At 38.7% G+C, this 123,230-nt stretch overlaps 1 protein-coding gene across 2 annotated transcripts; it reads right to left on the reverse strand.

Annotated features, from left to right (window-relative positions):
• Positions 1-47,489: 47,489 nt before the first annotated feature.
• On the reverse strand, positions 47,490-112,513 carry galnt14 (UDP-N-acetyl-alpha-D-galactosamine:polypeptide N-acetylgalactosaminyltransferase 14 (GalNAc-T14)). Of its 2 annotated transcripts, XR_007967958.1 has the most exons (16): positions 112,135-112,513; positions 97,251-97,420; positions 83,057-83,155; positions 69,254-69,321; positions 68,964-69,029; positions 63,603-63,724; positions 62,859-62,946; positions 62,490-62,574; positions 59,011-59,114; positions 57,772-57,898; positions 54,530-54,622; positions 54,341-54,424; positions 52,454-52,598; positions 50,706-50,825; positions 49,642-50,008; positions 47,490-47,704 (listed from the first exon to the last, which is right to left on the reverse strand). XR_007967958.1 is itself a non-coding variant. In XM_052096295.1 (15 exons), exons 1-15 carry the CDS (start codon positions 112,267-112,269, stop codon positions 49,850-49,852), a joined length of 1,665 nt encoding a protein of 554 aa, XP_051952255.1. In that variant the 5' UTR covers positions 112,270-112,513; the 3' UTR covers positions 47,716-49,849. The 2 variants fall into 2 exon arrangements, 1 of the variants encoding a protein (XP_051952255.1); XM_052096295.1 differs by lacking the exon at positions 47,490-47,704 and having other exon boundaries at positions 47,716-50,008.
• Positions 112,514-123,230: the final 10,717 nt, after the last annotated feature.

Raw genomic sequence — 123,230 nt, forward strand, 5'->3', positions numbered from 1 at the left:
ACAAAAATAAAGAATTGCAAAATATAAATAAAATATAGCAAAAACCAAGATGTAATTAATTGCAAAAATCAATGACTGTTGTAAAATAATCTAAAGATCTTTTATCCTTTTTTATCTCTGCAACAGATTTTTAGGCAGCAATGATTTTGCCACACATCTTTTCTTTGCAATGCCTACTAATTATTTTGCAATGCTCCTTTTAATCTGCATTTCCATCACGTGTGAGCTCGTGATACCGCTTTTGCCTTTGGCGCTTCACTTTTCTCTGCGTTTCACTTTATGGCACTGTTTTGACGTGGGGTGGAGTCAGGGGATTGGGGCGTGTACAACGGACTCAGTGATGCCTCTCTGGAAGTTACATCATTAGCTTGAGACACGGATCAAACATCATGGCTGAGCACAGGCATGCAGGTGGATCTCAGGTATATAAAGTTGATTGTTTCCTTTTATTTAATTAGCATTAAATGTGTTTTAACAGCGTTTGCTTCAGATAAAGAAGTTAGAGATCAGTTAAAGCGGTGGATTTATTAGCCATACTCGCTAACATAGCCAGCATCTGCAGTTTTTTCTCTCTCAGTTGATTGGACTATTGATTGATTCTTATGATTATTTTATAGATTATAATTGTCTATACCATAGTATGTTGTCTTCTAAAAAAATGTAAACTCCATATTTAGATGTAACATTATCACTGTTAAAGGAGACAATAAATAGATTAAAAATAAAAAGTTAAACGATCGTAACAAACGTGCATGTGTTCTGTCTTTAAAAATAAAGTTTTGAAATATTAAATGTTCACATCCCCATATTCTTAACCCTGCGTTATACAGCTATGTGGCATGGGGGGCGTGGTCGTGTGTCAGTCTGCGGGAGAGAGAGAGCGGTAAGGCTTGTCACCTGGTTTGTAATTATCTCTAACACCTGTGTCTTGTAGTGATATGGAGAAAGACATTTAAAGGGACGCCAAGTGTCGAGAGGGAGAGAGAGAGTGGATCCAGAAAGCTCCACAGACTGAGTGTGATATTGTTTTGTTTATGTTTACATTTCTACGGCGGTGACCATTGTATGTTCGTGAAAGAAATTAAAGTGCTGATTTCAAACCTGCTTCGCTGTCTTCTGACTCCTCCATTGCTCAACGAACCTGTTCACAAGCTACTTAAGTTCTTACAATGCTCACTGTAAATGTACGTGTAACTAGGTCATCTCATGTAATGATTTGCCATGTCACATTTAGCAGAGAGAATATCCAGATGTCGTGACAAATCTTATTAGTGTTCTGACTCAAAGCTTCGGTCATATTCAGGCAGCTCAGGTTCAGCAGCAGCAACAACAACGGCTTTCTCCTGCTGTTTCTCTGCCTCGAGTATACTCAGCAGGATATAACCAGGTTATCAGCACCTACTCCTAAGAATCAATCTGTTAAATTTGTTTTGCTTTTGCACAATTAACATTATAAGTGATGTTCTTTTATTGTTTGTAGATCGTTTCATGGGATGCTTATTTGTTACGATCGTTTAACTTTTTATTTGTAATCTATTTATTGTCTCCTTTAACAGTGATAATGTTACATCTAAATATGGAGTTTACATTTTTTTAGAAGACAACATACTATGGTATAGACAATTATAATCTATAAAGTAAACATAAGAATCAATCAATAGTCCAATCAACTGAGAGAGAAAAAACTGCAGATGCTGGCTATGTTAGCGAGTATGGCTAATAAATCCACCGCTTTAACTGATCTCTAACTTCTTTATCTGAAGCAAACGCTGTTAAAACACATTTAATGCTAATTAAATAAAAGGAAACAATCATTTTTTTTTTTTTTTTATTGAACACCAAGAACAGAACAAAAAACAGAATGTACATCTACAATGGCATTGGTAAGTACAGGTAAATGAGTATTAAGCAAGGCACATATCAGTTAAAATAAAATAAATTAAATGTATAAAATAAAAAACACAAATACAGAGGGGGTCTCTTTATTCCTCTTTTAAGAGCTCAAGGTCTCTTATTATTCCAGCCAATTTCTGGGCCTTTTTACTTTACATACATTCCAACGCTGGAAAGAAATTACAAATCAATTATCTTTTAAATACAGAAAAATAAGGGTTCGTCTTCATACATTTGGACTTATGAATGAAAAATGTGCCCAGTATCAACATTACATTAATAAGAAATTCATTTCTTTTCTCGTCCAACAGCATTCCAAACATAACATGTTTCCTAGCAAAAGTGGGCAGTGAGTGAATCTTAGATTCCAACCAATAAGACATATTTTCCCAAAAAGTATTTGAAGAAAAACGAGAAAAAAAAGATGATCAGAACGTCTCTGTCAATTTGACAAATAGTACAGGCATTTTCTTCAAAATTAAACCGTTGTCTTAAAAATTCACTTGACGGGTATACCCCATTGAATATTTTAAAATGAGTTTCCTTAAACAATCAACTTTATATACCTGAGATCCACCTGCATGCCTGTGCTCAGCCATGATGTTTGATCCGTGTCTCAAGCTAATGACGTAACTTCCAGAGAGGCATCACTGAGCCCGTTGTACAAGCCCCAATCCCCTGACTCCACCCCCACGTCAAAACAGTGCCATAAAGTGAAATGCAGAGAAAAGTGAAGCGCAAAGGCAAAACGGTATCATTAGTAGGCATTGCAAAGAAAAAGATGTGTGGCAAAATCATTGCTGCCTAAAAATCTGTTGCAGAGATAAAAAAGGATAAAAGATCTTTAGATTATTTTACAACAGTCATTGATTTTTGCAATTAATTACATCTTGGTTTTTGCTATATTTTATTTATATTTTGCAATTCTTTATTTTTGTTTGCAAAACTTTCTTTTTTTCTCTCGATACTTTATTTTACGTTTGTGATACTTAATTTTTGTTTTAATTTTTTTTTTTTTGTTTGCTCAATACTTTTTTTGTTTTGCAAAACTTTATTTTATTTTGCAATACTTTATATTTTTGCAAATATATGTGGCATGGAATTGATTCTATAGATGGGCACATCAGTGTTAGAAGGGAAGCACATGAAGTGATGCACCCATCATGCTTAGTGCCCACTGTACAAGATTCTGGAGGCAGTGTTATGATCTGGGTTTGGTTCAATTGGTCAGTTTTTGGCTCAGCAATGTTATGCAGCAATAAAATTATGTCAGCTGACTACCTGAATGTACTGAATGACCAGGTTATCTCATCAATGTATCTGTCTTTCCTGATGGCACAGGCATATTCCAAGCCGACAATGACAAGATTCATCAGGCTCAAATTGTATAAGAGTGGTTCAGGAAGCATGAGGAATTATTTTCACACATGAATTGGCCACCACAGAGTCCTGACCTTAACCCCATTGAAAGTCTGTGGGATGTGCTGGAGAACACTTTATGGAGTGGTTCACCTCACCTATCATAAATGCAAGATCTCGGCCAAAGATGAATGCAACTCTGGATGGAAAGAAATGTTGTAATGTTGCATAAGGTTGTCGAGGCAGTTGTCATAGGTGAAGCGAATAGCGCTGATCATCTCGGTCAGCAGTGGTGTGTACCTATCAATAGTGGTCTGAGGAGGGACAAACCACAAACCAGTGCCTAATGCACGAGGGCAACAAATGCTATCCCATCTGGTATGAACTGACTGAAGGTCTACTGTGGCACAAGTCACTGAAAATTATAATGATTGTTATGGGAGGAATGTGTCATAACACAGTGCATCTCACCCTGCTGCATATGGGGCTACGTAGCCGCAGACCGGTCAGAGTGCCCATGATGACTCCCTGTCCACCATCGAATGCACCTACAATGGGTACGTGAGCACTGGACCTTGGAGCAGAGGAAGAAGGTCGCCTTGGTCCGATGAGTCCAGTGTTCTTTTACATCACATGAATGGCCATCTACGTGTGTGACAGTTACCTGCTGAAATGATGGCACAAGGATGCACTGTGGGAAGACGGCAAGCTGGTGGAGGTAGAGTGATTTGTTCAGGAATGGTTTGAGGAACATAATGAAGAGTTCAAGGTGTTGCCCTGGCCTCGAAATTCCCCAGATCTCAATCCGATTGAGCATCTGTTAGATGTGCTGGACCAACATGTCCGATCCACGGTGGCTCCACCTCACAACTTACAGGACTTGATGGATCTGCTGCTAATGTCTTGGTGCCAGATACCAAAGGACCCCTTCAGGAGTCTTGTAGAATCCATGCGGAGGACCAACAGCATATTAGACAGGTGATAATATTGTTTTGGCTCATCAGTGTATATCCTTTTCACTACCAGCCTGTTACAGTACACAAGATAATAAGATTTAAAATTTTTAGCACTATATTTAAAGCTGAAGTGTGTAATTTTCTTGGTTTTAAAATACTTTATACTATCACAGTTTAATATGCATAAGACATGTGTAGGTCGATTTCCCAGGAAAGTGTGTACTCTGTGGCAATTTCAAAACATTGCTTTGCTTGTTTGAGAATCCCAACCAGCCCAACATAGATACAGTGTCTAAACCAATGACATGAGTTTGAGGTGAGACTATCTTTTTGTGGTGTTTCATGAAACCTGTTTGAAAAAGATCATTATGTTCAACACTTTAACCTTATTAGGGTTTTTAAAAAAGAAAACCTAAACAATTACCAAAATTATTACATGTAACACCTCTTACAGCTCTCAAGCTACATCCACCAACTTGGCACAAACCTTCAGACTGTTCTGACTTGGTGTTCGATGACCTTTCGAATGGTCCTACGGTTTTCCTGGAGCGGGAGTTCAAAATTCCCCCAAATCCTTGGGGACAGAAATTGCATACCTCAATGTTCATTTAACAGGCACATGCATTGTATCAAAACTATACAATAATAACATCCATATACTTAGGTAGTCATTTTCTAAAGTTTTCCCATTAGAATCCTTTTATCATTTTTAATGCAGCTGTGGTGTGGGGACGTGGTCATGTGTCGGTCTGTGGGAGAGAGCGGTAAGGCTTGTCACCTGGTTCATAGTTAACCCTAACACCTGTCTCTTGTTATAGTGATGCGGAAGGAGACATAAAAGGCACACAGGGAGAGAGAGAGACAGACAGACCTACAAGCCGATAGTGCTTCCCTTTGTTATCCCTTATTTTTTATTCCGACGGTGACTGTTGATTTGTGTTTGTGTGTTGGCGAAATTAAAGAACGACCGTGAACCTGCTTCGCTGTCTCCTGACTCCTCCATTGCCCCGAATGAAGAGCTTTTTACAGCAGCCATAATCTTTACAGAGTAGGAAGCTGTTGAAATGCAAACCACCTATCTTGGTTGAAATCACAAAAGGTATTTAAATTAATTTTGAGGGAACAATTAAAGTAGACAGTCTCTCAAAGTGGCAGAGAGAGGTGGTTACCTGGGGAGTGCAAAGCTCCATCTGTCTTATCATATTTAAGAACTAAATCTCTGGGGCATCTCACAGAGATTTGATTTATAATGTGTCATATATCCTGACAAGTTCACCAGGCATAGCGTGTGTGTGTGTGTGTGTGTGTGTGTGTGTGTGTGTGTGTGTGTGTTTTCAGAGGTGTTCTATCACGTTGGTGGAGCCCAAGAGGCAGAGATGGTGTATAGGCTGACTGGATACCTGTGCCAATTTACTCCTGCATTATCTAGGCTGATCTATATTGTGTATCTCAAAAAATAGAGGCTACTAAGGCATTAAAAGTGTAATATAAGAATCAGTCATCCTGCATTTATCCCTCTATGTGATTATGGTAACACACCTCATGTCCTAAATGGAGCATGATCCATAAATGCTCAACATTACATGATACAGTAATTGTATTTTAAAGTGCCAACCGAATGTCGATAGGAAGAGATCTCCTCTTTAGCTGAGGTGTGGGCTGCAATTCATACTGAGCATTTAACAGTTTGAGTGGCTCAACGAGGATCCAATTATACACACATATTAACGTAAACAGCAAAGTGTTTAATAGCATAAATGCCAAGGTGTATTTTTTCAATCTTGTTAAACTTATGTCTGATTTATTCAGGCATTGGATTTTTTTGCTGCTCATTGTTTAGCCAAAATGCAATGAGATTATATGGAGAGCATATGGACAATTTTACTTAAAGGGATAGTTCACCCAAAAATGAAAATTCTCATTATTTATTCACCCTCATGCCATCCCAGATCTGCATGACTTTGTCTTTCTTTTTCTTTTGAACTCACAAACGGGGATTTTTAGAAAAATATCTCAGCTCTGTAGATCCATACAATGAAAACAGATAATGGCTAGAACAGTGAAGGTCCAAAAAGCATATAGAGACAACATAAAAGTAATGACTGCAGCTGTTAAATACATCTTCAGAAGCAAAATGATGGGTGTGAGTGAGAAAGAGATCAATGCTAACTTCCTTTTTTACCATAAATCTCCACTTTCACTTTCTTCTTTTGTTTTTAGACATTCAAATTCTTTCTGCATACTGCCACCAACTGGGCCGGGAGGAGAATTTACAGTAAAAAAGGACTTACATATTTATCTTTTTCACCCACACCATCATATTGCTTCAGAAGATATGGATTAAGTCAATGGAGTCAAATGGATTACTTTTATGCTGCTGTTATGTGCTTTCTGAACCTCCAAAATTAAATTGTGATGACCTACAGAGCTGAGATATTCTTTTAAAAATATTTGTGTTCAGCAGAAGAAAGTCTGGGATTGCATGAGTTGTCTCATATGTGTCTACTGTAGAGTTGCATCGGAGATCTCAATGTCACAATCTGTGCTCAAATTTGCCAAGATACCAAAGTCTGGCTCTAGGGTTGCCAATTTAAAATAAGGGAAAATTGGAGGGGGGAGGGGGGGGGTCTTATTGAATGATCTTAATGAACATTTATATAGTAAATATATAGTAAAAACTCCAGTTTTTCCACCATTTGCGGACTTTTCAGACGGCCCCTTACCACACCCTCCACAATATTAGCACATTTTAGCACAGTGTGTGGAATTTTCAGACGATCCCTTACTCATCATTGGCACATTTTCCAACTTATATAAATGTTAAATTGCCGACCTGGAATGATTTCAACGTGACGCCATCTGACCAGTTTAAATACAGGACAAATCGTGTCCCATATTGAATCAATATGGGACGCATAATTTGATCTTTAAATACGGGATGATCCCGTATTTTACAGGATGGGTGGCAACCCTCTCTGGCACTAAAACACAGATTTTATAAACTCAGTTTGAGATTATGAGTGTGTTTCTTGAATCTTCTGAACTTTTAGCAATTTGGACTTTCAGAAAGTCAAGTCTTGCTAATAAATGAACACTCTCACTAGTTTTAAAATTTGATTACAAAAACAAATCCTAAAAAATACACTAGTAAGTGTATTTTCATTATTGTGCAGTACAAGAGATTTATGTAATTTTTTTTTTTTTGAGTATTCCCACCACAGCTTCATATTCACCATATCCCAAATAATTTATTGGTTTTAATATAATTGCATTGTGGAAATGATGGTGATGATGGAAATTACATTTTTATGTTTTTTAAATAAAATATTTATTTAATGCCTCTGTTGGCATTACCTCACATTTCCTGCATGAGCACCACCACGTCTCCCATTCTCTCCGTCATCCAGATTATTTTGTTTGTTACACTGCTGCAGCCTCCTCCATCTGCCGAGTTCCTGGTCAGTGTACTCCGGTTCAAACCAATAGGGCTGGGCTAAAAAACTCAATCTCCTTTTGTCTTAAATCGAAATCCTCCTTACAAAAATGCATCGCTTCGCTTCAGAAGGCCTTTATTAACCCCCTGGTCCCATATGGATTACTTTTATGATGGATGGATGCGCTGTTTTGGGCTTAAGTTACCATTCACTCCCATTATAAAGCTTGGAAGAGCCAGGATATGTTTTTAATATAACTCTGATTGTGTTTGGCTTAAAGAAGAAAGTCATATACACATAGGATGGCTTGAGGGTGAGTAAATTATGGGATAATGCTTGGGGTCATTGTCCATTTGGAAGACCCATTATCGACTGAGCTTTAATTTCATGGCTGATGTCTTGAGATGTTGCTTCAATAAATCCACATAATTTTCCATCCTCATGATTTAATCTATTTAGTGCACCAGTCCCTCCTGTAGCAAAGCACCCCCACAACATGATGCTGCCACCCACATGTTTCACGGTTGGGATGGTGTTCTTTGCCTTGCCACACCCTTTTCCTCCAAACAAAACAGTGATCATTATGGCCAGAAATATCCATTTTAGTTTCATCAGACAAGAGGAAATTTCTCCAAAAAGTAAGATCTTTGTCCCCATGTGCTTGCAAACTGTAGTCTGGCTTTTTATGGCTGTTTTGGAGCAGTGGCTCCTTCTTTGCGAGTAGCCTTTCAGGTTATGTTGATTTATGGCTCGTTTTACTGTGAATTTAGATACTTGCCGACCTGTTTCTTCCAGCATCTTCACAAGGTCCTTTGCTGTTCTGGGATTGATTTGCACTTTCGCACCAAACTACGTTCATATCTAGGAGACCGAATGCATCTCCTTCCTGAGCGGTATGATGGCTGCATGGTCCCATGGTGTTTATAATTGCGTACTATTGTTTGTACATTTGATCCTGGTACCTTCAGGCATTTGGAAATTGCTCCGAAGGATGAAGCAGACTTGTGAAGGTCCACAATTTTTGTTTCTGAGGTCTTAGCTGATTTCTTTAGATTTTCCCATGATGTCAAGCAATGAGGCACCGAGCTTGAAGGTAGGCCTTAAAATACATCCACAGGTACACTTCTAATTGACTACAATTAGCCTATCAGAAGCTATAATTGCCTAAATGCTTGACATCATTTTCTGGAATTTTCCAAGCTGCTTAAAGGCACAGTTAACTTAGTGATTGTAAACTCCACTGGAATTGTGATATAGTCAATTAAAAGTGAAACAATCTGTATGTAAACAATTGTTGGAAAAATTACTCATGTCATGCACAAAGTGGATGTCTTAAATGATTGCTAATATGAAATCTGTGGAGTGGTTAAAAAAATCAGTTTTAAGTGCATGTAAACTTCTGACTTCAAATATATGTATCCTAAATACACACAATTAAAAAATATTTCCACACTTTTGCATAACTTGGCTAAATGACATCTTGAGTGGAAATGACACCAATAAAAATATTCTACTCACATGTGATATTTATCTTGATTTTTATATCTTGACACCAGCAAATACACTAACCTTAAAAAAAAAAAAAAGAAAACTTTATATGTAATAAATTGTATATTTAAAATGAATTTTCATAGTTTAATATTGAATGTCTCTGTTGGGACAAGGATGAACAAGTAAAATCTATACATAAAAAGCAAAATACCAAAAATAAACGAAGGCCTCGTAAAATTAGTCTGTTAGTTTTAATTAATAATTAATAACTTTAATAATTAATAACTCATATGACATGAAATGGCCTGATGTTTAAGAAACACCCATGAATGCAAACAAATTCTTCCAAGAATTATTAGAGCTCTTCTATCCACATTAATGCTATGGCTCCATCATCCCATTGTACATTAACAGTTGTCTAAATTACTGAATGTCTATTTTTTTTAATTCCAAAGGAATTGTAGGAAAAACTGTTTATATTTTGAAAAATAACTGACATCGTTTCCTGAGCAACCAATGAGCAATAAATTTGTCATCTGGGAAAATAGTGTTACTGTCAGTTTCTGCATCAAACTTTATATCACACATTATACACTTTGAAAAGTGTGGAAAAACTGATAAAATAAGATAAAAAGGTGTGATATGCATGCATACAATATATGTGTGTGCATTTGGGTGGGAGTGATGAGGAAGAAAAGGAAGACGGAGTGAAATGTGAAAATCACCAAGTCTAAATCACTAATAGTGAGGAAAGCTAATGGACTGATGGACTTAACTGCAGGTGGGTCAGAACTTCAGGCAGATTAGTAGGTCAATCAAAGGGCACTGCCATCCACTGTACAGAAGGATTAAACCACACTGTAAATGTGTGGCCTGTATCAAATATTACTGCCCTGTTCTATTAGCTGAACAGTATTATGCCCATTGAGGCAATTCAGCATTCCCATAATGTCCAGAATCACATCTTGCAGCTTGTACAGTCTGTGCCTGTAATTTTTATTTTTATATTCAGATATCAAATATTTGATTTAATTATGCTCCATCACCTTTTATGCCACATTGTTCTCTTAATGTTTTTCTTGGGTTGATGAGATTTCAGTTTTATACTAGGTTGCCTTTTTCATTTCTATCTTTTAGTGCAATTTTATTCTGCCAACACAGCCTAATAACTTCAGAAATGTCAGATTCTGGGTTGAGTGTTTCTGTAGAAAGCATTACTTTAAATTCAAATCTTATAAATGGAAATGAGGAGGTGGTTCATTTTGAAATGCATTTCAATAGTAAAGCTTTAACACTTACGCTTACCCTTCATGGCCATTTAAAGAGTGAAGTGTTTGGTCATTTGTTACTAATGTCTGCAATAGCACTGCTTTCAAGAACAGTGAAATGAATGGAATGAAGGATGCTGTAATGACACATACATTTGTCAAACACAGAACTAGACATGGTTGCCGTGAAAAGATAGTTCACCTAAAATTAAAATGCTGTAGTCTTTTTCTCACCCTCATTAAACATTCATCAAAAAGTTCCAAATCTGAATGACTTTCTTTCTTTTGTGGAATACAAAAGGGCAAAATTCTAGTCTTAGTCACCATTCATTTTCATTGGATCTTTTTCTCCCTTTACAATAAGAGTGTATGGTGACTGAGGCTGTCATTTTCAGCCTTACAATTCCTTTTATGATCCATGGAAAAAAAGATATTCAGCTTTTAAACATGAGATAGTAATGATGGCAGAATTTTCATTTTTGGATGAACATTCCTGTAATTAAAAGATCAACAGTAATACAACCAAACTCACTGAGTAATGCACACATAGTTTTTGCATAAATATTTTACCTCTTAATATCAACATATCTGTTTTATGAATATTAAAGTAATGGCACATTCTGTAACATCATGCAAATGAGCCTCTGTTTGAGAGAAATCAAGGAGTTTTCTCTGTAAAGAGATTGAGGGTGACATGCTGCGAATCAGGCACTCATGCGGTGCGATTCAGGCCTTCAGACACACACTGGCATTCTTCCACAGACGAATGTCTGGGCTGTGTCAGGGCAGTGTCATTGCTTTGACCGGACTTGGAATTTGGTGCTGAAGCCACGATGCTTTTTGGGATGTAGAAGGTGATGATCAAAATGATCAGAGGGCCACTAGAAATTAATCTTAAAGGAATATACAAGTTCAATACAAGTTAAGCTCAATTGACAGAATTTGAGGCATGATGTTGATTACCACAAAAAAATTATATTTCAACTTGTCCTTCCTTTTCTTTAAAAAAATAACATTAAAATTAAAATCTGAGTTAAAGTGAGGCACTTACAATGGACGTGAATGGGCCAATCCATAAATGTTAAAATTCTCACTGTTTAAAAAGTATAGCCACAAAACATAAATACTTGAAGAACACAATTTTAGTGTAATAAAATCACTTACTAATACTTGCCAGTCTCTGCTCCCTCAATTCCATCTCACTCTCCTGAATACTAATTACGTACACCTGATCACCATCAAACCATCATCTAGAACACTACAAAGTCTCACCACAATCTCGCACTCTTTGTCTAGTCTTGTTTGGACCTCATCTAGCATTCTTAGCACTTCCTAGAGTATTCGTCTCATGATTGATTAGATGGATGTCTCATACCTCAGTTACTTCCAGGGGTGTAAAGTAACGAATTACAAATACTCACGAATAATCCCTGTACGTCCAAAGCGAGAGCTGTGTCCGGGTCCTCGGCACGAAGTCGAGTTCATTCCATGTGGGGGTTGGTCTCCGCCAAGGCTGTGCTTTGTCACCAATCCTGTTTGTGATATTCATAGACAGGATATCGAGGCGTAGTCGGGGTGGGGAAGGTGTGCGGTTCGGTGGGCTGGGGATCTCATCGCTGCTTTTTGCAGATGATGTTGTCTTCATGTCATCATCGGTCCGTGACCTTCAGCACTCACTGGATCGCTTGGCAGTCGAGTGTGAAGCAGCTGGGATGAGGATTAGCACCTCTAAATCTGAGGCCATGGTTCTCAGCAGGAAACTGATGGAGTGCGTACTCCAGGTAGGGATGAGGTTTTGCCCCAAGTGAAGGAGTTCAAGTACCTCGGGGTCTTGTTCACGAGTGAGGGGACAATGGAGCGGGAGGTTGGCCGGAGAATCGGGGCAGCAGGGGCAGTATTGCACTCGCTCTATCGCACCGTTGTCACGAAAAGAGAGCTGAGCCGAAAGGCAAAGCTCTCGATCTACCGGTCAATTTTTGCTCCTACCCTCACCTATGGTCATGAAGGTTGGGTCATGACCAAAAGAACTAGGTCGCGAGTACAAGCGGCCGAAATGGGCTTCCTCAGAAGGGTGGCGGGCTTCTCCCTTAGAGATAGGGTGAGGAGCTCAGTCATCGGTGAGGAGCTCGGAGTAGAGCCGCTGCTCCTTTGCGTTGAAAGGAGTCAGTTGAGGTGGTTTGGGCATCTGGTAAGGATGCCCCTGGCCAGCCTCCCTAGGGAGGTGTTTCAGGCACGTCCAGCTGGGAGGAGGCCTCGGGAAGACCCAGGACTAGGTGGAGAGATTACATCTCCACACTGGCCTGGGAACGCCTCGGGGTCCCCCAGTCAGAGTTGGTTAATGTGGCTCGGGATAGGGAAGTTTGGGGCCCCCTGCTGGAGCAGCTGCCCCCGCGACCCGACTTCGGATAAGCGGTTGAAGATGGATGGATGGATGGATGGATGGTAGTTTAAACATTTTATCTACTTTTACTTGTGTACATTTTAAGTGCTGTAACTGTACTTTTACTGTGTTATATTCCCACCATCTGTGTTCGCTACTTCCCTGTCCTGATTTTATTTTTATCTATCAACATGATTAGTTAGGGATTGTCTCATGACTCCCATTAAATCACAAACTGCAGATCTGGTGCCAAATCTAGAGAATGCATAAAACATAGTTTACAGCTGAACATAACCGGTCGCACCTGAAAGGGATTTTCGCAGTGAAAAAATCCAATTGCATGATCGTGTCATGTGAGTTTATCTTGCTCAAGCCAGATATCAGCATTAATCCTGCCTCTAATTTGAAGAAACATATCGAGGTAAATTTAATATTTCTGTTTACTAGATTCTTTGTGTCTATAACGTAGCCGGTAATTTAACTATCTATCACTGAAATTATTAGGTTGATGTGAGAGATTAATGTTATCAATAGGGCTGGGCAATGAAAGGATCTAGATGTTTATCGGAAAAAAGAGAGATGTCCTCGATCAAACTTTTGAGTAATTTGTTATATTTAGCCTATCACGATAGCAAGAGCACCACTGGTTGATTTATTTATATTCATTAAAAAATCGTATTTCTTGCCGTCTGTAGCTGCGTGCTGTTTGATTGACAGGTGGCTAATGTTTGAGCGCTAATGCGGTTACGTGCCTAAATGGTCAAATACACTTTATAATTCTGCCAATGCCCGTCTTGGTGGGGATTTAATGTAAACGCAGTCATTTATGTCTAAAGTGAACATAAATAAAGGTACAAAGCATATTTGCATTAAAATGTCAAACTTGAAGTGCACATGTAACTGAATCGAGCACTGTCTAGAAGGCTGTCATATAAAGGCTATTAATCAAACAACAATAACAAGGAAACAAGAAAACCACACACTACATTTGGCTGAATAACTTTAGAAGTATTAATGTAATAGAATAAACAGACATTTTTAATAATAATATTTTTGAAAAATATTGTTAGTTTTTTAATAATTTAATTACCAGGAAATTAGAGATGATAAAGTAATTTATAATTATGCTTAGCCTTTATAAAGATCAACATTTGTAGAGCAATACTTCAGGCATTCCACCAGTCACAAACCAGAAAATTGTGCATCGTGCATTTGAATGAGAACACAACTCTTGCTGAGCTTAAAAGAAACAAGAACTAAAATGTTGAACATTGTATCTCAAAAGGAGGACAATGTGGCCCCCCATGTGCTACTTAAAGAAATAATTTGCACAAAAATGAAAATTCTCTTATCATTTACTCACCCTTATGCCATCCCAGATGGCTTTCTTCAGAAGAACACACTGAGTGGCTCAGTGGTTGAGGCTCAGGGTTACTGACCACAAGGTCAGGGGTTCAAGCCCCAGCACCACCAAGATGCCACTGTTGGGCCCTTGAGCAAGGCCCTTAACTCCAGGTTGCTCTGGGGGGATTGTCCCTGTAATGGATAAAAGTGTCTGCCAAATGAATAAATGTAAATGTCTTCAGAAAAGTTTTGATGGCATTTTCTTTTCATCTTACCTCTGTTTAATGCAGGGGTCTGGAACCTTTTTTCACATAGGAGCCAATTTTTTTATTTTTGGTTGATGAATTTTTTCAAAAGAGCCATACCACAAACAAACCATTTACTATTTTCAAAACCAAAATTTTTCAATAAATACAGCCGAGTATCTCCAGCCGAGACAGATTATGAAGTTGGAAACAGAGAACTGTTGGCCATCAAGCTGCCGCTCGAGGAGTGGCGCCACTGGCTGGAAGGCGCTTGCCACCCATTCTGATCTTTGCAACCTTGAATATCTAAAATCCACAAAAAACCTCAATCCACGACAAGCAAGATGGGCATTATTCTTCACACATTTCCATTTCACGGTCACCTATCACCTAAAAATTACTCAAATAATACACGAGTTTTAACAGAAGAATTAATTTGTATTTTTATAAAATGATAAGCTTCACATTTCTGTCTTTAAACCCTCCAAAAATTGGCCCATACACTTCCATTGTTAGTTCCTCACTGTAACCATTTTTATTTAATTATTAATTTGTTTTTAAAGAAAAGAAAGTATGAGTCTAAATATTTTTTGTGGTAATCAACATTATGCAACAAATGCTGTGAATTGAGTTTAACTTGTATTCAACACGGAATATTATTTCAAAAATGTAAAACACTGTATAATTGATCTTTGAGTGTACAGAAGTTAACCAGGGCTCAAGGCAAAAATGCTGTGTATTTCATAATAAACTATTTGGCCTATCTATGGGTTAATATGGGTTTAGTGCCTCTGCAGACACTATAGTGACCAGAAAAATCTACACATTGAAATGCTAAAATGCCCCTTGCATGCTAATTTATTACATATTTTGGCGACTTTGATCATGCTTTCAGCTACATTACCAATAAGATGGTAGTATTTTCAGCTCCATTTAACACATTTACTTTGAGTGTGTGTTGTTGAATATGCAGCAAATATGTGTTTAGCTGATGTTTTTTCATGAAACTCAAATCAGCTCTGAAAACAGTGAATATGAAGAAAACAAATTAAACCGTTCGGGCAGCTATTTTCTATGGATATATATGAAATAAAAATACAGCTCCTATTTACTTGAATAGGGAAAGACTGAAATCTCAAAAATGGTCTGTCAAGAATACGATCAAATAACATATTTCAAATCAGCAATTATGCTTGTTTAGCTCAGATCATACTTAAAAACTTGCTATGATTTAAGCTGGTCCACATTGTAAATTAAACAGTTTTAAGAACTAATTTGTGCCTGTATCAGTGCAAATTTTTTATAGCATTTCACATTTATTGAATTTCTTTTCATTGTGTGTTTTTGCTGTACTGTGTGTGATTTTTAATGTTCAGTGAAATGTAGCAACATGGAGTCCACACCAAATTTCCCCTTAGGGACAATAAAATATAATTTGGTACAGCAAATGTGCCTGCACAATCTCAATTTCACTGGCGGGTGATGTCTGTATCTAAAAGGTGATTGGCTCTTTTACGTGTAAAATAGTACTTTCTTTTCTACACCCTCCATACTGGTTGTTCCAATTTCTCTCATTCATTTTAAAGGGATAGTTCACCCAAAAATGAAAATTCTCTCATTTACTCACCCTCATGCCATCCCAGACGGGTAGGATTTTCTTTCATCTGTAGAACACAAACAATGAGTTCTAGAAGAATATTTTAGCTTTGTATGTCCTTTCAATGCAAGTGAATGGTGACCTGACCTTTCAAGCTCCAAAAATCACAAAGGCAGCATAAAAGTAATCCAGTGGTTTAATATACATCTGAAGCAATGCAATCACTTTGGGTGAGAAACTGATCAATGGGCATTTTCCAAACGGCATTTTTGTGCCCTTGAAGGGCACTTCGGGAAGGGGACGCCATTCAAAGGGTTGACTAAACTAAAGTAAGAAAGTAAATTTTTTCACAAAGGGCCCTTTTACAAGACTTTTAGTGAAGGGTATATTCAAAATGTAGTGCAATGCTCTCGTCAGAGTACCCACATCAAGAGCTTTGTCCTCTGGATTGAATAGGGAATAGGAATAATTTTCAATTGGAATTCGCCCAATATTTCAATCCTTTTTTTTTTTTTTAACTATAACTATCCAATTTCACTTTCCGATTTCAGATTGCCTTTGTGTGATTTTTGGACCTTCATATTTCTGGCCATCATTCAATTGTATCATATGGACCTGCAGAGCTGAGATATTCTTCTTAAAATATTAAAGAAAGCCATACACTTTTGGGTATGAGCGTGAGTAAATGATAAAATAATTTACATTCTTGGGTGAACTATTCCTTAAATACAAGTGGTCCGTTGCGGGCTAAACAGTGTCTGACTGTATATCTTTCTCTCTTTTTTCCCCTAGATGATTTAATATTGAAAGCAGGAATGTGTTGCCTGCAGTAACTGGTTTTTACCATGATAGGCTTGCAAATTTTAATTTAGTGCTAGTATAAAATGTAATATACACAGGTCTTAATATCTCAGTTTGACACTTTAAATCGATGCAAATCCAATATATTGTAGCTTACTTTAAAGGTTTCTCTGAGTGGGCTATGTGCCAGATTGTCAGAGAGGAAGAGAGTGGCAGGAAAAGTAAGAGATAATGGTTTAGAATTCATGCATAGATTTATCTATTACAGATGAAGAATGTTTATTGCTATGAAGAGATCCATTGTGAGCTCAGGAGAATGCCTGAGTTTGAGATTATTTAATAATGGAAGTATAATAAGGCAATAAAAGCCAATAATTTGGCTTGTATTAGAAGTATAATGAACATACAGGTCCAAAAAGCAGAAATCCATTTGCCAGCTTTCCATCTGAATCTTGCACCATTCCCAAATCACATTATAAAGTCATATAAAGTGAATGGCTTCATGCCAATGTATTAAAGCACCGTCAAAATGTTAAAATAGATGCAATGCACCAGGCTCACACAATAATGTTTCTGCTGCAGTCAGCAGCTAAGATTCTCAGTGGATCAATGAAGCTCTATTGACACCACATCTTTTTCATGTCATGACTTATGGCAGCATGAATAATTAAACTGATCAATCTAAGCTAGGCAAGAGCTATTATTCCTATTGACTCCGAGATTTATTTATGGGATTGCTGAGATTCTGAATAGATGGTGAGGCTTCATCTCTTTTATAAGGAATTTGGATAAGGTGCAGGATATTTGAGACATGCATTTATCATAAGTGAATTGGAAATTGGAATTTACCAATCTATTATCTTGTTTATAGATCTATTCCCTTGCCACAGTCACCTTTGGCTTGCTCACTAGGGGCTTAAAAGATATTCTGTAAAGCTTCTTTGAAATAATGTGTATAGTGAAAAGCGCTATAGAAAAGTTATTTAAGAAAGCAGTCTGGGTTATTTAACATAATCACCTACTCTTCATATTAGTTCTTATAAGATCAACAATAAAACTTAAGAATGTTGGTTTATTTAATTGCAGCTAATTAAGATTACTTTATATGGGTCATTGTGCCAAATCTATCTCGCATGACCTCACAGTGACTCTGTTATCTGACGCCGGCAACCTTGGTTATTATGGGCTGGCCAGACTGCTGCAGGTCTGCTCAGCTTGATTTCACAACTAAAGAGTAGAAAATCAATGAGCACCAAGATTATCTGTGTGGGTCAGCAAGACAAGCATGAGACTGTGTAGTTTATAGATCTCATTCATCTTGTGCATTATGTCTCTATCTGTCTCTCACACACAATGACACATCAGTTCAAGCACAAACATGTTTTTGTGGGCAGTCATCCACAGTTTAGTTTAATCTAATTCAGTTCATCACATATAGGTGGATGTGTTATGTGATTTTAATATGTGATATTTTATGCAATTTTATGCTCAAGAATACAATACTCCAAAATAAAACCAGATGGAATGCATTGGAATTGTAATACCTAGAGGTGGACTACTTTGTCTTTAAATAATGCAAATTTTTCAATTCACTCACAAAAAGTACCAATAAGTGCATTGTACTACCATGCCCCCATAAAAGCTGCCATAAAAATGCAGAGCGTGACTCTTCTCTGCAAGCCGGCTTCTATTCTCCATGTTTGCACACACTGGCCCAGGATCAAAGCAGGGAAGGTTCGGCTGAGTTAGATGCGTCGCTGGACCTGCTGCTCGTACCCTCGGCACGAGTTCGATGTGTTGCCAATGTGGACATCATGTGTTGCGGTCGGCGGGCAAGAGGCCAGGCCACTTTCCCATCTCACCTGCAGCGAGCCTGGGAAGACAGCCTGCCGAAGAAGCAGCCACCCCATGCACCTCGGACCCAGGAGGGGAGCTTGTCCGGCCGTCAGACCTCGCTCATGCCTGGGCCATTCCATGGACACTCCCCCGTCCTTCACTGTGCCCCGTTTCACCGCAAGGATTTGTTTTGGACACCATCCCCCCTGGACATTATTTGCGTCCTCTCCGAGGCTTGATGCCACACTCAATGTGTCGGTCTCTTGCACACCCCACCACACATCGTATAAAGTACCAATACTACCAAATACCATTACTATACCACAGTATTTTTGTAAAGGCATCAGCAAGTTGAACATATTAATGAGTTCAGGACACTCCTATTATTGCATTTACATTTAAAATATCAGAAGTGTGTAGCATAGTGGTTGAAAGATCTTGGCTGGCCACTGACATGTTCTAGGTTTACTAATCACCATTGTGCCCTTGAGCAAAACACTAAACCTAATATCACTCCAGTGGGACTGTCCTTGTAGTAAGTGTGCCGTTTGCCACTTTGGATTAACATATGTCATAGAAATGACAAATTAGTAATGAGTAAAATTTAGTTTATTTATGTGGAGGGGCACCTTGATTTTACCCTACGGCTTTTAATGGCTGAAGGACATACGTTTGGGCTGTGCAGACAGAGGATGTGGTGTCTTTAAAGTGCACAACCACTGTTAAAGTTACACATGACATTTTTGACTCCAGCTAATTAAAAATCCCATTTCACCCTCAATAACACTTTATTGTTTGGTTGAGTGACTTCCCCCTCCCCTGCGCACACTGACTTTGTGTCAGAGCACATGTTGTACTGTATCAGGAGAGGTGAAAACTGGCCAGACAGAGGAGCCTGTAAAGTTAACACAGCAGAATTGCACAAAATACAGTTGTGTTCCCACTAACTGCCACTGCCACTCATTACAACAGCTGAAATTTCATTAGCAATGCCACACACTCAAGCATGCCACTTTTCCTACACTTTCATGTTGAAGTAAATTTTTTGTTGGAGCCATGTAATGGATTATTGTAGTGGATTATATAGTTAATGTAGTTGGTTTTTCTTTTTCAGAACTGGTTCCATTAAAAAAAAACAGTTTGATGTAAAGGGGAAACCCATCTATTGCAACGTATGTATATACACAGTGCAAGCAGCTTTCCTGCCTTTAGCAGATTTCTCATATTAAATGGCTTTCTGGTGTATTTGTAAATGAGCTTTAATAATTTAATTAATTATTCCATCCCCTGCGTAACGTCATTAACGACAGCGCTATGTTGTTGAATTAACGTGTTTCAAAAAATGGATGTGTGACATATTTACTACAGTGTTGGGAAACAGTCATGACTTGTTAATTTCTCCAACAGTGCATCATACTATAGTGGTTAAGCATTGAGTTACATTGTTGTAAGGGAACTGCACTCCTGGAAGTTATACATTCTGTCATGTTCAACTTAAAATTAACCAAGACCTTACTGTGTTGTGTTTTATAATGTTGTACTTAATGCGAAACAAAGCGATGTACAGTTTTTACTGGCTTAGTTCATTACAGCTAATGTGATCCCACCCACCAGCAGAGCGCGCCATTCATACGTTACATTTTCCTCAAAAGAAGGAAAATAACATTTTCCTCAAAAGAAGTGCGGAACTCCGATGAACGTTTGTATTTTGAAGAGAGACTTGATCCAGCCGAGGATACAATTTCGGACGAGTAAGTCAATTAGTTTTCATTAGCTGACATGCTATTTTATATAAACGTACATATTTTACTAGTGGGACTGTTTACAGACTTGCCATCCTGGATCGAGTATTGACATTTGAAATATGTCCTAATAAGCAAGTTTTAGTTACATTTTAAATGCTGTTTTTGCTAAAGCAGGTATTTAAATTGTATGCTGTATGATATAAATATGATATGTAATATGGTATAAAAATAATATGAATGTTTAGAATATATGTTATCTAGTATTTATGCTGCCTCATTATCATCAACAACATCATTATCATCAACAACATCATTATCATCAACAAAGCTTGTGCTTGCAAATATGGGTTCAGGTGTTAATGAGTAAAATGCACTTTAAATATGCCCATATTAGAAAATCAGCATCTTATAATGATTTCTAAAGGATCATGTGACACTGAAGACTTCAGTAATGAAAGAAAATTCAGCTTTGATCACAAATTGCATATTACAATATATTCAAATAGAAAACTTTTCATTTGTAAAATAGTTCAAAACTGTATTTTGGATTAAATAAATGCAGTCTTGGTGAGCAGAAGAGACTTCTTTTAATGGTAGTGTAGGTCTAAAATTATGTAAAGTCTTTATTTAAAGAAAATGTACAGTCAGATTACTTCTTTTAACTTAAAACTTGATTTTGAACATTAAGTCTCCTCACATTCAATCTCTTTCTGTCACATTCCTCATTGATAGGCCCAGGAGAGGGTCTTTGTCTTCAATATTCATGTTCATTCATGCCTCCTCGCATATAACATTTCAACACTAAAATTGTCTTACAAACATTAAATTAGTATATTGTTTTGTATGAATGAGTGATCAGGATGGTTTTCACATCATTTTGTAGCAAAAATTCTAAGCTACAAGATCCAGTTCTCAAAAGTCTTGTGGACAAATGTTTAGTATGTGTTATATGGCCTTATTTCAATGAAAATTTTTGTTGTTTCAAAAACTACGCATAAATGTTATTTTCTCAAAAATACAAACCTGTACATACATGTTGCTCACATATTATTGTAGCCCAGTTTGTGCTGAATACAGTATTATCAGACTTTAGCCATTAATGTGTTTTTAAGCAACTGAAAAAACCACAAATGTCAAGGAATATCAAAACTTCTCCAGGGCCCAAAACACCCTCAGACCCCAGAGGGTTAAATGCATTCCATTCCCCGATATTCGGAAATTACGCATAAGGAAACAAAACTTCAATGCTCCCGTTAGCTTAGCAGGGGTTTTACTCTCATTAGAGATGTCTCCTAGCAAGCCAACTGATAAACAATGCTGCAGCACTAGCATTTGTGGTTCAGGTTTACGATTATCAAAAGTTTTATACACCTGTTTCTGCAGGCATTTGTTAGACAAACTAACTCATTTATCGATATTAATTAATAAAGTGACTTTTTATCACTTACTTTGTATAGTGAGTGTTGATATGTTTGTGTGACATCATGTATATATCTGCATCTCTGGGAAATTGGAGAATTTCTGCACGAGCCTACAAGTTGTAATTCCATTGCACTTTTCCCAGTAAAACGTTGTAAAAATCTGACATTCCGAGTTGAATGGAATGCAGCACTGCTTTTCAAAACTTGATCTGACACTGAATACTCAAGCAGCCTAATTTACACTTAGAAAACTCCTGATGTTGCTGTAACAATGCAAAAATCACTTACCAATTTACTTGCGAACTCAGGTCGCCAGGTTCGTAGCACAGCACGCTACACTACCGCTCCCCCAAAACACACACACACACACACACACACACACACACACACACACACACACACACACACACACACACACACACACACACACACACACACACACACACACACACACACACACACACACACACACACACACACTCTTGCTTTAATTATATTTAATTATTTTTATTGCTTGGATGCATTATTTTTGAATGACTCTAATAGCTTGAAGAGTGAAGACAAATGGAGTCATATTAGTCTAATAGAATTAGTCATAGTATCTGAATCAGTTTCCCCAGACCCTTCTCATCTCCTTGCTCAAACTGTGTAGTCTACTTCCTAAATTGTTAGAGCATATTGCAAATGTTTTTTGTTCTTAGCTATGCAGAAGGTTGTGTGAAGTTCATCTGATTAATTCTGTTGGTGAACTCTGCAGGAAACTTCAAAGGCTTTTTATGGACACCTCTACATACAGCAATCTACATACTCATTAAGACCTAATTCTGCTGTATCGCACAGCAGGCAAAGACTATCACTAGAGACAGCTGGCTCCACATTTAATGAGATCTTCTGAATCTTTGACAGACAGGTTAAAAAAAAATCAAATTTTGTTAAGGTCATTTTAGGGATTTTAGGGTGAAAAATCACAACTCAAACACAACCTAAAAATAAATTTTCGTTTGACGAAGTATTTTATAAAAAATATGAAAATGATAGCACATGAATTATATCAGTTCATATAAACTTTGGCAAATTAATTTGATTAATTTGTTAATAAATGAATTTAACTAATTAAAACACCTTGTACAATATCTGACAGACAGACAGAGTTAAACAACTCCTTATTAGCAGAAAATTAAACAACATCCATCCTCTGAAACACTGTGCCATTCTTCTGTCCAGCAGACATAATGCATGATTTGAGTAGCTATTGGACAGACAGCATCTACTCCCAATACAGTGCAGTCATCACAACAGTCTGTTGTTATCTCTACAAAACAAAATCCAACCTGCTGTTAGATCACTTCACAACCTAGCAGTTGCTTTTAAGAACAATAATAATATTGCAACCAGGCATCCTGCCAGCATCAGATTCCCCTGGTTGGATATTGTAGAAGCCATGCATTGCATTATTTCATTTCAGCTAAAAGGACATTCTTTCCCAAGATTATTATTAGATTAATTTTTTACATCCTGGAAGCCATTAATCTTTTCAAGCTGTGACCGCAGACCATGCAGAATGCATTTTCTTCCCCACTGTTGTATATTTAATTAAATTAATGGGAAAATCTCAGTGGTCCCCCAGTGCAACAGCATAACCATGTCTGAAATTGGCAACGAGTCATTGTCTTTAATATTAGAAATGGGGTGAGCCAACACAAAGCAATGCATGATAGTGATTTTTTAGAAAAAGCAAGTGGTTCTGGTGAGTCTAATAATCAGACAGATTAAAGGTTCTGCACATAATGTCTCTGAGGCATAACGTTTGTGAGACTAGAAGAATAATTTAAGCACTAATCTAAAAAAATGTCTGTATATTTTTATAGCTCTCAGTGTGCCAGCTGGATGTCATTTTAGTCCATCCCTCGATTTTCACACATAGAAAACAAGAAAAATGATCCTAGCCTCAAATACAAATATCACTGGAGGAAACAATTTGTATTTTTTGTTGTGGTTTTCTTCTAGCCATCAAAATGTGGGACGCAAAATGTTAAGCTCATCGACTCTGCTTTGACTCTGCTTTATGTGGTAACATGTATGTTATCATAGAATAGCATAATGCATAATGCTCATAGACATTTTATGGGCGGTACACTGGTGAGGAGACAAGAGGGCATACTTTTTGTGTTTCAGAGTGCAGAATAAACTGCTTTTGTGAGGAAACTGTTTATCACTTAATGAATTGACTGCCTTTCTGATAATCTTAAAAGTTTTTTACACATAACAATCCTTTTTGAGTGAACTATGTGTATAGATTACAATGATAAAATTGCTGTTATATAAATGAAGTCAATTTTGTGACAGGTAGTTGTCAATATAATGGCCTTCCCAGTCATTTCCATCCACAAATGATAACTTACTGTTGTAACATGCTAGTTGACTGTTACACTCTCGCCTATGTTAAAAACACAGAGGTTGTTATCTCACTATCTACCTTATTTTTCAGCAAAACTAGGGCGGCACCATTATCAACCTTAAATGTGGACCACCTCTGGTATAAGCCACTTCCAGCTATTTTAGCTATACAAAAATACTACATTTTGCTGCTTTATATTACAGGCTGGCAATAAATGTTGACATATTATTATCATTAATTAAAATTGTCATAAACTGATTGGTTTTGGTTTTGGCGCATATAGTTTTACCGTTTATTTAATTTTGTCATTTTTTAATCACACACTGTTGCACTGGCAGAATGAATGAACTCAGGTGCTGACACGGACAGTCCTGGGCAACGTCTTGACATGCCTCTACAAAGTTTACACAACCAGAAGAGAGAAGAAAGATGCCAGAAAAATGCTGCTTCAACATTCTTTGCACCAAAACGGCATCTTGTTTCATCTTGGCAAAATAATAAACGCATTTTACGCTCCGTTCTTGTCAGGATAGAAGAACGAGGATAGAAGATCTCTGGCTAAATTCAGTCTTTTTCTACTACTTACCGAAATTCCAAACACTGCCCCCAGTGGTCGAAGCTGTTTTTTAAATTTGTTTTTAATGTTAAGCACATGTTGGTCTCGCATAAGCAATTGCCACTTCAACTGGCCAAGAACCGCCCATTTAAATAGGAAAAGCCATCTAACTGACACGTTAAGCAACCAATCACAGTTAGTTTTGTCATTACTTGGTGTTTAATGGCGGGGTTCTCGGAGATGTATCATTCCATAAGAAAAGGCAGACATGGGGAAAAACTACTTATATAATGGTGCGCGAGTCTTTGTGAGCGATTGTACAGAAAAGACAAGGGAGAATAGCACAGAATGGGTAGAGTATCTAAGTACAGCACAAGAAACCTCACTATAGTTATGTCTGTGAAATTCTCTAAGTAAACAAAGTAGAAAATGCAGCTCTGCTCGTGGATATCAACTTTACTTTCTGCTACATGCCTCAAGGGAAACTCAAAAACATTTTAAGTCACTAACCTGCAAATTTGTGCAAATTCTGTGATTATTGCGTCCTCAAAAGCGATCATTCCATCGACGCGTAACCTTGTGAACCCAACTCGGCTTCCAGATTGACTGATTTTGCGCAGAGTTGATCGAGAAAGCATTTTCCAGTTTTGTGTGCATCAGACGGTTGGAGAACATACTGTGGGTGGTCTGTGGGCGTGCCATTTGAGGCTGAGATTAGGCATTATGTGAGATTCAGTTATGGGGTGAAATGGCCACAGAGGGGTACCAAAAGAGAGTTGTACAGCAAGTTGTTTTTAGGAATGCAAATTTTATCAACTCAAACCCCACAACCAAACCCAAACCCAAACGCCAACCCTAAACCTAACCATCAGTAGAGTAAAACTGTATTATACTGTAAGAGGGAAACTAGATCTTCCGAATCACATACACATCACTGATTACACTGCTAATCAGTTGTGGCGCAGGACATTTTAGAACTGATTTAAAAATGGTGACTTATGAGTTATGTGGTTGTCAGTTACTCAGTAGAATGTGGCTGATGTCAGGGTACTGGAACATTTGGTAAGAACATGCCGACTTCTAGTGTGATAATGTTTTTCTGAAGGCGAAATAGTTTTGAATGTTTAGGCTAGCTTTTTCCTAGTACTGGGCCAGGCTGTCAGGTTAGATATGTTAGTGGTTCAAAAAGAGTGTATTCATTGTGTACTACGGATGTGTCATAACAACGTAAAGCATTTCAGCCCCTTTGTCCAGGAAGTCAAGAGCGATGTCCACTCAAATTTTCTCTCACTTCACCTTTCCACCACTCTCCTTGTCCTCACCCTTGATCTGAAGCCAGCAGCACAGTTTGAAGCAGACAGAATGTGTGTTCTGACACTTCCAGAATGATCTCTTGCAGCCCTAAGCCGTGTAGTAAAAGTCACTGTCAAGACCAACACCCATCAAACAGTGCCCAGGGCCTGCGCTTCAAATCCACTCTGTCCAATTTAAGGTGCATTGTTTTTGAATATTTCCACAGTTATGGGAGAACTCAGGTTGACGTGTCATCATGGTGTGAATTCATGGTGTTCCATTGACCCTCACAAAGTTCCAGTGTTTAGATTGTGGCAAAAACTAGACAACCTTATTAACTTGTTTAGACAATATGGTATACATATAATATTGTACTGCATACCTCAGCCACATATTATTCTGGGCAGTTGTTAGAGCAATGCAAGGTGGTTGTTATGACTTTTCTTCTGGCCCAAATCAAAAGTCCACCTCTCAATTTATTACAATATTCTGGCCTATAGCTATGATTGGGTCCCTTCTTCAATGCAAGACTGTTTCTAAGATTTTGTCCACAAAGTCTAATCTGTTAGAAAAGTAATAGCACACTTCTCAACAAGTCAGAAACTGGCATTCATGTCCCAAACTGTGTGGGGGAAACTATGTGCCAAAGAAAATAAATCCCTAACCCTAAGTATGTGCAATAGTAATAGTTATATTTGCCTTGGCAGGTGCCACTGAAAAGAAATGAACATTTGACATGTAACATGTCTTTAAACATTCAGTATGAGCTGTTGTTGTTTAGCAAACATCTTAAGGTTATCCCTGCAACAGACTTTAAAGGGATAGTACACCAAAAAAATTTAATTATCTAATTATTTACTCACCCTCATGCCAACCTAGATGTGTATGTATTTCACTCTTTGGCTGAACAGAAATATTTTTTCAGGTCTGTAGATCCTTACAATGCATGTGAATGGGTACCAAAGTTTTTACGCTCCAAAAATCATGTAATGGCAGCATAAAAGCAATCCATAAGACTCCAGTGGTTAAATCTATATCTTCAGAAGCATTATGATAAGTGTGGCTGAGAAACAGATCAATATAAGTACTTTTCTCTCCTCCCTGCTCAGTAGGTGGCGATATGCATGAAGAATGTAAATTGCCAAAAACAAAATAAGAAAGTGAAAATGAAAATGGACATTGATAGTTGATTCATCATTCACTTGCATTGTGAGGACCTACAGAGCTGAAATATTCTTCTAAAAACTTTTGTTTGTGTTCAGCTGAAAAAAGTCATAATATCCCTTTAAAATGAGCTTCTATTATGCAGACTTTAAATCTTTAAGCATCTCCCCTGATATTTTGTGACCTGAATTACTGAGACTGTGCTCACCTGTGATCTTTTAATAGCTCACGATTAAAGTAATGCATAAAAGAATGTAAGATGCACAGTCACAAGGAGTCCTACCACAAAAAGATCTGTGAACTATTCACGGCAAAGAGCACCTCATCTCATGTCATTCCCATGGGTTTGTTGGGAAGTCTCAAGATACCCCAAGCTGTGCATGTGGAAAGCGCATACTATCAGATCAGTAGTCGAAAGGATGTGTTTCTTCACTCCATCCAGTCTGAAACTAGGACACATGGCTTTCAGTGCACGAACATTGGCTCCACTACAGTGTTGCATGTAGGACTGTCTCTAGGGTCTTATATGTCATGATCTGATATCATCTCGGTGCACTTTGCTGTTTATGATCTGACAGTCTTCTGGTTTGATCTGCTAGACTGCGGTTTTGGTCTTGTTCTCGTTGCTCTTTTTATAATAAATATTTATACAGCACAAATCTGGATGCAAACACACATACATAGACAAGATATTTAACATAGTCTCATGATAACTTTTTATAATTTATACAAGATGGTGAAATCTCAAGATATCATACAACTTAGTTCATACAAAAAGTTTTGACTTTTAGAAAATCATCAGAATGCACATTCAAAACCTGATGTTTCTCTTTCTCCCATGGTACACAACAGTGATTTTCCTATTAAAATCATTGTTATGTTTGGAGGTTGGGTAGACTTTATAAGGATTGCGTTAGTATTTAAACTTAGAAAAAATCGAAATAACATTGTTTGTTGGTTTTGAACGAGGCAACTCCATTCGATGTCTTACGAATTTGACATCTTGCACTATTGTTTTGACTTGTCATGAGATATTCATAGCACACAATGCATCCATCCATTGTACTTATCATATAAGAGGGTTTTTTAATGTCACTTATGAGAAAATATAAGTAATGGGAATAAAACCAATGACTTTTGCATTGTTATTGCCATTCTCTATCAGTCAAGCTAGAGGAATATAAAACAACTTCTTAAGTTAAACATTGTAAAAGGTTGTTCATCATGTACAATGTACCTGCAATGCATCTCTATAAGCTGAAACACAACAGCCTAAGGACTGGATTAGCAAAATAATTCTCTGAAAGTTCTGAGTTGACATAAAGGCAGCATAAATGTAATCCATGCGACTTGAGTGGTTTAATTTGTTTAAGGACGGAATTCTAGCTCTGTTTCTCACCTAAATGGATCATATCTCTGCAGAAGACATGGTTTATAACACTTGATTTGTATGGTGTGTTGGACCCATTGACTTACAATGTATGGACAATAACAGCAAATATATTCTTCCAAAAACCTTTGTGTTCAGCAGAAAAAAGAAAGTCATATGAGTATGAGACTGCATGAGGGTGAGTATATGATGAAATAATTATAATTTTTGGGAGAACTTTTATTTTTAAAAGCCAATCATTGTGATAATTGGAAATAAAATTCAAATGTGAACTATAAAGAGGATTTATTTGTTTACTGTATGACCTCTACAAATATCTACATTGAGATTGTTATCTGTACTTAAAAAAATGGCTAATTTAGGCTTCTTCACAAAAATGCAGTTTAAAGGGGCAGCAGGATACATTCATAAGCAATGGTGTTAAAAATATTAAACAACAAATTTAGTTTCTCACCTTTAGTATATGAATACATATGAGAAAAGTTGAAAATAGATTTTTAACATTACTGTTTTCCCATTTGCCTTTCTTTTCTGGATTTTCTTACAAATGAAAATAACAAATCCGGTAATAGGAGAAAGATTAGTGACAACCACATACTCAAATTTATTCTACACACAAAGTCTGTAGTTTTTCAGCCCTGACTGGTTCTTAGCATCAATTGAACATAACAAGGGAACTGCAGGTTACTTGAGGACTTTGCTATTTTAGAATTTTTAAATGTCGTTCAGTATTCTAAATTGTTCCACCATTTTTTCTTTCTATCTCAAGAAACTGCAACAACGTAGAGCATAGTGAATTGTTTACAGCTCACCAACATGTAGCTTAGATGTCTGAAAAATCTTTTTAGGAGAGTAAACATCTGTATTTTTTCTTCGAGCCAATTATATTTCAATGACTCACAGTTAGTTTATCTGTTGCTTTATTTTTCATGCATTTCCTTGATAAAAATAAAAAAATAATCTCCTGTCTACATGTGTCTGTGTGATAAAGTGAGTTCCCCTCTGTTTTGCACATTTTGGAAGGCTACGTGAATAATCGCTGCTTGTATGCAACAGGGTTTTAATTAAAAACAACCTCACTCTACAGCCAGTGGAGCTGTTGTTTTTGTGATTGAGAGCTGCAACTACAACTTGTTTTTGCTTGCCGAGGATTAGTGTATTAAAAGGAGCCACAACATGTTCATATGAACCATAGTTGTTCCATGAGAGAAAGATATCAAGTGATAGTAAGGTCTTAGTGCTAGTTCTACTGCCATGAAACAGACATGCCAACCACAGACAGTGCAACGGTTTATTTTGGCATTATAAAGGGGAAAAACGGAATTGCCATAATTGTTAATGTACATTCAAGCTTAATTTGATGGATATGGTTGTATTTTTTCACTCTCTCCGTCAACCTGCTTGACTATTGTTTGGGGTGTACAACCACAGACTATATAGGATGAGACAGGTCACTCAAACAGATATGAATGGGAGAAATCGCAATGCTAAATATGGTAATTGTATGAATGGAAGTCCCACCATACAGTTAAGAGCCAATCATCTTTTTGATAGAGACATTTTGCGTGCCAGTTAACTCGAGAATATGCATGCACATTAGCTTGACCAGCCTGAATTTTTTTCGACGTGATTTTAGCTAAAAATATTTAGGAAAAAGTGCACAATTTATGTTCTAGGTTTGTCAGATTTTATTTCTGATTTGAAATATGCTATTAGATAACAATCTTAACCATCTTGAACAGTTTTGGAGATTTCAGTCTTTCGCAATTAAAGTAGATAAAAGCTGTTCTTTTATGACTAGAAAGTTGCTGTGCAAAGGCATTATGAGTATGGCTGCTGTACATGACTTCAAAGGGACTTTGGTATAACCCATTAATGGGCTAATTGATGTGTGTTGGCCTAATTAGTGAAGAGATTTGTTTCAGTTTACTGAGAAGCTTTTAGAAGCCCTCAGTTAGTGGCTTTTCATAGAAGTGCATGGCTAGGAGAACTGTTTGAGTAAAGTCTTGTAAGACTTAGTGTGATGAGAGTGGTTTGAATCAAAAAAAAAAAAAAAAAAGGATTCTTAAATTGTATTGGGTTTGGATGACTTTTTATTCAAGAGGGAGAATGATTCTTTCTTCTTTTTGGATTTGTTTACATTTGAGAATCCAGTGGACCAGAGCTTGATGGTGTGCAATGTGTAGCGAAGATGCCAGGGCAGTGGTGTTAAGATCCATGTGCAGTTTAATTAGACAAATAAATAGTAAAAACAATATTACAAAACAAAAAGCGAAAACAAGTGACAAGGGATCGGTACACAGTTAGGCAGTCCAGAAATGCAAACAAGGTAAGTCCGATAGGCAGAGGGCAATTAACAGGCGATAAATCCAAACATACACAGGCAAGCTGGGGAATACGGAGAACAGGCAGGAGTCAGACACAGGGTAATCAATGATATTAATAATGTTCAGAATTGTAGACCAGGCAAACAAGACTTCGCATTGAATGCGTGGAAACTAGGAACTTAAATAGACAGGGTTAATGTGGAAAGGTAATCAGTCTGACAGAAAGGTTTATGGGAGATGTAGTTCGTGAAATGTTAATACTCAGGTGACGGCGAACTCTGACGGCGGGTGTAACACAATGGCACATGAGTATTGCAATCATCTAATGCCATGCCAACACCATGTGATACCATCACTGAACCCTGTTCCCACTACAATAATTTTGTTTAGATGTCTTGTGTGCATAATCTGATTGTAAAATCTGAAAGTTGTAGGTATGTATTGATGTACACAGTGTGAGAAACAGCAGTGAACTGCAAAGCTCCAAATAGTCAGTCAGAATCTATATAATGCAATGGGACAGCATTTGATGTGATGAACATGACAGATTGAGGTAAATGATAGTCAGGCTTTAATGTCAGGCTGACAATGGTTAAGGAGACTATATTTATTCACTCATTGTGTCTCTACCCATTGTGTTCCGTGATAGGTAACAAATGTGATAACTGTAACATTGCTTAGTTTAATTTAAATCCAATGTGATATTCAGCATTATTGAAGAAGAGGAAGACTTTCCTGCATTTTATGATACTTACAGTTTTAATCACTTATACAATACAAAGATTTTTAATGGTGTAATTTAATTAGTACAAATTGCAATTGAAAAAATGGACATGACTAACTGTTGTTCAGTTCAATTTAGTTCAGTTAATAAATGACAAGACAATTTCTATTTTAAAAGTGCTTTTAAATTTTTTACCAAAAATGGTACAGATATTGGGTGATTTTTAATTTCAATTCTATTAGTTTAATTTCAATTCACCTTAATTGACATGATCTAACTAAATGTCCTAATAAAAATGTCCTAACAATACCTTTGTATTGAAGTGTCAAAAAGGGCTCCATTGTGAGTCACGTGATGCCATGCAAAGATCGGACGTGTGAACGGCAAGCTCTGCACACTTTGCTAGTTTAAATACTTTTTATGACATAAACCGGAGACATTCTATACACTCTGTTCCATAACTGTTCTAGGAGGACAATATGTCAAAGAATTCAAAATCTTTGGGCTCTGGAGACACTAAAAGACACTTATGTGCTCAAGCTGATGCCCCTGAGCAGACCGCAAGCCTGGGAGTCAACTTAGTCAGGGTGGTGCGGGAAATGCGGCAAGAGATGCTGACTTTGAGGATCTTGCTGTGATACATCGATCGATCACTGCCATGGAGGCGAAGTTCACTGATGTGGTTACAAGAGGGATGTCAAGAAATAGATCAATTACCTGGAGTTATCAGAGTGAGAATTATCTGCTATATAATCTGCTATATATCTTCATTTGTAATGGTAAATGTCCCAGATTACATTTCAGTAAGTTGCATAGGCCAATTAACAAAGGTGGGCAAGGCCTACCCAAGATTTTGTTTTATTATTATGCATTTGATCCCAGACATTTGGCACACTGGTCCCTTCCACCTGAGATACCTCCCTTGTTTTGTATTGAACAGGCAGTTCTTGCCCCTATTTCACAATTGCAAACCTTTTCTATCAAACTAACCGGAGAAGTTAAGTTACACCCCATTATCTCGCATTTGCACTTGGTATGGACAAAAGTGTCCATAGTGTCTAATTCGGACATTTATTTAAATATTGCCTCGAGCATATGGCTGAACCCAAAACTTTTTATTAAAAAGTCAAAGGTTTCTGCTGGACAGAGTGGATTACCTATATGAGAGTGGAGTGTTGAGATCTTTTGAAAATATGGTTCAACATTTTGGGATTCCCAGGCCTCAAACCGGGTGGTGGAGGAGGAATCTCAGTTGCCTCTGCATCTGAGACGTCAATCCATGCATCTTATCACATGGCTTGCTGAGCACATTACCACAGATACATAATGCATGTGGAGGCTTCACGCTATTCTCAGCAGCATCCACGCACAACTCACCACGTGCCCCACCGAGAGCAAGAACAAATTTATAGCGACTATGAGGAGGTTACCCCATGTGACTCTACCCTGCCTAGCAATCGGTCCAATTTGGTTGCTTAGGAGACCTGGCTGGAGTCAAATCCAAGCCCTGGATTCGAATTCATGACTCCAGGTGTGGTAGTCAGCATCATTACTTGCTGAGCTACCCAGGCCCCCCTCATTTGACCTCATTGATTATTTCACACACATGCTCTGTTCCAAAACCTAGTGAGCTGTCTGAAGAGGCAACATCATGGGTGCACTCTCAACACAAGGCTGTTTTTACTTGATTGAAGACAACTTTGTTTCCTTTACAGAGCTAACGGTTAGTGTAGGTGTTGATAGTGTTTAAATATCTAACCATATGCATTAACATTTGCTTTTGATGAAAGGTTGAATCATGGATTTACCCTGCTCACCTCATAACTTTATTGGCTGTTGTAAGCAGAACCAATCAGGACTCGACAATTTATTCCAACTGACCTCATTTACCAACTTCCTATACCACCAGCTGGAATTTTTGGATACTTAAAAAGACCCTTTTTTGATCAGCCACAAATCGACTGCATTTTATTCTTTGTATTTTGTGTTCCACAGGGAGGCCTCTATTGAGTGAGCAAATGTATTATGTGTTGGTGTGTGATAAATTACCTTATATAATGCAATTATGAAATTGTTTATTTGTTTGACTCTGCTCCTAAGCAGTTATATATTGGCCCTGCATGAAAAACTGCATTAGTTGGAGGGACCCAGAAGGCATCAAAGCACAATCAACTCATTTAGTGCCTCTCTGCTTGCTTTGTAATTACTAAACCACAGCAGCCAAATGGAGATCGATGGCTGACCGAGAGGCAGAGCGATGAAAACCAGGCGAGAGAGAGAAAAGGCTTATGCTCAGCTGCACATCTGAAATACCATGTCTGCGTGATAAAATGTCACAACACTCTATGTCTGCCACAAAACAAGATTACCTGATGTCAAAAGCGCCAGATACATATACAACAAGCCATGCACGGAAAAGCTTTGAGCATGGAGGATTCACCACGGCTCAGGCATCAAGTCAAATTTGTTGGTGAGTGCTAAAAGGGACTCTCCTACGTGGAGGAAAATGGAGAGAGAGAGAGATAGAGAGACTTGACTTTTAAATCCTCTTTTATTTACAATAAAACCACAAAAGATCATATAAATATTACATTACCAAAAAATAAAAACACACCACAATACAAAAAAAATAAATAAAAATAGACTGAAATAATATGTAATATAACACTATTTCACAAACACATCTCAAAACCTCCCTCTTCAATGGGTTGGCATAACACACCTTCTGTACCCCACAAGAAGAAAAAAAAAGATCTGTATTATTTGTTAACTCATAGTAAGTATACTCCACAGTCAGTTGACTTTTACAAGCCCTTTTAACATATGTACTGGATCTACCCCTCCACTAAGAAGAATCTTGTTTTTTCTTGTCAAACATTTACATTTATGCATTTGGCAGACGCTTTTATCCAAAGCGACTTACAGTGCAATTATTACAGGGACAATCCCCCCCGGAACAACCTGGAGTTAAGTGCCTTGCTCAAGGGCATAATGGTGGTGGCCATGGGGTTTGAACCACCGACCGTCTGATTAACAGCCCTGTGCATTAGCCACTACCACTCCAGATTGCCATTTTAGCCTTACCAAATATCAAATTCAGTAAGACTGTTTTCTGCTTATTTGATGCACTATATTTTGGTCCAAAAATAAAAAGAAACTATTTGAAAACAAAAAACGTAGTTTGTAGCTAAATTATTTTAACAAAACAAAAAGATCTTTTAACCGTGACCAACCAACAAAAATATGAAACACTGTATCTGAAACCCCACAAAAAGGACATTCTTCCCCTTGTAAAGGATCTAGATGTGCCTTGTGTCTGTTTGTAGCTATTATCCAGTGTACAATCCGCCATTGAAGATCTCCTGTCCTTTTTTCAATTGGCTTCTTATACAAGGACATCCAACTACCTTTTGGAGAAGACCCTGGCTCAATTAATCTTGTCTCAGGAAGTTCCTTTAGTGCTCTTAGATTTAAAAATTTCACACAGGCACAGTATAGAGCTTTCTTTGAAATAGTCTTGAAAAAGCCAAATTCAGGTGTTTTAAAAGAGAGCAACCTCCCTTCAGTCTCCTGCCAATCTCCAACATCCACAGCCACACTGATCCTGGGGAACACTATTTCAGCTGTCTCAGCTTGCAAAGGTAAAACAGGAAAGGTCTCTTTGATTTCATCTAGTAATTTCTGAAGTGTTTGAACGGAGCGAATATCAGTTCTTGCAGCCAGCTGTTCTGCAGTGATCCACTGTTCATTTATTCTGAGATGGTGAATCTTGTGAAGTCCTGCTCTCACCAGGCATGCACGAACACTCTGTGATTTCAGCAACGCACTAGACAGACAAGGTTTGAAAATTAAAGGTTCTTCGAAAATCCAAGCAGTAGATGTATCAGACTGTTCCCTCTCCACAGCAAAGATCTGCCATGCTTGAAATACTGAGGCATAAAAAGAAGGGAGTCCACCAAGGTCCATCTCTTTCAAGCTCATTAAAAAAAAAATATGTCTATCCAGATTCAAACGTCCCACTCTGTTCAATAGGGCACAAGCCACTACCATCCAGTTCTGTGGTCGATCGTAGAGTAATTTTTGACCAGTCTGCAGTCTAAAAGCAGCCAATCTTGACCTAATATCTATAAGTCCTTGACCCCCTTCATAGATCCGTAGATACAGTATTGACTCTCTTAGCCAATGTTGTCCAGACCAGAACAAATTTACAAGCAGTCTTTGGATACTTCCAAAAATATCTTCTGGTGGATTCAACACAGTTAACTTGTGCTATAAAGTAGAGGCTACTAGATTGTTTATAACCAATACTCTTCCCCTATAGGACAGTAGAGGCAGCAACCATTCCCATTTAGACAACCTGGCACATACTTTATCCTTTAAACCCTCCCAATTTTTGCCCAAATATATTCCTAAAAATTTAAAACCAGACTTTTCCCACTTGACATTTCCTGGAATGGTTGGTAAAACCATTGTTGTTTTATCATTACACCACAACACTTCAGTTTTACCCCAATTGAGTTTTGCAGAAGATGCTCTCTCATATAACTGAAGACTATATTCAATTGCTTCAATATCTTTTTGATTATTAACTACCACAGTGATGTCATCTGCATACACAGTCAATTTCACTGAATGATGAGAGATATCACCAACACATAAACCAGACAAGTTTTTTCTTAATAAGCACATTAATGGTTCCACAGTTAAAGCATACAGTTGACCCGACAGTGGACACCTTTGCCTAATACCCCTCTGTACTCTTATTGGCTGACTTAAGCCTCTACCTATTTTTACCATACAAGAAGCATTTGTATACAATCATTTAATCCAAGAAATAAAAACATCTCCTAACCCAAAAGCATTCAGTGTTTTAAAAATAAAACCATGATCCACTCTATCAAAGGCCTTCTCGTGGTCTAAGGCTAAAAGGTCCACATTTAGATCATTTAGCTTGGAATAATCCAACATATCTCTTATCAGAAAAATATTATCAAAGATCGTTCTTACAGGGATACAATAAGACTGATCTTCATATATGATAACAGACAAAACAGGTTTCAGCCAACTTTTTAAACAAAGAATTTCTATCTACTCCTCTATTCAGAGCATAGATATTTATAAATACAAAAGTTTGATTATTCATTTCAGCTTTTCATAATCATAAGACGACCTTTTTCTAATTCCATTCTAGATCAAATGTTTACATTAATTTGGTTTGAAATAAAATAGCTACCCCTGCACTTAAAACACAACCACCCTTCCACCACAACCCCACTCTGATTAATTTTTTATATTGCTATGAGTCTCTTGCAGAAACACTACATGACTGTCTTTAAGCTTAAGATACTCCATCAATAAACCTCGTTTTCCCGCATCCGTCATCCCATTACCGTTTAAAGACCCTACTCTTAAAAACTGCATCTCAGGATAGAGGGAAAGGAGAAAGGAAAACAAAAAACAAAACAAGCAAACAAATAGACACATAAACCTAGAATCCACACCCATGTGCATCTATTTTTTTAATTTTGAAATCACATCAAAGCTAACAGTCTTTTGAGCAATCAATACCGACTTTACAAATTTGTTAGCATCAAGAAAGTAATTAAGAACATCAGCCTTTTTCCCTTTGGTTTGATCCAAAAACTCATTTATTTCTTCAACAGGATAAACATCTTCCATAGATTGACTGCAATCATATTCAGAAAAATCTGAACAGTTGTCACAATCTTCCATCGGTTCTCCAACACTTTCTTCTTTCTCAAACAATAACTCAGACTGCAAACCACTGACATTAACTAACTCACCATTTGTACCATCTTCATTCTCAGTAACAGAAGCAGCTTTGTCCTGCACAGTTAGGCCTATTTCAGATTCACCATCTCACTTAGAAAGATTAATTGCACTCACCTCTAATTTTGAACTCTCATCAGAAACAATCTGCTCAACTGGTGTAACAACATGAGAGGTCTCAGCTGGGAGAGAAATGTCACTTTTTGTTGATCCTTCTCTCATCACTTCATCTTGAACTTCCCGTTGAAACTTTAGCTTTTGGGGGTGGAGACATTGATTCTGTAACTGCAGATCTCTTTACAGTTTCAGAATGTTCCCTAATGTCACTTTGATCTGAGTTCTCCTCATTGATGCCATTATTCTCTGCGTTTGCGCCTTCCGTCTGTTTTTTGTGCGGCCAGAAAAAAATGTTATGGCCTAAATCTCCTCACTCAAAACAACGCATGCTATCTGTAGTTGCAAATATCATGTTCGAGCTGTCTCCATGTTGAATCCGAAAAGAAACTTCCAAAAATTTTGAGGGCACATTTAAAAACATAAACACTTGTCTTCGAAAAGACAACACATGTTTCAATGCAGCGTTTTTGCAGCCAAGTGGAACTACTTTAATGCTACTGGCAAAGTTCTTTCACTCTTTCATCATTAGTGATAAAGGGAGGCACATTTGCTATCATCACTCTAGAAGCAGGTGCACGCAAAGGCGTTACTGATACAAAAGTGTCTAATATTACTTGCCCATTCTCAACAAGAGTGTTCACTAGTTTTTATTCTTTCTTTTATTCTTTTATTCTTTTCACAGGTCGGGCAACCAGCTGGACCTCATTTTTACACGTAACTGTACCATCTCTAATATTCTTGTTACACCTTTACATGTCTCTGATCACTACTTTGTTCAATTCAACATGATTCTCCCATCCATTGTAAAACCGACCCCACCTTTGGTTTCCTTTTGCCGTAACCTCCGTTCCCTCTCACCCTCTCGCCTTTCCACTGATGTCTCTGCCTCTCTTCCCACAATAAATGTATTCTCCATGCTTGATGTAAACACTGCCACAGACACACTTAGCTCTACTTTAACAACCTGTCTAGACAACATCTGTCCTCTCTCCTCTAGACCAGCACGGACTACACCACCCAGCCCCTGGCTGTCTGACGTCCTTCGTGAACACCGGACTGATCTCAGGGCAGCTGAGAGGAGATGGCGGAAATCTAAAGATCCAGCTGATCTAGGTAAATATCAGCTTCTGCTTGCAACTTTTTCAAATAACGTTAAAACTGCAAAAACTTCATATTACCAGACCAAGATCAACAGCACCACAGATACTCGTAGCTTGTTTAGAACATTTAACACACTTCTCTGCCCTCCCCCTCCACCACCTGACACATCACTGACAACAGATATATTCGCCACATTTTTTACTGATAAGGTTACAGCCATCAGCAATACATTCACAGCGCCACACCCTGTCAAACACCTGGCTCCTGTATGCAACGCTTCTTTCCCTATGTTCTCTCCTTTAACTAACACTGAGGTCTCTAAACTCCTCCTCTCCAACCACCCCACAAGCTGTCCCTTGACCCCATTCCATCACACCTTCTCCAGGCCATCTCTCCGTCCATCCTACCGGCACTTACACACATAATTAACACATCCCTTCTTGCAGGCACTTTTCCCACTACATTTAAGCAGGCTCGAGTAACCCCACTGCTGAAAAAACCTGCACTTAACCCCACACAGATAGAATACTACAGACCAGTCTCTCTCATCCCATTCATGGCAAAAACACTTGAAAGGGCAGTTTTCAATCAGATCTCCGCCTGTCTCTTACAGAACAAGCTGCTGGATGACAATCAGTCAGGCTTCAAAAGTGGACACTCCACTGAGACTGCCCTGCTGTCTGTCATCGAGTCGCTGAGACAGGCGAAAGCTGAATCCAGATCATCCGTTCTGATTCTGCTGGACCTTTCTGCTGCCTTTGACACAGTCAACCATCAGATCCTACTCTCCACCCTCTCTAAACTGGGTATCACTGGAACTGTGCTTGACTGGTTCAACTCTTATCTCTCAGATAGGTCCTTTGAGGTAGCATGGAGAGGGGAAGTATCCAAGCCACACCAGTTACTTACTGGGGTACCTCAGGGATCAGTGCTTGGGCCACTTCTCTTCTCCATATACACAACATCACTGGGACCCATCATTCAGTCACATGGTTTCTCTTACCACTGCTGCGCTGATGACATGCAACTCTACTTGTCTTTCCAGCTCAACGACACCACAGTGACCGCTCGAATCGCTGCCTGTCTGGCAGACATCTCAGCCTGGATGAAGGAACACCACCTTCAACTCAACCCTGCCAAGACTGAACTCCTTGTCTTTCCAGCCAACCCGGCTGTTGAACACAACATCACGTGCAGCTGGGTTCAACTACAGTTTCGCCTTCCAAAACAGTCAGAAATCTAGGGGTAACCATTGATGATGAGCTAAATTTCACAGACCACATTTCAAAAACTGCAAGATCATGTAGATTTACACTCTGCAATATCAGGAAGATAAGACCCTTCCTCTCTGTACATGCCACACAACTGCTCGTTCAGTCCCTTGTCATAATTAGACTGGACTACTGTAACGCTCTCATTGCAGGCCTTCCTGCATGTGCTATTAGACCCCTGCAAATGATCCAGAATGCAGCAGCATGTCTGGTCTTTAATGAACCTAAGAGAGCACATGTTACTCCACTCTTTGTCTCTCTCCACTGGCTGCCGGTTCATGCACGTATTAAATTCAAGGCTCTGATGCTGGCATACAAAACAGTCACTGGGTCTGCTCCAGCATACCTAAAAACATTTATGCAGAGCTACGTTCCCACCAGAAGCCTGCGGTCGGCTAAGGAACGTCGCCTTGTCGTACCAAAACAAAGAGGCACCAAAACACTTTCCCAGACTTTCAGTTTCATCATACCACGGTGGTGGAATGACCTTCCCAACTCAATCCGGGAAGCTAACTCACTCTCTATCTTCAAAAAACAGCTAAAAACACATCTTTTCCAAAAGCACTTAACTGGTCACTAAAAAAAAAACAAACAAAAAAAAAAAAAAAAATTATTTACATTTCTTGTTGCACTTAAATCTGTTTTGTATACTATTCTGATGATAGTGAAACTTTGTAATATGGCACTTTTTGTACCACTGTCTCCCTAAGATGATTCGCTGATGTTCTTCCTCTTTTGTAAGTCGCTTTGGATAAAAGCGTCTGCCAAATGAATAAATGTAAATGGAAATGTAAATGCAGAAAACAGCTTTATTCATTCTAGAGGCCGACACGATTTTTTCATAACCTACAATGTCCCCCATGGCCAAGAGAACATCCTCAACAGTAAATTCCTGATTGGAAAAACACTTACATCCATTTTTGATAGAGAAACCTGATGTGCCCTCACCTGAGGGACAGCCATGGCTTCTCCCCCTCCAAAAAATGCTTTGTAACGTTCAGAATCAGTAACTGAAAATAGTCAAACAAAAAAATAATCGACACATACAAAAAATTTGAAAATAGAAGAGAAAAAATCTAGTGTACACCAAACGCTCTCACAGCCACTCTTCACTCGCTCGCCACTCACGCGCATGCGCTCAGAGAGAGAGAGAGAGAGAGCGAGAGAGAGAGATAATGCTAGGGTGAATCAAGTATTCATTTTTTTATTATAGAGTTTGGTGTGCACAGTTAACAAAGAATGTACCCAAAACCCTCTTAAGGTTGAGAGTCTGGTATCACCCTTAAGGGAGTTATTTTGCTATAATGACCATATGACTGTGTAGAGCGGAGGAGGGCGGCACCGGCTGGAAAGACGCACGGCCAGTCCCCAATCAGCCTGATGGGGCACGCAAGGGATAAAGGCAGCCGGAGAAGACAGTTCGAGAGAGAGAGAACTACAGGCAGCTGCCCTGTGTGTGGTTATGTTTGTGTGTTTTTGGTTAAGTTAATCATGCAAATTTTATTTATATTGTCAAGCCGGTTTTCGCCTCCTCCTTTCCCTTTAACTGGGTTACACTGGTGCTGAAAGGAAATGAGGTTACTGGGACAGGAAGGTTCAGGTCTCAGGTGAGCTTTTTAATCACAAACTTATGGGTAACACGGTCACAACTGGCACAGTAACTTCAGATTCACAAATTCTTTAGCGTCACAGTCTCCTTGTCACAGTCTCTTAATCATCACCAAATCTTTATCACAACTCTTTAGCATCACGAACGCAGCAGCTTCACAGTGAGACTCTCGTGCCAGACTCTCTCTCTGTTCTGGCGGTGGTGTGGCTGTTTATATGCCGCACTCCCCAAGCTCACTGGAATTAGAGACATGTGTTAGGCATAATTTAGCTCATGTTTAAGTGCCCTTATCGCTTTCTCTCTCTCCAGACGGGCGCTCAACCACACCCCCGCTGCCGCAGACTGTAGTACACTTGACATTGTCATCAGGGTGTGAATTACACATTGTCTTGTAGGAAACGTAGGTTTCCCAGTTGAACGGTCTGTTAAACCGTGTTGCTGTGGAATGATGCGGCTGACCAATCAGAATCAAGTATTTCAGAGAGCTGTGTAATTTTCAATAGTCAGCTTTAAAAATAATGGCCAGTGCAAATCAATGCAGATGCACCTTTATATTCTCATTTTAAAATGTAGGGCTAGATTCGACACAGCTGGACTCGCAATATAATATCCAATTTGTCATAACATGAAACCAAACTGGTGATGCTGTCTTTTTGCACACAATGAGCAGACGGCACCATTATAACAAGACTGCCAGATGTTACAGAGAGGTTAAAGAAGATAATGGTCTGCCACTCCAGAGCAACGGACAGTTCGGTGTAAAATCAGTGAGTGGAAAATGTACACTTCATGCTGTACACAAGTGGAATGATCAGCAGGAATTTATACTCCTTCGTCTGAGTATTTCTTGGCAGAATCTTACGTTTTCTTGCAGCTGTAATTTCCTTGACCTTTGTCTCTGGCAGTGCAATTCCATCATCCTCCCTCCTATATTTGTGAGAAATATCAGCAGGGTTATACAATTGACAATGGATATAACAAGCACTGTCAAAGTCCTAGACATGAACTCAGCAATAACAGAGAAAATCGATTATGGCCCCACTGTTCCTGATCTTTTAAATTATGTGGACTGATGTGAGATGTGGGTGCTGGCAGTGCAAAATGGAGAAAACGTGATAGTACCGTGGACCTTCCATCATTGACCTCTTGAGCTGCCAGCATTGCACAGGCAGTGGGGATACACTACACAAACCCAATAGAAAAGCTTTTCTGTCCACCCCCTCAAGTGCACGGAGCCCTGCATTGACAGTGCTGGCAGGGAAGGCTTCATAATATAAACTTTTCACTGGCTTAAATGAGGAACTGTATGATCCTGCTGGAAGTTCTGTTAGAGAAAAGATAATCAGAGTGTTTATCAGGGTATTTAATAGGTAGAATTTGAACTCACAGCACATACTACAAGTTAGGCTGAAAATGAAATCACCCCAAAACTATGCTATTAAATGCACATATACATAGCGAGAACTTCTTAAAATGAAATAATTATTTTAAAAATGTGGATTTATTTAATGGGGCACATTTAGAATGATTTTACAAATAGCTAACAACTGCTTAAGTGGGGTTTAAAATGGAAATGTGGCCAGAGGCTGTGAAGTGTTTAAGTGCTCTTTTGCTGGATATGTTTTCACCGACATACTGACAGAGGATTTAGAGCATTTAGACTGTAGGGGTCTTGGCCCTAATAAATTCCATTTATTAGTTATTGAGCTAACGTTTCTCCTCACACCTGCAAAAGGATCATCCCAGAGTTTACTTGCTTAAAATACAGATGACTTTGGTAAAGGTAAATGTTTTTCCCTTTTATCAGTGCTGAACTATGAGGCCCAGAAAATGGCTTCTGTATAACATTCATCATTTAAATGTGTTTGATTTGATTCGGAATGGAAATTCTGTGAACCAACCGTGTGACCTCTTAATGTAATTTTCCCGAATGTGTCAGTGGTTTTGCATGCTGGAATTGGGATGTAATGGGGGAGGTGTGTAGGGTAAAATTGTCCAACCATTCACAGAGCTGAACACATGACATTCATGACAAGTTTTATAGTGCCATTTTGAGTTTCAACCAACTTCAAGTCAAATCTAGAATCACAGTGGAGGTCAGCATAACATTTTTATGTTGATCCAGGAACAAAACCTGTAGAATCATTGTATTTTGTAGCTTCTAATATTAGTCAAAACCTTATAAAGTCAAAACCACTAACTAAAATGTCTTGCATGTTTGATGTGCCCCTGCTCAGCAACATTGGACAATTTGCCGCAAGCTTGCTGTAAGACTCATTTGCATGTGAAAATAATCAGTGGTGAATCTGGAGTAAGTTTGCTGCAAATCTGACATGAAATCTTGATTTTCACAAGTATAATTCTACCATTGTAAAAATGTACATTTTCTTTGAGGTTTTCTTTTCCTCTTGATTTACCTTGCTCTTTCATTCTGGGTTTACCATGTTTCATGTTCTGTTATGCTTTGTGTATAGTGGAATGTGAAGCACTCGGCATGTTGTGTAAGATTTATTTATTTACTGGCTGTGCTAACCCACAGTGGCAGCTTGCTAGTATCCCCTGACAGTCATTCTCAGATCTGGATAATGATGACCACACACACACACACACACACACACACACACGCACGCACGCACGCACGCACACACACACACACGTCTAGGGACAGGAAAATCTATCTGAGAGATAGAGCAATGAAACATGAAGACAAAAGCCTGTCTGTCAGTTCCTGCAGACTTGCAAAAGGAATGAAACACCTGCTGCTATTCAGTGCTGCTAAACTACATTTCATTTTCATGTAATGTCAAGGCAGAAGTAATTGTTGCCCTCTGAGACACAAAACTGGTTAATATGTTTCTATATCTGGATTTCAGCTCTTTGCTTCAATACAGTGGATGTTAATCCACCTTGGGTAAAAGATGCTCAAAGTCTATACAGGGGCTGCTCTCTCTTTTCAGCATCAGAGAAGGACTGAATTTGTCTTTATCAGGATAATGCAGGGCTGCGGTTTCCAGCCCTCTGGTGATGGAGTGTTTCCTCTTTCATGAACAAATTTTGAATTATTTAAGGTTAACATTCTGTACATGTGCCTTTATTGTTTTTGTGCCCTTTTGTTTGGAATGTGAGTAATGCATGTCATGATTTACAAACTGAAATATGAAAAATGCAACATGAATGTCACATGCCATTGCTGCAAGATTGCAGTACATTTTAGGACTGGGAATCTATTCCAAAAAGAATCGACTCTCAAAGGGAATTGAGAATCAACTCTAAATCTGGAGTCAATTCCAATTGGAGAAACCGGTTGATATTTTCAGACTGTGTTTATTTCCTCGACACCTGAACTACTACAAATTTTAGAAGCCTAACAGCACTAATACAATTTACAAAAGGATTATTTAATGACTGCATCTTAACGATAATCAGCCTAAGTCATTTGTAGTCCGCCAGCATCTGTAAATCCACTCCGCTTGTTCACCTGTATGAAGCAATCAATCACACAAGCCCCTCAACACATCTGCTTTCAAACCTGTATAGTCTGCTGTTGTTTTACTTTGGATTTGTGACAATAAAAACTTCCCTGATGTTTCAAAACAAATCTGCAACCAGGAGATGGCAGAGTTAGCTTCACAGTTCACATCAATAAATCGGTATGTTAAAGTTTAAATTATCAATGTGCAGCACTTATAAAAGCGAGAATATAGGGCTTCTCTATTCGTTCTCGACACTTTTACAATATTTTAAAACCTTTTGCATATATTTATTGTTTAATTAGCCTACATTTCACACAATTTTACATAAAAATTATTTTAAAAGTAAAAATAATAATTAATGATTCAAACAGAAATTTTAAATACACTAACTCATGCTTACTTCCACATTACACTTCAGGGCATTTACACGTGATGCAATCACATGAATTCATACAAACAAAATCGTACAAAATCATTCAAAATAGCCAAATCGTAAAATATGTACGAATTTTAAAGACTATTTGCAGACGTTCTTCGAAATACAGGTGCACATACTCAAACTTACCTAAAGTGTATCTCATAGGATTGAAACATTGCGCTTTGGCATGTGCATATAAGCCCTGATTTAATTTTAGAAGGGACCTATTAATAGTAAATGTCATTCATGCTATTATAAATAGTGCAAAGAACACTGAGCTGCTTACTACTACATTTAACCTTTAACTTTACCTCCCATTTCTTTTTTCAGAATCAAAACTTTGTCGAAAAATTTATTCTGGAATTTCTGGAATCGAACAGCACAATCTGGCATCAGATAATGTTAATAAGTATAAGGTCATATACACACCGTAAACTGTCTTTTTATCAGGGAAAGTTCATAAACTGTTTACCAATCTGTTTGCTTTTTTACATGATGGTTACACCACATCAATGGTGCAGCCAAGGTGTGGCTGGGTGGGCATGTGCCCACCCAAATTAGACCCAGGCCCACCCAGAGTATTAGAGATTGTTCTTTGACTTCAAATATATATTTATAAAATAGTTTAAAAACTGCATACATTCTGATTTCTAAAAGGGTGAAAGGCCTATTTGAATGTGCTGCTTCTTTTTTGATACATTTTTTTTGGATAAAACAAAATTGTCTTAAAACTTGGTCCATCCATTTTTATTGAGGCCCAGCTTAAATAAATTTCCTGGCTATACACTTGAACCCATGAAAGTTTTTAAATCAATATGTTTGTAGAAAATGCTATAAATGTATATAATGGACACAAATAGATGCAAAGATTACATCTCTACAAACTGGACAAGTGACAATGACCCTGATTTTGCTGAAAACGTTGTTCTGTTGGTGCATTCATTGTGTGCACGACTATTTACGAATTTTATATGAATGTTATAAAAAACTATTTTTAATAGTTTGTTGTACATTTAAACACTCAGTGTTGCTAAATCAATTTGAAGGTAAAATAAATGGATCTCTGTGGCATGATTATTTAAATAATGTAGAGGTGCCTTCACTTATTTTGTGTCATATCCCTTTGCATCAACCAAAACTTAAATTCTTTGTAACTACCTATTCCCTAAAAATAGCATCCCTTGCACTGTATTGACTAGTGCAGCTCTCCTACACATATCCTTAGGTAACAGAGACAACTCTTTAGTTGCTCTCACCACTCATTGCGATCTTCCCTCATGATGACTCATTCTTATTGTAATGAAACAGGCATGTAGAGAGGGTGAGACTCACACAGGCTATTCAGAGTGCAAACTTTAAGAAACACTGAACCATGTCAGGAATCATATATCGACTTAAAAGATTTATTCTTTAAATTGGTTGCAAAACAACTCCACTTGATCAATGGAGTTAAACAAAAACCTACAACTCAGTTCAACTCAATGCAGTATCAGGAGAGTCCATGTAAGAAAATACCAGAGTCTAATTGGATGTAATTACTGGGATCGAGAAGCCAGACTACAGCCAGTGATGGGGGGGAGCTGTACCACGTTTGGAGCTCAGCATTCTCACAGCTACCGCAGCGTTCAGCCTTCTAATGAGAAGAGGAGGACCGACTGAGGAAGTGGTAATTGGATCCTCCCCTGTCCTGTCGCCTGGGCATGTGTGGTGATGTGGCTGGGCTTTATTTAGATCCTCTAGGCAAACAGTCTCAGTTCTCTACCTTGCCAGGAGTGACCGCAGAACTGGTGAGAACAAACCACTCTCTCCCTTTTTGAGCTAATTTCCCTGGCAGAACAGAGGTTTTGCTCTCTGCAACTGCACACAGCAGCTATGCCATAAACATTATATTATGGAATAATGAGGCTGTGCTCCTGACAAGCTAATTAAAGCAGGCTGCCTGTGTAATCTGTTTGGGATCTATTTTTGATTATCATGCAACCAACCAATTTAAATACTCTTGAATCATTATTTTCTTCTACAACCATGAGATGAGAGTCAGAGGACCAAGGATAAACAAGAAGCAGGCCATTAAGGAAAAATAGGGCATTTATTGAATTTATAATGTGCAAGCAGATGTGTCACACAAGTGCATTTGTATTGGGGCAAATTCAAGCTACAAATAAATAAAGATTGTGCGTAGTTCTCCAGTACGAGTGTGTATCTCTCTCTGTGTGTGTGTTTGTGTGTCCCGCATGATTGTGTGGGTCCAGCTGCCAAACTCTGTTCTGGAGAGCATTGGTGTGATTGACACTCAGGGGATCCTTGGTAGAGAGACAGAGGAGAGAATCAGCAGAGGTTACAGCCTGCCAAAGCACATATATACAGGGAGACTGCTTAAGTTATACTGGATAGAAATAATTAAAATGCTGTCTTATCAGACAGTATTTGAAGGCATCATGGCAAATATGAATTTAATGTTTGCATAACATACTATCTATTGAGATTCCTCCATCTGGTTGATTATTGAAAGCAGTGTAGATACTTTCCTGTTTTAAAAATCCTTAATGTTGTATTTGCAATTCAGCGGTTGATCATGATAAAATTGGCATCTAACATAGTGGTAGGAAGAAATCAGTTTATTTATAAATGAAAAAAAAAAAAAAAAAATTGCATTGCTATCTGGGTTTCCATTAATGTATTTTTGTGTGAATTTTGGAATATCTCAAAAATGCTGGATGGAAACTCTAATATGCAAATAAAATCTCAAATGTGCATAAACTTACACATTTGCTTAAGGTGTATATATTTTTTTTATTCAAGACATGCACTTAAACTAAAATGGAAACACATTTACCGATTTATTATCCGCATCAAAATAGTCATGAGAGTGAATTCAAATGTTCAAATGTTGCTCTGGTCATTCTGAATTTCCAGAGCCAAAGCTTGTCATCAAAATGATGGCTTAAATTACCTCCAAGAACTGCCTGACACACTTTTGTTCCCAGACAACTTTATTTTGTTCTAATTTCCCCAGAAGTGACAATTTTGTTCTCTTGAACACACTACTTAATAAAATACATGAAAAGTGCTGCAGAGAACATCTTGTTTGCATTTTAGCACCAGCACTTAATGTTACATCATCTGAATGGTCTGGTAATCATTGGTTAATGTTTCGAAAGGTCAAAGTTGAAATTGTTTGAACTTTGAGCGGTGTGCTAAAAATGCTTGAGGGAAGCATAATGTACTGCCGTATTCACCGTAACTTCCTCATAACAGTCATGTATGTTTTTACAATTGTGTGTCTACATTGCCAACTGACAGTGACAGATAGGAACATAAAAGTAACTTTTAGGGATGTCATAAAATATTGTTATATCGATTATTGATCAGCACATTATTTGATCGATACATTTTTATATTAACATCAGCAAACATTTCAATTTGAAGCCTAATTGTGTGCTTTCAATTCACTGTCAGTTGAATTCCTAATAGCTTTGGGAGACCACAAGAGGGCGACATAACATTTACTGAAGCCGGTCTTGGCATGACTAAGGCACAAATATCACACACACATTACGAGCTGATGGCAATCCAAAGTTAGGAAAGTTTTGGTACTTCAAGAATTTATGAATTAATGATGTTGATGAGTTTGCAGGTTTGTGTATGAAACTGGTGTAACTGTGCAAACTGAACGATTAGAAATGGCGCTAAATATATGTAGCACTGAATAGGTCTTTCATTCAAGCTGTCAAACCACAACACAACATAACTGAAAATGCATTATGTAGTCTCTATGAAAGATACTTATACATAATATATCATCCAGTAATAACTAAAGTAAATGATCTATGTCCTTTAATAATGATTTGGGTCAAATTAACTATTTTGAGCGTTGAGCTCCGTGGCACTGTAAAAATTTGTTAACAGCCTCCAGAGACCGTAAGCCTGCAGTGTATGTGTAGGTACCTTTTATAAAAGAAATTCGAATTTTAGAACGTACCATGTCTTCTGGCAGTCGTGTCCAGTGTGCAACCCACTTTAATTAACCCTGATTAATATCTTTGAGATACAAAGACTATTGTGCAACGTGCAGCCCTATTTATATCTAAAAAAATATCCACTATATATGTTGATAATCATCTGGAAAATCTTCTGATTATCTATATGTGAGACGCATTCAAATCCAAGCCTATTAAATTGTATTAGAAGTAACACATTAATGTTACTATATCAGTGGTAATAAGTCCCATTCATATACCTGGGGTGTGCTGAAGAGACAAAGGGAGTGGATAAAGCAGGACAGCAGGACACAGATGTAGCCCCTCCTGGAGGTACACACTGAGCTCTTTCTCTCTCTCTCTCTCTCTCTCTCTCTCTCTCTCTGTCTGTCTGTCACTCTCTGCTTCTCTATCTATCTATGACATCAACTAGGCTTTGACAGGTGAAGAGAGGCCAGGAAGGAAGGATCATGAGAAAGGCATCTCCCATCTCTGAGTATGGGCTGACAGTTCACATGGGCTGATCACAAGCATTTTACTGCTCTCAATGCCATCCAGAGCCATCTCACTGTCCACGCAGAAACGAGACGCCAGGTGCTCCAGGTGAGTGCCAGATTTCTGCCAACGCTGTGGACAGCAGTAAAGAAAACAAAATGTGATGCATATAATGTACTGTACAGTATAAATCCACACTTCACACGTAGAAAATCTGCACCAGTATTTATGTTTTGTTCAAGTTAACATGCACTTGACAAGGGGTGAGGTTTCTTAATTGGTTTATTGTTAATAACTTATTTTATGCTTTTATTTAATTAAATCATTGATTTATCCAAAACCCTAAGAAGCCGGAAGAAGGATGCCAAATTTACTGTCACTCCCTCAGCAGATGCATTTGAAACCACATCATAGCAGGGGCTTTTTTAATTAAATTAATTCCAAGGTAAAATAACACAAATAATAATGTAATAAATGTACAAAAGAATTAATAAATATAAAATATGAAATGTTTGCTAGATAGCTGCTAAACAACATAGACAACAATCAACACAATCGTACTACACAATCGCACGAGCCCAAATAGATCCACTTCTGTACACATCCAGAAGTGGATGTTTTCTGATGTCCCTGCTACAGTATACTGCATGGTCCTGACACTTTCATGACAACGTGACATGGGAAAACGCTGACATCGCCCTGAGAGTAAAGCCTCTCCAGAGGTGCTGTCTAACGCTGGGACTGATACTCATAGAACTGATGTCAGTGGGTTCCTCCGGGAGCTTTCTAAGTGCAGGCTGATTTATGGTCTGTCATGGATGTCTGGTACCTGCTTGCCGTCGCTGATGTTGCAGGGTACGAGCAGGATCTGAGAGGCAGGGAAAGTGGTGGAGACGGACAGACAGAGTTGCTGCTGGCGGATTTGCTGTCCGTGGGTGTAGATCCACTCCTGCATGTAAAAGAACACAAACTCACTGCTTGAAATGTGTTTGTAGTCAGGGCTTTTTCTGATGTTGAACCAGCATATAATGCAATGACAATTATAGCAATTTCCTTTCTAGAAAATCACACAAATTTCAATAGATTTCATGTCTTTGCTGTAAATACTGAGAATCTTCCAGGACTAAATAGGTGGGTTTCAAATATTAAGTGTAAACATCTCACTGACTTGACTTCTAAAGATTATTAATGAAGCTTCTATTTTAATTATTTTCTATGTTAAGACATTGTATTAATACATTATAAATAAATGTAATAGAGAGGGGTTGGTGACACAAAAGTCCACACAAAATGCCTTTCGCAAACCAATATACTTCATTAATGTGACATACTGTATTTCTAAAGTGGGATGTAATAATTTAGGATAGATCTTTTTGAATTTATCTGGCATTAAATTGGACTGATTTTGTTTTAACATAACAGGTGGTTGGAGGGAAGGGGGACGAAAAATATGAGGGCTTGGTGACGTCAGCACCAAAGTTGTCAAAGATGTTTCAAAGGTGGTGCTAGTTATTATATTTTGATGAAAAATTACAAGGACAATGTTTTTGGAATAACATGCACTGATGGATTGTCCATAGTGAGACCAGACACGTGTTTTAAAGTAAACACGGTTAATTTTCATTGCATGTTGACTTAAATTACTCATTTAACAAATTGAGTGGCTCTAAAAAGGACACATTTAACACAATTTGAGGTGGGTAACTACACTATTAGGTAATAAATAAACTTGCATGTGTTTGTGAATTTCTAAATGGCATTTGCTGCACTAATAAAGGGACACGTCTATTCTCTACAAAAATGCCATGGGTTTAACTTCACAATTCATCTTTAATAGTTTTGCATTTGTAAAGTTGTCACATTAATTTAAAGATGTATGTTCTAATCTATCAGCTCCACTTGAATGGTAAACAAGACAAAATGTTTTTGGAGAAAATACCATCAACACTTTTTGCTTTACTTTTGAGAGTGTGGTCATTTGCAGTTCAGAGGCATGTAGAAAGAGAATGACACAGTTGAGGGCAGTTGAGAAAATGTGTTTTTGTGAGCTGTGCTGATGAACCGCTTCCCATCTGGAGAGTCTTGCAGATGCTTAACAAGGTCACACACAGCAGGGAAATATACTCTTGTGGTGTTATGAACACACTTAAAAGCTGTGAAGTCACTTTTGTATCTAAATTAATTGTGTATCATCTCTTGGCTTTGGAATTAAAGTGTAAATATTTGGAAAAGTTTACACATGTCTAACATGTATTAGAGTCAAAATGTGACCAGCTTAACTCTGTTAGATATCATTGATTCCTTATGTGAGAGTAGAAATACATGCTACCTTTGCTCCTCTTTTAGTCTTGACCAAACTATTCAGTAGAATATTTGAACACAATGCTTAAAAGCAGATATGCTTGAGGTGAAACTATTGTGCGAATGCCAACATAAATAATTTAAGGATAACAATATAAGAAACACAGAGCTAATTATCCAGCAATGGCAGTACCACTGTTGATTTGTACTGAACAATAATGCTAATTTAATATTTCAAGCATGGTTTATTCCTTATATTATCGCAGAGACTTGTACCTGGTTGGCTACTGGTGCGTCTTTGGTGCCGATGCAGGGTGCGAGTGTGAGCACTGGGAGATCCTGCCCCTCAAATATACGAGACTCTAGACAGTTCTGTCTCTGTCGGACAACGCCAGACTTGGCATCTGAATCATCAGGGACTCTGGATACAGGGAAATAAACTGATAAATGGAGACTTTAGCTTACGTCTCTTGATTCTCAAATGTTTTTCCTTAGAAAAATATCCTAGCAGTTTCACATGCATGTTTAATGCAGCTTTATTAGCTTGTTCAGTCAATTGGCTGCAGGCCAGAGATCTCAAAATGGGAACAGAATCTCCAAAAGAGAGTGTCTTTTAGGTTAGGTTAGGGGCTCCCTATAACTTTGCTGGCCATTTGGACCACATCATTCACCGTTAGTCCCTGCTGGAACCACAACCGCAGGAACCACATCGTCTGGTTTTTAAGAGCATGTTTCCCCATTGACTTGTTTCCCCCCTCTCACACAATTAAAATCACAGCTCATGTACGAGCACCAGAGCGGCCAAGTGACAGCAATGGTCTCGAGCACTGACTCACTGTGAGGTTGGAAACAAACTTAACTCACACATCCTTGTTGGACACATGGCAAGAGACAACAATGAGGAATCTTATTTGACAGCCTGAGTAAGCTAATAAACAAATGGGAACTCTTGATTTTGCTGTCTTGTGTCATGGTTATTTAAACAATATTGATTATAGCAACATGTAAAAAAACATATAGGGAATCAATTTGAAATACATAAATCAATACTCTATATCAATCTGGAATTATACAATTTTTAAGAATTTAATTGTGCTAATCGGCACTCTTTAGAGTCTGTTATAAAATTCCATAATTTATATATAGTTATTTATTTAATACATTTGTTGCCTAATTTGATTGCCCAGGCCACCCTCACATTGCTGTAGCCTACCATTACAGTGCACATTGTGATATGAGCGTTATAAGGACGTCATGTTTCTGTAGCTGCAGATCAAGTCACATGACAACTGGTGCCAAGATCACACATGCCTCTGGAGGAGTCAGGAGACCCTATGCTAGCTTAGCACCGCAGCAGAGATTAATGGGAATGCTAATTGATAGCTCTTTCCAGGCATTTTAGAGCTCCTTGATATACACTTGCACAAAAAACTTGATCTACTGTACGCATACAGAAAACAGATAGCCCTACCCCACTCTCATGCCACTGGTTGAGCCAATGTTGCTATTTTGGGCTGGTCAAGATGTTCAAACATACAGAGCATGTTTTGATAGCAATGCAGAACCAAAGGCTTTACACTTTGAGGAAATTAAGCTACAAATGGCTTTTTTGTAGTCTCTGCATTTAGTCACTAAGTGAAAGTATTTTACCATACTGTATACTTTCAAACGTTAGCTTAAAAAAAAAAAGTTTGTTTAAATGATGATTGACTATTTGAAAAATTCTTTATTCATATTTAGCCTGCAAAATTTCACTACTGAGTGAAATGAAATAGAACCAATGATGCAGTAACGGCCATTTATTATACATAACTAGACCAGGATTCAGGTGACGATAGATGTAACACATGTAAGTAATAGAGGAGAAAACTCATTCACTCAAAAGAGCATGAAGAACACACATACACAATGTAGAAGCATAACGATATGGAGCATTCTCTACAGTGTCCACAGTACAAAGACAGCAGTGTTCACAAACAAATTATGCCATAGCGGGAGGAAAATCTTTTTTCCTTGAGAACGATGGGACCAGACAGCCAACAGCTCAGATTACAACAAAAACATTTAAACACAGAGGAGCCACTGACTGCCATGCTATATAATAACACAGCCATTTACAATCATCAATCACTATGCATATACCACACTCACTCCACAACTCACTTGAGCTCTGGATAGACGTTGTCCAGATACCATTTGAAGGATTTGCACTTGAGACTCTTGCGGAGCTCCTGCCTTCCATGAATACTGATAAGAGTGGAAGAGAATGAGTGGAATAAGAGAGGAATCTTCTCCCTAATGCCCCACATTACAGATATACACACAGACACAAACTTGCTATCAGTCACTCACTCTCCATAAGATTTCCCCCTCGCGGCTGGTCGAGATGAGTAGTAGAACAGTTTGAATTCATCCATCCAAACTTCGGCTGTCCTTCTGGTGTTCCTGAAACAAAGTGCAGTGAAAATTAACACTGATGTGTGCTTCCCTCAAAGATAAGCACAACAATCTCTGTCATGGGGTCAACGAGATCATTAGGAGGGAAGACCTGCTAAATTATCAATAAAGCTAAACTTCTAAAAATATTACTTTTACAGGCAGGGATTGAACAGACAGGCAACTGTAACGAGATCTAGTTTTGTTTCCATTTTCGGGAAGAAAATTATCTTCTTAACAAGCCACACAGTTTGAGGTATCATTCATTTCCACAGCAAAAATGGTGGTTTAGAACAAACCAAACAACACTAATAACATTTATTTTGCTTTGTGCATGAGTTTTACATGTTATCTAGGGAACAATCTAAGATGTAATAAAAACTGTCAACAAAGGTTTGCACATATCTATCTTTGCCGACAGAACACTGCTTTAAAAAGTATCTAGTAAAGCCAGCACTAATGCCTTCAGCAATTATTCATTAGCATCTCTGAACTATATGAGGAAACAGATTTTGTTGACTGAGCACACTGCATAGTAATTCATTTACAGAAATATTGTTGTGCTATGCTCTTAATATTTCATAAGGTTTCATGCTGAGGTTTTTCCCCAGAGGCAAAACGTGATAAAAGCAAACAAATTCTACCCAGCAGATTTTCTTCCAAGCAGAAGTCAAGTATTATCTCAATCTATGACAAAATATTCAGCAAATAAGACCGGAAAACATTCAGCAGAGTTAAAAATTAAAAGATTAGCATATTCAAATTTACAGGTTAACAATCCCCAAGGACAAAACAAGGTCTTCTGATGTTGTTAAAGGGCGTTACATCCCTTATTAGCAGGAATATTTTATTAAAAACGTTTTAACATCAGATTGGAAAGTTGGATATGAATGAATATTGTAAATACATGTATGCACTAGGGTTGCAGCAGTATACCGGTTTCACGGTACACCACGGTTTGAAAATTGACAGTTATCATACCATGTACATTTGCTTGAAAAAAATGCAACCGGATGGAGAATCTCATATGCGCATGCGCATCTCCATTATTCCTTGTCTGCCTGTCAGACTCATCAACTTGCGACACACGCACGCACGCGCGCCCGCAGCGGAGAAAATGTCTGAGAGAAGCAAGGCGAGGGGGTCTGACATGAATGTCTGTGTGAGTTAAAGCAGTGTTTCTCAACTGGTCTATTTGGACTGGGTCGCAGACAGCAGGGAAAGAGCAATGCCATGGTTCTCCCATTGAAGATATCTTGGCGGCCACTAATGTATAGACTATTTAGGACTGCCGACGTAGATTTAATGATAATCTCACAAACAGCTAAAGTAGACATGGGCAACATACGGCCCGTGGGCTGGATCAGGTCCTCCACATGATTTAATGTGGCCCGCGGCTCATTTATCGTAAAAGCGTTTTTATTTTTCATTGGATATTTCAGTTAACTTGCATTGGGACCTAACGCATCTCCACAAGCGTTTAACTTGCTCAGGGTTGCCAGATAAGAGACAAAAGTCCACCAGTTTGAGATTTATACTTGCGGAAATTGGAAATATTCCACCTAATGTAATACTTATTTTGAGCAATCTGGCAACCATGCACGTCTCGCTTTCTCATTTGAACAAACTTAGCAATCTGTAGTGCAATATTCTGCTCAAGGAAAAGTGTTAATGTATATGGCTACTCTGTGTCCATTCTTGAGGCTGCTTGTGATGTTTGGTGCTACTAATTTTGCAGGTAAACCTTCTCAGAGATTAAATTAAAAAAAAAGTAGATCTCGGCATCATTGACACACATAGGGGTAATCATTGACATGCGAGCAAAAGCAAGTCAGAGACGAATATGTAAATGTATTTTTTATTTGTCCCCTCGCACCTGTATGTTAATCTAACTCTTGCAGTAATCGTTTATCATATTCATGCAGTTGTGTGCTGAAAGTCAATCCATTGAGGTGACCCACATCATGACTCTTTTAGCATGTAAATGGGTAAAGTAGAGATGGCAAAATACATTTATAATCTCCGCCTTTATTCAGTTTTTAATGCCTGATAGAAAAGTATCTATCTTTATATAGCAATATAATACTTCAGGCAATTGCAGAATAGTCTCACTAGTCACAGATACGCTTCAGAAAATTGAGTACAAAACTATTTCTGGGCTTAAAAGATACAAAAACCAAATCAATGCAGAACATTGTATCTCAAAAGTAATACAATGTGGCCCCCCATGCACTACTTACAGCCCGATGTGACCCCTTTACCAAAATAGTTAAAAATATTAATAATTACACACATCACCTTAACAAATTTGTTTCAGTATTTTACATGAGTAAAAGAAACTGCTATATTTTGACAAAATGTTATAGTTTCATATGAAATAATCTAAAGGTAGAATCTATTAGACCTCATTTTATATCAACAGTGGCAGTTTTAGTTAAAGTTTCAAGATGTGTTTGTTTCAGCTAGAATTTATTTTTCATAAATACATTAATTTATTATTATTATTTAAGACTAGCACACTGACCTAACCATGGTAATGAGGAGCCTTTCCTTCTGTGTAATATGTGTATAAATATGTAATATTAGGTAACAAACGAGATAATAATGGGCTCATATAAGTAAATATGCTCTTCAATTTTTAAAAGGGGAGAGAAAACTTCCAGTAGATTTTGTTGTTGACATCATCAACAAAAATAATGTCACATGATGCATGTTTTTGTACTGGAAAACCATGAACAAAACAATGCAACATAAAAGGAAATGCAACCCAGGATACATTAAATACATGTTATGTTTAATCTATTATATTTTTTATCATGTTTATAATTCTGAATATTATAATTCTGTTAGCTTTCTTATTTTTTCTATTTATTTATTTTCAAAAGGGAGAATTCTTTTACACATATGTACCAAGAGTGGATGCCGCAACATTCTTAAAAGTGTAACACATACTTCAATAAAATAAATGGTTTCAAGTTTCAATTATAATAAAGTGTTTGCTCAAAAATAAATAAAATAACCCTTCTGTTTTCTCTAATAATAGTAATTGTGTAATACCGTATACTGTGATACCGTGAAACTATTTTCTGAGATGGTTATCATACCGTGAAAATCTCATACCGTTGCAACCCTAAGTTTGCACTGCTTGAGGTTCTTACTTTATGTAGGTGTTGGCATTACCCTCTGGGAAGATGTAAGGATGTTTCTTGCGGAAGACGTGGCCGACCCTGCTACAGGGAATTATTTCCAGACTTCCTTCACACATCCATACTCTGAAAGAGATTTCTGCAAGCATATCAGCATACACACACACACACAACAATCATAGTCTGTTAAATAAATGGTGCATTCACATTGTGTTGGAATAAAATTTTCTGACTTCGAAAATCATTGAAAATCATTCAAAACTTCGTCAAACTTGAAAGCTCAGACTTTACCATCATGACATGGAAAAATAATCAAAATGAACTGTACTCAAATGTTAAGGGTAGTTTACACGTATATCGCTTTGAAAGTGCCAATTTTTTATAGCCAGTGTTACCTCGTGTACTTTCTTTCAACATTTTGTTAGAACATAAAGAGGCGCATTAATGTAGTGATTAAATATTTGCCATATTCATTCCCATAGAAATTCCCATTTCTGAATCCAAGGATGCGAACGGCTCAGTGTAAAATATCTGGATTGAGATCTTGTTATTACAGTAATTCCAACATGACATGAATACAGCATAAAAAAATGTAATGCATTAGTGACTATACATTGATAGACTACTCTGTTGGTATATTGTAGGAATGTATCAAATATACTAACAAAGTGTATTTCATAATTACTCCACTAGCTGAATGAATATGGCTATTGTGACATGCAGTGAAAAATAACTTGCCAGCGTGTGTGATTTACAGTATAGCACGCCTCCAGGATACAGCCCCACTCTCTCAGCAAATATTAGATCACACAGGTGAAATCTCCTGTCTAAATATGCCACTGCTCAATGCTCATTTGCAATTATGAACACAGCAGCCTACTGATCTGAATAAACTAGCTCCCTAAAAGCTCAAGTCTAATACTGTATGCACACTTTATAATGGTTAACTTTTCAACCCAGCACAGAGAGAACCATTCAATCAGTGCTTAGCTCTAGAGCCAGCGAAAAAGAAAATAAATGAAAAATAAACTAATAATAATAAATACTTAGCGGTCAAATTAAAGCACACTGTTTGGAAGAAATAGATTTCAGAGATCAAACAAAGCTATTTTTAAGTTCAAATGTCATTGTGTGCATTCCTCTCTGCAACGAACGTCCCCAGGTTCACTCTGTCAGTCCTCGATTGGTGAGGAAAGTGATTGAGGATTGTATGCCTTCAGACAGGTGCTCTCATGCATAGTAATCACTCACCAAAGTTCTCCCCTCCCCAGATGTCCATGGCTGTGTCATATTTTCCCAAGTGATTGAACCACGATCTGTCAATCACAAAAAGTCCTCCTGCAATGATGGGCGTTCTAGGAGGAAAAAAGGAGAGAAACATTACGTTACTCTCAACTCTTCAATTCAGGTGTCTGTATAAAAACATGCTGTCACTCAAGACTGATGTATGAAAACATTTCTATGGAAGTGTGTGTGCTGGGTTCAGAGTCTTGAAACATTAGATAGAGGATGAAAGGTCACTTAAATAGACAGAGAGGTGAACCCACTTTTGCGTGCATTATTTCAGTGCAAACACTTTGTCTTATTCACTAAACACCCACAATTCTATTTAACATGGCACAATTAGGGATGAAATGCCACTCAAGTAACTGTTATTGTCATTTAAACACAAATATGTTTTTTTATGTACACTGACTGAGCATTTTTTACAAACACCTGTACACCTACTTATTCATGCAATTATCAAATCAGCCAATCGTGGGGCAGCAGTGCATAGAATCATGCAGATATGGGTCAGGAGCCTCTGTTAATGTTCACATCAATCATCAGAATGGTGAAAAATTTTTATCAACATGATTTCGACCATGATTGTTGGGGCCACAACAGTCTCTAATGTTTCCTCAGAATGGTGCCAAAAACATCCTGTGAGCATCAGTTCTGCAGATGGAAACACCTTGTTGATGAGAGAATGACCAGACTGGTTTGAGCCGACAGAAAGGCTAAGGTAACTCAGATAACCACTCTGTACAATTTTAGCAAGCAGAATAGCATCTCAGAATTCACAACACGTCAAACCTTGTGGCGGATGGGCTACAACAGCAGAAGATGACGTCTGGAACTGTATTAGTACCATAGTGTTCCTAATAGGTGTGAGTGTAAATTAAGGTCATTATAGATGGCACTTTTTATTCACAAACCTCAGAGCAATTTACCTGGCACAATTAATATTGTGCTATCATCATCTGTGGAAAGCAAGTGGTAAATGGAATTTAATTTAATAGAGATGCTTGAATACACCTTGACATTGAGCATGGCAGCAGTAACATGGGTGTCTGGATCGCAGTGGGGGAGTGATGCAGTACAGTATGCCAGAGTATGCCAGATCGAGGTTGTCAACTGCATCATCCACAACCTAGAACCTGGAACCGATCACCATGGTCAGTATTTGTGTCATGCAAATTGCGTTCAGCACAAATTTGTGGCATCTACTCTGTCCCCCACCACCCCCAACAGATGGTGAATTTACTGGTTTATGGAAAAAGTGTAGCTCTGTTCTTATTATCCCCGATGAAACTCAGCTTTCCCTTCAAAAACAATGTAAAACAAAAACAAAGAAAAGTGGAAAAATCTGTCAATTAATTTAAATATGATGATGAAAGGTGGCAAATTAATTTTAAATGGTTGTTTTATATGCATATACATAAAATACACCTGTTATTGCTTGGCTTAAAGGTACTAGGGCAAATACGAGTGTCGCTTGACCATAAAAATGCTAGAGTGATGTACAGTACAGCTGTTAAGGTGTTCTGGGTTTTGTGGACTTCCCCTAGTACTTACTTTATGATATTCAAATTATGATTTGATAATTTACAGTATGTGCACAACACAAATGGTGTAGGACATTACATGCTAAAGTAACTTACTTAGGGGTTGAAGTTTTGACAAACATACAAACAATAATAATAGTGAAGTACAGCTTGGCAAGCACCAATAATAATAAGCTACCTTTAGTGTTGCTCATAGAAGCAAAATTATTTTCAGGAACTATAAAACTACTTTTATCAACTGCACAGCCCTGCTGTGTTTGTAATCACTTACTGTACATATGAAACTCTTCCCAAAATATAAAGCAAGAAAACAAACACCATGTCACAATAATTCCAATTAACATTTAAATATTACTTTACATACTTCATCAGCAAACTCTTGCAAGCCATTGAAACAACTGGCTGTCAGTCAGAGGTCATGGATCTGTTGTCCCTCTCACATTTGATCCTGACATACACACCACTACTTACAATATGTGCCCACATACACACACACACACACACACACACACACAGCTATCACTGGCTCAGTTATCACTGATCTATCCTGCATCTGTTGGCAGTGGGGCTGCCAGAGCCCCAGACCTCTGCAGTGCTGCACCAGTGCACAGATGGGATTTGGGCCTCTCACAGCCTGACTGCCTGCTTATCTGAGCTATTAACAGCCTTCATTACAACAGCTTCTGAGAGTGTTAGGAACAGTGTGAATTGCAACATAACAAGAGGATAGAAAGGGACAATGGTGTAGGAGGAGAAATGGCCAGGAATTGATGTTGCTTTGTTTAATCAAAGATGCCTAAGGATATCACAACACTTTTTTTCTAACTGTAAATATTTTAATTAATAATATAATTCAAAGTTTAATGATCAACCTGGTCATCAGATTTCTCAGTGGAGACCAATGCTTTAATGATTCCCCTTGTATAACTTGCTGCCACCACAATGCTAGGGTGTTGTGGGTATTTGCAAAGGTATTCTTTAGGTTTCCTTTTAATACTTGGGCTTAGGGGTTGTTCAAATGAGCTACAGTAATAGTCATGCTTGCCAAACAAATTATGTCATATTATAGATAAGTAGTTAAATGCAGAGCTATCAGAATTCCATAAACACTGCATAAATACTGGTGTGAAGGGCAGAACATTTGTAACGTGTCCGTCTGGAGTCATGACATTGATGCAAAAGCCACAGTGCCAGAGCTCTTCTATGTTTTTGTTTGCAAGTGCTTTTCATGGTGAGTTCAAAGTGGCGTACGATGCTGGCATTGCCGCTTTGACGCAAATCATGAACGCAGCTTCACGACTGCTATAACAAAGCAGATAGCCACAGTCTACTGGCACATAAATACTGTGGAGGATGAAAGTTGAAGGGATTTACTGCCCATTGCAATAAATATGCAATCTATGTGGAGAATTATAATTTAAATTATTCAAACTCCCACTTAGATTTTGGGAAAAGATTGTTACTTGAACTGGTGATATTTTAGTGCATTGTCTTTAAATTGTGGAAGGCTTTGCTTGGAAAATGTTAATAAAGCATTATATTGCTACATATTGTTTTTCCTAAGATTGAAATAAATGATTTTTTACAAGAAAATAAGTATATATATTGTCAAATTTCAGCACTTTTAAATCTGTGATTAATATCGATTACTAAATTTTTTTCTTTTGATTAATCGTAAAAAAATTAACTAGTTAAATGCAATTTAAAGTTGACTATAAACTCTATTCTCAACACTCTTTCGTAATTGATTTAGTCTTACAACAGAATAATTAAAATCAAGTTTCTAAATTCTGTATATTTTTAAACATAGTGCTCCAATTTCATGGGATGCTGAACCATGTCTCTCTTTCTCCTCTGAGCAAAGTGGTTTCTTTAAAAGCCCCTCTGCTTCTTTTCACCTACTTAATGGGCGCTGTAGGGTCAGCTCTCCTGGCTTGCTTTTCAGCTGATAGTTGCTCCCATTTAAAATGTAGACTCCAGTCGAAGCCTGTAGCAGAGATGAAGAGGGAGACAGGAGAGAGAGACAGAACAAGAGATCAATGAAATTCTTTATGCAATAAAAGTTTTATAACTTTATTTTTTGAGAAGTCATAATTATATGTCACAGCGGTGATGATAATTAAAGTGTACTGCCGATGATAGGCCGGGGCTTTTATCACACCTAATTGTTAGATTTGTTTCTGTGTGACACTGCTGATTGGAGATTGTGACCGATGCCCCTTGATGGTAGTGGTTGGACAGCTAATGGAGGACTATAATTGCAGCTTTTACCTCCTCGCAAGTCTGAGGAAGCTGCAACATAGGCAAACGTGTCCATATTAATGATGTCAATCACAGGGCTGGCGACACAGGTTGGGTCCTAAAAAATGAAAATATTACAAAATCAGACAAATAAACATGAGAGGTTTGTGGATAATGTGAATGGCTCGACTGTTCAGCTTAATTTTACAAAAAAGGAGGAAAATCAGTGAGCAATGAGTGTTAAGTGTGGGTGAAATGTACACATCCACCCACACCCACAAAAGTTTTTCTATTCACTATCCCTATCCATAAACTGCACTGAATTTCTTTTTAAGCATTTTTAGGTTTTCATTCAGACATTTAGTATTTTCACTAAACTGTTTTCCTCATGGGGAACATTGGTTTTACCTCACAATGGAGGGAACTTTCAATTGACTTCTATTCTTATACTAAGCTAATGATATTTTATGTAGACAACACACTCTCATCACACATCATCACAATGGACACTCTGACCTAATTGGTTAATCCTTTCATGCCTCACAATACCACCCTGCTGAAATAAATTAACACAATAGTGCTGACAGATCTCAAATATTTTCAAACTATGTGCTGAAGTTGCTTGTGGAATACTATTTGCATTTTTTATTTTTTTTTAGTGCTGGGTAAAAAATGGTGGAATCTTGGCACTGAGATAATATTTACATTTAAAATACAGGTTAAGAGGAGACAATCCCTCACAAGACTAAGGACACATTGAACATGAAACCAAACCTCTTTCACCCTCTGCAGCAATGGAGGCAGCCAGTCTTTGTTTACTTCACAGTGACTGTCCAAAAAAGTCAGGATCCCAGCTCCAGCAGCATCCGCCCCTCGAACTCTGGACCGGATCAGTCCTGAAACATACAGAGACACCATCAATCAAAGCTGCAGATATCCCAACACATTACATCTGTTAAAAAGCCTGCTAAATTGACAAATACTCTCATCACAACAATCTCATTCACAGTGAAAGATATAAGATGAGCCATTGAAATCATTTTAGGTAAAGAGACAATTAAGGCCTTATGTTTATTATTGAATCTGAGCAAGAAACTTTTCCATGAAGGCAAGGCAGTATTAATCAGTAAAACTTGACTGAGGACCCATAATAATTGTAAATGTACAAAACTCATGCAAAGTTTCCCACTGCATGACAACTTCAGCCATGGGTAAGCACAACCCTTACACTTACAGAGTCATCGAGAGCAGACTTTTTCTGTGTTTGTTTTTGTATTTCATATTTGGCTTATGTGGCCCCTCTGTGTATGTGCTGGGCAGATGGAGAGAGAGAGAGAGAGAGAGAGAGAGAGAGAGAGAGAGAGAGAGAGAGAGAGAGAGAGAGAAAAAAGAGAGACTAGGGGAAGGAGAAAGAGAAAATGGCAGAGATTACATTCACATACAGCTATTAAAGTTAACATAGCTGAACTGTACACCCTGTTTGTAGCTATGGGTTGACAAAGGGGTTTAAATGCCTTAAACCTCTTAACAATTTTCTCTTGTACAGAGTTGGCTGCACTGTGGTTTTATCATGATTCATTGATTTATTTAATCAATGCTGTCTAAGCGACAGTGTAATGGACCCTCGGAGCAATGGAATACACAGGAAGGAGGCAGTGAGTAGATGATCACTACTAGTAGGGCTGGGAATTGAAACAGACCTCCTGATTTGATATTACAACGATATTTCCTAGCCGATTCAAAACGTATTGCAATATTGCAATTCTATAAGTATTGAGATTTGATGTTTTGATATAAAAGTGTAAAGGGATCAATGGAAAGGAGGAGGCAAGAACCGGCTTGACGATATAAATAATATTTTAATAATAAACTGAAGCACACAAACATAAACACACACATGACGGACATGTCCGTAAACTATCCCTCTCTCCCGCTCGATCCTCTGCAGTCGACCTTTATCCCTCTCGGAGGCTTAATTAGCCTAATACGGGACCGGGCATGTAGGATCACGACCTGGCCCCGCCCTCCGCCCTGCCACAAAAATTTTCATGAAAAGATTAAAAAAAAGAATTTCTCTGAAAGAAATGTCTATTGAAGAACAGTTGTGTCTGGAATGATAATTGTTTTTACTCTGTAATATATAATTTGCAGGTAAAACGTAGGGATGTGTAAAACAAATTTTATACTACCAATGGACCAGTCATTACATTGTCTGAGCTAAATGACTAGTTGTGGGGCTTTTCCACTGCATGGACAACTTGGCTCAACTCGCTTTTTTGGAGTTTTCCACTGTGGATAGTACCTGGTACCTATCACCTCGGTCGAGGTTCCAAGTGAGCCAAGCCAATACTAAATGTGACGTCAAAATCCTGCAGAGCACTGATTGGTCAGGGAGAATCGTCACTACCAGCATCACTGGATTTCCGACACATGACATCAACATGCTAGTTTTAAAGTTAGCAACAGCGATAACAGTATCATTTGTTCACGCAACTTTCGAATTGTGAAAAAAGAAATGGCTGTGCGCAAAACCACGCCGTGGTCAATAAACGAGGTGCAGACGGTCCACTCGTTAGCGATGAGCGAGGCGATAAAGTCTCTCAGGAAGTGTCTCAGCTGTTGGCCACACATGGCTACCACTGGACCTACAAACAGTGTAGGGAAAAGTAAAAAATAAATAAACTTAAAAGTGACTACAGGACTATCAAGGAAAAGTGGAAGTATTTCGACCAGATGGACACTATCTAAACCGGCGAGCAATGGGAGGGAGAATGCCCTGGACTGGCGTTGATCCACGATGGAAGATGGTATGTTTTGTTATGTTAACTCTATACTCTGCTTGAAAGCTTCACTTTATTTAGTTGACCAGCTACTGGAAGCTTGCTTCTAAAACAAGCAGGCCAATATAACTTTTACACTTGTGTAAAATCACCATGCAACAACTGCTTTATGCAGCATAATGAGCTAGTAGCTAACAGCTAGCAGTTATGTTATTGTTTTGGTCAGTTTGTGTCACGTTTAAGATGATGTCACGGCTGTAGAGGTGGCGTAACTATGACGAATCAGCCTATAATCCCACCCACGTTGAGGTGGTACTAAACTGAAATGGACTTGCAAGCTCAGAAAGTGAGTACAGTTGAGGCGAGTCAAACTGCAACGTGCAGTGGAAAAGTGCCATTAGAGCCCATGGAACCCATGTGTAAGGCTGCATAATGTCCATTTTTATTCAACAAATAGACTAAATATATACAATATATAATTTTAATTTATCAAACTAATTTTGTTACTTTAGAATATAAAATATAACTTATATTACCATAGGCTAATACTATTATCACAATGATAATTTTACAACATACATTTCTGGAGCTGAATTATGACACATGACAATTCACCTATAGTCCCAATTTCGTAGCATGTTATTTGACATGCGCAGTCGACAGAGGCGGGTAAATGTGCGAAATTGAACATGATTACCCTGGCTGTTAGATTCTAAATATTGCGGGAGCGTGAAATAGTTCACAGCATCCAACAGTTTGATAAGCCTTTTTATAGCTAAACTATTTATTAAAGCAGTGTCAGACAGAATCTGCAGAGTGACTCCTGACAAATACTCTCCACAACACCTCTCAAATTAACTTTCGGATTAAGCATAATAACAGGAACATTGATCATAGCAGAGGATTTTGATGTCCGCCAGTGAACAAATGGCGCTTTGTTTGCTGTAGCAGAGAGAGAGATGTAGCATTAAAGGACTAAACGTAAAGAATTAATGAGACAAAATGTCTGTTACGTTCCGTTCTGTGTTTAACTGTGTTAATATGTACTGTCTCTCATTCTTACTGTAAGCTCACTCTCACTACCTAGGATATAATCATTGTATATACCCCCAATCAATCATCATTTTCTTCTCTGACATCATCACTCTCCTTGCCTAACCAGATGGATGTGCACTGTATAAGACCGCAGCCATCTGGGAGAGAGGGGTGATGACTTCCGCTACAAACTTCTGCATTCGTTTGCTGTTTTGGATAATACCACTTGTAACGTCATTTAGATGGAAAGGAGCAGGTGAGAACCGGCTTGATAATATAAATAATAATTTAATTGTTAAACTGAAACAAAAGACAAAACACACACATGACGGACATGTCCGTAAACTATCTCTCTCTCGTCGCACCACCGTCTGCCATCGGCCTTTATCCCACTCGGAGGCTTAATTAGCCTGATAAGGGACCGGGTGTGTATAATCACAACCCGGCCCCGCCCTCCGCCCTGCCACACCGCTCTTGTATTTTTGTTTTATTAACTGTTGGTATTTTGGTAAATGTTGTCAATCTGTCTGGGCTAACTGTGTGTCATTCCTGTTTACATGCTTCATATACTCTGGTTATTAATTTACCAGGTTCACTTCTGTTCCAAGACCGGGGAGGAGTGGACAGGTAAGCATGTCAATTGACATACATTTTACAACACGTAGAAATCTGTGATGTTTAGAAATAAAAGGTTAGGAGTGTGCGCTACACACTGTGTGTTTAAATAAAGTGAAGTTTAGTCAGGGCGTCACTGACAATTAAGACTTTTTATTTTAATTCTCTTTGTTTTTGACCTTCATCGCCTCTAGCTCCAACTGTCGCATCTTCACCTGTTACTGTGGAACTCTGCCCAAATATAGCTTCCTATATTTAATCTATGAATCACTGAAGCATTAATATATATATATATATATATATATATATATATATATATATATATATATATATATATATATATTGTGATTTGTAATAGCATAATTTTTTCCCCAGCCCTAATTACTAATAAGAACTTTGCAAAGTCTTTTTTATACTTCAGATTGAATGTTACATTATATCAACATTAGTGGTACTTTTGCAAATATCACTATTGCAATTGCTGAAACCTAGGGTGAGGGATCTAATCAAATCCCAAAGCCTAAGTATTACTATATTTTCTGGAGTATATCTCTTTTGTTTTGTCCTTAAGTGAAAGGTCCTGTTATTTATAGTCCAAAGCGACTTAAAAAGCGGCATAATGTTACTGATATCGGGCGGTATAACACACAGCACACCCAAACACATATGCTTACGCAAAAAGATGAAAACCTCAGTCATCGATGGCAGTAGTGTTTAAAGTAGCCTTCAGAGGATTTTGCATATACAAAGTGTTTTATGCAACCAGTTAAAATTTAATTTCATTAATTTTTTGACTTGGGCCAGTAAGTAACCACCTAGCAAACATTGTAGCAACACCCTACCCTGGTGCCATGTTTTGCAGGGGGACTTACATTTCCTTGAGAGCAAATAAAATATAGTTATTAAAATACAAATCCATTTTGGCCCAATGATATTAAAGCATAGTGCTAATAAACTAAATGAGAAACTTACAAAATTGGACATGCAAATATATGTCAAGATTGACCTGTTAAATTAGCCAAAAAAAAGGTAACCATCCATAAAGATGACTAACCTTTCAACAGCCATAATTTTGTTAAACTGTACTAATGGGATTTCATTAAACAATAAGCAGGCATTTTAACCAAAGCATCTGAAAAGGCTCGAATAGCCATTCTGCACAACGGCCAACATAAAATCTGCCACAGGCTGAAGAGCAATTGCAAAATCAATATTTGCTGTATTTCATCTGTTTAAGACCAATGTATTCTGTTAGAAGCACACAGAATTTTTTTTCTTACAAATGGATTTCTAAAATGTTGTTTGATTTTTTTTATCAAGTGTCTGTGCAAGCTGTTTGCAAACTAATCATGTTCCTTCACCCTCTAGATTCCACAAGTTCATCTGTATGGAAAGATATGGATGGCAGTACAAGTGCATAGTGGGGAACAACTCTGCTGAGTTTTCTACCTGTGGAACTGGTACATAACAAAGTGTGAAACACTGACTAGAGCTTCAGTCAGTGTGCAGTAATCATCTTCACAGTCTGTTGTTATCCTTTCAGTAATGCACCACCTGCTGTTAAAACACTCACCAGCACACCAGCGAAAAGCAAACAGCTGCTTTTAGAATCTTTGTGTTATTACAAAGGCGTGTTGCCAGCCCAGTATGAAATATTAAATTCACTGGGAGAAATAAAAAAAGACAGATGTCATCGCTGGCCTACCTTCTCTACGATTATTGCGAAGACACTTTACTTTGGGCAACTTGGTGAGAAGAAGGCAGTCATTTGCTGGAAGAAAAAAATAATTTATTTGTTTAAACTGTAACTTACAATATTTATCAAATATACATTATTACTGTAACTAAATAGTGCAGTCATCATTCAAATATCAATATGTGTTTTACAGATACAGAAAGCAATGTGTCCTCTCTTTAACTCACTCTTTTGATTGCTCTGTTTCACCCACTTTAATTAAACTCGAATATACTCAAATACACAGTGCTTTTACTCACGATCTTCGCTGAAGTCGTCCACCAGAATGATCTCATGAATCAGATGAACAGGGGTCCGATTCAACACACTGAACAGAAACAGAATTAAAATGGTTTAAATTGCTGTGAACTTAATGGCAGCATGTACGTTAAATGCTATAATGTTTTTTTTTATATATATGTTGTCTGTTAGGGTTGTTGAAGCTAATATTTCTTGTCATGCTTGTATGAATCGAACATTACTTGTGTGTTTACCGATCGCGATGAATCTATGTTGGCAGGGGAAGTTACCGTGACATGTTTACTAATATATATGACTTCTTGTAACTGTTATAGTGCATATTTAAGCATATTATTTTCATGTTTAATAAAGGATTTTATACCCATCATTATTGAATCCTTGTTTTATGTTTTGTATTTATAGTGTTATGTGAATTTCATAGACATACTATGTAATTAGTAGAATTAAGGTTCACTTGCATTATCAATTGAGGCTGTACAATATAATATAAAAAATAATAAAAGTCTTCCATTGAACTCGTATCAGACATATCACAAGTTTAACTTCTTAAATTGATATTTAATATACATTAATAGTAGATAAAACACTTGAAAAATCATATAAAAACTTTCTGGTAGAGATTGAGGTGACTGAGTTCTCTGTTCCACGTCTGTCACTCACTCGATGTTGTTTCGATTGAAGTGACACTAGGGGCTTCTTTCGGGAGCCATGGTTACCTCTGTGTAACAAAGTCTTTAGTTCGGGCAATGGAGGAGTAAGGAGACAACGAAGCAAGTTCAAGGTCAGTTCTTTATTCTTGATTTCTATTCCTCTGCTATGAAATAAATAAATACCAACACAACAAAGATTAGCACACTCTGGCTGCCGTGCTCTTGGGTCTCTCCCCTCTGATGCTGTGGCGTGGCTCTTAAGTCTCCCTCCGCCATCACTATAATGAGAGACAGGTGTTAAAGATCATTGTGAACCAGGTGACGAGCCTTACCACTCTCTCTATATGCTGCATCGGAGAGCACTGCGCCGTATGACATTTAGGACTCAACTGAGCTGCCAACTTCGGGTACACTTGCCCAGTCTGAGACCGACACACAGATGTCTGGCCATCGTGAGCGTTGGGCTGGACCGGAACTTCCTGCCCCCCCTCAGTCTAGACGATTGGTTCCTCGGGTCAGGGTGCTCACAGCCGCTCACTGGCTGATTCTAGCTCACTCTCGAGAGTTACTGTGTGCCCATAGGGACCAGGTGCTAAAGCACCTCAGCCGTTTAGGGCTTCGGGTCAACCGGGAAAAGAGCAAGCTCTCCCCGGTTCAGAGCATCTCTTTTCTCGGCATGGAGTTAGACTCAGTCTCAATAACAGCACGCCTAACAAACGAGTGCACGCAGTCGGTGCTGAACTGCCTAATTTCGCTCAGACAAGGCACAGCGGATCTACTGTGACAGTTCCAGAGGCTCCTGGAACATATGGCATCCTCAGCAGTGGATGCACCGCTCGGGTTGACGCAAATGACACGGCTTCAGACCTTCTTTCTCAGGGACAAGGCACCCTCTGACATCCACGCCCTGACCTCTGGAACCTCCATGTCTGGCTTCTGGACAGGATGCGGAAGATCTAAGTGGCCTACCAATAGCTGACATAGCCACAATCAACCAAGCCAGAGGTCCCTCTACCAGGCAGCTTTACGCCCTGAAATGGCATCTGTTCACAAACTTGTGTTCTTCCCAATCTGAAGACCCACAGAGGTGTGCAGTCGGGTCAGTGTTCTCATTTCTGCAGGAGAGGCTGGAGGGGCAGCTGTCCCCCTCCACCTTGAAGGTGTATGTAGCTGCTATTATGGCCCACCGCAACACTGTGTACGGTAAGTCCCTAGGAAAGCACGACTTGATTATCAGGTTTCTAAGAGGTACCTGGAGGTTGAATCCTCCCACGCCATGCCTGTTCCCCTCATGGGATCTCTCCGTGGTCCTCACGGGCCTTCAGAGAGCCCCCTTTGAGCCGCTAGAGTCAGTCGAGCTAAGTGCCCTCTCCCAGAAGACGGCCATCCTGATTGCTCTCACTTCCATCAAGAGGGTTGGAGACCTGCAAGCGTTCTCTGTCAGCAACACTTGCCTGGAGTTCGGTCCAGCAGATGCTCATGTCTTCTTAATACCTCGAACGGGCTATGTGCCCAAGGTTCCTATGACCCCCTTCAGGGACCAGGTAGTGAACATGCAAGTGCTGCCCAGGGAGGAGAAAGACCCAGCCTTATCGTTGCTGTGTCCGGTACGTGCTTTGCGTACCTATTTGAACCGCATACAGAGCTTTAGACTCTCTTTGTTAGCTTTGCCGTACAGTGGAAAAGGAACGCTGTTTTGCCCACTGGGTCGGTGACACCAATGCATTGGCCTATCATACCCAGGCCATGCCCACCCTCTTGTGGCTTAGAGCACACTCTACAAGGAGTGTGGCATACTCGTGGGCATTGGCCAACGGCACCTCCCAAGCAGACACCTGTAGAGTGGCGGGCTGGGCAACACCCAATACATTAGCGAGATTTTATAATCTCCGGGTTGAGTCGGTCTCGTCCCATGTTTTGTTAGGTCCAAGCACGTAGAACTCGGTAATACGGTACAGCCGACCGGGTGTTACCGCTTGCACATAGCACCTTTTCCCTCCACTGAAGCGAACACGTATGCTCTTACTCCCAGATGAGCCCTCAAACTCATGCTCAATGTATGTTATTCCTCCTAGCTCTCTGGCTTGTGAAATTAGTGGAGGAATTCCCGACCAGACCCACTACGGTTACTAATTACTCTGTACTGGAATTGGTGCTTCATAGGTGCTGGTTATCACATTAACCCCCTGTGATGTATTTTCCGTGATACGGTCCCCTTGTCAGGTGGACCCGCGTCTCTCTTGGGCAGTCCCTGGTGTCCCCGGTCGGCGTAATTGTAGAGCTCCTCCCTCATTAGGCAGGACCTACCACCACGCCACTTCCATGTGTGGCTTGTAAGCCATGTGACGTATTTGCCACATGTTTGACCTCACCAGCCTGGGCAGATCATGGTCTCCGTGGGGTCTTTTCCCCCTGAAAGAATATGATTGGAAAAGAATGCCTTTCCCAATGCGTAGTATAGCATAAACTGCCCCAGCCACATCTAACGCTCTATGAGAGAGAACAAAAGGCTGCGGCTGGTGCAGCCTGCTACCATGCTTGTCATGTCATTTGTTCCCCCCCTCAGGGATGCCGGGAAGGTTACATGCAGTCTGATACACCTGCTCCTTTGGCTCGCAACAGCTTGCTTTGCACCTGCATCAGCAGTTCATGTAACACAGTTCAGTGTTGTGGTGTTATTGAATGGGAAACCTAGTGTCACTTCAATCGACACAACGTCGAGGGGGAAAAGGGGAATGTCTAGGTTACTATTATAATCCCCGTTCCCTGATGGAGGGAACGAGATGTTGTGTCCCCCTTGTCACGACACTGTACCAAACCGCTGTAACGGCTGAACCTTATTCTCAAAACCTAACTAACAGATGCATGATTCCCACCTTTTATACCCGTATGTCCAGGGGAGGGACATGCAAATCCTGTTCGCCAATTTCTCATTGGCCTTTTCTCAAAATAATAGGTAACCGTGGCTCCAGAAAGAAGCCCCTAGTGACAGAACGTCTCGTTCCCTCCATCAGGGAATGGGGGTTACAATAGTAACCTAGACATTCTCTATTTAAAAAAATACTTTGAGTGTAGTGTCAGAAGTGCTTTAAGTGTAAAATATATTAAACCAAAATATGTAAATAGGAGTGATTTTATCTTCATTAAAGCAAATAATACTTCAGTTTTAAGTGATTCATTATATAACATAATATCAACATGAAAATGGCATGTTATAACAACAGCTCTGAATATCTCCCAGTCATGATCATACACAGTTGATGTCCAGGTGGCTCAAATCATGAGATTAATCTGCCAGAATAGCAGTGCCACAACATGACTGATGTAAAGTGTTCTTCTGCAAATTTCTTCCAATTTTCCATTTTAACCAGAGATGTTGCAAGAGAGCATGAAGTTACGTAGTGCAGCTTTAAGTAAATCCTTCATTTTAAATAAAAAATGTCCTTTTTGTATACTAAGAAATTCAGTACACACAAGACCCACCGAATTTATCATCCTAAAAGTTCTGAAATCAAATACAAGTACAGATCAGTTTAATTTCATAACATACCCCCATAACTTATCCAGCTTTACAGGTCATTATTCATATCCAGTCCAACATCTCATCTCACAATATCCATTTCTTGGGAGAAAGTCTTATTAGCTACCAAAATTGAATTGTTAATATTTGATTTGGTGGAATATCTTCAGGCTGATTAAATAATATAATGCAAGAGACTGGAAAACATCACAGCAAAAAACTGCAGTTGTTCTGGACCAATTTTAACTTTTATTTATCAAAAAAATACAAATAGGTAAGCAGGCATGTGGAGGAGACAGTGGGGTCAAAGAGATGTGTACATGCAGTAGAGATGTGTACATGCAGTAGGGATGCTGCAGTGTAACAGACCTCCTCTAAACCAGTTTTCTTTGTCCTCACACTATTTTGCTTGCACTCATGCTCACAGGTATGTTTCCACATGTCTGAATCAGTGAGACACATTCATCACAACTCTCCCTGTTCTCTGTACTATACATGCACACAGATACAGACATACATGGAAAGACACGCAGACATTGTACACGCACAACTCAAATCCAACTTGCATCTCTACAGAGCTGTCGGTAAGTATCTGACAACCAGCCTTTTTCCTCTCACGAACACAGATTTTAAACAATCAAGTGGCATATTCTTTGTGCAGTTATTTGATTGTATTGAAGTCTTCAAATGTAATGCTGTCACTTTTATCTTTGTACACCTACTAAAAAAACAAATTAAAAAATCAAAGCACTTTTAACATAAATTTCTGCTGCTGTTTCCTGTTGCTGCTTTACTGACTATGGGGGTGACTGTCCTTCTATTGATTGTAAGCTTTGAAGGAGGATAGTGCATTGGCTTTGAAGCCTATCCTAATGCTAAAATATTTTGAGACACCTGGATGGGTCAGTTTGGCTCTAAATTAGTGTTGTCTGTCACAATACAAAAATGTCAGTAGTTGATAACCAATACTGATAAAAAAAACCTATACTAATTTATTTACACAGCAAAAACTAATATGGGTATGCTACTGAACACTTATTTATGTAAAAAGTTAAATATTACTATAAAAATTAGAAAATTAATTTTGGAGAAGGCTAGAGTACATAATTTATGTAAATATTGCTTCAAGCTTTTCCTCAAGAAACAGTCAGTAATGAAGAACAAAGGAATATATTAAGAGTGTTTCTCTTGTCAATATTGTTATTTAATTTAATATTAAAGACATAATAGACAGCAATAGCATGGCTTTACACTGAAAGGGCATTAGCACATATCTGTTATTTTTACACAACAAATTTCTTTTTATTTGTCCAGACTTTTTACCTTCACTTAAGAAAAGGAGACTGTGTTCACATTAATACCTCGCCAATAACAGGAATTTGACCAAGAAGTATATTTGACGATTCATGCACACAGCCATATTATGAAGCATGAGCGCTCTCCACAAAGCATACATATACAATGCGAACGTTCAAAGTCAGAATTATCATACATACTTGGTACTACTGACACTTTATAAAGACTGGTATTATTACTTTTTTAATATATAAATGTTGCCATCCACCATCTTTCTATAGGAGATTCTATGTATATTTGAGTAGTTTCAAGCAGAATATTTTAGAAATTATTGAAAATATGGGGAAAAAAATAGTAAAACTGTAATATTTGGGACATTTTCCCAAGCAACCAATAGAGGTCACTAGGATGTTTAAGACTTTTTGTTTGAAGTATGTTTTTTGTTTTGCCACTGTTCTCTGTATTCCCTTTGATAAATTCCAGCTGTGTCTTGTTACCCTTGTTAGTTCTTGTGTGTGTATATATAGCCCTTATGTTTTGCCTCTCTTTTGTCTTGCATTATTTTATGTCTTTGTAGTTTGGTGAGTTCTTAGTTTTTGTTTGCTTAGCTTAGCTTAGCTCTCGATTCGTTTGACCATTATGGCATTTTATTATCATTTACTAAATAAACAAACTGCATTTGGGATCTAAACACCAATGCCAGACCCTCATATTTACAGAATGCAAGACCCATAATTAATCCAGCAGTAGAGCTTATAAATCTTCGCCAGGGGAAACGTACAGATGAGGTTTTTGTGGAGTACTTCTGCGCCTTGTCCTGCAAGGTAGATTTTAGTGATGTGGCACTTAAGGACTTTTTCATGCGGGAGTAAATGAGCCTGTGTACTCCATGCTGCCCTGTGGTGGAGTTTCTTGGACTATGGCACAACACGTCGACTACACCCTGTTGCTCAGTGGTTTGTCATATACTGAAAGAGTGGAGGATAAGGATGTCATCCCTCCCTCTGTGTCCCCTATCATGGCTGTCACAGTCAATGAGCCAGCGCCCACACCTGCCACGGTCAACAAGCCAGCGCCTGAAGCCTCGTCTGTCCCAGAGCCAGCGCCTGAAGCCTCGTCTGTCCCAGAGCCAGGGCCTGAAGCCTCGTCCGTCCCAGAGCCAGCACCTGAGGCCTCGTCCGTCCCAGAGCCAGCGCCTGAGGTCTCGTCCGTCCCAGAGCCAGCGCCTGAGGCCTCGTCCGTCCCAGAGCCAGCGCCTGAGGCCTCGTCTGTCCCAGAGCCAGCGCCTGAGGCCTCGTCCGTCCCAGAGCCAGAGCCAGCGCCTGAGGCCTCGTCCGTCCCAGAGCCAGCGCCTGAGGCCTCGTCCCTCCCAGAGCCAGAGCCAGCACCTGAGGCCTCGTCCCTCCCAGAGCCAGAGCCAGCACCTGAGGCCTCGTCCCTCCCAGAGCCAGAGCCAGCGCCTGAGGCCTCGTCCCTCCCAGAGCCAGAGCCAGCGCCTGAGGCCTCGTCCCTCCCAGAGCCAGAGCCAGCGCCTGAGGCCTCGTCCCTCCCAGAGCCAGAGCCAGCGCCTGAGGCCTCGTCCCTCCCAGAGCCAGAGCCAGCGCCTGAGGCCTCGTCCCTCCCAGAGCCAGAGCAGCGCCTAAGGCCTCGTCCCTCCCAGAGCCAGAGCCAGCGCCTGAGGCCTCGTCCCTCCCAGAGCAAGCGCCTGAGACCTCGTCCCTCCCAGAGCCAGCGCTTGAAGCCTCATACCTCCCAGAGCCAGCATCCATGGCCATGGAGGCTATTCCCACAGCAGTGCTCCTGGCTGTACGGAAGTGGAGAAGGGCTCCTGCTCCCCAGTTGCTGCCAACACTCACAGCCACGGAGGCCATTCCCCTGTAACTGCCTTGCTCTGACCTCTGAGCCCTATGATACCCCAGATGCCATAACATCTAAGACCTTGACTCTTGTAGCTCCATCTCCTGCAGCTCCGCCCCTGGAGCCTCTGCCTCCTGCAGCTTCTCTTCTGGGCCTCCTGTGGCTTTGTCTCCTGTGGCTCCGCCCACTGGGACACCATTCCTTGAGACTCCTTCAGCTCCACCCCACTTCAACTGCTGCTCCTTAGATGGGGGGAGGGGGTCCTCTGTAATATTTGGGACATTTTCCCTAGCGGCCACAAGAGGTCACTAGGAGGTTTAAGAGTTTTAGTTTCAAGTTTGGTTTTTGTTGTTCCTCTGTTCTCTGTGTTCCCTTTGATTAATTCCAGCTGTCTTGTTTCTACCCTTGTTAGATAGAGTATGCGTTTGCCTTAAGTTTTCCCTGTCATTTGTCTTGCATTATTTGATGCCTTTGTAGTTTGGTGAGTTCTTGCTTAGTTTTATTTGCTTTGCTCAGCTCTCATTTCTTTTGGTGGCTTTTGATTTTCATGTAGTTAATAAACGTGCTACATTTTGGTTCTACATTCCTACTTGACAGATCCTCATCATTAGAGCCAGGTGCACACTACAAAGTTTCTGAAGTGACGATTTTGATCCTATGTGTACAGAAAGCAGGAGTTAATCCCGCAATTGCGATGGTTACCACTTATAAATCATCGCAATGCTGCATGCAGTGTCTTGCACCTGTAAACAAGAAACATGAATGCCAGTTTAACATATTTTTTGTTAGCTGTTTTTGAACAAAGAGATTATTCAACAAACACATTTTGTTCATGAGTGCCTAAGCGGCTGCTGTAAAACAATGTGCATGCTTTCTCTGGACTGTTATGTATAGGATACTGTGAGACAGCAGGGCTGAAAAGAGTAGTGCAGAGAGACCGACTTAAATATATGAATTAACAGACTTTTTACTCTGAATTACTCTGCGTAATTTACACCAGGAGAAGGCAGACACATCTCACACACACTATTAATCACGTCATTAACAACTAGTTGTTCGGTTCCGTACACACTGTGAAATGTATGCAATTTTTTTTTTTGGGGGGGTTAATTTGGCCGTAGAATGCAGTTGTCACTCCCATAAATTATGTGTATGGAACAGGATTAAATGCTAAAAGGTCAACTGAAAACTGTATTTAGCTGCAGTGTGTACATGGCCATAGTAACACTTGGATACAATCTTGAAGAGCATGTTTAAACCGAGTCTTAATTCCAAAATGAGCATACATAACATCATCAAGGACACCTACATTTACTCTGAGGTAAATTAAGGCAAGTAAATTAACATTAATATGACCTGCATCAATACATAAAGTAATTTCAGGCATAAACCGAAAATAAAGAGTTAACAACACCATAGCGAGTGTGCTGTAGATGGGTTATATGCAGTTCTGTTCACTTACACCTTATCAGGTGTGCTATTAAATTACACTTTACTCTTTTCAGGTGACTGTGAGAATTTTTTTCCTCCATTCTGATTTACAGTCTCTACTGTTTCAACCACTTTACGGTGTAATATAACAATTTCTTTAAAAAAAAATCATATAAAATGCTTCACTCTTCATTCCAAGTTTATGAGAATATTTTGCCAAAAAATGCGCTGTTCATGGCAATCTCAAATTCATTCCTATCGAAAGTTTTGCAAAGCATGTCAGAGCAAGCGATGCTAACCAAGGGGGGCTGATCTAATCGAAAGTTCATCTGTGTTCTATTTGGAAAAAACACACTGAGTACTGAGTAACTGGGACTGAACATTTCTATGATAGTCATCTTAAAAGAGCCTACGGTTTATCTTGCAGTGTATGTCACCCATTACATTCATACAAGAATGTTAAAAGTTTGTTTAGAGCCATTCTAGCAAATCACATCATGCCCCATGTCATCCATTTCCTGAACTGCACTTGTTTGAGTCCTCAGTGGAAATTGCTCATCTTTAGGCAAGAGGAAATATAGTTTTTGTCCTGTGCACGTCACCAAGGTCTGTTCTGACAATACTTGAGGGGCGAAGAAAAAACAAACAGCCTCTCTGCATACTTCGTTTCTCATCTCTCTCTCTCTCACACTCTGTTCAACCTGATAAGTAGCCAAAAGGAGAGTCTGAGGGAATGTATTTAGGGTTCTAGAAAGTTCTCTTCCACCTCTTAGGGCTCCTCTGTAGTAATAACCTGTCAGCAGCAACACCCATCAAAAAGTGCCCAGAGCCTACACTTCAACCTCACTCTGTGTAAATGTTTAGTTTATGAGAGTGATTATGTGAATGGATGTGTGTGTGTGTGAAAGAGAGAGAGAGAGAGAGAGAGAGAGAGAGAGAGAGAAAGCGAAAGAGATACCATACATAGAGAAAAGGTCATAGAAAAGATAAGCTTTTAAACAGCTTTGGCATCAAGGTGTCTGAGCAAATGTAGTCACTCTGTATTATAATCAACAGGATAGTTTGATATTATTAGATATTGTTAAATGGCTGGTTACATTAACAAATGTTATGGGTTAAAGCAGGGGTGAAATAATTTGTGCTCTGTATGCGAGCTGCTGTGACTAATGTATGATGAGAGTAGTTTAGATTCCACACACTTGAGGGCACAACACCTCACACCACATCCCTTTACTGCAGCTTGAAGAACCAAACAGCAACTGGATTGTTATCGCTCCAAAAAACTGTTTTGAGTGAATGTCACAAAAGCTGTAACATTTGGTAGTGGAAGAGAGGAGATGCAGGAGTATAGTCTTTAAACCCTTTAATTACATAATCTGGAGTAGAACATACACTGGAGTGGAAGAGACAAAAGGCTCAACAATAGTAATCGATGGTGTGGAACAAACACTATATTTCAAACATTACATTTCAAGCACTGACAAATAATGAACAAAACTAGAGGGATAATATACACAGGGAAACAGATGAGGGAATGGCAAACAGGTGGGAATAACGATGAAGTGATTAGGGCAGTGGATTCTGGGAAACGTAGACTCAAAAAAGAGTCCTTGAACATGATGGAGACAAACTTTGACATTACTACCCCCCCCCTCCCTATAAAAGGTGACTGCTGGAATTTATCAGGCCTAGGGGGGTGGTCCCAGGGCAGGGACTTTGTCTGGAGGTGGCTACAGGGCAGGGACTGAGAGCTGTGGAAGGCTCGGGGCTGAGAGCCATGGCCGAGGGCTCTGGCAGAGACCGGGGAACGACCTCCGTGGTCGCGAGCACAGGCAGAGACCGGTGATCGACCTCCGTGGTCGCGAGCACCGGCAGAGACCGGGGAGAATGTTTCCTCTTTTTTTCTCTTAATCCTTCGGCCAGCAGGGTGTGTGGTTAAGGGTATGGTCGAGGCTACAAGCACTGGCTCGCTGACCGTGGCAGGCATGGGCACTGTCTCGCCGACCGTGGTAGGCATGGGCACTGGCTCGCCGACCGTGGCAGGCATGGGCACTGGCTTGCCGACCGTGGCAGGCATGGGCACTGGCTTGCCGACCGTGGCAGGCATGGGCACTGGCTCGCCGACCGTGGTCACTACTGTTGGCTGCGGCAGGAAATCGACCACTGGAAACAGGAGGGGATGAGCCCTTCCCCCCCAAAAAATATTGTTTAGGGGAGTTGAATGGAGTGGAGTTTCCTTGGAGACAGTGGGTAAGGAAGGAGTCGTGGAAGCTGGGTTCCTGCCAAAACCCTCAAGGTGAGGAGAGAAAACTGGGAGATGAGTTACTTTGAAGAAGGGGGGGTAGAGAGGGTAAATGGAGGATCAGAGTGGCAATGATATAATCCAATAGGGAAAGGTTCCCTGCCTCCAGAAGAGCTGTGGATCTGTGAAAATTGAAACCCATACTGTAGATTGACTTGAGGTATGAATCTGATGTGTCGGTTGTAACAGCGAGTTGGTCGAATTTTGTGGAATATTCCAGGAGTGGAAGATCCTGCCTGAAAAGCACCTTGAATAATCTTGTTGGATCCATGCTCATGTGGGTATGGCTGAATGGACAGGGAGGATAAGAGAGATCGCTGGGGTAGAGGAATATCTTTGGAAGAGCAGAGAAGCGTAACCATATTCCTTGTGAGAGTCAGTCCTTCTTGTTTGGTGTCCAAGGAGTGGAAGAGGAAGAGAGGAGATGCAGGAGTAGAATCTTTAAATCCTTTAATTACATAAATTGGAGTGGAACAGATGCTGGAGTGGAACATACAAAAGGCTAAACAATAGTAATCGATGGAGTGGAACAAATGCTGGAACAAATGCTGGAACAAATGCTGGAACAAATGCTGGAACAAATGCTGGAACAAATGCTGGAACAAATGCTGGAACAAATGCTGGAACAAATGCTGGAACAAATGCTGGAACAAATGCTAAATCTAAACTTAGCACAAAGCAAAACTTCAAACATTACACTTCAAGGACTGACAAATAATGAACAAAACTAGAGGGTATATATACACAGCGAAACAGATGAGGTAATGGCATACAGGTGGGGAGAACATGAAGTGATTAAGGCAGTGGATTCTGGGAAACGTAGTGCAGGAGAAAACTTCAAAATAAGAGTATTTGGACATGGTGGAGACAAACTGTGACAAAAGCATGCGTGGGTCACATTTTACCACAAAATAAGAAAATAAATTGACATTATTTTCCTGTCAAACTCATTAGATTATAATTAATGTAATACAGCTATTTTTTATTTACCATGATCACTACCATGAAAAAGTAATTAACATAAAATATCAGTCATATAATCTTTTTTCTTCCATTGCAAGGGAATTGGGGAGGTGGTCAAAAATCCTATATATATATATATATATATATATATATATATATATATATATATATATATATATATATATAAAACCACTTCCTCGTGCAAGTTTACATCTAGTACAGCAGGTGAAAATTTACCAATAGAAATTAATGGTGCTGTAAGTGATTTTAACTATTCTGGAATTTCCACATGATGAGCCATTGGATTAGCCATGCCCCCTCTTTCCAAAACCCTGCACTCCAAGGATACCAAAATAGTTTTATTGATTAAAAATCACTTACAGCAACTTTAAGATCTAAAGACAATTATAAATGTAAACATAATAACATTACAAATTATAATAATAATTTATATATAAATAAACCATTACCACTAGAAAGTTCAACACAACCCACATAATATATTCTTTCATAAAATGACTACAACAGTTTGCTTACTTCACTTAGTCTGTGCTTAAACAAATACAAATCACCATATTTCCTATTAGGTGTAAGCCTAATAAGTTCCCTTGTGTTCCCCAATAAATGCTGCCTAATAATTTCGAATGTGGGTTTGTATTGTGTTGCAGTTAATGCTGCCTAAAGAAAATTAAATAGAACCGAATAAAATTTTTAAGGTGAATGTGATTTTGTTTTTATTTTACCATTGTATCGCTTTTATCTTTGTTTCTTAAGTGGCGCTTTCCCTTAGCAAATTGTTAGGTTGTTTAATGGGGCCTATGCATCCATAACTTCAGTTTAAATCCATGCCCTGCAAATAAAAATTTTTTTTTATGGAGTGGATGAATACAAGTAGATGTCACAAAGCAATGTGTTTTAAATAACTCTTGAATTATACGATTTTCATAACGACCAATGTTTCGTCACTCATTATTTTCACCTTAATGACATTTCATTATAATGTATTTCCCAACAGGCTGTACTTCCTTAATAATTACATTTGTAATATATGTGCTGTTATGTCTGAGTCTAGAGAGTAGGTTATAACTGGAAAATGTTTCATGTAATTCAGAGAACATTTCGGCAGTGAAAAATGGACACAGCCCACCTCTTTAATCTGTAATGCTTTTAAAATTTACATATTTTGATTAGTATCTAATAAAGTAACTATAAATACTATGATCATTGAGCTTAGTTGAAATTACAAGAATGTCTAAATTGGCTATAAATATATACTTAATTTTTACAAAGCAAAATATAACTTATTCATGTTTTGATATTATGAAGATATAAACCTTGTTTCCCCCTCATGCATTGCAGAGAAAATAAGATTAATAAGATTATGTTTACCAGTGTTTAATAAAGATTAATCAAATTAGTACAACTTTTTATAATTTAATAAAATATCATTTTTACAAACAACATAACACTCTGCTTTCTGCCCTTTTGGAAGGTAAATGGTATCAATAATGAAGGTGGAACTTCTATAAATTCACAAAGCTTTACTGCAATGAAATGGCTACTCAAAAATCACTTATGATTACAACAAAGATTGGGAGTTGATTTTAAAATGAAGGTGGCAAAGAAGAATTCAAACCAATAAGGTAAAAGGACACAAAAGTGACTTTAGATGGGCTAAGCGGTATGCATTTTCTTTGTTACATAAAAGCAAAATGTAAAAAAAAAAAATTCTATAATGGCAATGTAAGGGAATGGAACAGATGGATTTAGGTCTAAGCCTTACCTTCTTACTGTGCGCAGTAGGCTGGATCGTGCCTCATTGTGGAGCGTGATCACTATGGTGGTGGGTGGCAGGTTGGGGTCATAGTGCAATGTTGTACACCTGGGAGAGACAGGAGGGAGTGAAAATAATGAGACTCTGTGGAACTAATTAAGCATCAAGTTAAACAGCTGGGGAAAAAATTACTTTGTTGAATGTGCACATACTTAATAATCAAACTTTAAAGAGGTCAAAACAGTTGTTAAGCATATGGCAGACAACAGCAACTGTTAAAATGTCGGAGTCAAGTGACGCCATGCGAGGAGCGGATGTGTGAACAGTGAGCTCTGCGAATTTTGCTAGTTTAATTACTACTATTTGTCAAATAATTAAAAATCCTCAGGCTCTGGAGATATTACATGCTCAAGCTGATTCCCCTCAGCGGCAGGCCGAAAGCCCCAGACTCAATTCGGATGGTGAACTGAAATAAATCCGACATGAATTGATGAATGTGTCGGCAATGCTGACAAAGGTCATTGGAGACTTGGAGGATCTTGCTGTAATCACTTCCATGGAGATGAAATTCTCTGAGATCGTTAAAATATTGTCGGACGTTGAGAAACTGATTGATTATCTGGAGCTATCGGAGAGGGTATTAACTGCTAATCCGCTAGTGACCAAGGGAGATTTGGAACGCGTCTGGGAAAATTGGAGGATTTGGAGAATTGTAATCGATGAAACAATGTCAGAATTTTGGGAATTCCTGAGCATGAGGATATGGTAAAATTCCTAGACGGGCTCTTCCCGAACCTGCTCAACATAACAGCAAGCTCACAGATCCCGGCTTGGAGATCAATGGAGGAAGACAGGCCCTGATCAATTCTGGCCAAATTTCTGAGATCATCCAATAAAGATCTTGTGTTATGCAAGGCAAAGAGTAAAGGAAAGCTTTCTTGGAAGAACCACAGAATTTTCTTGCTCCCAGACTTTTTGCAAATTTGACAAGAGAGAAACGTGAATGATTCAAGGAATGCAAGAAACTCTTACATCAAAGGAAGGTCGCTTTGGCTCTGATGTTTCCGGACAAACTGAGGATACTAAGGATAGGTGTAGAGAATTTGCATGCCTGTAGCAAGCATTTTCCTTCATAAAATTATTGGACAGAGTAAGCCATTTGGTGATTTTCATGTTGCCGCCTAGTGGACATGACTCACTTAAAATACACTTGACTGTCCAAGGAAACTGAGTGCTTTTTCGTTTCACTTTGTGCAAGTTCTGCCTAGCAGACAGCTTGTGGATGAATCTGCTTGTTTTGGGTGCTTATACCTTGTGTTGGCTGAGTTGGTTTTGTGCAATATTTCTAGCAGGACATAGGAGTGAGTTTGACTGCCCAAAGAACTGAACAACCTGTTTTTTTTGTTTTGTTTTGTTTTTTTTGTGCTTTTTCCACTAGAGGCTGGAGCTTGTTTTGTGGAGGAACACACCTTCGAGACAGTTGAGTTGATAAATCTACATGCTATTTTGTGTGTTTATTCTGCTTATGGGGTGGAGTTTGTTTTGTAGATTATATTCTGTTGTGTAATTCTGTTTTACATATTTTTGTATAGAAACACCGGACTTGAGCAATCCGACGGCAAAGTTTTCATGGGGGCTCTCGTAGGCATACATGGACTGTTTGAGTTTAAAGGGATAGACGCCGGTTGGCACTGTTGTGCGCAGGGTTAATGCGCATGCTTTTCTTTTTTTTTGTTCTGGGGAAGTTCAGGGGTTGATTGTTGCACCAAATGTGGAATGTGGTCTTTATAATTTTATTTTTGAAACACAATCTATTTTTTCTAATCATTATTTTTCAAAATGTCAAACGTTAATATGAGTGGATTGTCTCTCACCATGCGGAATGTGAATGGGTTGGGGCAAACCATACAAAGAAGTATGGTTATTCCTTTTCTTAGATGTAAGAAATATGATATAGTGTTCTCCAAGAAATGCATCTTTCCCAGCAGGAAGCTGAAAAATTTGGGAAGATATGGGGTAGACATGTTTTCTTTAGTGCTGGCTCAAGTAAGAGCAGGGGAGTCATTACACTGATAAGTAAACATCTACAATTCAAAAGTGTCAAACAGATTAAAAATACATTAGGAAGAGTCATTATTGTTTTAGTAGAAATTCAGGGGCAAATGTTGATTTTGGCTAATATTTACGCAGCTAATGCTGATGATATAGGCTTTTTTTATAGATCTTGAAGGGATGTTGCAAGCCGCTGCTGCTCTCATGAAATAATACTGGGAGGAGACTTTAATTTATTGATGGACTCAGTCCTTGATCATAGTGAAGAAAATGTGCAAGCCCCCAAGGGCTTGCAAGGGCCCCAACATGATGCTTCACAGGATGTGTAAAAATCTTGGTCTTAGAATCAGAATCAGAATCAGAAACAGCTTTATTGCCAAGTATGTTTTTTACGCATACAAGGAATTTGTTGTGGTGTTGTAGGTGCGTTCACACAGTCTCTAAATATATGAACAAGAATAAAAATATAAGCAATATAAATATAAATATGTCCACGCAGTATCAATTAAAAGTAAGTATAAAATAAAAAGAGCAGAGTAGTGCAGTGAAATGTAGAGCCAGAGGTGGAGTGTGAAGAGTGTCAGGGTGGGTACCGGGCATTGTTGATAAGGCAAGTGGCGGATGGGAAGAAACTGTTCTTGTGGCGTGAGGTTTTTGTCCTGATGGACCTCAGCCTTCTGCCAGAGAGGAGGGATTCAAAGAGATTGTGGCCAGGGTGGGAGAGATCAGCCACAATCTTTCCAGCATGCTTCAGGGTCCTGGAGTCGTACAGGTCCTGGAGTGGCGGCAGATTGCAGCCAATCACCTTCTCTGCAGACCAGATGACACGCTGCAGTCTGCCCTTGTCCTTGGCAGTAGTAGCAGTGTACCAGATAGTGATGGAGGAAGTGAGGATGGACTCGATGATGGCTGTGTAGAAGTGCACCATCATTGACTTTGGCAGGTTGAATTTCTTCAGCTGCCGCAGGAAGTACATCCTCTGTTGTGCTTTCTTGATGAGGGCGCTGATGTTCAGCTCCCACTTGAGGTCCTGGGAGATGACAGTTCCCAGGAAGCGGAAAGACTCCACAGTGTCAATTGGCTGTGGGGATCGAACCAGCGACCTTCTGATTAACAGTTATGTGCTTTAACCACTACGCCACCACCACTCACCTATATGAGAGTGGAGTGTTGAGATCTTTTGAAAATTTGGTTCAAATTTGGCGGTCATAAATTTGGGGGATAAACACATAAAAAATTGGGTTCTGACCAGCATTATAGTTGGCAGGCTAATTATTTTATGGGGATGGAAGTCGGATTGGGAGCCCTAATTTCCGGATTTTCACTCTACAAAGGTGGCAGATCCACGCGTCATTCAAATAGTGCTCCTCAGCAGCACACAGGAGACACTACTTGCCACTGATTACAATACAGGGGATGTGAGAGGAATGACACGATACTCTAATGAGCATAAATACATATAAAAAAAAATGTCAGTACTTTCAGTACTGAATGGATTATAAGTATATTTACAATCAAAATTTGTCTCCCTTCGCCTGCCATCTTGGATTTATTTTTCACCAAGCTCATCACGGTGCATTCTGGGATTGCCCGAGAAAGGTCATATTTGGTGATCCCTTAGAATTTGGAGGTGGTATTATTAAGATAACTACCTTTTGGAACAGCCTTTTGCATTGGGGAGTATGCTTACAATGTCTCCGGAGGCAGCTCACTGGGTTTTGAAACAGACTCTGTCTACACAGCCAATTGTCTGGAAAGCCTGCTATTGAAATCCTGAAAAAGTGAAAAGTGACTGAAATTGACTGTTTACTGGATTAGTAGAGTGTAATTTAAGCCTCTTCCGTATTTTTTCACTCTAATGAGATAATTAAAATATTGGGTCAAACTGTGAAATAATGTGATAGAGATTTCACAATTCATTAAAAAAGCCATAGCCCTTTTAAATGGTTTAATCAGCACACCAACTAAGCGTTGGTGTGCCGTTGGTGGAACAAATAAAATTTTGAAGTCTGGTGACAATAATTTTGGGGCTTTAATAAGAAAAATTAAAATTTCTCTTTTGAAAGAAGTGCAGTACATACATCCTGTTTTTACGTAATTTTAATTAATTAATACAGTATGATCTGTATTCACAGCTTTTTATTCTGTTTGAAGCCTCTACTGCAGGCAGCCTAGGAGCTGGTTTCATCGCTCAATGCAGCTATAGCCCAAGGTCTTTTGAGATAGGGGATGCTTTAAACAGTGAACGCAGAACATCATTAGAGTTTCTGTCAGAAAACAACATCTGGGAGATGGGAAGCATATTGCTGTGTACTTGATATTTCACCAAATTAATGGCTGTATGCCTGAAAAATTGGGAAGTGATAATTTGGCGTTTCTCATTATGATAAATCTGACCGCATTTTCTCATTTAAAGAAATTCTGTTTTCAGATCTCTGCTCATGAGAATACTTGCTGTATAAAATCACAGCATATGGCAACTCTAACGGAAACACAGCATATGAAAAACAAGGAAAGTCAATTAAAGTTAATTAAATAAGCTGCTCTAGTGAGTAATTGCATGCTTTGCATATTTTTGGTTATTCTTATTATATACAGAACAATGATATAATCTGATCATACAAATATGTATTCATGCCTCAGATGGTCTGCAGAGATGTGTATGTTCTTCAGGTACTCTTTTTGTTATACACACAATAGAATGTTTAAAACTGCTCTAGGGAACAGAGGGACATTGCTTTAACCAAACTTGGCAAGACTGAAAGCACATGAGGAAGCATAGTGAGAATAAAACATGGTTTTAACAATATCCTAAGACCTCCAGAAAGAAGCAAGTCTCCATGAACATTTATGAAAAATAAAAACAGTGGAGAGCTGTAGCTTTAAAAAAAATACAATCTTACTGTTGAGCATGTGCGCCGCAAGGCCACATCTCCAACGGAATCCATCACATTTGATCATAATGATGAAATCTAACATTATTTTTTTGACACAATTCATAGTGCAGCTTTCAAAAGGAATAAACATATATTAAAGTCAATGTATGTAAAGATGTCATAAACTGATATAGAGAGAGTGCAAGAACAGGAGGAGTAATCCTGCAGATCAATGAAGCAGCAGATGAATCTTGAAATATCCTGGTTATTCCAGTTGATAATCAGAGTGAGAGCATCTGTTTTAAAATAGCCTGTTCTTGATTTGGAATGCTGTTGGTGCAAGCACACTGTCATTTGAATCTAATGGGCTATTGTCAATAATCTGAGAAACTTAATCTCAGGCTTGTATGTACAGTATACAAGCCCATCCAGTACGTGGAGAGGAGTGTACTGAATACAGAGAAACAAGAGTACTTAATTAGGGGGGCACAATGTCACTGCACTCTTACAATTTAGAGACAAACTTTTTTTAAAGACTGATATCATAGGAAATCCGCCATGGGCGTTCCAAAAAAACAAACAAAAAAAATGATTTAAAGACTCCAGAAACTATAATGTTAAAATCTCCAAAGAAGCATATCCACTTCAAGTACTGTATATAGCAGGCATGTGCCGTGGGCTTTGAGACTGGGCAAGCATCAATGATTTTCAATACACATTATTAAACAGTGTGCCAAAAACACGTTATATGGGTGTAATGTCATGGAAATTTTATTTATGTAAATTGTTACCTTAGAACCCACCAGTCACTGGAAACAATGGTGAACATTATGACCAAATTTTTTAAATTCAGGACAGTAATATTGCTAATTTCACACAAAATAAAGATTGCCATATATTGAGCTGAACATGTTTATGTCCATTAAATCATACAATGAACTATAGTGCCAGAATAGGTTGTTATGACATACAACACAAATAAAAATAAAAGATTGCCAGTTACTAATTTCAACATCATAGGCCTCACACATCACTCATCCCACAGTTCAGAACCACTGGAATGGACAGCAGCAATTAACTCATTTGACCACCAAAGACAACAATCTTAACTTGAATGCACAAGGCATATGTTACGTAAAGACATCAGTCTATATTCCTTAATATACATTTATTTTATTTTAAACAGACTCTGCGCTCTAATGTTAGAACTATAAAACAGACACAAGAAGGACATGATTGCCAGATCAATACTTCATAGCCTCAGACTAACCAGAAACAATGACCTAATATCTATGATCTAGTATCAATAACACAGATTTTTAATAAATACATTAACTTCCCTTTAACTGAACACAAAAATTAATCTCTCTTTGCTAATTAACATCTCCATCACTTTGTTGTAAAAGTCGCCTGCTTGTTGAAGTTTCCATAGACGGGCACTTATCTATGTTCCCAGGGTCATATGTTCCCAGGATCCTAAGTTCCCAAGGTCCTATGTTCTCAGGGTCCAATGTTCGCAGGGTCCTAAGTTCCCCAGTTCAATATCCTGTTAACATACATTAACCCTCCTATTGTTTTTGGGTCAAATTTGACCCGTTTCAAGTTATAATATTTCATAAATATAATTAAAAAAACAATATTATATATATAATATTATATATAAGCTATATAAACACAACAAAACCAATGGTTATCATTTTATTTGATTCTGAAGGTCTCTTAAAAAGAAATGTTGCATCTGTGGTGTTCTGGGTCAAATCTGACCTGGCAGAAAATATTAAAGAGTCTAGGTGGTTCAGTGAAATAAATTTTATCCAAACTTGACTCAAACTCTTGTTTGGGCCAGTAAGTCTTCTTAGTGGCTCCTTACTGGCCACTCAGTCTTGGTTCTCAGATTCCTCAGGACTGCGCCTCCCTGGCAAATTCCCCTGAGAAAGGACCTTCTTTCCCAGGGACGGGGCACCCTCTGGCATCCGCGCCCAGACCTCTAGAACCTCCACGTCTGGCCCCTGTATGGGACGCAGAAGATCTGAGTGACCTACCACCTGTGGTCGTAGACACGATCAACCAAGCCAGAGTTCCCTCCTACCAGGCAGCTTTACGCCCTAAAGTGCCGCTTGTTTGCAAATTGGTGTTCTTCCCAGTCTGAAGACCCACAGAGATGCGCAGTTCGGTCAGTGCTTTCATTTCTGCAAGAGCAGTTGGAGGGGAGGCTGTATCCCTCCACCTTGAAGGTGTATGTAGCCGCTATCGCGGCCCACCGCGACGCAGTGGACGGAAAGTCCTTCGGTAAGCACGACTTGATTATCAGGTTCCTTAGAGGCGCCCGGAGGCTGAATCCTCCCCGGCCAAGCCTGTTCCCCTCCTAGGATATCTCAGTGGTCCACTCGAGCCGATTGACTCAGTTGAGCTCAAGGCCCTCTCCTTGAAGACAGCCCTCCTGATAGAACGAGCTTCCATCAAGAGTGTTGAGGACCTGCAATCATTCTCTGTCAGCGACACTTGCCTGGAATTCGGTAAGGAATTCCTAAGACCGCTAACGGGCTATGTACCCAAGGTTCCTACAACCCCCTTCAGGGACCAGGTCGTGAACCTACAATCGCTGCCCCGGGAGGAGGCAGACCCAGCCTTTTCGTTGCGGGTTCAAGCACACTCGATGGGAAGTGTGGCATCCTCGTGGGCACTGGCCAACGGCACCTCACGAGTGACATCTGCAGAGCAGTGGGCTGGGCAACACCCAATACCTAGCTTTCGCTTCTTGGACGTTCTTTCTGCCTAGCCTTCTGGCCTACGAATTCAGTGGAGGAATTTGCGGGCAGACCCACTACGAGCCTCAAGTGCTCTATACTGGGGTAGGGCTCCACAGGCCTAATTCCCTCTTCAGGCAATTCCCTGTGATGTATTTTCTGCAGTACGGTCCCTTTGTCTGCGACCCGCATCTCCCTTGGGCAGTCCCTCTGCCCCCGGGTGCTGTGTTTGTAGAGCTCCTCCCTCACCAGGTAGGACTAACCACCAAGCCTCTTCCACGTGTGGATTGACAACCCATGTGACATATTGGCCACATGTTAACTCCCCCCAGTCTGGGCAGGATGTGGTCTCCGCAGGGTCTTTTCCCCCGAAAGAATAGGAACAGAAAAGATCGCCTGCCCCGACGCATTTCATAGCGTTTGTGCTCTATGACTAGAAACATAGAGAGAGAAAAGTCTGTGGCTGGCCGGCTTGCTCCCCTGATAGTAATGTCGCCTGTTCCCCCCTTAGGGGTGCTGGGAACCTAAGGTCTGTATATGACACCTTTTTCTAGGGTATTGGGGAGGGTTACATGCGGCCAGTACAGCTGCCTCTAGCACGCAGTAGCTTGCTTGCACCTGTGTCAGCAGATCACGTAACACGGTCTAGTGCATGGCGTTTTTAAATGGGACCCCTTGTGTCACTACATTCGACACAATGTCATGGTTACCTGATGGAGGGAACGGGACGTTGTGTCCCCCTTGGCACGACACTAAACCTACCACTGTAAACGGCCGAACCTTACTCTCGGCTCCTCAATGAAAAACCTGAGTGAAAGAAGCACGTCCGCTTCCCCTTATACCCGTATGTCCGTGGGCGGAACATGCAAATTCTGTCTGCATACATCTTTTGCATTTGCAGGTCAATTTTGACTTGGTGGAATTTAAGCTTATACTGTAAATCATTCATAATCCAGTGGTTTTCATCTAAAATTATATTGTAAGTCATTAAGCACTTAACTTTTCATAATAAGTTAAAATGAGCCACCGCGTTATGCAGAACGGACCACAAAATGGTGGCGCGATACTACCCCACTCAACTTTTTGGCCAGTTGCTATTTAAAATCCCGGGCCGAATTCTCTTTCCAGTCCAGCCCTGTGCATGAGTATGCTGCAAACTGTTTCGGCATCAGATGGCTGCAGAGTGAAATGTGAACAATTTCTTTTTTCAAGCCCTGTTTAGGCTAATGTGTGCATGAAACAAATCTTGCCACACCCCTTTAGACAGTAGTACTTTTGATTTAGTTTATTTGTTGTGTTTGTTACATCTGTTTTGTACAAGAATTTGTGTGTGTCTGTGTGTGACTGTATGTGTGTTTGTAAACAAGATGCAGGCCAAGTGAGAGACAAAAAAGTGTGTGAAAGAGTATGGGTAAGATAAGTTTGTAAGAAGAAATCTAATTCATCGATGTACAAATAAATCTACATAATATCACATGTAAAGCCACAATTGATGCCCAGGTCAAAATTGACCCACAAACGCAAAAGGAGGGGTAATACTTAAAAATAAACAGCAACTCTTTCCTAATGTTGCTATTTTTTAGAAGGTTATGCAGAGTAGCAGGTTCTACACACAATCAAGAATAGCACAAAGTTTGAGAGGCCTTCCCACATTTTACTCATAGCATTAGTTCTTCTAGTGCTGAATAAAGTCACAGAATTTTGTCATATTAGTGCAAAGAGCTTGTTCTAATCTCAAAAGCTCAAAGAAACTTTGATACCTTGTGATATGTCTTCTTTAAATATAGCTACATTTTGGTTACTAACTGAAATACTATGGATTATAATCTAACAATTTTAAATTTAAATCCTGAAAAAAAAAATTTTGGTTTCTGGAAGAATATGCTAAATGAAAGGTAGAGAGTAGACTGTAAAATATAGGTGGTGTTTACAGAACCTTTCAGTGTAACTCATAATTTAAATCATTTGGACTACAGACTGTTTTAGTAATCCTAGCAAAAAACTGACTATATTTTCCAAGGCCATTTTCCACCCCCAGTGTTTCATCAGTGTGACTTGGAAGCCTCTTTTTGAATTGGATAAATGGCAGCTTTAATGAACAACATTTGCAAAGCTCCTGGTGCCTAAGCTTATCAGTTATTAGCCCTTGAGGGATGGAAGTCCATCTGAATTGAGGCTCATTCTAATTTCCTGTGTGGGTGGCTCTTCTCTGGAGCAAAATGGGGTTCAGGCACCAGGCTAAGTGAAAGGGCCAAGTCTTGTCATAGTTTAATTTAGCATTTGATTGAATGTTCTGCCAGTTCAACCTAAGAATTTTTGTAAGCATTTGTTGTATTCCCCACATTTGAATGAACTAAGTGAGTAAACTGAGAGAAAATGTTCCAGTGTGGATACATGACCCATGTTAGCTAGCTTTAGTACTCAAATCTGTTCATACAGCATGAATTAATGAAAAAACCCGATACAGCAGAAGCTTGTGAAAAGAGAACATATAAATCCTGCAAGGTTATGTTTATTGACTAAATATACCGGTAGTCAATTGGCATAATACCAACATTCACAACTAGCCTCTATATTGAAGTCCAAAGTCACAATCGAGCACTTGCTACAGCTGGAACAGTGGAGTCATCCTTCGTTTGTTCAATTTCAGTTTAAGTTAATTAAGAGGTAAAGCTGGCACTTGCATTGCATCTCCCAGGAAATTTCAATATTGTGTTACTGGTCAACAACAGCATGAACAATGAGTGTGGTGTTCCTATTGTAATTACAAAGGCATTTGAGTCATGTTCAAGGAAGAAAAATACAAGGGATAAAGAGAAAATAGGGAGACAGAGAGTATAACATTAGAGCACTGGGTCTGCAATAATGAGCCGCCTCCTAACCTTATATTGGAGATTTTTTCTACTGCCTCCCAGCCCATGCATGAATTATTTTATAGGGAATAATACTGAATCACTACAGAGGCCCCCCCCACTGCTCACTGCATGATTACTCATAAACTTGGCATACTGTATACCAAACTATTTCTGGAGACTGCGCAGTGCAGAGATACCAATGGTTAAGTCTTATTTGACATGGCACATTAATTAATAATTTTCCCTGTTGACAAAAGAGTCCAAGACAATTCTCACAAACTTTTCTTTTTAACCACAATTAGGTTACTTGAGCTCTTTGTTACTGTCAAAAGTGTGATCTATAATAAAAGTAGTCTACTTATAGGTAAATATTAATAAGATTTTTTCTTACTATAAAAACCAGAATGAGTGGTACTTACCTGAAAAAAGCTGACAGTAATTTATTATTATATAAAAATATATATAGCCTTGGAAAAGGCTGATGTCCAAACATTTACTCTAAATGTAGCAGACACTTGAAAAACCTGAAGAGCATTTATTTATCAATCTGTCATGGGAACTGAAACCATGACCTTCACGTTGCTAGCACCATGTATTAACAGTTGAGCTACAGAAACAAAATCATCATATTCAAATAATTCCATAATAGTTGAATTTTTTATATTTTTTACTTATTTATTTTTATGGTTTATTTCTGTACCTAAACCATGTTGTTTTTAATCATTGTCTAAGGCCCATGAGTGCCATGATCAAAGTTCCTGTTTGTTCAGGGAATGCAAATGAAAGTTTCTTCAGTTGTGTACACTGTGCAAGAGCAGCAATAAACACTGGTGTCTCAGGACCAACATAATTCTTTTTCAAAACACAAACAAAATAATCCAGAAATAGCAATGAAATCAATGTGACACTCTGATTCTCACCTTCAAAACTGAAATGCACTAATGAGTGATCTTTTAGTGAGTGAACTCCCACAGTGCTGCAGAGGGTGGAAATGTACTGTGGCCAGGAGCAGTCTGATCTCATGAGCTATGAATACCATGAGGTCATGTATAGCCACCAAAAGCTGCCAAATATCACAAGACAGCTGTCTCATAAAAAAGCTCATATACGATTACCTTATTTGCAGTTGAAAATATGTTACAAATAACAATTAAACTAATCATGTCTCCTGTAATTCAGAAAAACTATATAATTTTGGAATATATATATATATATACTGTATATATGTCTATATTTAAGCAATATCACACAAGCAAGAGTGCAATATGGCCCTACATCAACACTGCTGTGATTCAGCCGCAGGCACGAGGCCGCAGTCCGAGTGCTGTAGGTAATCACAGAAGTGCTGATTTAGGGCCATATGGCATGACTGCGAGTGTGATATTGCTTATATACAAGAGCTCAATGAACAAGTACATAAAAAAAATTGGAAAAATTGAGTATGGTCACAAAAAATGCATTTGTGTATGGAACTACTTTCTTACGTGACAGATCAGAATCTGCCGTTGCTGGTTCAAACCAAATGATCCATCCAAGACTCTGGAAAAACATCACTTCAGAACTACTAGTGTCACAGCTTGGGCTGTTTCTAACATGTTATTGGAGAAACAAGGATATGTGTGTGTGTGTGTGTGTGTGTGTGTGTGTGTGTGTGTGTGTGTGTGTGTGTGCGTGTTTTTGTGATTTACGAGGACAATTTTGTAAGTTACAAATTAGTAATTACAAGGGTATTATGCTATAAATGTGATTTATGAGGACATTTCTAGTGTCCCCATAATTCAAATCGCTTAAAAATCATACTAAACAATGTTTTATTGAAAATGTAAAAATGCAGAAGGTTTTCTGTGAGGGTTAGGTTTAGGAGTTGTGTTAGGTTTAGAGGATATAATCTATAGTTTGTACAGTATAAAAGTCATTATGTCTATGGAAAGTCCTCATAATGATAGGTAGACCAACATGTGTGTGTGTGTGTGTGTGTGTGTGTGTGTGTGTGTGTGTGTGTGTGTGTGTGTGTGTGTGTGTGTGTGAGAGAGAGAGAGAGAGAGAGAGAGAGAGAGAGAGAGAGAGAGAGAGGTGGAGCATGTGCAATCACCTGTTGATGAAGCTTTAGTCTGTTTGTCAGCTTTCTGAAGATAATGTCATTTTGGTGAAATGAATCCTATTTTCTCAGGGGAAAAATAGCCATCCAAACAGGTGTATTCCTCTCTATTTCATGGTAGCCGATGCACAAGATTCTTTCACTATAGAAACTGCAACATCCTCCACCATTTTGAACAGTACGTCCTACTCCAATGTGGAAACTCTGGTAAGAGGTAAGCACCTTGAGTTTGTGTAATTAATCAATCTGTTGTGTCTCTCAGCTGTGATGAGCCTAAATGCTGAAGTGGTTAGTTGAAAGCCATTTTAAGCTATTTCCTAGCTTTAGTAATGTAGTAGTAATACGAGTGATCCCGGAGTGCTGTTGAATATCAACACTGAGTGATGCTGACTCACTTCACGTCACCAACTGGCTCATATTACACACAAAAGTGGTCTTTTGCCTCAACCTGCTGGCTAAAATATGTAATGTCACAAAATTAAATATAAAGAGACAGATGGCTCTTAACACATCTGCACTACTCTTACACTTTAGTTTAGAACCACACAAACAAAAGCGGAGTGATACACACACTGAAGCGTCCGAGTGCTGATGGTGTGATCAGTACTCATAGAACGTCTCTCGTCCAATCAGATTCAATGACCAGAATTATACAGTACTGTGCAAAAGTTTTAGGCACTTATAATTAACATTTGTCTTAAGATGGTTATTTATATTTTCAGCTTTAGTGTGTCAATAGGAAAAAAAATATATTAGACTCCAAAACATTACTTTTGCAAATACAAAAGATAAGAATAGAAGAACAGGGCAATCTGCAAGAGATGGCACTGCCCCCGCAGAATCCCCCACTGAACACCAAGTCATTCTGGGATTCCATGAAGAGACAAAAGCAATTGAGACTAAATAGATAGAAGAACGGTAGTGAATTATCCAAGAAGTATTGCATATGCCTGTGTGGGAGAGTAAAATGTGGAGGCAAAGATGCACTACAATAAAACATAGTAATTGTTTTTGTCTAATCACTGAATTAGAACCAATGGGTGATGGTACAGCAGTGCAATTCCAAAACAGTTTCATAATTTTACCAAATGAACATGGTGCTTAAATTATTACAATAAATATGGGTATAAAAAAAAAAAAACATGGGTCCCTATATTTTTTGTCAGCCTATTATCTAAATTATTTACATTAAGAACCCCCTAGGATTTGACATATTATAATTTTTCCAATAAATATAATCTATTTCACAAGTTTACTTGAACAATTCTATTGTTTTTGCATTACAAAAATAATTTTTAAATGTAATATGTTTCTTACAAAAAAAAAAAAGATTTCACTGGCATATCTATCACAATTTCACAAACCCCTGCAGTTCCATCATGAACTCCTAGGTGTTTATGAACTCCTAGTTGAGGAACCCTGATCCGATATATCTCAACCTTACAGAATCTCAGATAACAGTAGGCTTTGAACCACTTATATCAAAGGAGCTCATAAAACGTAATCCTTACTCTTTTTATCTCAGTATGCTCACCTTGAATCTTACTGTAGATCACACACACACACAGGGCTTACCTGTAATGTCGTGTGTCTCTAAGTGCTCTGTTGCTGGGTATCCTCTCACTCTCTCTTTGATTGAAGGCATAAAGGCTGTAGGGGTCTTGGCCTGGCCTCCATTTGTGAGCATTGAGGTAGCTTTTCTCTTCAAATTCCTCCAGCAGGTCATCCCACTCGGCTTCTGAGATCTAGAACATATTAGAAACACAGCAGTCTAAGATCTCAGATTTGTTTGTAATATTTAACCTATCCATTAACATGGTCTGGAGGCCAAAGAGCCAACAGGTACCCTAATTTTCATATGAGCACTTTAGAAATGAGACCCAGTACAATAAGCCTAGCATCATTGGGATTCAAACCTACAATCTCTGCAATGATAATGCTTTTTAAAACAAATTATTTGTTGGGAGCATGTTCATTAGGTGAAGGACTGCATTAACAGAAATGGAAGCGCGGCGTAGTTCTAGCGGGAAGACCAGCAGGTGTACATCATCACATCATTAGCTGGGTAATTCCTAGCTAATCGCACGTAAGCCATTGCTTTATAAGTCCGCTCACAATCTATCACACTGCTGATTCGGTGTGTTAACACTGCATCTTCCACCACCCAACCACCACCAGTTGAGCCCTGTCCCGCATGGGGGTAGGCTCCTCGCCCCTGCCTCCTATCTCCGGCAGGACATGACGGTTCCAGGTAAACTCCCTCAGACTGCCAGACGGGGCCTACGCCAAAGAGAGAGACATTACTTCCTGTTTTACATCTACCAAATAAATGGCATCTCAAACTTCACTCAAGCCTGCGTATCTTCCCGATATAACTATTAACCTTTTCATGAGTAGGGTCTAAATTCCTCTGAAGTGCCCCCTGGATTGAGTTATTTTTGCACATTACAATGTACAGCCGGTAGAGGGCGGCAGAGTGTAGACAAGTATTTATAATTTTTTTTATAAAAATGTTTGATTTCTTGTCATTAAAAAAAAATACTGTATATAATATTGTAAACATGTGAACATTTTCGTATTTATAGCTGTAAAAAAAACAAATTAACAAATAATATCAGCAGTCCGGTTTGCCTATGCACTTTGACATCTCAGACATTGAGTGTGTGTGTGTGTTGTCACAAATACTGAGGGTTGAAAACAGTACATCTCAGAACCCCTAAGGCCATATCAATCATAATTTAATAAACCTACACATTTTTCACCGACAGCAGCTTGAAAGTTTCCATGTTTTTCCACTTATTACTTTCTTGCTCTTTTTTGCTGATGTTAGACCATTAAGGGGGCTGGAGGCTGTTGGTTATGGTTGGGGCTGGTGATTACCCATGCCAGCAGGTTGCTAGTTTCTCCCCAGACGCCTGTATGAATGCTGACTGATGATGATGCCCTCTTCTCCCATACATTTCCCAATGCAGGTATGGCCCTCCATGGAAATAACTGCAACTAGCTATCAGATTTGTGCAGAGAATCTGCTTAAAACAATAGAGAGGTTTGTTTAATTGAAAACCAAGCAATACATCAATAACCTATGCTCATTGGAGTTGCAGTTTCAGAGCTAGTGCTAATAAAGTGGAATATGGACTTCGGATGTATGAAGAATAATATGATGACCTGTTTTTTTAAAGGAGTGCATGTTCCTATAATTAGAAGTAACCTATAATTTTGAAAAAGTATAATTTGGACTGAAAAAGGATAACAAGGACCAGCGTTGTCCTTCTCAACACAAAATTTCCCAAAATACATCAAGGATGCACATCAAGACATTTTCTAATAAAACAACAACACTAATATTGAGCAATACAATTTTAATTTCAGGGCACCGTAAGCATGCTAATCTAAGAATTCACCAGTGAGCTCACACACTCTTGCACAGTATTGCGTGTGTGGTCGGGATGTCATGGCCCGCTGCTTTACAAAAGCCACAACCGCATTGTTACAGCCAGTAATGGAGGTGGGTAATTGCACATGTCTGATTCTTTAGACTGCTTAGCATGATAATGGCTGGGCTTTCAATTCAGCTTGCCAATGCATATTTATGTAAAAGGTATCTGTCTGATACCTTTTAAAGTCAGGCTGATATTGGAAGCATATTATCACAATATGATTAAAATATGCATAAAGGCCTAATGTAACCCTGTGTTTTTAAAAAGCATACTTCACTACCAAATAGTATGCCAAAAGCATTGTCAGTTGAGTTGTATGTCTTAATACTTATTCTTAAAACAATAGGTAAGAAATACCGGATAAACTACTGCATCCAACGAGAAGTGAGCATCCACTGGACACTGTTCTATCCCATTTCACTTAAAAAAAAAACAAAAACAAAAACAAAAAAACATCTGCTACTTTTTTAAGACTAGATTTCACATAGGTTGAAATTATTGGTAAAGCTACATTGATTTTCCTTTACTAACTGCAATTAAACTAAAGTTTTTATGTTGATGGAAACTTTTTACAATGTATAATCCCACAGGAGTTGAGAAGACATCATATTCACAGTGGCAGAATCGCTAGTCGGGTGACTTTTTTTAAACTAAAGTGCTATATTTACCAAGAAAGTTGTTTCTTGTGGTTAGCCTATTTGTTTAACAAAACCGGAATAAATAATTTTCATGGTTACGACGTGGTTACGACGTCATATATTTCAAATGCAGTAAATCTATGAAATTATGCAAATTTGGACATAGCATGTTCGCACAATTGACAACATTTGTGGCATAATGTTGATTACCATAAAAATGTATTTAGACTTGTCCCTCCTTTCTAAAAAATATACACTTTTATATACACACAGAGTACATTTCATGGGGGGAACAGGGGGAATGAAGAGTTTCTCTTACGACTCAGTCCACTTGACATTGTGTTTATTAATGCATATGGGGAGTGCCTTCATACACGACCTATTTGAAACCTCTCAACAAAAACGGCAATGTCCTAATATTGGCTATGGTGTTTGAGCCCCACATGTTTTGCCGCGAAACTGACCACTATAAAAACAGGTGCACAGACACCATTTCCTCAGAACTACTTCCTTCAAGACAGCGATCATCTCTTGTCTCGAAGCCCTCTACCCTTCGGCATCGATACACACGAGTCAGCGGACGGAATCTTCACTGCAGCGAGAAAACTCTCCGCTCCCCTGCAGTGCTCCGCCGAACGCCTCGCCACTTGACGCTACGCTGGTGAATGGACCTCAGCATCCTGATTCTCCGCAGTGCATCGGCAGGTGTAGAGTATCCTTTTAAAAAGCAATTGTATTTGTGTGACATAAATATAAATTATATAAATATATATGAAATTACATGTATTTATGTATATAATATCTAAAAGAGTCACTTAAGTGTTCTCGTCTTTTTCAAGATGACATTCCGTAAGTGTTCCTTGTGCCATCAGACAAGCATTAGAGCTGCGTTTTTCTGTCTGGGCTGTACCCACGCAGAGTCAGCTCTTATAGAGAAAGACTTTCCTCACTGTGAAGACATGAGTCTCAAGTCTTACTTGAGACATGAGTCTCAAGTAATTTCACTCACAAATTGCCCTCGTTCTGAGGGATGATTCAGCCTCTCACGCCCTCCCACCCGCCTCTTCTGTGATACCCGAGGGTTCACACGAGGAGGCACGGCGGGGCCACGAGGTATGAATTTGATGGTGGATTTCGTCCTGGCACATGCCCCACGAGCCCCTCAATCTCCACGAAGAGCATGTTTCCCAGTACGCTATGTGCGAGAAGAGCTCCAGACCTCTGAAGGAGCGTGCGTGATGAAGTCATGTCTCTTGCCACATCAGGCAAATGGTCAGTGGATGATGCTCCCGCCCCTCCCCCCATGGAGGGCGAGGAACATGCACATGCCACTGACAGGAAGATACTCCGCTCCTTACAAGGGCGGTCGAAGTGCTTCACCCTGACTGGTCTCCCCCAGAGGAACCTGAACAGTCTCGCCTCAATGAATAATTCCAGCAGACCATGAATGGTTTTTGTCTGCTCCAAAAAAGGCTTGATTGGAGAGAAACAAAACACTGTTCCCCATCTCCCCACTATTGTTTGTCGGGAAAATAATATTGTTGTTCACAATATTGTTCAAAATGTTGTTTCTGTGTCTTGCACTCAAATAAATGCAATAAAAATGCAATAAGTACAAAAAAGAATACAGCATTCATTGCAAATGCACAAGATGCTCACACATTTTATAGTATATTTATATGGTTTGTTGGATTGTTAATTGTATGTTACCTTTTCCTGCCCAGGGACTACAGATGAGATTTAGCTTGTAGCTAATTCTGGTATGGCTGAGTGCCATACACTGTCCCTGTTAAATAAATAAATAAATAAATAAACATTCTCATTAAAGAGCCCTTTTTTCCTCTTCAAAGCACATATATTATGCGCAACCACTTCCCTATAGTGAGTGTAGCATCATAGCATAAGGTAAGCAGACCAAATTGCCCTCTGTCCCATTATGCGGATGCCTGGCGAGCCCTAACGGGTATTTCAGAATGGGTGCAAAAATGATCGAACATGGTTATACGATCCAATTTTGCACACCGGCCACCCCCTTTCAATGCCACAGTTTCGTCTGAAGATGCGTCAGTGTTACGAGCCGAAATACACAGTTTCATCATGAAAAACTAGATTTTTTTTCAAGCAAAAAAATTGTTTTACAGCTGTTATTTTCTTATTCTAAAGAAAGACGGCGGGCTTCGGCCAATCCTGGATGTGAGACATTTAAATCGCCCACTTATAAAGTGCCCATTCAAATGATTACTCAGAAATGGATCTTATCGTATGTACGCCCACACGATTGGTTTGCGTTGACACAGACACAAAGTGTTCAGTGATCAATTCAAAGTCCAGCCCTTCGGACTATTTTTGGCTTCTCGCACATTCAAAAAGTGCATTGGTGCGGTTCTCACCCCTCTGAGTCTGAGCGGCATGCGCATCTTGAACTACCACGGCAATTGGCTGTTACTGCTGCAATCAGAGGCTTTGTTATGCCAGCACAGACTTACTGCTTCAGCCATTCTACAGTGTCCATCTCAGTTCAAACTGGGGAGAACATTTCCACTGAAACTTGTTTCAGAAAACATTGGGATTTGTGGCAGCGGCATCCAGCATGCGCATCACTATATCCGGCCGCTGTATAGCTGCTTTAGCACCACCGACAGCTCTTGCGTTTCATCAGAGAAGTGTCGCGCTGGGGCAAGTGTCACGCAGTGCCTAAAGCCATCGGCTTTTTATTCAGAAATAGTGAGCTGTCATGTCCTGGTTTGCACAGTCAACATGACAGTTGTGGCATATATAAACAACCAAAGGCAGAATTAATTCACCGCCACTGTCGAGAATGAAGCGTCCTATGGAGCGAGCATCATCTCTCCCTGAGAGTGACATGTCTCAGGCCACCTGAATTACTGCGCGGGCCTATTGTCTCACTAAGGGGTGATAGTGGGCGAATGGAGATTTCATCCTCAAACTATACTGAGTAATATTTGGTAAATATTCAGCAGAGCAGAAATCAATCTATTTGCCTCTGTGGAGAATGCCCACTGTCCCCTCTGTTATTCAAAGTCCCAAGCACCACTGGCTAGGGACTCAATGGCACACAAATGGCCGGCGAAATGCAAATATGCATTTCCTCCGTGATGCCTGATCAACTCTGTAATATGCAAAGTCAGAGAGGACAAGGAAACGGTTCTATTAGTTTCCGGAAATTATGAAGATGCTGTACAGCTCACCATGGGTAATACCACCGAGGAGGGATCTCCTCTCTCAGGCGCAAGGCACAATCTGGCATCTCCAGCCCCAGCTGTGGAACCCACATGCATGGCCCCTGAACAGAGTGCACCCTGTCAACACTCAAAGTGTATGTGGCAAATATATCTGAGTATCACACACATGAAACTGGCGTCTCTACAGGCAAGCATGATTTAATCATAAAGTTCCTTAAAGGAGCAAGACGATTGGCCGGCTACAGTGCTGACTTGTATATTATATATATATATATATATACTTATGCCCTTCCCTTTAAGTATGGGCTCCCCATAATTTACACCGCCATTTACACACAGACCATTATAATTCCATAAAGTCACAAGCACTTATTATAAACTCCCTTTCCGACTGGGTTCATAGGGAGTTAATTCATACTATATGACTATAGTTCACACATTCGTTATGAGCGTTCTCCTCCTGGCCATCACGAGGTTCACTCACTGTGGCATGCTCATGTCAGTCACCGTCCCATAAGACATAAGTTTCCTCTCTGGGATGCCATGTAGTGTGGCATGATGGGATTCCGTTCCCCATATGCATTAATAAACACAATGTTAAGTGGACTGAGTCGTAAAGGAACGTCTCAGTTACGTACGTAACATCGGTTCCCTGAGAAGAATGAATGAGTCATTGCGAACTCTAGCCGCACTACAATACTAAGAGTTCTTGTGGCACAAGCGATGCTGTCCGTGTTCTCAGTAAGAAATTCTGAGGAAATGATGTTTGTGCACTTGTTTTTATAGCGGTCAGTTTCGCCCCAAAACAGGCGGGGCTCAAACACCATAGCCAATATTAGAATACTGCCGTTATTGTAGAGAGTTTTCAAATAGGTTGTGTATGAAGGCACTCCCCATATGCTTTAATAAACGCAATGTCTCATTCCCTTTGAACTGAGGTTACGCACGTAACCGAGACGATTTATATCTTTTCTCAACTAAATAGCCTACGAAAGCTTTGCAGGTGTTGACCATCATGAGTGGCCAGAACACATTCACGTAACAGATCGGCAGATGCACACGGGAATCCATGGGCAACCGATCCACACACGCATGCAACAGATCTGCACACGCTCAATTTAAAAAACCACGCACCAGAAGAATGAACATATATACAGTTTTCATTGCTCCCAATACCATCCACAAGTACATAAGTCATGCAGTAGGTGTAATTTAATGCACAAATAAATGCTGAGCCATTTGTATTAGTATCATACTTCCAGAATGTCTTTTCTGCAGTCTTGTGCAGAATCTATGTGGTTATGGATTACAGATATATAATCCATATAATCTGAAATAAGTGTTTTATGTTTTTATTTATAATAACACTTCATTTTTATCCATGATGGCAAAGCTCCATTTTTAGATGCTATTGTTTCAGTCTACTAAGAAAATAATTTGTCACAATCCTTAAATCATTTAATATGTTAACTTAGTTCTAAAGTGACATTTATTTTTGTTAGAACGGTTAAAATGGTAATGTTACTTATTGAAGTGTGGAATCACAATAGAGTGTCTTTTTCCATCTGAATAATTGCATCTGTTTTAGTAACTTTACAATTGCAAGTAAATTTAAGCTTTAAAAATAACCAAAAATGTATCTTCAAATTCATCAATCTATTATTCTTTTGAGAGATGAAGGCTATTCCATGCACTTCTGTTTTGAAAGAATAAAACAAATTTGCTCTAACTGGGACAGAGTGAAAAGTGGACAACCCAGATGCTCAACAACAAGAATACAAATACACCAGAGTCTCTAATTTGAGAAAAAGTCTCCTCACAGGTCTTACACTAGCAGCTTTAATTAACAGTATATGCTGGACAGTTGAATTGCTTTGATTCTTGGATGAACAGAAAGTTTGAATAATTCATCATTATTTTTAAAGAAATAGTCAATTTAAACATTATAAATGCTTTTACTGTCATTTTTCAATAATTTTCAATCAATTTAATGCATCCTCAATGAACAAAACAATAAAAATAAAATAGAAAATAGAGTGCCCACAGTGATTCTCGTCCAATTCCACCACAGTCAAAGTAAAAAACAAACAAATAAACACTCAACATGGATATAAATCAGTCTTAACATTATGCTAAATTTCACATAATACCACATTTAAGTCTATGTTGTTGACCATATTGTTATTATTATAAACACTCCTCAAGAAACTCAACAAAGAAAGCAAAACCTAAGTAAAAAAAAAACACTGGACATGTCAAAACCAACGTTCTAACCCATTTATTTAGACATATAAGAGGTAACTGTACTATAAAAACATACTATAAATTTGCCTCAAAAACTCAAAACTTCCTCCCTAGTCTAAAAAGATCATTGATAGTTGCCACCCTGTTGACACATCTCGTTTTGAAATCTGTGTTTATGACATCACAACATTTCTATTTACACATCCCACGACATCGCACACTTGCCCTGCCTGCTGGCCTGCAGGTCGGGAGAGCAGACCTTGTGTGGCTAACTATTACAAACATAAAACCAAAGAGGACCCATCTGGACTGTTTTAATTATTTTATATATAAACATGAGCTACTCAGACTATTTGATCACTGCCGTGTATCTCGCCACTTTTAAAATAGGCCTACACAGTGTTAAATTACAACTCTGACAGGGAAAAACAATTCCCTCAATCAGCTGCTGCCTCTATCATGGACGTGTTCTATTTTTAATTGTTGGTGTATGTAAACACAGGGCATCTTCGACAATGGATGATAGATGTCTTTGACTGTTTTGGTGTTTTTCCGGCGATGTGTGCCTCATTGTGCCTACAGTGTGTGTGTGTGTAATTTCAACGTTCTTTGGACAATGATGATATGTTCGGGGTTTTTTTTTGCTCATGTCAGCATGGATTGCTTGTGAACAGTCAAAATATGATCAAGTTTGCAAAAGAACCATTATTGAAGGATGGGACAGTTAAAAAAAACTTCAAAAACTTAAGTAAACCATTTCATTCATGAATATTTCAAATGTTATGACTATTTGGTAGTTTATGCAGAGGTGCCGAGAGTTAATAGTTTTGCTTGAGATGAACAGTTCAATATACTGTATTAAGATGCAATGTGTTGGATGTGTGTTATGTGTAAACCCTGCAATTTTGTTTTATAATGTCAAGGTTCATTCACAATTCGATTGAGTTTGCATTTTAATTTTAGGGGCTGCATGATGTTAGCCAATCGTAACAGTGGATGTTTATGTTCAAGTTTTAAGGAGGCGCTAAGGCCAAAACTGAGTGTTTCAGACTGAAGGCCAAAAACAGGGTGGAAAATTATTATATATATTACTAAATTCCCCTGATTAGTTCTCATTCCCTGATTGTTTCCCCAGGTGTTCCTCCTTCCCTTGTTTGTTCCTTTGTGTATTTAAGCCTTTAGTTTTCTTGTTTGCTTTGTTAGTTCTTGCATATGTTATTATGTTCTGTGCTAGGTTTCCGTTGCTTTTCTTTGTCCTGAGTTTTCCTGTTTTCATGAATAAAAGCTGCATTTAGAGCCACATTCTCTGTCTACCTTCGTCACAGCCTCAAATGATGTCCATTGAGCTTAACTTGAATTGAACACGGAATATTCCTTTTAATTGACAAAAACTAGAAGGATACATGCTATTGTTTTAATTTATTATTTACATTGAAAAGTACAATTTTATTAGTCTAAAGGAGTGTTCAATAGCATATTGCCTATTCTTTTCTCTGGTATTGAAATTGGTATAATTGGGAAATTTTACTGTTATAGGTACCGACTGCTGAAATTTTGGTATGTGGTAACAAAACTAACAACTACACTGCAGACAGTTCTTTAAGCATTTTGGGTTTGTCAGAAATTTGCCTACCAACTTTAAATTGACATGCCATTAGCTGAGCTAATGTTAAAATAACAGAAGGTGAGATTGTGAATAAAATGTAATGTCATTGTTAGTCTACAGACATTTTAGATTGGGGCACAATGATTCACTACTAAATTAACTTTTCTAATGATTAAGCAGACTCCGTAACACAAACAGAATTTAACTAGATTAAAAAGTTTGAGTACAAACTTTAAGTTGGCTTGTAAAAGTTTGGACCAGAAACTTTGAAGAAGTTTAAAGTAGTTTGAAGTTTATATTAGTTTAAATTAGTTTCAAGTAGTTTATAGTTTAAAGTAGTTTGAAGTTTAAAGTAGTTTATAGTTTAAATTAGTTTAAATTAGTTTGTAGGTTAAATTAGTTTAAAGTAGTTTGAAGTTTATATTAGTTTAAATTAGTTTAAAGTAGCTTATAGTTTAAAGTAGTTTATAGTTTAAATTAGTTTAAAGTAGTTTATAGTTTAAAGTAGTTTATAGTTTAAAGTAGTTTGAAGTTTAAAGAAGTTTGAATTTTATATTAGTTTAAATTAGTTTAAAGTAGTTTATAGTTTAAAGTAGTTTATAGTTTAAAGTAGTTTGAAGTTTAAAGTAGTTTATAGTTTAAATTAGTTTAAAGTTTAAATTAGTTTGTAGTTTAAAGTAGTTTCAAGTTTAACTTAGTTGCTAGATAGATAGATAGATAGATAGATGGATAGACACGTTTTTAGCATGTTTTAGCACTCCGCTAGGCGATGCTAGCATGTGTTAGCATGATGCTAGCACGTTTTTAGCATTTTTAGCACTTTGCTAGGCGATGCTAGCATTTGTTAGCATGATGCTAGCACGTTTTTAGCATGTTTTAGCACTTTGCTAGGCGATGCTAGCATGTGTTAGCATGATGCTAGCATGTTTTTAGCATGTTTTAGCACTTCGCTAGGCGATGCTAGCATGTGTTAGCATGATGCTAGCACGCTTTTAGCATGTTTTAAGCACTTCGCTAGGCGATGCTAACATGTGTTAAGCATAATGCTAAGACGCTTTTAGCATTTTTTAGCACTTCGCTAGGTGATGCTAAGCATGTGTTAGCATGATGCTAACACGCTTTTAGCATGTTTTAGCACTTCGCTAGGCGATTCTAACATGTGTTAAGCATGATGCTAAGACGCTTTTAAGCATGATTTAAGACTTCGCTAGGCGATGCTAAGCATGTGTTAAGCATGATGCTAAGCATGATTTTAAGCATGTTTATAAGCATGTTTTAAGCACTTCCCTAGGCGATGCTAAGCATGTGTTAAGCATGATGCTAAGACGCTTTTAAGCATTTTTTAGCACTTCGCAAGGCGATGCTAAGACGCTTTTAAGCATGTTTTAACACTCGCTAGGCAATGCTAGCATGTGTTAGCATGATGCTAGCATGTTTTTAGCATGTTTTAGCACTTCGCTAGGCGATGCTAGCATTTGTTAGCATGATGTTAGCACGTTTTTAGCATTTTTTAGCACTTCGCTAGGCGATGCTAGCACGTTTTTAGCATGTTTTAGCACTTCGCTAGGCGATGCTAGCATGTGTTAGCATGATGCTAGCACGTTTTTAGCATGTTTTAGCACTTCGCTAGTCAATGCTAGCATGTGTTAGCATGATGCTAAGACGCTTTTAGCATGTTTTAAGCGTGTGGCTATGAAGATTTTAGGTCATTACTTTTTGGCTGCTTGATAAAATAAATCCTCTGAGGGAGAGAGATGCAGGGCTGACAGGCCCTTTTTGTCTGTGTGTGTGAAAATGTCAGTTGGGATTTAAATTTCTGAACATTCCGCAATGTTAAGTCAATGGGAGTTTTTTCCGAGTTTGATCGTCATTTTTACGAAAACCGTAAGTCCGATCAGTTAGAAAAGATATAGCACACTATTCGGGATTAGTCTGAAGGTCTGTGCCGAGTTTGGTGCCTGTAGCTTAAAAGCTCTAGGAGGAGTTAGATACCGAAATTTCACCGCTAAGAAGAATAAGAAGAAGTTTAAGTAGGATTTCAGTAAGTTGGCTCTCACAAGCCAACTTAATAAGTTTAAGTAGGATTTCAGTAAGTTGGCTCTCACAAGCCAACTTAATAAGTTTAAATAGGATTTCAGTAAGTTGGCTTTCACAAGCCAACTTAATAAGTTTAAATAGGATTTCAGTAAGTTGGCTCTCACAAGCCAACTTAATAAGTTTAAATAGGATTTCAGTAAGTTGGCTTTCACAAGCCAACTTAATAAGTTTAAATAGGATTTCAGTAAGTTGGCTCTCACAAGCCAACTTAATTAGCACATGGGAAAATAGATGACAGGTTTTGAATCAATGTGTTACGTTTCATATCTGCTTAACACAATTTTATGTGATTTCTCCTTCAAAAGGCAGCATTTGTACTCTCACCCCCTCATTCCCGGCTGAAATCATTAGCTCCTTGATGCTCCACAGTCACTGACTGGGGCATTTGAGCTGTGCTACGTTTGGGGCTCTGTGTTCTCCCAGCTCCCACAGAGCTCAGCCTTCTAATGAGAGGAGGACAGACTGAGGAAGTGGTAATTAGATCCTCCCTGTCTTGTCCTCTGTACTTTGAGCATGTACTGTATGTGTAGTTGTGTGTGTCCTTTTAATAGAGTTCTGCTCCACCAAAGCCTTTGCCCCTATTGCGATGCACAAAACCACACATATGCAGGAACAGCCAAACTTTCTTAGGCCTCTTGAAATCCTGCTTCTTTTAAGGGAACTGAACACACTCTCAGTAGGTATAGAAGTCATGTATAACAAAAAATTGGTTCCTGGTATTACATTAAAATATTTCAATATTGTCTGAAATCATGTGCTAGCAAATGATGAGTAAATCAAGTGCCATCTGTCCAGTCTAACACCTCAACACCAGTGACATGAAGCCACCGTGGACATAACCCAACAACACGGTCTGTTTGTATAATCTGTATTGTGGGACATATCTGCCATGAATCACGGTAATAGCAGATGTCATAAGTGATTTCTCAGTCCTTCCTCACCATCATAAAGATAATGCAGCACTCTGCTGATGGGGGGCTATCTTCCCATCGAATCTGAGTGAGATGTCACCACCATCTGATGAATGGTTTGAACACAATGGCCACCATGACACATGCTACATTCACATCAGCAGCCGTGCAGCACTGAGCTGCTGTGCCAACCCTGTATTTCACATTCCTCCTCACCAATAACGGCTATTGCAGGTCCGGCCATCCCTGTCAGGGATTTTACAGAAAATAGATATTGTAGCACAGAGCAAATGGAAAACGTTCAATGCAGAATACTAAAGTAGACATTTCTCTACAAGGGCTTGTATTTAACAGGGAGTGTCTACAAATCTATCACGCTTCAGGATTTTAAGGCTACATTAACTATTTAGACTGCTTATTTTGACTGTTTAACATACACTGTATGTAAAGAGTAAAGAGAGGACACAAAATTGAAAAATAAAATAAATATCTAAATAAGGTTATACAATCATTACTATTCATGATATTTACAGACTAACAATACTTTCTGCATATCTATAGAGATAAATCCAGTCAATATAAAAACAAAACAACATCATTGTCTCCATACAAATGTACAGGGCATGTGTGAACTGTTTTCAGATTTCCGTTCCTAAAGAGTTTTGCTCAGTGTTGTGATATATGAACCATATATCATGTTTTCCACCCCATTACCCTCAGTGATACTTTATTGTCACATACTAGCAGCTGTTTAAATGAACAATTGACTTAACAACACTCTACCAGACTTAAAAGAATTCACTGCACTAAATTTACGCATCATACTGTTGCAATACAGCAACTAATCCTTAAAGGGATAGTTCACGCATAAATGAAAATTCTCTCATCAATTACCCAACCTCATGCCATCCCAAATGTGTATGACTTCTGCTGAACACAACCAAAGATTTTTAGAAGAATATCTCAGCTCTGTTGGTCCTTACAATGCAAATTTTTAAGCTTCAAAAGGACATAAAATCTGCATAAAATAACCCATAAAACTCCATTAGTTAAATCCATATCTTCAGAAGCGATATGACAGGTGTGGATGAAAAACATCAATATTTAAGTCCTTTTTTACACTCACTTTCCACTTCAACTTTCATATTCTTCTACTTTTGTTTTTGGCTTTCACATTCTTCATACATATTGCCACCTACTGGGCAGCGAGGAGAATATATGGTAAAAAAGAACTTATCAGGATATTTTTTCTTTGTTTATTACAAGATAAATGAATACTATATTCATACAAATAAATATTATACATTGATTTTTTTGTGCAACAAAGGTGAAGTATCTGTATCCCATATGCGTGTACATATACATAATATATATGTTATTTCTTACTCATGGTGGCGCTGTTGTTTCAGTGATTGACTTGATTTACATTTGTCGTTGCTTTTTGATGAAGAAACAATATGGAAGTAAAACATAGCAAGTATGACACGTGAACATTATGTTATGGCTATTGTCATTTAATTCGGGTGTACTATTGAAATTATGTAAGTTGTGCATCTATTTCGACTCAATAAGTGCCTGAGAAAATACTTCTGTTTGCAGAATATGATGTGCACATAACGTGTCATGTGTAGCTCCTTGTGTGCTTGATAGCCAGTTGCAGCTCATGTAATTTCAGTGTGAAAGCAGTGAATCCTGTTCAAGATTTGTCCTGATTTGTTGCAATATTTCTTTGATAAATGAAAAATAAAACATCCAAACATAATTTATAAAATATATTTTATTTTCTAATTTCCTTACAAATATTGTTAAAATATTACACTATCTGGGCATTTTGTAGATCCATTTTTTTAAGATATATAGGCCTATGTGCCGAGTCTCTAAAGACCTGAATGTGTTTGGAGTGTTTGGTGAAATTACCATGCATTTATTCATGCATGCATTTGAATGAGTTTTATAGGAAGATAAATATAAAGATCAGTGTGTAATCATGACCCGTTCAACTGAAAGTTTGTGGCTGAACTAGAGACAATTGCCAGTGGTAACGGTTTTTGTGTACTTATAGCATGAATTAAATAAATATACATTATTTTACCCTCCTCGTGATAACTGAGAAGCTGTTAAACAGTCTAGAATAACTGCACTCATATATGCACTTTCATAAGAAAGTTATAACAAATGAATAAGAAAACAGAAAATGTTTATACTTGTGAATAAACAGAGTTGGAAAAGGTTATCACAAAACGTCGTCACAATCATTCTTGTCGTCTATTGTTTTATTAACAAATCAAGGACAATGCTGTAGTAGCCTATTATCACTAACCTCTTTTACTTGCGGTTGTTCGCTTCTTTGGTCAGGTAGTATTTTCCGACTATTCAGCAATATGAAATAGAGAAAAGCGGCAATCCAAAACAGAGCAGCAAGAGCTAAAGTCAGCTTTCGAGAAAGCCTCTTCATTTTCAGCGGCCGTTAACGGTTCATTTTACCCCCGACAGTTTGAAAACCATTCGCGCGCTCTTCTCCCCAGGCAGCCTCACGCGCTTCTGCTCTCAACAAACAAAGGGCGAATTCTCTCCGCGCGCTGAGCTCACGCACTGTCCTTCGCGCCTTATATCCAGGAATGAGGTTGTTGCTCACGTGCGCAGAGCTCTAACTTGCTGAGATTACGAGTGAAGCTGGCCGCTGTCCAGGGCGATTAAAATCATCCTGTATACCCGCTGAGGTACCAACATAATGTGAACGAGTTTAGCACCACCTACAGTAGGCTACCGCGGAATGGTGCTTACACTGACTTGAGTTTTCCTGGTGCGTTTTTAAAACAGACTCTCAGTTTCTCTCCGTTATTTGTGCAGTGGGTTCACAATAAGGGGTCAGTACAAAGATAAAAGGCGGTGCAATGCCTTCTGCTTAGCACTTTTAAATGGGTTGTTGAATTTGCATTTCCAAAGGTAAAATAATACTATTTATTATGGTTTTATGCAGTCTAATAATTATTACAGTTTTCACAAGCGTTAAGTTTCTTCAATCGTGGACAAATCCTGAAGTAAGGACTGTCCTGTAAAAGTGTAGCCTACTGTAAATCACTTTAGACAAAAGTGTCAGCTAAATGACAAAGTAAGCTTGAAATGACATTAGGGTCATAGGATAGATTGATACAAGTTTTGTCAGTGTTGATTTCTAGAGTACAGGGTGGACAATAGTCGACATTATGCAAAAAATGAATCTCTCTGGATTATATTTGTATAATTTTATATATAGAGAGTTATCACAAATGAGAAGTACAACAAATTGCTCATTTTACACAATATTTTATGGTTGCAGCGTATGTAAATGTAAAAAAATATATTTTGATATAGTGTAGATAGGGGCAATAATTTATTTTCATATTTACAAGCAGATGCTTTTATCCAAAATGACTTACAAATGTGGAACATTAGCAATTTGTCTCATAAAAAGTCATACAAATTTCAACAATATACTGTTATAAGTTCCAATAGTTTCTAGAATAGTACAGAAGAACAGAAGAAAGAGACGAAGAAAGAGAGTTTATTATTGTTATTAAGTTACCATGCACAATTTGTCAACTTCTGCAAATAGAGAAAGATGCTTTACAACTAACAAATTGAGATAATGCTTATTCAAAATAACCATTTCAGAAAAGGTTGCACTTCTGATAATTTCAATCACATTTTCACTAAAACACATTTAAGGAAAACAATTATATGGGGGGCCTTTAGCCCCTGCAACAAGGGGGCTTATTTACTCCAAATACAATACTATCCAACTGTTATTGGACAGTTATTGTAAAATGTTTGATTTAATCACCTTTATCAAAACTGAAAATAAATTACAATTTCAGGTATTCTCATATACATTTACATTTTAAATTTATTAAATTTCAGATCAAATTACCCTACAAATCAACTTTTAGTCATTGTATGCGAATACCTCAAGGAAAATGTTCCAATATATGGGGAGAAAACAGGTGATTAGAAAAGTGCTGTGGTAGTTTTTGTTACTATGTAGTGTTTTGGGAGAAAATAAAACCAGAAGTGCATTTTAACCCTGATGGCCTTTAGTCCCATTGTGTTAAAAATTACCTAGTGAACAAGATCATCAAATGATAATCTCAAAATATTCTCTCTGTTGTCATTGATGTATCAGTCTATCATTAATTATAACATCAGAAATCATATGTAAATTCATAACAGCGATATTTAAAGATACAGCATATTCAGAAACAATTATTTCCCACACGTTCATCAAATTATGATATTCAGATCTGGGTACTTTAAGTCTACATAGACCATTTTTTTGCCTACAAATCCATTGGTGTTAGAGATAATCTTTTTAACTGCTATACTGCAACTAATTTCACTAACAGTCAAAAATTAAATGAGACCACCTGTACATAACTGTCTTATGCAGGGCCTGTAGTGTCTCAAAGTCATCCTTGTTAGTGTCTGCTAAAGCATGACAGATATATCAAAGAAAATAGTTGGTTTCCTCTTCAGTCGCTCGGCCTGAGGGAGCACATTAGCATAGTTCTAATTAGCTCTCATACATATGCCAAAGGTTGAATATGCAGCTCAGGGAATATTTTCACAGAAACCTGAAAAGCTCCCTTAGTTATGCTACCCACTCTCAAATTTGAGCATATTCATAAACATAATTAATAGTGTTCATGGCACATGTGTACAAATATGCTCAATGCTGCTGATGATAGCTGAGGGCTGTTAAAATGCAACAGAACCATGTATACAGTATTCTTTGTTTCTCAATTTTTAAACACATTAATCACCGTAGCCACCTTAAAACAAGTGCCTGATACTGATGGCATGAAAATGTTCACAAGGTACTCATAGGAAATATGATGATTCTGATGAAGGGGGATGGGCGAGGTGGGGGTCATCATGTGTGATTTAACAGCATCCGGTGAGAGTGGATTTATGATATGTTGGTTATATGGATTTATGATTCTGCCTTTGCAGCTTTCAGCATCCCTAGATATTAGGCAGTAGAACAGATAGTAAGAAACGAACTTTTTCTTGTCTCCTGTTCTTGATGTTTCAAAGCAGAGACAAGGCCTTGGAGAAGATGTATTGGTGTTTGTTGTTGTTTTATTTGGTATTTCAGAATTAAATTGCAGTTATGAAACTTGTTTTGGAGCAAATCACAAGTCAGAAAGCAACCATGAAAATAATCTTTGAGTTCAAGCAATTTTGCAGTCTTGCCTCAGTTTTACTGTTTTTTCTACACTATACCAGTCAATTTTAGAGACACCTATACAATTTATTATTACAATGAAAAAAAAAATTGGTGGTTAAGTAACTATAGCAGAAAAGAGTATTTTCAACTTTTAAATAAGTTTAAGGGTGAACTTGAAATGATTAAATTAGTAAATTCAATATTTGTACTCAATAAAAACATTTAAATTAATTCTTATAAGTAAATATAATTTATAATTGTTTGTCATCTGTACAATGTGTCATATTAATCCCAAAGTAAATAAACCTTCTCATATGTATTTGCTAATTTGAGTAAATTTTACAGTTGAATAAAATATGTACCTTTTACTTATTTAAAGCTGGTGTTCCCATGATGCATGAAATGGGGGGGCCCTTGAAAACGAATGACCCCAGTGTGACAGAAAGGGAAACAATACACTAAGAGGGTGCAGATAGCTAGAAATTCCATTTTGCTTTGTTTAATGGGACGATAACAGCAGACAGCCAAAAAGCAGCCTACAGGAGCGTGAAGAGAGGAACATCTGAGAGTATATTTTAGGACAGCTAGTCATTCAATTATCTGCAGCTGAAATAGTGCACAGCAAAATAAAAATAAATGAAATATTGTGTAAAATGTTGCTGTTCTAGGTGGTGAGTGTGCAAAAATACCACCACTGTTAGAAAGTAAAAACAGAAAGACAGGTGATGAGGCAGTGCTTAGTTTTGGCTGTTGGCAAAGGAAAGCGGAGGCAGGGCTGTGGGAGAAGGGACTTAGTCAGATTCCACAAGTGCAAGATGAATCTTGTCTGGCGAACTGTGAAGATCGGAAAAACAGCTGACTTGAACAGAATAAATAGCTGAGGGTGAACAGTCTAAGCATGTTTGTTCAGACACAGTGTGGAGTGTGGAGAGCATAATTAGGACATATACTTTCACACCATCACAATCTGCCTGTTAAGCTATACTCAGATATCCAACAATTAGTGCTGAACCAGTGAAGGGCACAAAAGCGCTGACAAACGTTCTCTATTTTTAAAATTTTCTTTCTTTAATGTGAACATTTCTGCTTATTGTCTTACTCTGTGAAAGTGAAATTCTATATTTCCACACCACTTGAGTATTTCAGGGTTACACGCTCATTGTTCACGGAGATTAAATGGTTAGTTCACCCAAACCTATACTGTATGACTTTCTTCCATCGAACAGAAAAGGAGATTTTAAGCAGAATGTTAGCTTCAGTCACTATTCACTTTCATTGTACGGATAAAAAAATGCAATGAACATGAATGGTGAGGCTAACATTTCACCTAATATCAAATTTTTTGTTTGAGTGTCATGTTTGTGTAAACTATACCTTTAACTTTCACTGTGCTTAAAGTTAAGCTCAATTGACAACATTTGTGGCATAATGTTGATTACCACAAAAATTAATTTCTTAAAAAAAAAAAGCAATAATCTGCATTCCAGTGAGACCCTTATACACTAGATGGAAGAGAATGGGGCCCAATCTGTAAACTTTTAAATACTCACTGTTTCAAAAGTATAGCCAAAAGACATAAACAATATGCGTGTTAACATGATTTTAGTGTGATAAAATCCCTTACTAACCTTTTCTATGTCAAAATTGTTATAGCCAATTTTACAACTTCGTTCCCATGACGATGTAATGTCAACAAAACCTAAAACCCTAAATGATGGTAAAAATTACAATTTAAACAACTCAAATAATACATGACTTTTAATAGAAGAATTAATCTAAGTAATTTTATTAAATTATAAGCTTACATTTTCTGCCTTTAATCCCTCCAAATATTGGCCCCATTCACTTCCATTGTAAGTCCCTCACTGTGACCTCGATTTTTTTTGTTTTTTAAAGAAAAGAATGGATGAGTCAAAAGAAGTTTTTGTGTTAATCAACATTATGTCACAAATACCATCGATTGAGCTTAACTTGTATTGAACCTGGAATGTTCTAGGTTTTTCTAGTTCTCATAGGATGGAGGTCTGCCGTCACTGAAAAATTATTATTTATTATACAATACTCTTATGAGTATTAATTTTGGTTTAGAAGTGCAAACAAGGAGGAGAAGGTTGCTCCCTAGTTCCATCTCAACTATCATTCGAGCTAACCTAATGGATTTGTCTCAAATGTCAGACAAATAATTTTCAATATTATAGTGTCAAGTTCCATGGCACAATGTTAATACCTCCATGCAGGGTGAATGCGAGGAATTATATTGCATAGTAAAAATGTATGGTAATAAATTGTGCTGGAATGGCATAGTCATTAATCAGAAGCAGCACAGTACACCCAGTCTCAGCGGAGAGAGATGAAACGCTTTGTAAGTAATGGAGGAGCTGCCAGTGGGGGAAGAACGGAGGCTTTAAAGCCTTCCCCAGACTCAGCACAGAGCAACAGGAAAGCAGGCAAAGTGGGTCCATACAATAAACTATTTCACACAGAGAAAAAAGGCTGTCATTCACAAATATACTTCTATCACAAAAATGTAATTATGTTCAATAAGATGATGATGATTATGATGATTTGAGCAAAAACCTAAAATACATTTTAGATTTCAGCATCTAAATATAAAAACCTAATCCACAAACCTTCAGTTCTGAAAATGGTGGAAGGATCTATGGTAATAAAGTCCCCTTAAACAGAATCTTCTTTCCAGTGTTGACATATTTCCTATTGAAACAGGATGTTGAGGATGACATATTGAAGGACTTCTTTAAATAGCCAAGTGATTTTAGTTTACATCATGTTTGTTTTATAATTTTTTTTAAAAGCTGCATATCAAACGAAACTAGAGATACTAATTTATACACCCAAATGGGTTTCAATGAAAAACTTAGAGGTTTCTTGGAGGCACTTTTGTTTGCTCTGCATACGTGAAGGCTCTTTACAGAAATTGACATCATGTTGTTGTGTCACATGACATAATTTAAATTATGCGTTTCATATACTATAACAAAGCCAAAATACAACATCCACGCACGTGGACGCAGGGTTGCACGAGATTAAGGATGTTTAACAAGACAAGAATATTGTTAAAATTATTTTTTGCATTGCATTAGACATGGGCTAAAAGCCACAAAACCTTAATTTCATGGGGTCTTCAGGGGGTCAAACACTCAGTCTTCCAGTCAAAAGGATTAACATCATTGCCAATAAGACTGCTGCTCTCACTTATCAGGAAGTATCCCATTTGAGACACTTGTCACACACACAAACAATCATGGTGGTTAAAAAAACAAACAAAACAAAACAAAACAAAAACCCAAGAGAAGACATTTATCTCTCTGAATGTAATATTATGAGACGTGTTTTTCCAGTGTACTCACACGTGCTCACAATCTTGTTTTTTTGGAGAGATGCTGTCTAAATACCACTTGACGGATTTGTACAGGATGAATTTCAGAGCTCTTGCCTGCCACAAATTCTGCCAAGAGTAGGGGAGAATGGAAGAGCAAAATAAGAGAATAATTTAATAATTTAAGTTATAGACAATCCAGTGAATCAGTTGTTTATAATGAAGTATCCATACATTTACAGATTATCAGAAAAAGCTCCTTAGATTATTGTATATATTTTATATACTTTTCATTGTTGATATTTTTTCCAGCACATGATTGGCTTTAGTTTAAGATATAAGAGGTAAAATGGAGTTGTAAGGGCCAATAAGTATTTTCATACCAATAGCATACCGTTGCTTGTTAGAACTCACTAAGACTCTGGTGCAGTCACACTAGACTTTGTGCTCCATTCAATGCAAGCATATGTGAATAAAGTTTTTCTTCGCTGCATACCAAAGTTCAAGTTTGTTGAACACTGATCTGCAAATTCACAGAACAAAAAGATGTGTGACCAACAGAGATTCTAAACATCACAAAGTGACCACATAGCTCAATACAAAAAATACAAATGTCAAAGCTGCATAGTTTTCAATGTTGCAAGAAAGTGGATTAGACAGTATATTTATATATTTATTTCTAATTTCAATAGAAAATTATTTAAGTATTTTTTCATACAAAAGTATTTTCTAATATTCACGTTTTATATATTTAAAATATTTTTTTCCCTATCCCAGCTTAATAATAATTCCTCATATAGTGTTTTTCTTGGCACAAAGTGCTTTACATAGTGTAGGGGGAATCTCCTCAACCTGGATGATGCGACAGCAGCCATAGTGTGCCAGTCGCTCACCACACACCAGCTATTGGTGGAGAGGAGAGGGTAGAGATACAGAGCCAATTAATGGATGGGGATTATAAGGAGGCTGTGATTGAAAAGGGCCAATGGGGTGAATTTGGGGATTTTTAATGACCACAGAGAGTCAGGACCCAGTTTAACATCTCATCTGAAAGACAGTGCCTTTTTATTCTATAGTGACTACGTCACTAAACAGTGGCATTAAGACCCACACAGACCACAGTGTGGGCACCCTCTGCTTGCCTTCCTAATACCTCTTCCAGCAACAACCTTAGTTTTCCACAGGAGGTCTCCCATTCAGGTACTGGCCAGGCTCAAACTTGCTTAGCTATAGCAGGCAACCAGGCAAGAGCTGCAAGGTGATATGGCTGCTGGCAGAATATGCAGAGACAAATATAAGCCATTTATTGTTAGATTCCCCCGAGAAGTGTAAATGACTTGCCTGATTAGTGTTTGTATGGCAACCAGCTCTACATAGCAACTTTGGTTCAAACAATGGCAGATAAGGGGAGTACACAAGAAGCCTGTCTGAAAATCAATCGAAAAACATGTGATTCCATTTGGTGAAACCTGAGGTGTAGAAATTACAAAGTATGCAATCAAATACAAAGGAAAATCTCAAATTAATCATCCATCAAAATAAGCTATATATCTAGCCTATATTTTAATAACCTTAAAATATAACACATTTTGGTATTCGGTTGTGTGGATGGTCAATTGTTCATTTTTATTAATTCATTGAACTAACATGGAACAATAATGAGTTGCAGTCAAAGGAAATTCTTCCCAGTGGTTGTTAAGATAAAAGACACAATTGTGATTTTTTTCCCCCTCATTCCTGGTGCAGTATATCCATTGCCACATTTTTATCACGCTGTTCCGACATTGCTTTCTGTCAGGCTGAGTAAGTGAGCTCGTAAGAATCTGCCTCGGGGGATAAAATCATCCATGGACAAAGCTGTAAAACCAGAGACTAAATGCATCACCAAATCCCTCCTGATTACTGTTTGTCATTAAACACTACATCAGTAACAGGTCTGCCAGAGCTATTACAAAGCCGAGGGAAATGTCGATGATTAGACAATGGAGATATGTGAAATTATGGTCTGTGTCAAGTGATGTGAACCAATGAAGATGAGTTACAGGCCTGAGTTGCTTCAGTAAATTTTCAGCAAATTATACTGGCTGAGAATAGAGGAGAGGGGTGGAGGAGTAGATGTGGCTTTTCAAGATGTGGCTTTTCTCATTTAAAACAGAATGAGAGGTGAGGAGATGAGAGAGGAGTGACAGATAAAAAGAAGAAAGATGAATGGTTGTCCACAAAGCACTTTGGGAGAGGGATAATATGGTTGAGACGGACTCTGTATCATTTTTCATGCTTAGAGAACGAAGAACAATACAGAAGCAATGGTTCTGTCTCTCCCTTTGTTTCCCTGCTGAAAAAACCCCATCTTAAACCAGCCTAAGTTGGTTTGGTGGTATTAGCTGGTCTGTTGGCTGATTTTAGAGGAGTCTGGTGACTTTTCAGCTGCACAGGCTGGGAGACTAGCTTGACCAGCTTGGCCAGGTTGGCAGAACAGCTAAAACCAGTTTAAACTAGCCAAGTCCAGTGAAAAAAACACAGGCTGATTTATACTGAGAGTGGTGGTGGTGGTGTAGTGGTCTAAAGCACATAACTGGTAATCAGAAGGTCGCTGGTTCAATCCCCACAGCCAACACCATTGTGTCCTTGAGCAAGGCACTTAACTCCAGGTTGCTCCGGGGGATCAGATAAAATCAAATCAAATCAAATCACTTTATTGTCACACTACCATGTACACAAGTGCAACAGTAGGTGAAATTCTTGTGTGCAGTTCCGAGCAACATAGCAGTCATGACAGTGACGAGACATATACCAATTACAATAAACAACATACTTACACAAAACAATTTACATATCAAATGTACACATACTTACACAAAACAATTTACAAATCAGATGTACACATACTTACACAACACAATAATTATATACAATGCAGAATATAGAACAGAATATACAATACAATACAATAAGTGGGAGTATATGAAATATATATGTGTATATATATATATATAGCAGTTGTATTGAGGAGAGTATGTTGACAGTCCAGTGTGAGATTATAGCTGAATATAGTGCAGTGCTAATTATTGATCCTGATAGATCAAGAGTTCAACAGTCTGATTGCTTGGGGAAAAAGCTATCATGTAGTCGGCTGGTGCGGGTCCTGATGCTGCGATACCGCCTGCCTGATGGTAGCAGTGAGAACAGCCCATGACTTGGGTGACTGGAGTCTCTGATGATCCTCCGAGCTTTTTCACACACCGCCTGGTGTATATGTCCTGGAGGGAGGAAGCTCACCTCCGATGATGTTCCTGGCAGTTCGCACCACCCTTTGCAGGGCTTTGCAGTTGTCGCGTGGTGCTATTGCCGTACCAGGCGGTGATGCAGCCAGTCAGGATGCTCTCTACAGTGCTGGTGTAGAACCGTGTGAGGATGTGGTGGTTCATTCCAAACTTCCTCAGCCGTCTCATGAAGAAGAGGCGCTGGTGAGCCTTCTTCACAACGGCCTCAGTGTGGACGGACCATGTGAGTTCCTCAGTAATGTGGACACCGAGGAACTTGAAGCTGCTGACTCTCTCCACCGGTGCTCCATTGATGGTGATGGGGCTGTGTTCTCCGTCTTTCTTCCTGAAGTCCACAACAAGCTCCTTGGTTTTACTGACGTTGAGGGAGAGGTTGTGCTCCTGACACCAGCGTGTCAGAGTGTGCACCTCCTCTCTGTAGGCTCTTTCATCATTGTCAGTGATCAGACCTACCACCGTCGTATCGTCAGCAAACTTAATGATGGCATTGGAGCTATGTGTTGCCACACAGTCATGTGTGTACAGGGAATACAGGAGTGGGCTGAGAACACAGCCCTGCGGGCTCCAGTGTTGAGGGTCAGTGATGAGGAGGTGTTGCTGCCCATTCTAACCACCTGACGTCTGCCTGACAGGAAATCCAGGATCCAGCTGCACAGCGAGCTGTTTAAGCCCAGAGCCCGGAGTTTCTCATCAAGCTTGGAGGGCACTATGGTGTTGAATGCTGAGCTGTAGTCTACAAACAGCATTCTCACATATGTGTTCCTTTTTCCAGGTGGGAGAGAGCAGTGTGTATTGTAGATGCAATGGCATCATCAGTGGAGCGGTTGTTGCGGTAGGCAAACTGCAATGGGTCCAAAGAGGGGGCAGAACAGAGCAGATGTGATCTCTGATTAACCTCTCGAAGCATTTGCTGATGATGGGGGTCAGAGCAACAGGACGCCAATCATTTAAGCATGTGATTATAGCTTGCTTCGGTACAGGCACAATGGTTGATGTTTTGAAGCATGTGGGGACTACAGACAGGGAGAGGGACAGATTGAAAATGTCCGTAAAAACACCAGCCAGTTGATTCGCGCGACGCTCTGATGACGCGGCCCGGAATGCCGTCTGGACCCAGCGGCTTTACGGATGTTCACCCGTCGGAATGATCGGGTTACATCCACAACAGAGACGGAGAGTGAATCAACCTCTGTAGCGTCAGTCGCAAGTGCACTCTCCGCGAGGGCGGTGTTACTGTCCTCAAACGAGCATAAAATGTATTAAGTTCGTCCGGAGAGATGCAGCGGTGTTCATGGCGGAGACTTTATTCCGCTTGTAGTCTGTGATTGTGTTAATTCCTGCCACATACTTCTGGAGTCAGTGGTGTTGAACTGACTTTCAAGTTTGTGCCTGTACTGGCGTTTAGCTGCACTGATAGTGTTACGGAGGGCATAACTGGCTTGTTTACGCTCCTCCGTGTTAGGAGAATTAAAGCGGAGGTCCGCGCAGTGAGTGCCGCGAACATCGCCGTTAACCCATGGTTTCTGGTTGGGGTATATCCGTATAGTTTTGGTCGGAACAACGTCCTCTACGCACTTCCTGATGAAACA

Source organism: Xyrauchen texanus, chromosome 28 (genome assembly GCF_025860055.1).
Source record: "Xyrauchen texanus isolate HMW12.3.18 chromosome 28, RBS_HiC_50CHRs, whole genome shotgun sequence".
In the NCBI taxonomy this organism is placed as follows: Eukaryota; Metazoa; Chordata; class Actinopteri; order Cypriniformes; family Catostomidae; genus Xyrauchen; species Xyrauchen texanus.

Excerpts from the sequence above, each read along its gene's own strand:
- galnt14 (XM_052096295.1), bottom strand. The coding sequence starts at position 112,269 with ATGAAGAGGCTTTCTCGAAAGCTGACTTTAGCTCTTGCTGCTCTGTTT. Across the intron at positions 62,947-63,602 it reads TGCTGCAGAGGGTGAAAGAG|GACCCAACCTGTGTCGCCAG; the intron begins GTTTGGTTTCAT and ends TTCATTTTTTAG. Across the intron at positions 62,575-62,858 it reads TTCCTCAGACTTGCGAGGAG|GCTTCGACTGGAGTCTACAT; the intron begins GTAAAAGCTGCA and ends TCTCTGCTACAG.